At 42.7% G+C, this 144179-nt stretch overlaps 4 protein-coding genes across 11 annotated transcripts in view; 3 read left to right on the top strand and 1 right to left on the bottom strand.

The window, feature by feature from the left end:
• dennd4c (DENN/MADD domain containing 4C) overlaps positions 1 to 5511 on the top strand; it is a 48170-nt gene extending 42659 nt beyond the window's left edge. For 3 of the 5 annotated variants that reach the window (XM_037757895.1, XM_037757892.1, XM_037757896.1), the window contains exons 24-33: positions 1 to 66; positions 176 to 351; positions 1112 to 1270; positions 1410 to 1608; positions 1717 to 1827; positions 1916 to 2053; positions 2589 to 2706; positions 3003 to 3159; positions 3321 to 3385; positions 3603 to 5511. The exon at positions 1 to 66 is cut by the window's left edge and continues 32 nt beyond it. In XM_037757895.1, coding sequence (XP_037613823.1) covers positions 1 to 66; positions 176 to 351; positions 1112 to 1270; positions 1410 to 1608; positions 1717 to 1827; positions 1916 to 2053; positions 2589 to 2706; positions 3003 to 3159; positions 3321 to 3385; positions 3603 to 3739 — 1326 coding nt within the window. In that variant the 3' untranslated portion in view covers positions 3740 to 5511. The remainder of the gene's footprint in view (positions 67 to 175; positions 352 to 1111; positions 1271 to 1409; positions 1609 to 1716; positions 1828 to 1915; positions 2054 to 2588; positions 2707 to 3002; positions 3160 to 3320; positions 3386 to 3602) is intronic. The other 2 variants (XM_037757893.1, XM_037757891.1) reach the window with 2 other exon arrangements.
• A 1866-nt stretch (positions 5512 to 7377) lies between these two features.
• cdca9 (cell division cycle associated 9) lies at positions 7378 to 19060 on the top strand. Its single transcript, XM_037757978.1, has 10 exons — positions 7378 to 7545; positions 7623 to 7754; positions 7835 to 7875; positions 7963 to 8014; positions 8121 to 8188; positions 9095 to 9156; positions 9240 to 9323; positions 18393 to 18474; positions 18739 to 18825; positions 18923 to 19060. Exons 1-10 carry the CDS (start codon positions 7431 to 7433, stop codon positions 18956 to 18958), a joined length of 759 nt encoding a protein of 252 aa, XP_037613906.1. The 5' UTR covers positions 7378 to 7430; the 3' UTR covers positions 18959 to 19060.
• A 226-nt stretch (positions 19061 to 19286) lies between these two features.
• On the bottom strand, positions 19287 to 25032 carry plin2 (perilipin 2). Its single transcript, XM_037757968.1, has 8 exons — positions 24945 to 25032; positions 24668 to 24714; positions 23940 to 24135; positions 23562 to 23644; positions 23104 to 23389; positions 22309 to 22487; positions 20246 to 20362; positions 19287 to 20154 (listed from the first exon to the last, which is right to left on the bottom strand). Exons 2-8 carry the CDS (start codon positions 24695 to 24697, stop codon positions 19711 to 19713), a joined length of 1335 nt encoding a protein of 444 aa, XP_037613896.1. The 5' UTR covers positions 24698 to 24714; positions 24945 to 25032; the 3' UTR covers positions 19287 to 19710.
• Positions 25033 to 39026: 13994 nt separating this feature from the next.
• On the top strand, positions 39027 to 143874 carry LOC119481187 (ADAMTS-like protein 1). Of its 4 annotated transcripts, none has more exons than XM_037757898.1 (26): positions 39037 to 39326; positions 79887 to 80003; positions 109896 to 110023; positions 117273 to 117318; positions 117656 to 117892; positions 119093 to 119219; positions 119952 to 120026; positions 121058 to 121215; positions 123116 to 123227; positions 123351 to 123489; positions 123581 to 123631; positions 123732 to 123936; positions 125041 to 125188; positions 125303 to 125387; positions 129013 to 129350; positions 131487 to 131616; positions 134718 to 134928; positions 135021 to 135200; positions 135825 to 135978; positions 136136 to 137135; positions 137241 to 137368; positions 140240 to 140318; positions 140464 to 140668; positions 141008 to 141117; positions 141278 to 141498; positions 142815 to 143874. In XM_037757898.1, exons 1-26 carry the CDS (start codon positions 39270 to 39272, stop codon positions 142919 to 142921), a joined length of 4548 nt encoding a protein of 1515 aa, XP_037613826.1. In that variant the 5' UTR covers positions 39037 to 39269; the 3' UTR covers positions 142922 to 143874. The 4 variants fall into 4 exon arrangements, with proteins under 4 accessions (XP_037613829.1, XP_037613826.1, XP_037613825.1 ...); XM_037757897.1 differs by having other exon boundaries at positions 142812 to 143874; XM_037757900.1 differs by lacking the exons at positions 39037 to 39326; positions 79887 to 80003 and adding an exon at positions 106623 to 106755 and having other exon boundaries at positions 142812 to 143874.
• Positions 143875 to 144179: the final 305 nt, after the last annotated feature.

Below are 144179 nucleotides of genomic sequence, written 5' to 3'. Positions count from 1 at the left end.
GACTCTGAGCAAGGCTCCTCGCATCACGCTTCCTCCTCGAGCATTTACCAGAACTGTGCACTGGAGGTCAGTTAATACTGTGCATACATTCATAAACACCCTCTTTGCTGCTGCTGTGCCTTCACTGCCAACGTGCACATTGGAATAACTCCTTGACATATGTCCCTGCTGACAGGTGCTGATGTCCAGCTGCTCCCAGTGCCGCTCTTGTGAAGCGCTGGTGTACGATGAGGAGATAATGGCGGGCTGGACGGCCGATGACTCCAACCTGAATACCAACTGTCCTTTCTGTCGCACAGCCTTTCTTCCCTTATTGCACATCGAGTTTCATGACTTACGCACAATGACCGGGTAAGAATCTGTAATACTAGAATTAAATATATCATTCTCTTGTGTCCTTATTTTGATGTGATGTTAAGATTAGGGCTGTCAGTCGATTAAAATATTTAATCACGATTAATCATGATCAATCGCACATTTTTTATCTGTTCAAAATGTACCTTAAAGGGAGATTTGTCAAGTATTTAATACTCTTATCAACATGGGATTGGACAAACATGCTTGCTTTATGCAAATATATGTATATATTTATTATTGGAAATCAATTAACAACACAAAACAATGACAAATATTTTCCAGAAATCCTCACAGGTACTGCATTTAGCATAAAAACAGCTGTCAGTGTGCTGACTTGACTATGACTTGCCCCAAACTGCATGTGATTATCATAAAGTGGGCATGTCTGTAAAGGGGAGACTCGTGGGTACCCATTTAACCTATTTTCATTCACATATCTTGAGGTCAGAGGTCAACGGACCCCTTTGAAAATGGCCATGACAGTTTTTCCTCGCCAACATTTAGAGCAAGTTTTGAGCGTTATTTAAGCTCCCTCGCGACTGACCCCGCTACAACCCTCAGAAAGATGGATTGCTGTGTTAAAGAAATTAGTGGCGTTAAAACTAATTTGCGTCAATGTGTTATTATCGCGTTCATTTTGACAGATGAATTATAAATCTGAGAGAGGAACATATAAACTTCTTCTTGCAGTGCAAGCTGGAAAAAATAGTTCCTAATAAAAGCAAACTGACTATTCTGTGATTCTCCCTCTCAGGTTCTACCTGAATCCCAGTGCCTCTGGAGACAGCATCCACAGCACCAGTACCCAGCCCACAGCCAGCAGCTCAGCTGATATTAAGCCTGCAGATCTCATCAGTTTCCCTGAAGAGGAATCCAGGGAGACTCCAGATGATCTGCCTGGAACACAGAAGAGGTATGCACCCAACGACTTCATGTGAAACTGCGAAAGCACCTCAAGTTTGAGATTTAACACACTAGATGTGAAAAGCGATGGCCAGGATTTCTTGTAGCACCACCTTTTCCTGAGTCCTCTTTGCTTGTTGTGTTTCTAGTCTGATTCCAGAGCCGGTGCAGTCAGACCCCTTAGGTCTCCTGGAGCACCAGGCAGCGGGGAAGCAGCGGAGGTGCAGCGGGACGTCGCTGACGCGCAGCAACAGTGTCGGTGGCCCACTGCAGAGCCTGGACTACTCCCAGAGACCTGGACATGGCGTCTCCACCATCAGCCTGCCCTGCAGCCTGCAAGAGGTGTCGGTCAGTGCTCCTTACTGTTGCAAACTAACCCCATTGTTTAAAAAAAAAAAGCAGAAAATACTATAGCTGCAGTGCAGTGAAAATGATTGGTGTGTGTGTGTTTGTCAGGATGGCATGGGGACTAAACGTCCGAATCCCAAGCCTGTGTCCGTACCGTACCTCAGCCCCTTGGTGCTGCGCAAGGAGCTGGAGACCCTGTTGGAGAATGAGGGAGATCAGGTAAAGTATTCACATGATCTCACAGTCTGCTTTATAGCGAAATGTCTGAAAACGCAGCTACTCAGCCACTCTGTCACCGTCCAACCAGGTGATCTACACCCACAAGTTCCTCAGCCAGCACCCCATCATCTTCTGGAACCTGGTTTGGTATTTCCGTCGCCTGGACCTGCCCACTCACCTGCCTGGTCTCATCCTTACTTCTGAACACTGCAACAAAGGAGTTCAGGTTAGAGACTTGTTAAAGTGATTTTCTTCATCTTTCCCTGATCGTCATTCACTCGTAAGCCCCAGACACACCGACCTGACATCAAAGAACTAGCGGCGATGAAGGCCGCCTGTTGCGTCGCCTCACGTTGCCTTTGTCTTGGCCGACAAGTTGCACTCGAACACACCGCAAAGACTACTGCCGACGGCCAGTTAGCACAGACGTTCTGGGCCTGCGTGAGAGGAAATAACTCTCCATACCAGCAGGCGGCAATAATCGGTATTCGTCATTCAAAAAGGGAAATTCAACATGTTGAATCAGCCGAAAAAATTCCGACACGGGCAGACTAGAGCAGACGGTGTGGGACACACCGCAAAAACTAGTCCGACAGACGCTCTCCGACGTCCCCAAACTGTCCGACGGCCGACCGTCTGCTTGGTGTGTCGGGGCCTTTAGTCAGCAAACTCATTACAAGTTACTTATGACTGTTGAGATGTCCTATGTTTCCTTTGTGGTCTCTTTGGCAGTAATAGAACTTAAAATGTTCTCTTTGCAGCTGCCCCTGACGTCGCTGCTCCAGGACAGTAAGCAGGTATACATCCAGCTCCTGTGGGACAACATCAACCTGCACCAAGAACATGGAGAGCCCCTCTACCAGCTCTGGAGGACCTTGTGTGAGTGTGCACTTTGAATTTCCGAATGTTTTTTTATTTTGTAGAAAGTACCTCCACCACTAAGGGGAGACAAAGACAACTACTTGCAATGTCATAAAGGAAGTGTGCAGATGTATTCCAAATTGAGCTAAATATGAATGTTTCACGCGGTGTATGCTGTTATAGATTTAACATTGACTAAAATCATGGCAAGAAAATGACATCATGAAGTTATTCTTCCTCCTGGGATAGATACACTGTCACTGTGAAAAGGATAGAGTAACTGATGTTCTGATTGCTCATGTGCTGTTGTCTAGTGGAGAAGAAGGGGACGTTGGCTCCGACAGACCACCAGGAGATCCGCACCCTCCTCAACACAATCGTCCGCAACATCCAGACCAACGACGTCTTCGGGCCGATCACCCTGTTGATCCGAGAGATCAAACGGCGCCCAGAGGGCGCCAAACGGCAGAGGTCAGGCTTTTCTCCTGCCTCTCAGAGATGTGTCCGATTTAGCTCTTCTTGAAACACTTCTTTTCATTGGGTTCCTGCAATGCATTTGGAGATTTATGTTCTTGTAATGTTAATGAAAACACCTCTTATGTCTTTATTTCTGTGTCCTGCATTCCCCTCAGGAGTATCTATAGAGAAATCTTGTTCCTCTCACTGGTGGCGTTGGGGAAGGAGAACATCGACGTAGGTGAGTGAAATCAACCAGTTACATCACACACACACAAACATATATTTGATGCCTTTTTAATGATTGTAGAGTAGCGTCGCATCTGCATTTTCATTCGTGAAATTTTGAATAAATCTCTTGCAAAAAAGTAAAGAGATAATTTGAACTCAAAATCAGAGACAGTTTGCTCTCTTTTCTAACTTTGTGATTCCTCCCCCCCTTTACTTCACACCTACAGAGGCCTTCGACAGGGAGTACCGCATGGCTTACGACGAACTGAGCGCCGAGCAGCTCAAGTCTATGCACCGCATCGATCGACCGCCCAGCCCCAGCGTCCAGTGGTGCCTCAAATGCTTCGGCACCCCCGTCATCTGACCACAAACACACCTGCGGCAAAGATGAAAAATCGGACTGATCTCGTGCGCCGGCGGGAAGGAAGGAAGGAAGGACGGACGGGTGGCGGGGCCGGGGTGTGAGCGCAAAATGATTTTGTATTTAAACACCTCCAATCGCCCAAACATGGTACTCCTTCTTCTTCTTCCCTTTGTCTTGGAAGATGCCCATCATCTGTTTTTTTTTTTTTTTTTTTTTTTACAACCATATGATGCTTTTTCAGAGGCTTTCCTAGCGGCTCCTTACAGGTGGGACTGTTTCTGTAAACGGCCTGGAGAGCTGCAGTGAATCTTTTGGGACTAGTTGAGGTGTGTTTCTTTACAGATGGTGTATAGAATGATGAATCACTGTACAGAATGTATTGACTGCCCACATATGTGTGTGTGTGCGTGTGTCTTGTAGCCTTTTGCCCACTTTGCATAAATCTGTCCCAGCTGTCCCCAGATCAGAGTTGTTTGAGACTGTGTACATACCCCGACTGTTCGTTTGTGCACTTTCTAAAAAAGAAAAGAAATAACTCAAGTCCACCTGTCTTTTTGTACATATTGTTTACTTTGGGGGAAATCTGAAACCAGGGTTGCCTATTTTTTCGATCGCCTCGACTGTGTGTTTTGATCCAAGTCTTAATGAATGTTCCAGTTTGTTTCATTGTAAATGTCCAGGTTTCAGAGCGCGGCTCTCTCTCTCTCTCTCTGTGTGTGTAAATAAGCGTTAGAAGCACACTGTGGTGAACGGGAGAGGACTGAGGACAATCACTAATTATCAATCACTAAAAATTGATTCTACAACATTCCAGATGCCCTGCAATCAAAACAGGTCTTAAAGTAGTATTATTGATCTCTGCAACAACAACAACAACACTGCAACCAGCCAATTGGAGGAAGAGATTATAACAAAAAATACATCAACGGGAAGTGAAACGGCATGCCACACTACTGAGTCCCACACTTTAAAACAAAGATGTTCTCTTGCAGGGAAAAGACAGCTCAGTGCCTCTTGTGTTTTTAATATCTGCATCTTTTTAACAGTAACATACTTTACTTGTTCAGATAATATGCCTTATTGTAATGTTAAATTAGAACTCACACGTACTGGGGCTATTCCTTACTCTAGCATAGAACGAACCAGTATTTTTGTTTTTTAAATCGGGTGTATACTATTTGCGGACAAGATTGCTTTTTATGGTTTACACACAGTAGCTTTGGTAGCAATTTAGAGCTTTATACTGCAAGGGGCTTCTTCAGTCCTGCTGACACTGTGTTAAGAAAAGAAAGACAACGTGACATTCCACTAAATGCTGAAACAGACAGAAGAAGGCGACGTGCTGCGATGAACTGTTGGGAGAGTGACTTTGTACAGAAGCGATGATATTGTGAAATATTAAATTTGCACTGCATAGATTAAAACCTGACCTTTAACCCAGGGCGAGGATGAGATGACACCACCTCAAAAAAGTTTTTCCTCCAAAAACAAAATGAAATTCTCAGTTATTTATTTTTGTATCATTCACGTTTGGATTGCAGACAGTGTAGCTTAGCATTCTTATGACTAACAATCCCCTTTTAATCTGTCTGAAGGGATCCCATCCTGTACTGACTTTGTAAACCTGACCTCCTTACAGCAGAGGATGTACAGAAGAGACTGCTCTCTAACAATAGATTAAGTGATCTCTTACCGTCCTGTGGAAAGGAATTGAATGTCTACACTTAAAGTGCGCTGCAATAAATGAGTTTGTGAACTGATTGAAAATGAAATGTGTCCATATTTTTTGCCTCCATGCTGATTACAGTTTGTATTGTGTGAGAAGCTGCAGTGATTCATGTTGTTTTGTCATGTCAAGTTCCCTCCCAAGTACATTTTCATGTCCTCTCATTATTATCTCCAAACGTTTCCTTTCCTTTATGACATCTTGTCCTCCATCACTGGTCTCAAGTCTTCACCCAGGATTTCTTTTAAAGACGCTGCCGGTCTGACAATCACGGCTCATCTACAAGCCAGAACTTCAACTCTTGATATTGTCCAGAATATATCCTGGCACATTTAGAGGGCTTCAGAAATGCAGGGCTCCTTTTTACTTCAGTCTCATATTTCCCACAGCCTTTTGTCTCCTTTCTTTGTGAGTGCATGTAGGGTGACAATGGAAGCCATATCCCAAAAGCAGGGCATTTTTCTGTGATGGCTGCAGCTCGTGACAGTCAGATTGCCCACGTTTTCCTATTTTTGTGGTGTCTGTTGTTTAGTGTTGTTGCATCTGACTGAGAGAATGCTGTTGTGGACTAAATTATACGGTTACATTGTCAAGCTGCAATATTTTATATAGCAGAAAATACATATGTGGTGTTCAAAAAGCATGATCCCATCCTAACAGTGGATACAAAAAAATGTAATGTATTTTAACCATCTGGGAAGTGGTCTGACCACTTAAGAAAAGTAGGCTGTAGTGGCCAGAACGGGAGTTTATTGCTCAGAATCTTATTTTTATATATAAATATATATATAAATCTTCTTTTTATATACAGTATATATATATATATATATATATATAAATGAGAAATACTGTGCTTTTTGTGTATTTAAACATGACAATGGCTTTAAGTCTGAGTCACCCTACTTTAAAAAGAAAATATTTATTTATGAAGTCACAACGCACACATTTATTTTCCCTAAATAATAGAAAATATTTAAGACCATTTATTTACCATAAACAATGAACAGTCCACATGCAGTGAGATGGATCCATATTCTGGTTTTACAATGATTTTGAAGCAGGGATGAAACAAAGGCCCCTTTTTCATATATCCATGATAAAAAAGCCCTAACTCTATCCTTTTTAAAAATGTATTATTTAGCAATTTCTCATGAACAAACATCTTGGCTTGAAGAAGGTTTCCAGAATAGAGTCATAACTTTTTGAGAATAAAGTCATAACTTTACGAGAAAAAAAAAAAAATTAACACGTAAAATTACTACTACTATACTACTATATAAAACTTCTGACTTTATTCTCATAATATTACGACTTTTATTCTCATATTATGACTTTATTCTCTTAAACTTCTGACTTTATTCTCATAATATTACGACTTTTATTCTCATAATATGACTTTATTCTCTAAATCTCAGATTAATTTATTTTTCCTCAATGTGGCCCTAATAATCCGTCGTACCGTCGTACTATAGACCTACAACAATGATAAATAAAAACGAAAATGTAAACAAAAAAACAGTTATTCATTTCCATTTTTATAAATCCACAGGGAGCCACTGGAGAGGAGCTGAAGAGCCACATGTGACTCCAGAGCTGCAGGTTGCTGACCCCTGCGTTAGACCAATAGGATCAGGTGCATGCAAAAAAAAACAGAAAAAAACAAAAAGACAATTTAAGGGCTAGAGTTTTTTTGGTAAATCATATTCTTCTATTACGCTAACAAAAACAAAAAAAAGTTCTATTGCATTCTTATTTTTCATGACTTTAAGGGCTTTCAAGTGAGAAAGAAACTCATGACACGACCTAGGTTTCACCTTATAACCTAACCGTATCCTTCCGCCAAGGCATGACTGATCCGGTAAGCGCATGGATATCTTAATTAATTAATTAATCACAGGTGCGTGTATAAAATGAAGGATCCGGTCCTGGAGGTGTTTCACAGTCACAGACAGGCTGAACGACGACATGACGACGACAAGACGGACCAGAAACGCGGGAAAGGCGCAGTTTAAAGACCAGCTGAGCCGGGAGATGAGGAGGAGCAGACTGGCTCTCTTCATCCAGCAGTTTGAGAAAGAAGGTTTGATAGTTTAGCGCAGTTTTAACATCCTCTAGTCGTCTCCACCTTGCTCCTCAACCTTCTTTATCCTCCTCCAGCACAGGAGCGGATGAACGAGTTGGACAGCAGGAAGGAGAACATGCTGGCCACGGTGGACAAAGTGTTCAAGGTGGAACTGATGAAGATGCCTCCTTCTCTTCAAAACACGCGCATAGGGGACTTAATAGGCGGTGAGCCCTCATTCATAACAGTTAATTAATATTTATAAAGCCATATATTATAACAATGAATGAATGATGTGCTCTATTAGAGGAGGAGACCTCAGCCAGTGAGGTGAGCATCGCCATGAAGGTGAGTAGAGGCCCTTGTTGTTTCAGTGCTGCCACCTAGAGGTGCTGTCTCAATGTAACATGCAGGATGAATGATCACCTGTTGCAGAATGAGTCCCTGGAGATGCAGCAGCCACTCAGGAGGGCGCACAGTAAAAGAGGTACTCTCTTAAACCAACATCATTACAATTTTATCTTGACCACAGTTTAAAATCCTGCATGAAATGTCATGGTTTGTCATCTTGTGTGCTTTTATTTTCAATTAAGTAAAATCAACTGATTCTTCACCAGGTCAGTCCACCCCAACACACAGGTCCTCATCCAAGGCCTCTAAGGTGAGATTAATATAGCAGCTAATGTTCTCACACACACACATATGAGGGAGAGACACAACTTATTAACAAATAATTGTAGAATAATCTCCAGTTGTGGTTTGTCAGTGATGGTATAGGAGTACTTGGGATATTTTTCTTTTACTACATTTTATAATAATGTATATTGGATTATAATTATTGATGCATTAAGATGTAAACCACTTCGATATTGCAGCTGGTTAATTTTAAATTAAATATATATGTATTACTTTATATTCTGCTGGGTAGCTTGTGAATTCCCCTGGGATCAATAAAGTCTTATTGATATAATTATATCATTATTTGTTAATTTAAATTTTGTATTCTTAATCCGAATCTAGAGAGTAACTAAAATATAAATATTGTGGTGTAAATATATGTATATATAAATAGATTTTATTTTATTGTTTTTAATTGCATTTTCTTTACTTGTGTATATTATTTTTACTTATCTATTTTTTTTTTTTTGTATATAATGTTTTTCCTGAATCTATACTGGCTTATTTTATATTAATATTAGGTTTGTTAAGTTTCTTTGTACCAAGAATGTTATTATTGGGGACATTTGGGAATGCTTGTTCTGTTGTTTCAAAATGAACAGAAAACCAATAAATATAATATTGAAAAAAAATATTGTGGTGTAAATGGTAAAATATTTCTTTCTGAATAGTAGTTGAGTAGAAGTATAAAGTAGCATCATATGTAAATACTCAAGTAAAGTACAAACACCTCAAAATTAAGTACAGTACTTGAGTAAATGTACTTAGTTACCCTGCACCACTGTTTACTGTGGTACTTTGTTCTTTTGCTCAAACTTGATCAAGTTTCTGAATCTACAAGACGAGTCACACGTCTAAACAGTGTTTGTTTTTTTGTCTATATTTTTAGGGAGCAAAGGGGACAAAAAGGACGAGAACATTAGTTGGCAGTAACAGCACTGGAAATGTCAGGTAAGATTGGAGGCTACAGGTGTTGTTGTATTGTGGTAAATAAGTATGGAGGCCTTAGTTGACATTGCATTTGTCTTCTCCAGGGGTTCCTCCGTCTCTACCAAAAGAACTCAAAGCTGCTTGACCAAGACCAGTGAATTGACTGTACCGGACAAACCCAAACTCAGGTCTGTTACTGCTTTCAGTAGAGCTAAACATGTGGTGTGTGAGTATATAGCTGTTACATCCATATGGGGATAATGCAGGCACGAAGACTTTTATTTTAGATTTGATACTATTGATCATGGCATTTTAATCACTCAACGTGAGAAATGGGTAGGTCGCTCTGGCGCAGGGCTTTACTGGTTTTGCTCGTACTTGTCGGAAGTTTTTCTTAGTTTAGGCAAATTTGTGTCACAGACAATTGACCTTGAATACGGTGGTCCTCTGGGAAGCATCACAAGTCTTATTCTTTTCTTTTCTTCTTTACAGTATACATGCTCCCTCTGGGCAACATAATCAGCCACCATAATGTCAAATATCTCTGTTATACAACTATATATCTCTCATACTCCTTGGTCCAAAAGCAGAAAGGCAGAGACTACAGTCAGTGTTTGCTAGCCTGTCTCAGCAAATTAAAACACATTACAGATCTGAGTTATTTTGGACTATGGTCTTTATTTTATTAGCCATAACAAGGTCACAAAAACATCACTTTTTTTTTTTTTCATCTGATGAACATTGAAGGAACTGGCCTTCTACCTCCGAGAGGTCAAGGCCCAGTTACGTGCTGGTTAATCTTGTGTGACAAAGAGAATTTCCAAACAGACGGGTTAAAGCATAATAATACAATTTATTCCGAACAATCAATGTTGCATAAGTAAAATAAAAGAGTTTACAGATATCTGGATCCAACCTACGTGTCCCTGACAACATACAGTGCATGGGTCAGTTCGCGAAGTCTGAACCCCGAGCTATCCCTGATCCAGCGTTTTTATGGTTTACACAATATCAATAGTCATGAGCTTATGGCACGTGATGTTTTTGCTGCATATCTTCTTCTTTGTTTCTCCTTCTGACTCCTTTCTCTCCTTGACCTTGCAAAAAGAACAGAGCATGCCATCCTCCCTGTCCTCGCAAACACTTCACACACAACAAATCCAACAATCAGGTTATTGTAGGTCATTGTAAGCACTTTTGTACATAATAAATCCAACAGACCCTCTTTTGAACTTAACTAAGTTCACCTACAGATAATGTTACATACAGATATATTTATTATAAGCATAGATAATGTTACGTACAGATGTATTAATTATAAGCATCATCACACAACCTCTTCAGGATCAACATCTTCACTATCCCCCACCATTTCCAGGAGACCCTGTCTCTCCGCTTGGAACATGGCCATCTGATAAGAAGGAGGTGCATCCGGATGCTTTCGTTGCACAGCAGAAATAATCACGCGCTCAGTGAGGTGGCGAATACATGGAATACAGCAACAACCGCATAATACTAAGCATGCACACACAGCAAGGATTGAGGAGAATAGAGATACCACCATGGACTTCCATTTCCCAAAGGTACGGTCTAACCAGTCATTAATGGGGCTGTTGATACCTGAGTCATCGTGCATGGATTCAGACAGCGTCCGGAGCCCCTCTAGCGCCTTAGTTACAGTCCCGTCTGGCGCTGTATTATTAGGGATGAAAATACAACATGAGTCTTGGAACATTGAGCATACACCGCCTTTCTCTGCCAGCAGCATATCTAATGCCATTCTATTTTGGATCACCATCAGTGACGTAGGAGCCATTTGTTCAGCTAGTCCGGCAACTGCATCACGGGTTAGATTAGTCAAACGGAGAACATTATAGTGGATGTAGTTAATGTGGTCAACATTTTTGTTAGGAGTGATAGGGATCAGAGCACTTATTATAGGTATGTTTTCAAAACCTGCAGCTATTTGGTCAGCTAGTTTATATTCATTAGGGACTCCCTCACTACATCATTCTTTATAATCTTGGTTTAGCCTTCCCCCCCTTGTAGCCCACACCTTCCACCCTGCTTCTGAGTGAAAGCATTGTCTATTGTTAAAAAGAGTTACTTGTGATTAGCTAGTTTTAGCAGAGTGCAGAGGCGAGGATGATAAGTAATGTATCTAAACTAGTACAGTCTGTGCTTTCCCAGGTTATTCTTTATCCTTTTATCATGAATAACTAAAATGGTAACTGAAAACACGAAAATACATGAATTGCATTAAGATAGTAATATGAAATGAAAACATTAAACATATATGATATATATATAATATTAAAACATTATAGCTGAAAATATTTAAAATACACGACAAATCACATTAAGAAAGTTTGTACAGAAGAACGAGGACAAGAGAGGTAAACACAAATGCTACAGCAAACGCTACTAGCAGTTTGTCGTACTGCATGATGCTTCTAGTTTGTTTTCCTGCGCGCAACTGAAAAACTTTTATCTGGGTGATCCTATTTTATACTGGTTTGGGAAAGGAAGTGAAATTTCTCTCTGGTGGATTCTCCCCACCCCTGGTTTCTCTTTTTTATCTATTTTTATCTATTTTTTTTATCATTTATTCTAAGCAACAATTTTTAATACAATGTGATATATAATGTTTTTCAAAAACCACCTAGATGAGTCCACCTAAACAACCATGTTAGCCTGATTTAACTGTAAATACAGGCAAGACCTTGTAACCTTCTTTCCCTTATGTGTATCTCATCACAGTCACAGTTTATACAGTATATGAAAAATAAAAAATTATACGTGACCCTCTTTTCACGTAGCCTGGGCTCCTTGTGGGGCTGCCTCCTCTGCTTCAGGTCCTGTCCTGCTGCTGGAGCACTGTGTTAGGTGCCACCAGTTGAGTCCTTTTCCTGCGAGCTGCACAGCTGTTGCAGTTCTGGCCAGAACCTTGTGTGGGCCTGTCCAATGTGGCTCCGACCACTTCCTCTTTAACACCTTCAACCAAAGGTGTTCCGGGGGTCCGGGGTCATGTCCTGGAACGTCCTCTGTGACAGGGGTGACAGGTTTGTCACCTGTATAGGAGAGAGCTGACACAAGAGCATTAGCCTTCAAATAGTATGGTCTGTAACCGAGGTCAGGAAGGGGAGAGGAGTTTTGGGACGGCCCTGGGAAAGGTCGGCCACACGTAAGCTCAAATGGTGTGAGTCCTGTTGACCGATTGACCGAGGCTCTGATGCCTATCAATGCAATGGGCAGGGCTTCAGTCCAAGGGAGCCCAGTCGTGCGAACGATTTTTAGCAGTTTTAACTTAATGGTCTGATTAGCACGTTCAACTTTTCCTTGCGATTCTGGGTGGTACACAGTGCCAAATTTGTGTTGTAGTCCCAGAGCCTTTTCAACAGATTGCAGGTCTTTATTTTTGAAATGTGAACCATTATCTGACCTGATCAATTTAGGAAACCCATGTTTCGGAATGTACTCATTCACCAGACATTTAATGACTGATTTTGCGTCCTCTTTTCCCGTAGGGTAGGCCTCAACCCAACGTGAAAATGCGTCCACAATTACTAGGAGGAATCTTTTCCCCCCAGCCCTTACTCCCATATCTGTGAAATCCATAAAGATTTCCTGTCCCGGGACAGTGGGAGAAGGATGTTTTCCTGCCCTAGGAGTGATGGTTGGTCTGATGTTACATGTACTACATACGTCACACTTAGTCAAGAAGTCAGTTACAGTAGCATGTTTCCGGGGAATCCACCAGTGGCGGAGATCTCGTAACATCTGTTTGTGGCTTTTATGGTCAAGTCCATGAGTCTGAGTCAATATTGAGGACATCCAACAGGGGGGCATAACTATTTGATCTCCGTTATACCATATACCATCAAACTGTTCTATAGCTCCCTTATCTTCCCAGATGGTTCGTTCTGCTGCTGTGGCAGATTCTTGAGCTTGTATAATGGAGAAATCAGTTATCTCAGAACCGAGATCTGCTGTGGTCATGACCATCATAGTAGGTAAATACCCTGCCGCCTTTTTAGCGGCTGCATCAGCTGCTTCGTTTCCTATACTCTCTAAGTCAGTGCCCTGACTGTGTCCTTTCACTTTGATCACAGCTACCCTCTGTGGTAACTGGATTGCTTCCAACAACTCTTTCATCAACTCCTCATGAGCCATAGGTTTATTCTGACTAGTCTTAAAACCCGCTTGCACCCAGCCAGACCTATCTCTGTGAATTGCATTGCACACATACGCAGAGTCTGTGAAAATATTCACTGCCTTCCCTTCCGCTAACCGCAGAGCACAAACTACAGCCGTAAGTTCTGCTGCCTGAGCAGATTGTTTCCCATCAAGAGGTAACACATTATATGTCAGCCTTTGGCCTTCATATGTAAATGAGAAAATGTCCTGTAAATGATCTGCTAAGGGCAGGCAAAAGAAGGTGTTAGCCAAATCTATACATGTGAAAGATGTATGGGCTGGGGTGAGCATCGAGAGAGCAGAGTGGGGGTTCGGTACTGGAGAACAGGAGTCAAAACCAGCTCATTGATGGCTCTTAAATCATGAGCCATTCTGTATGAGCCGGAGGGTTTGATTACTGGCAAAATGGGAGTGTTCCACTGAGAGTAAGATTTTCTTAATACTCCCGCCTTTATCAGTCCTTCAATCGTAGGGGAGATACCCTGGGCTGCTTCCACTTTATGCTTATACTGAGGTCTCCAGATAGGGCAGTAAGTCTTCATCTCGAAAGTTACCGGTTCCATGCTGCACCTGCCAACATCAAAGGGGCCCGTAGACCACAGTGAGGAAGGGAGAGTTGCCAACATGGAAGTGGCTCCTTCACCATCTAACATCTCCCTACCGTGGTGGCGTGTTAGTAACTCATGTTTGCAAATACCTGACACTGCATTGTAAAAGGAGAGTCTATATATGTTAGAGGATGGTGAGATTGAAACCCCCAAAAGGGAAGTGGGAACCCAGTCTGTCAGAGCGACTGCTGCTTTAACCATGGGGCCTAAGTCTTTAGCCTGATGTTTTGGAGCTATGGCTAGGGACACATGGGGAACAGCTTCTTCTGACATGCGATACCATTGTTCTTGTGCTGGGGTTAATTTTACTGCGGCTGCTACTCCTGCTGGTGCTATATAAACATCTCTTACTCCTATCCCCCAGGTTGTATCTAACAGGTTCTGTTGGAACTCATCTTGATACATAAGATCATTATTTCTGTCATAATTCAGAGTGCAGTGGGGAGGATCGGGAACAGGGAGGTAAGGGTGTAGAGCCCTAATCCATGGTTGCCACATGTTGTAAAAGTCAATCAGAGGGTTTCTGTCGGCTAGCAGGGTCCAATATATGTCTGCACAGGGTGGTGGGGCATCAGGTGAGGTATCAGGACTCAACATGCACATGCGATCAGCACTGGAGGGGGAGGAGCACACCATTTCTTCTCCTCTGGGGAAACTCACTATCACAGCTTCTGGTGAACAATGTACAGAAGCCCCCAGTGCTGCCAAAACATCTCTTCCCAGGAGATCACGTGGACAATCAGGTGCATACAAAAAGGGGTGCTCCATCACCTGTCTCCCAAGCCGGACAGGAAGGGGAACAGTAAAAGGCAGTCTTTGTTCAGTGCCGGAAAATCCCAAAACGGAAACATAGTGAGAGGAAAGGGAACACATAGGTTCAGCTAAGGTGGAGTAACGTGCTCCCGTATCCACCATGAACCATCTTCGCTTTCCGTTCACTGTCAACTGGAGACAGGGCTCTGCCAGCCCCTGGCCCTCCATCTCCGTCGGGCACCCCTATGGGAACATTCCTGGTGTATATGGACCAGGTGGAGGTCCCTGCGCAGAGTACCCGCTGTATGCCTGCATTGGAGCTAGCTGTTGGTTTGGTGGAGTCTGTATTGTTGGCTGATATGACTGCTGTGGAGGCCCTCTCATCTGCTGTTGTTTCTGAGGACAGTCACGTGCCCAGTGATCCGGGCTTTCGCAGATGTAACAACTGCCTCCTCTTGGTTGGGCATACCTCCTCCCCCTGCCTCCTCCTCCTCTCCCTCTGCCTCTATTCCGGCCTTCATGATAAGGGGGCTGCTGATATGGGGCAGCTTGGTAAGGAACATGATACTGGGGTTGATACATAGCCTGTGACTGGCCCTGCAGTGGATAAGGATTCTGTGGCGGGGCTGGAGCTGGTGTTACAATTTGAGCCATCTAGGTATCTTTTTCTTTCCCTCCCTTTTTCTTATCTGTCGCACGAGTCCGTGCATCTGCCAACTGTAATTTAGTCAACTGAGCTACCATCTCTTTTAATGACTCATTTTCCTCTTCCTCCTCCTTGGTTTCTGCATCCTGATGATGGCAGAAATGTGTTTCCCATCTTGATGATTTTGCCCCTGCCATATCTGGATTCTCTTGCATCTTTCTCTTAACTCCTTCCGGAGCATGTTTTAACAGAGCTATTCTGAACAGAGACTGCTGTGATTCTTTATCTGGGTTCACCCCCGTAGCCCCCGCCCACTCTGTCTTTGCTCTTTCTATGAACGTGCGTCCGCTCTCCCCGTTCTTAATCTTAAACACCAAGCTGTGGAGCTTACCCGCTGGTATGGGATACTTTTGTCTAATAGCATTACCGAAGGAGGTAGCGTAGGGGTTAAAGTTCCAAAGTACCACCTAACACTTGAAACAATGGTGCCATAACTTCGTTTGTATAATCACTGTCCTGTGGGGTTGGTACCGGACTAGGGGTAGGAGGAGGATAAGGAGGGGGGTTGGGATGTGGGCCAGGTGGGTACTGCTGATGGAGGGACATGTAATGTGGCGGCTGGCTAGTATGTGGGTTTGGTGGTGGGGTTGCGCTAGGACTGGGTGAGGGTTTCACTAGTGGTTTTGCTTCAGCGGTTTTTGCGTGGGTGGCTTTCGTCTGGCTGCCTAAGGCAGATAGTGCAGCCATCTGTATCACATTACATTTTACCAATTTACTTTCCAACTCGTCTTCTTTCTTCCTCAATTTCCTCCTTACAAACATATGTCCCTTTTCTTTGTCTTGTCCTGCTTGCAGCAGCTTTCTATGAATCACCTGTATTAATGCTCTCATCACTGGCATGAATTTGGCTTCACTTCCCGTGGCTGGAAAATGCCCTTCCTCCACTGTCATGTTATACCACTCATCTAGGTCTTGAGTCTCTTTATTTCTAGTCTTGGGATCAAATGTACAGATTACGTTGGTCCTGACTTTAACCCATTGCTGTCCAAATGATAAACGGGGAGGCCCACAGCCACCCCGTTCCTCACAGTCTTTGTCAAATTCTCCGTCCATTCTGTCCAGTACTATTTCACACAGGTTTATTCAGTTTATGACAGTAACTAGATTCAGAGTAAATGGGTCGCTATGCCCCTCGCTGTGATCCTACCAACATAAGCTTCTACTGGACACTTTGATGTTCCAGCGATGTTGGCCCAGTATCAACAGTAAGTTTTAATTTTCCTCTGAATACTAGTTATTAATGTACACTCATACAGTTTTTATTACTAAAAGGGCAGCTTTCCTCCTCTTAGTCTTTACCAAAAGGGCAGCTTGCTCCCCTAAATTTAAAAAGGGCAGCTTTCCTCCTCTTAGTCTTTACCAAAAGGGCAGCTTTCTCCCCTAAATTTAAAAAGGGCAGCTTTCCTCCTCTTAGTCTTTACCAAAAGGGCAGCTTTCTCCCCTAAATTTAAAAAGGGCAGCTTTCCTCCTCTTAGTCTTTACCAAAAGGGCAGCTTTCTCCCCTAAATTTAAAAAGGGCAGCTTTCCTCCTCTTAGTCTTTACCAAAAGGGCAGCTTTCTCCCCTAAATTTAAAAAGGAAGTCTTTACTTCTGCAACATTTATCATTACAAAGGAGATTCAGCACAACAAGAGAGATAATTTAGAGTAAGCCAATATGCAGAGTTCGATAAAACAGGTTCTGCTCACCTTTAAGATTTCAGGGATCCCTTTCTCTCTCTCGCCGGTCTGTCCGTCCTTTGGACACGCTTCTCAATGCCGAAGATCACGTCGGGGTCACCAATTGAAGGAACTGGCCTTCTACCTCCGAGAGGTCAAGGCCCAGTTACGTGCTGGTTAATCTTGTGTGACAAAGAGAATTTCCAAACAGACGGGTTAAAGCATAATAATACAATTTATTCCGAACAATCAATGTTGCATAAGTAAAATAAAAGAGTTTACAGATATCTGGATCCAACCTACGTGTCCCTGACAACATACAGTGCATGGGTCAGTTCGCGAAGTCTGAACCCCGAGCTATCCCTGATCCAGCGTTTTTATGGTTTACACAATATCAATAGTCATGAGCTTATGGCACGTGATGTTTTTGCTGCATATCTTCTTCTTTGTTTCTCCTTCTGACTCCTTTCTCTCCTTGACCTTGCAAAAAGAACAGAGCATGCCATCCTCCCTGTCCTCGCAAACACTTCACACACAACAAATCCAACAATCAGGTTATTGTAGGTCATTGTAAGCACTTTTGTACATAATAAATCCAACAACATCGCCAAAATTAGACCATTTTAACTCAGAACGATTCTGAAATGCTGTTGCATCCTTTTTTTTTTTTTACGATCCACTTAGATTAGTGCAGCTCTCTTTTTACTGTACTGGCTACCTGTATCTTCCTCTGTCCTCTGTACATATCTACAAAACCTTACATAATCTAGCACCTTCGTATATCAGCGGCTGCCTTTCATTTGATGTCCCAGAAAGAACTCTCAGATCTTCCACCGCCTTTCTTTTACAAGTTCCTAAAGTGTCCCACAAGAAATCTGGTGAGGCTGCTTTCCGTTTTGGACGTACCCGGAGGCGTCCTGATCAGATGCCCGAAACACGGCAAAGGCAAAGTGGTCCCAGGAGAGGGACCAGACCATTCACTGACTGACCCTGTGAATCAGCCAGAAAAGAGTTGTTGTAGCACCTCTCCTGGAAAAGGGAATCCGGGGCCCCCGTCTGGAGCCAGACCTGGGTGTGGAGCTCGCCGGGTCTTCACACATGAGGCCTGGCAGGACACAGCCAGACAGATCAGCACGGAGCTGCCGCCCTGTGGGCCCACCACTCGCATAGATAGACGTTGGGGTCGGGCACAACGGGACCCAAACGTGCCGACCCCTGGAATCGCCGACTGATTCTAGTGACGTGGAACGTCACCTCTCTCTGGCTTGAAATGTGCTATTCAAAATAAAATAAATATATTTAATGAAATTGATTTGTGACTCTTGTGCTGTCTCAGGTCTGTCGTCTCTGCTGGTGATCTGCATTGTTCAGCGGCAGGCTCTGCTGCACACATCACTGTTACCACAGCACAGGGACAGGTACTGCTTTTGTTTTTTTTTATCCTCGTCACTTGAAACAATGCTGTTTCATTACTTCATTTAAAGCAAGGGAATTTGTCCAGGCCTTGTAAGTCTATGCTCTTCAAAGCATTTGAATAAAGAACTGAAACCCTTCCAGACATAAGGAGACAGTTACACACTGCTAATATTTAGTTGGGTGTTAAAATAGACCTGGATTATTATCTGATTCCACAAACTCATACTGTATGTATGTGTTCTAGTTGTGGTTCTCTTCCTCCCCAGACTGTATGCTTTTCTGAAGAGACGAAGGCGGATATTAACTTCGACTTGCTGGATGATGTGGCATGGTGCCATATTCAGAAGCTCACGGTAATACAAAGTTAATTTTTAACTTGTGACTTATGAGTGTTCATCTCATTTTCAGAACAAGGGTCATTTGAAATGTACATTGATTTTGGGTTTTCAGAGTCTGATGGACCATCTGTCGAGGCGAGGTCGATGAGTGACGATCACTGTGACCAGGATTTTTCTCCCATTTGGATTTAATCACATTAATTTATAGAAGTGTTTTTTTTTTTGTATAATAAAGATTATTTGTATTACATGATTGTCAGTATAATTTGCATCTGGTCTGTAAAATTTAAAATGAGAAATGCCCATCACAAGTTTCAACATGTATTGAATTTGCTTAGTTTGACCTACAAATTAATAGACCTTAAATTAACAACTAATTACTGTAGCATTAATGTGTAACTGGAGTCCATATATGTGAGAGAAACACAACATTGGTTGTTAAATCAGGTTACTATGGCATGGCACACGGAGGCGTATCATACTAAACATCATTTTATTGTTTGCTCTTTATAACAAAAACTTAATATAAGTTGAGATCTTGCCACATTTATCTTATGACTTATAAAATGTCTTAGTAAATATTTGTCATTACTTTATAAGAATTTCAAAGCTGTTTCTTCAAGAGAAACAAAAGCACATTCAGGTTTTCATGAGGAAGGGAAAAAGACCAAGTAAATGCAAATATTTATTCCAGTGAAGTTTATGTAACAAGCACAGAGTTACATTTTGCTGGATTGGCTTGCATAAAAATGATTTCTGATAGAACTATAAATTAAAATAGTATAAAATAGCGTTGTGTTTGACATGGAACTATAGTAGTTAAATCTATAGAAGAGTTAAATCTTTGACTACAAAAGCAGAATATATTACTTAAGACTCAGAACATAAAGCTGTAGTGGATCACTGTTGCTGCTGGGAGTGAAATGACTCCATCTCCACCTCCATGGGCTCCTCTTGATGTGACTGGCTGGAGGACGGATCTTGTGTGCAGCAGGTAGCGGAAGCCGGTGCGCGGGCTGGCTCTGGAGCCATCCGGGGGTAGAAAGGACCGACCAGCCAGTTGAGCGGCGTGTTGTTGACCAGATAATCCATGACGTTGTCCAGGGAATCTTTCATTTTGCCCAGCTGGACTTTGCTGCTGGTCAGCACACTGTCTGGCAGGTCTCCCAGTGCGTTGGCCTTGCTGAAACCGCTGTAGACCTGTGTGGCGAGGCGGCTGAGGGAGAGCGCCTCCTGCTGGATGTGGTTGGGGAGGCCCTGCAGGCCGGAGACCAGGACCAGACAGGTGGTCTGGAGCTGGTGGGTGAGGGAACGTGCCAGGGTCAAGGTGCGAGACTCGATAACCTGAGTGGAGAGGATGAACTGATGAATAACTTGACACAGATTTAATAATGTATGTTATCTCATTGCATGTTTGTGTTGGCCACCGTCTTACCTCTGCCTCGTGACCATTCTCCTGGGTTGGACCATTGGACTTCCACGCCACCAGGGAGTTCAGCTTGTCATTTACCATCTGGTTAGCCCCGTTAATATTCTTTCTGCCGTATTCAATCTAGAAAAAAAACAAACACTTTTAAATTTCTGTCCACAAGCAGTAAAAGAAATGGTGTGCTTTTTATAAACCACTTTAGGGCACAATGTTTAGTATTTAGCTTTTATGTTACTTGCATGCAGTTTTTGAAGTTTGTCCTGAGATTTTCTTTATTGTAAAGCTTGTCTAAAGTTATATTAAAGGGACTATTTGTAACTTTGTACGCGCATAAATGTAGCGGGTCGTCACACATGCGCGTTCGCATATGCGCGCTCGCGTGTGGCTGGAGCCTCGTCTCCGCTGCATGCTCTCCTTCACTCAGAATGCGCGCGCGTCCTCGCTGTCTCGCTCCACCTCTAGACGTGAACGCGCGCTCACTACACACTGCAGAAGAGTTTAGCTATGAGAATATCTAGTGAATGTACAGGGGACGTTTGTGCAGAAATAAATTCTGCAGTTCCTCCAGACCAACAGAGGTTCCCCGTGTCTTGTGAAGCGACGGAGCTCTTCAGAGAGTTATGTTACCCTCTCGTTACCGACCGGGTGCTGGTGTCTCCTCTGCTCTCTCCGGCTGCGGGCGGAGAGAGCAGAGGAGACATGCTGCAGAGCCCCGCTGCATCAGCTTGCACTTAGGCAGGAAAAGCCAACACTAGGATCAGATCTAAATCATGTTCATGGAGAGACCTTCGTCTGGTCAGCTAACATTACTGCCAAGCAGCTGAAATATAGAGTGATATTGTGGTTTTAGCTGACGTGTGTCGCCTCACTGTTTTGAGCGATGCTCGTTCAGGTATATTTAGAGCGAACAAGCGCGAGCCCGACGCTGACTTTCGTTGATTTCACGGCCACAGTTGTCGCTGTTAAGAAGCATTTCTGAAAGTTACAAATAGTCCCTTTAAGTACTAATATTACTCATGAATAATTTAATGTTCTGCACAACTGTTTGGTAGAGTGCATTTTGAGTCACTATATCATATAGAAAAAGGTGTTGAGCCATCTCTACCACTCGGTTTAGGTATGTTGTGCTAAAAACAATCCATTAGATGTCGCTGTGTCTTTAAATAGCATGCCTTTTCAGTTTGCCTCCTTACAGGAAGTTAGCAATAAAAAAGTCATTCCAGACATTAGGACTCTGGTGGAATTTTCAAATATAGGCATATTCTTTATGACATCAGTTTCAGAGGCTTTACTGAACAGATTTATGTAGCCAAAAAAGTCTAATGAGGGACAAATAATTTTCTAAAACATGCTCTACCAAACGGTTCAGTTGTCCTTTTATGGTAAAGCTAGTAAAGCTGATCATGTAATTAAAATTGCAAAAATTTGCTACAAAATACAAAAAATGTTGCATCATTCATTGTTGTTAATGACATACATTTAATGTTGTTCCACTATATATATATGCTGAAATAATTTAATTAATAAGTATGATTTTTTTTACAGTCTAAAAACAGGCTCAGTGGAATTATCTTTTAGTGATACAGGTAGTGATGCTAAGATAATAAATTTACATTTTTTATGAAATAAAATAACTTATGAACATTCACTTTTTTTTTAATTTATCAATATAATGACCCAATTTCTTTCCATATGGAAATGAGGGAAAAAATGTCCTGATTTTTCACCATTTCTGAGATGTTTTCAAAGTAGCCGACTGTAAATATGGCAAATATCTAGAATAAATACATGGAAATAATACTAGGTCTGGTAATACTACTAATTCCATAGTAACAAATTGACATATGTTGGTATACTAACATATTATTAGCATAATAACAGTACATGTTTTTTTTGGGGGGTTTTTTACCATGAAGCGACATTTCAACCATTTGGTAGAGGCCTATAAAAAACTGTTTTCTGTTTAAAAAAAAATTGATTGTTGTCATTAATTATATGAATATTAATTAAAATGCAATGCCGTTGTTTTTTTTTCTTAGTGAGGACATTAAAGGGAAAAAGAGACCCACCAGATCAACAGTGGAGTTCAGCTCAGAAATGAATCCCATGCTTCGCTGCTTGCCATCTCTGATTTTGGCCACGGCCGTGGTGTACGCCCGCTTTCGGAGCTTTGTGGAGAGGGAACCCAGGCGGACATAGTAGCTTGGCTCCTTCCTGTCAAAGCCTTTCACAGTTTTTGCCTCCAATTCTGTCACAAGGGAGAGAAACATACAATGTCACATTAAAAATGAGGACACATAAGATCTGGTTACTTGAGTTCCATTATGATTTTGCTTATAGACTTATAAAAGTGTTTAGTGTTTTACTTTTATATGAGAACAGAGAAGTCTGCAACAAATTGTTTTGCACGTCAAAGTAGCTGGAGGGTTTAAATCCATGAGAAATGTAGTTATTCACTAGTCAATCGGACCCATTTAAACTAACACAGTTTATAAGGTTGCTTGTTCACTCTAAACAACGACTCCTTTAATGATTTAGAAAAAACTGACCACTAATGCAAATTTCGATTCTCAGAAGAGCGTAATCAGATAAATCCTGTTTTCCGGGAAACTGGACAAAAATCAACCTTAACAACAAAACTCAAGCTGCCTGTTAATAACTGACCCTTGATACAGCTTGTTACAGAAAAACAAGGCTAATCTCACCAGCTTTTCTTATTTGTATTTTAGTTATGTAAACCTCATTTAATGCCATGTTTTTTTCTTTTAAAAACTTGTTCATTAAACACCCAACAAAGGAAGGAAAATCATTGGAGTCATGTGGTAAATGGGGATTTCAGATGTAGGTTTTTGGCCCCCACTCACCCAGTTCATCCTCTGTCAGAGGCAGGTACTGCTCCACCAGACTCTCCGAGGTGCTGAGGGCCGTGTCCACGCCGCTGCTCACCATCCGGGCCACTCTGCTTTCCAGCACTGTGCTGACGCTCCCGCTGACAACCGCCCTGGTCTTGTCCATCCCATCCTGCACCGCGCCGCGAGTCCTGTCCACGACGCTGGTCAGAGTGCCTGAGACCGTGTCCTTGGCGCCGGACACTGTGCCCGTCACGACATCTTTAGCGCTGGTTACCACACCCTTGGCACTGGAGACGATCTGGGCAGAGGCAACGCAGGAAACAGCAGTTGAGAAAGACTGGACAAAGGTCATGACTGAATCCACAAGAGATTAACTCACATCAAATATTAGCTACAACATTGTGCAATTTGGCTTGATAATAACTGCTCTGACCTTTGACATAATGTCTGATCAATAATCCAGTACGTACCTGCTCAGACGGCTGGTGAAGAATCGGCAAGGTTTTCTCAATCTTGTCCAAACCTTTACAGGCCAGGTTATTGGCCATGGCAACTGTAGGCAACAAAGGAATCAAGTAAATAAAGATGTCAATAAATACATTTAATCTGAAAAAAATAGGAATAAAAGTGATTAAATGTTCCTGTAATTGAAAGAATTCATACATCAAGTTGTAGCAGCTCAACTCAGGGTGGTTATGATTAAACTGGGTGAAAGATCAAGATGAGTAAGAGTCAGCAGTTATCCTGAACTTCCTGTTTCATGCTCTGTGTGACTCAGCTAGTCAGTATCAGTTCATTGGATTCAGTTTTGACATCCTAAACCGCAAGTTTTCTAAAAGGGCTCTTACTCTGAGGCTCCAGCTTGCCAATGATGGGTGAAGCGGTGGTGAGAGCCACGGAGGTGATGGTCCGCACCCCTTGCTCGGCGACCTCGCACACGGTCTTGATGTAAGGGTGGGTGTCCTTGGTGTTGGTGTACACGCTGGACACCAAATCATAGGTGGAGCTCACCAGAGGAAGGCTGGTCACCCTCTCCACCACATTCTGTGAGGAAATACACAGGAAACAGTGAGCTTACAATACTCAAACTCACTTTTTAACTGTGCTGTTCCTCAATAGATTATTCAGACATTTCAAATTTATTCCAATTGTTTTTATTCATTTTTCTTGCCTTACATCTTTTATCTGTCATATAATTTATTCATTTTCATATTTTTATACTGTGAAATCTATTTACTGAATGCTTTGTAATGAAAATCTGAACATGTAACTACTGTATTGAACTTTCTATATCAAGTACTGGGAAAAAACCTGTTGCTGTTCCTGTTGCTAACTATTCCAATGAAGTTTTTAGATAACAATAGAGTAATAATAGAAACAACTAGACAATTAGCCATACTTTTGTAATATAATATTGTATGGATATTAAAAAGTAAAGGTTAAAACATCTTATTCCTGACTGTGTATCATTACTTTCTGTTGTTTTTTCTTGGCTTTTAAAGGACCAAAAAAAAAAAGGTTATTTGTTTATTGTTTATTATTATACTTTATTATAGTGTCATAGTAGCAAACTCACCTGATCTGTGATAACTGCAGCTGCTGCCATGTCTTCTGAAATAAAACCTACAGAAAGATGAAACACAACATGTCAAGTTTCTATTGAAAAGAACAAAATAACCACTTTCTCCTCAACAAACTCAACTCCTCCTTAACAAGAATTATAGATCTATTACTTCCGTATTAACAGCAGTCTGTCCTTATCATAGCATAATAATACATTTATTACAGAAACAACTGGACTAGAGCTGTAGTTTATAAAGTAACTTTAAAGAAATACAAGTAGAGAGACTCACCGAGAGTTTAAAGTGTATCCAAGTTGTAAGTGAGTAGACTTTCTGTCTTTCTGTCTCTGCTGATAGATACTACGTGTGAGGCGACAGCAGCTGTACTTATATTCTGTAAATATCGCGAGATCTGACGCGGCGCTGTGACGTAATGCCTCTAGGGCAAAGGTAAAACGGGTAAAAGTTTACTCGGGGGAATTCCTCTCAGACCAGCCGTCACGTGGTCAAGCTATGATACATAACAGCAGTGTGATTTCTTAGAGTTTCATAAGCAAGTAACATTTTTTTTGGGTTCAAATGAGGATTATTATGATGTTCTTCTCAAGTATTTGAAAAACAAACTCCTAGACTTACTACAGCTCTAAAACTATTGATGCAAGTGCGCACTTGGCCTCACTTAATTTCAAGGAGACCCCAGGGCAAACATTATCTTATTTCTTCCCACTTTCTGTACATTAATGTACACAAGTTCAATGAACTCAAGAATACACATGGTAGACTGTTTTCACCAAAAGGCCTAAAGACCAGCAACATTTAAACACTATGTATAACTCAGATATTGCAGGTCTTAAAGGAACAGTTTGTAACATTTTGTGGGATCTATTAGCAGAAATTGGATATGATATTCAAATGTTTTCATTAGTGTATAATCACCTGAATCGTTGTGTTTTCGTTAGCTTAGAATGACTCTTCATATCTACATAGGGAGCGGGTCCCACGAAGTGCTTTCCAAGGAAATTCACATCATAGACAGCAGAATACAATGAAACATAAATAATTAAATAAATAACAATAGAATGGGAAAATAAAGAAACAAGTATATACATATTCATAAAATTACATATGCACATATATACACATCAGCACACAAGCATACAAAAGACTAAAATTCAGCTGATTGGAAAAGCCATTCTATAAAAGTGAGTTTTAAGACTGGATTTAAAAGTCGTGACAGAGTCTGCTGATCTAATGCTCAGTGGAAGACTCGATCACCTTTTGTTTTTAACCTAGTATTAGATGGACTATTGATGGGACATGCGCAGTAGCGCCCGCTCGGGGTCCCAACGTCACGCCGTCGTCACGGCTTGCGCTCCAGCCTCGGTCTGGGTCTCATTCACATGAACGGAGGAAGGGAAATAACTCTGGATTCAGCTATTAGTGCGTTTTACAACTTTAAATACTTTTTTTTTTTTTTTAAATAAGGGCTATTAAGGTGTTCATACAGGGAAGTTGATTCACCTCAAAAAAATTATCCGCTGAGTTACAAACGTCTCCTTCCCAATGTAAGTCTATGGGAAAAAGTCTTTTGGGCCCAATGGCATCACGTGACGGACACGGAAGTTGCAGTACCGCGGTTTGGCCACTAGGAAAGTCCGGATCGACGACAGGCGCACTTCCTGGGGGCTTGGCGGGTCCTCTTCATGGAGTTCGCCATGTTGCTCCGCCATGTTTCTACAGTAGCCCAGAATGGACAAACCAAACACTGGCTCTAGAGAGTCTTGAAGGCCAACGTAATTCGCCGACACGCTTGTGAAACTGCGGTAACGTGAGCCGCAGAGTGCAAAACCTTGGTACCGCCAGGCGCCGTCTGACTTCCGTTGCTCCTAAAGTTATTATGGTAAGGATGGCCTCGGCTTTGTACTCGGCGACTCACGTTACCGCAGCCTTGGAAAGGGAGGAGTGAGCAGAGGAGTACTCAGTTGGTTGCAATTTGCAACCACACCAGCAGATGCCGCCCAAATCCTACACGCTGTCCCTTTAAAAGTAGATTTTTCATACAACTATATTTTGGCCCCTCTACAAAAAGGGCCCCTAGAAAACGCTGAGGGTCCTTATTATTTCAGATGATCGTGTGCTGTAGTGACTCGCATTCCCGAACAAATATGCAATTAATGAAATGATCACAGACAAGTAATGCAAAGTGAAGCTGAGGGTTTTGGAGGTCCCTATGGCTCAGGAGCCCTGGAGACAGTTGTCTGCTTTGTTAGATTGAATTCAGCTTTGAGTACACAGGACTCAGGCTCAGACAGGGCTCATCATTTGGGACCCATGTGGGCTAACTATCATTTACATTTCATGGCTCAAGGTCACATGATTTACATTGTACCTTGATAACTATCATGGTTTAAAGACCATTGGATGAGATGCAGACATTTTGAGTTGTCACAGTAGGAAAAGCACAGGTGTTACTAATGACATTAACGATGGCTCTGTTCTATTTGAGTGTCCCAGTAAGACATGACAGCGGGACAGCCTGTATGGTGATGCAATCTCAACGCAAAAAACATGTGAGTTGTACTCTAGTTTTATGGTTTATATGTTTTTGATCATCCAACAGTTTTTGTAATGTGAATGTTTAGCTGATGATCACAAAAACAGCCAGTGTAGCCGTATACTTGCTGTCATGCTATTCATGAGAAACATTACTATTTCTAAATGAATCCAAGCAATTTGACCAACCTAACACCTCGCTTAATACATTTCTGATTACTTCACTTAATGGCCTGAATGGTACCATACGCCGGTGGTTTACCCACAGATGAACGGGCCTGTTGTTTGCCAGTAGCTCATCAGAGCCAGATGCGTGACTCTGCTTCCAATTTGAGAGCAATTCCAATATTTTCTCTATGCGTCAGCGCTCATTTTTGCGAAGAATGTTTGCGTTATTAAAAATGTAAATTAAGTGTTAAGGCAGTTTCTTTTATGCTACACATTTGGAGGCCAGATGAGGAAACACGGGCTTAGCTCAGATCCTCCAGTTAGCCAACACATTGGATTCTGCAGATGAACCCGTCGGGGCCCATTTATCAGCCCTTGTGTAACTCAAATAGACCCCATATGTAAATGTTGGCTGCAGTAAACCACAGACTCTAATTTTTAATGAGATTCTGTCTGAAGGAGGAAGATGATTTTAAGTTAGTTGTGATTTATACAATCCACTGTAATATACAGGATGTGACTCACACATGCACACAGATACCACGTTGTACTGGACATTGATCCGCTCCCATTTTATTCTCCACGTCAGATTCTTTTTATTGCCTTGATCAGCCTTTATGTGATGTGATGGCAAGCAAAGTACAACCAGTTAACCAACAGTTATGACTCATCAGGGTTACATGATGAAATCTATGATATGGGGTTTTCAGGTATATAATATTTGGCCTACAAATTTTATGTGATATTAATTAAGATCCTACACACTACTCCTTTAAGGGTACTTGTCTTCATAACTAATATATAAATATTTATGTTTATATTTATATAAATATATATACAGTAAATATTATATTATATTATATATTTATATATTAGGTCTGTCAATCGATTAAAATACTTAATGCGATTAAACACATGATTGTCCATAGTTAATTACGATTAATTGCAAATTAATCGCCAATTTTTTATCTGTTCAAAATGTACCTTAAAGGGAGATTTGTCAAGTATTTAATACTCATATCAACATGGGAGTGGGCAAATATGCTTGCTTTATGCAAATGTCTGTATATATTTGTTATTGTAAATCAATTAACAACACAAAACAATGACAAATATTGTCCAGAAACTCTCACAGGTACTGCATTTAGCATAGCAATATGCTCAAATCATAACATGGCAAACTGCAGCCCAACAGGCAACAACAGCTGTCAGTGTGTCAGTGTGCTGACTTGACTATGACTTGCCCCAAACTGCATGTGATTATCATAAAGTGGGCATGTCTGTAAAGGGGAGACTCGTGGGTACCCATAGAACCCATTTTCATTCACATATCTTGAGGTCAGAGGTCAAGGGACCCCTTTGAAAATGGCCATGACAGAACTGAATCTTCAGATTTCATCACATACTGTTTGAGCAGCACAGTTACAATAAATGAAACCACTACAGTTTAGTTGAGTAGTATGTCTGGCTGAGTCACCCCCTTGTGTAAATACAATTCACTGTACCTGTCAGGGTCATTTTGGTTCAGTGTCCTAACTTGACTTGTATTAAATCACCTGAGAATCGTACAGTCTATCAGATAAAAAAGAAAAGTTCAAAAACCTCAGTCCACAGTTGTACTTTGTTTCTGCTCTCAGGGAAGATCATGTCACAATGAAAGCACTAAATGTTGGAATTCATTCTTTATTCATATTTTTACGCAATTACAGTCCATTTTGTGTGAGCAGGCTGCCATGTGGATGAAAATGAATATGCTGCTACTCCTTTTAAATGAGAACAGAAACTGAAATGTATTCAAATCTAAGGCCATCTGTTTAACTGAGCTTTGGATTGCGTTCTAGTTGCTTTTCCCTCATTCTCCACGGATAAGAAGATATCGACCATTAACAGTAGTCATTTTATTTGAATTCAAGGACCATGTTAAGTGCTCACAAATGCAACTGACCTTAAATCCTATTAAATAATCAAAATATAGTACATTGAATAACAATGTACATGTTATGTCACTATCACTGGCCAGCATACTTCCCAGTATTTGCAGATTTAGGCCACTAGATGACAGCAAAGTAGACAAAGTTCTTTCTCATCATAAGCATGTGGCATCGAATGCCTGTGTCAACTTGTGTATTTTCCCTTCTTTGCAATCTCTTGTGTAAATTGTTGGTTTTCGAGTCATAGACCAACATGCAAATATCAAGATAATAAAGAAATAATTGATACAATTAAAAAAATAAATTGTTTATTTGGTAAAAATTATGGTGCACAATTAGGAATGCATAAATGACATGTATCCAAGGGAACATTGATAACAAGAGGGGCATACATACAGGATCTAATATTAGGTTTAGGAGACAGGAAACAGAATTAGATGACTTAAAAGACAAATTCAATAGACATATTGCACAGTTCCAAACATGGACAGAGGCAGTAATGATGTGCTGCTTCTCTCATTCTACAGAAAGATCAGTCATGTAGGCGCTGCCCTCCCGAGGGCTCCGCTGGTGTGCAGGTGGCAGCAGGGCGTTACAGAGTCTCGCAGGCCTGGAGAGGAGATCCTCACACGGCATCCCTCTATTGTGCCCTTCCGAGACAGGTAGGGCTGTGGGCAGCGTGCCAAGGCTCCTGGCTGGGTAACGGATACCTGTGGGCTACTGGGAAAGTGTCACACCTCCGGATCACACACAGTCAGAGGCGCTGCGTGAAGAAAGAGCGCAGACAGAAAGGGAGAGACAGTGGGAGAGTGGCTGTCCTTTCAAGCTCTTTAGATCACAAGGGAAAGAGGCAGAGATGTGGCTTTATAGAGCAGAGGAGAAAGAAAGTGACATGTCTTTGGTGCAGCGGTATGCTTTGGTTAACTCTACCCTCAAACGCTGATGCTGCCTTAAATACATCTGCTGTCAGACGGTGTAGCCTGAGCGACAACCACTAGTCTACTGGACTGTCCATCAAACCTGTAACGGGGCACTGTGGATTCAATAAATACAGTGGGATTATGAGTCACACTATAGATGGCTGAGAGGTCACTAAATGACCTTCTAAACGTCCTAAAGATGTCATGCAGGTTATAAAACTAAAATTACTTTTTCCTTAAAGGTGCAACCAGGTGAAATTTCTCTCGTGTGCCAGGCGTTTAGGAGAACTACTGTAGTCAAAAACATGAAAATGCAAATGGCCCCATCTAGAGACAGTCAAAATGTTCAGCTATTTTGTGTGTTTAATTGTATGCTAAGACAAATTTAAATATCGGGGACCAATCAAAAAGTTCTTATAGGCTAAATCTTCTTAAAGGTGCAGTATGTAGGATCTGGCGACATCTAGTGGTGAGGTTGCAGATTGCAACCAACTAAAGCTTCTCCCGCGGTTGCCGATGCAAAAATGTAAAAACGTGAAAATGGCCCTATCTGGAAACAGTGTTTGATTTGTCCGTTCTGGGCTACTGTAGAACATGGCAGCCGGCTCCATGAAGAGGACTCGCTCCGTATGTATATATAACTTAAATGGCTCATTCTAAGCTTACGAAACCACAATGATTCATATTTTCAGGTGATTATTACTTATTGATATTATATTCCATTTCTACGTTTAGATGCCCCTAAATGTTAATCTACACACTGCTCCTTTAAGTTAACACTTTGCGTTTTGCAAAATAGCGAATCTTAATTAATGTCACTGATGTTTTTGCAGACATAATCGCAGCTGTTTGCTGAAAGGCACCCATTATCTTTAAATCTCTGCATGTGTTGAGACAAGTTTAAGAATGGCTTTTCTGTTCTGTTTAGAATTAAACCGTTTTTTATTACATTTTGCACAATGGCAAAGAGCAGTGGGAAAGCATGATAGCCCACAGTAGACAACATGGAAAAAGGACATGAAATGAATAGCGCTAACCATCGTCAAGAAATGTCTGGCTGTCATTTTGATCAAGTAGGGGTGGACTAAATATTGGCTGTATTATTATTGTCAGAGTGAATTTACACCAGAATTTCAACATCTGGGACCAAAATAGCCACAAAAAGTTAAAGCTAAATTTGGCACTATTATTCTTCCCAGCTTCAACCCAACCGCAGAGCTGGAGAGGTCGTGCATACAGAAATTAATTACATCTTAACAAGATGATGCCTGCCCTCTTGAAATAACCATTACTTCAGCCTTTCATAAACAATGGATCTACGCAGACAATGTGGGTTTTAGCAGGGCAGTAACTGCAGATTCATAGCTGCAATATAGACAAACAGACAAGACCGGAGTCTTGTTAAGCAGGGCTCTGTGCACCTGTCAGATGTAATCCTCAGATAATGACTCCGGCTCATTAGCTAAGACATCCAAGTTAACCGTCTACATTTCCCACTGAGAGGATCAGGATGGAAAATGAGTCAACAACTATGCAAGGTTAAAAGTGTGAGAAAAAGGTCAGTATGTGCTTGGAAATGAGATTCCTGTGGAACCACACCCTGGTCCCCTTCCACCTTGATGATTTTCAGTAATGATTTTCTCAGGAAGGACAAAAAAAACGTCTCGCATTGCAACGTTGGAAAAGCATTGCACTGGTCACTGACTTGTGAGGCTGTTGCTAAGCCGGTCAATGAGCGCATACTTTGAATACTGAATGGGTCATTTGGGGAGGTGAGACAAAGACCACAGAAGGTTATCCGCCGTGTGGGTCGGACACCGTCCCACATGACCCTGACATGTTTCGACAATATCCCGCCACAGGTCATTTTCACAGAGCCGTGCTGGGATTAGCAGGCCGGCTGTTTGTGCTGGCAAAGCGGCAGTAGTTCACAGCTATATTTTCTGGGTGCTGTTGCTGACAACCAGACCGAGTCCTGGTAATTATGATATAATTGAGAATGATCTAAAACCAAATGTCCGAGCTCCGCTGTCCGAGCCAGTGTTTACAGAAAACAGCTGCTTAAACAGGCACTTAGAAGGAATTAGAATAACATTTTTTATGTCCCAGCGTGAGTGTGTGTCTGTCTGCGTGCAAGTGTGCATATATGCGTGGGTTGGCTATTTGGGCACCTACACAGACAATCTCTTTGTTTTGGAAGTGTTCGCTTAAGTCTTCGGGGGCAGACAGGAGCCAAGAACAACGTGGGAAATGGACCCCTGCTTCATTTCTGCTTTCTCTCCGGGCTTCTCCTTTGCAATCTCTCTGTCAGACGGACATTCAGCTGGCCTCCAAAAGCAGTACCTGAGGCGTGCAGAAGTGTGGAGAAACCAAGGGGAGCGGGGTTTTGGACATTAGAGAAGTCGTAATGGGAACCGAGTGGCAGCTGACAGCCGGGCCAAGCTGTCTGTCATTTCCCTCTCCTTCTCTGTCTTCTTTCTTTCACACACACACATGTGTTGTCAACAGGAGACATGCACCCAACCAGACCTCTGTCCAGGTGGTCTCTGTGGGTAGCCAGCGGTCTGCAGCGCGAGAACAAGATGCTGAAATTTGAAAAGCAGAATTCACTGTGAGGTCCGGGCATGCGATGCTTAAGTGTTGCATGACCTTCAGTGCTTGTCATCTCCGTTCAGCAATTATAATTATTCTTTTTTTCATATTCCAGGAAATAAAGGAGATGAGTCATGAATTGTGATGCACTTACACAATATCAAGCACACATGTTTTTCAGCATCCCCCAAACGGAACACCTGACTAATTACATTGCAAGTATTACCTAACCGATGAGATTCATACAACAGGGAAAAGTTAAATATTAGGGGACAAGGCTGCCCTGCAAAGACAACCACATATTTTGAGTTCAACTTTATTCTCTTAACTTCACTGCTTTTGCAGTACGGCTCTACCTTTGTAGGCTAAAAACAAAAAAATGGCACAAAGACATCAGGTGAAGGAAAATGTGAAAAACGTGCTTGGGCACTTATTTGCCCGATCCTGGATGAAACTGATCCCAGGGGATGTTTAGTCCTCTTTACCCTAAATGACGCCGTTCAACTCTTCTGCCAGCTATCAGCCTTCAGCAGATTTACTGAAACAATAGACACCCTAATCCACAAACACAACAGTGTCCTGTTGCTGCTCGGTCTCTCTATTGAACAGCCGCTTGATTATTTTCTTCTGATTTTTGCTGAGCTGTAATATCCATGGGATACATCAGATACTGTATCTCAGGTTAACGTTGTCATTGGATGACAGGAAATCCTGGATTTGTGTGGAGAGCGATTCCTTAATCTTCTTATGTGGAACTCATTGCCAGTTCTTCGTTAAATAGTTTAGACAAACTCATGAATATTCATCCAGCAGCATATTTGGTTTTAGTTGTAAGCTAGGATTTGTATGTAATTAGATACTTCCCTAAAGAAAGAAAGACAAAATTATACCCTTGGGCTCTCAGACAAGCTGACTGATCATTGGCAACAGTGCGAAGAGTGTTGTGCCCACTGTCTACATGTCTGACTGGTGGTTTGTGGCATGATGCCCTCAGACAGCACGCAGTGGATGTGACATGCCTGATGGAACGCGATGCCTGCAGCTGAAACAGATCCGCGCTGACAGACACACAGGTTACTGTACCCTTAGCAAGCCTGGCATTCCCGGGACACTGTGGCCCAGCAATGGCGAGAGCTTTCGTTTCCTCCGGAGTCTCAAGCATGAGCAGACACACGGACAAACACACACACACACACATGCAGATAATGTGCCAAATTCCACAGAGCCGTAAAGGCAATCAGAGGCAGATGGGAAAGGCAACCAAGTGGCGGTAAACTGCATGCTGGGAAGCCATAACAAGGTACCACAACAACACTCTGAGGTGTTTGTATGTTAAAAGAACAGTTCAGCATTTTTAGGAAATATGCTTATTAGATTTTCTTGGCAAAAGTTAGATGAGAAGTTTGATACCACTATGGGTCGTGTCTAGACGGTAACCCGCAAATTGCAAAAACTTGCGAAGACTTGCAAAAACTCTTGCAAAACTCGCTACCCGATGACCTATCCTAACCTTAACTATTCAAGGTCAATGCCTAACCTTATCAAATAAAAGATGACTTGCTCCCGCACACTCTTTTCTCCGCTTTATTAGTCAACATTTCGGTCACCAAGGACCTTCACCAGGACATCCCAACCTTAACTATTCAAGGTCAATGTCTAACCTTAACCATCTCGCCAGACACAACCTTCTAGACACAACCCTAAAAATGAAGCTTCAGCCAGCACCTAGTTAGCTTAGCTTAGCGTAAAAACTGGGAGCAGGAGAAACAACAAGCCTCTGTCCAAAGGTAACAAATCCACTTATCAGTACCTCTAAATCTCACTAGTTAACACAATCAATCCTGTTTACCTTATTCATATAAAAAAAACAAAGTAAAAATGAGAAATTGTGCTTTTTACGTTGGGGTTGGCCTACATGATGGACTATTTCTTCTCCTAGTGCAGTGACCTCCTAGAGTTGTGACGTCTCCGTCAGGATGCCAGGAAGCTAGAAGAGGTGTTGTTTACCTTTGGACAGAAGCAGGCTAGCTGTTTCCTCCTGTTTACAGTCTTTATGGTAAGTTCAGCTAACCATCACCTGGCTGTAGCTTCATATTTAACAGACACACATGAGTGGTATCGATATTCTCATCTAACTCTTGGCCAGAAAGTGAATAAGTGTATTTCCAAAAAAGTATTTCTTTAATCATTAAAGATGCAGTGCGTAGGATCTGGTGGCATCTAGCGGTGAGGTTGCAGATTGCAACCAACTGAAATGTCTCCCGTGTGCCAAGCGCGTAGGAGAACTACGGTGGCCAACGCAAAAACACGAATGGTCCTATCTAGATCAAAACATACTTATAAATATTATATTCCATTGCTGCCAACAGATCCCCCTAAATGTTACACACTGTTCCTTTAAGTTTCAGTTGCTTGGGGTGAAAAAAAAAACGCATCTCAAAATCAGTTAGCTGCCTCTTTAATGCAAAAACAAGCTGGCTGGTGTCCCATGAAGGGCATTTTCTCTAGCTTGTATCTGGCAAATTCCTGCCCTCTCTTTGAACACATGTGACAAGCAGCGCTTTGACTCTGAGGCCAAATATCACTGATCAAACAGCCATGTTTGGTGTCAGCCAAAGGGAGACAACTAGGTTACTCATATGGGGGGCACTGACCTGCTGCAAGTATGTTTAGCTAGGAAACCAACACGTGTACTGTACATACTGCGGCCCTATTTTGCACACACGTAAAATCATACTTACATGCTTTCATGCATATAAAGTGCAGAGTAAAAAGGTGGTAGCTGCCTCTAATAAGGCTCCGAAAGCGTAAAACAGTGTCATTGAGCATCTAGCATCCAGCCCATCATTGCATTCAAACAAAAGATCTCAGCTAAAGGACTGTCATTAGCTGCTGCCTCAACCCCTTATTTGTCTTCCCACACAGAAAAGTCCCTGTAAGATCTGTTGAGCAAACAACTGACAGATGCTATTTAAGCTCGTAGAGTCCCTAAAAATACATTTGCGCCCCGGGGCAGTGATTTTGCAACTCCGCCGATGGGAGCTTTGAGCGACTGAACATGTCCATCAATAAGAGCAAGAGCATTTGAAACATGAGGACGTGGCTTAGCTATGCACCGCCAGTCACAGTGAATGTAAACTATTCATGTCTCCAAGCATTATCCACTGCTTGCTCCTGCTTTGTGGAGTGTCTGTGGTGCTCTTAGGGTGCCGGGGGTGGTCAAAGTTCAACAAGGGGCTTCCGGAGCTCTTTCAAAGACACTGGACTTTTCATGATGAGTGGCATAAGCAGGTAGGCTTTGAATTTCAAGGAGCTATTAAGGACGATAATTTAACCCTGAGGTGGAAAGGAAATGATTTCAACCCCCTCCGCGGTCTTCAGGTAAAGATTTCTTTTCCTCTCCTGGGGAAATAAACATTTACATTCCTGTGCTCCGTGTGTTAATAGAGATTAAGCTGAATTCAAGCCTGCGTGTCAGGCAGCAATTCAGGTAGCTCATACCATACATACCTGTACTATTGTGTGGCTCTCAAAGGGCAGCCCTTTGAGCTTGGCTGAGGGTAGATGACATTCTCAAGGAACACTGTTATTATGGTGGACCTGGACTGCTTCAAAAGCGACAAGCAAGTCCTAAAGCGCTACCACTGTAGGCTGAGCTTCAAAGAACTTAATGTCTCTTTCTTTAATGGAGGTATGGGATCAAAAGGAAGAGGAGTTGCCGACCCCAGCCATCAATTATACTGTAATACAAAATTCCTCTCTCGCTGAAGTGGAAAATGTTGTAGTCCTTATTGAATCCCCGAGAAATATAGTTTATTTCAAAATATGATAAAATCACCACAAAGTAGGTATCCTGTTACAGTTTGTTAGTACAATTCATTTACTGTACTCACAAAAGTGAAACACATCAGGTCAGACCTGCATTCAACCTTTTTCTTTTTACACACATTGGAGGTGTGGGAGGCATTCATGTCCAACGATACAATGCAGACCTTCATTAAATTGCACGAAAAAATACGATCCTCACAAAACTGCTATTTTTATTGGAGCCGGAAAGGAATGACATGGGTCTCATCAAGGTAAATCAGAAACAACAGCAGATTTCAATCGTACGCCAGCAAAGGCCAAGATTATGAATGTTTCATTCCATCCAGTTGATCTCAGTTCAAGCCGTCAGAGCTTGATTCAGATAAAACCTCCTCCTGACCTTAAATGGCACACAGTTGGCAGCGCTGGGACTTGAAAGACTAATGCATTTCATACTTGTGACTAAATCTAAAGCTGTGAAAAGTAGGCGAGATCCTCAACTGGTGCACGGCCGACAACACATGGTCCACGTTCCTACTGAAGCTTGTGTACCTGGGTTCCACATGATGTATAGGGAGAGGGCATAAAGAGGAGAATTAGGCCTTTCTTGTATTGACATCAGGACAGTGAGATGATGATATTCAGAGCATTAATATAGCAAATTGCTATGTAAAGATATAGTGAAGTAATGTCTATCTGAGCAGAGAATGAAGTCACTCTCCCTCTGTGTTTGTTGTAATCCGAGCTTCTTTGTGCTTTGTTTACATCGCCGGGCCGGCAGTATGTGCCTTTTAGTGCTTGTTAATGCATGTGAGCGTGCCCCATTAGCTAGCTCATGGCCGCCACTCTGCACTACTCTCATACTGCGGTTACAGCTGATGATAACGCTGTCCCGATCGACGGCGTCGTCGTGGAAGTGTTGCGCCCACCCTCCGGTTCCCCCCTCAGGTAAACACTGTTAGCTCTGTTGCCATTGTTTGCACACGTTAGCGACGTTAGCTGCTACCCGCTGGCACAGCCGTCGCCATGTTGAGAGTGTGGAGGCACTAGATATGCTCTGAATTTTTAATTTAGCACCTTTAAAGGGACTGTTTGTAACTTATAAATCACCCGGGTCGGTGTCCCATGCGCATTCGCATATGCGCGCTCGCGTGTGGCTACGCTGTTCAAACTCAGACTCCAACACAAACTACACGGAAGCACCAAAACCGCAAAGTTGTATCTAGTGAAGCCCGTCTGTTAAACAGTGTTGGCCGCGGTCGGAGGACGCGGGGGAGACCGTAGCTTTGGTCTCCAGGGCCGGAGTCTCTGCTCCTCTGCCTGCCTTCACTCAGCTCTCTCCACCTCACGTTCATGCGCGCACACTCCACACTGCAGAAGAGTTAGTTTAGCTCTGAGAATATCTAGTGAATGTACAGTGGACGTTTGTGCAGAAATAAATGCTGCAGCTCCTCCAGACTAACAGAGGTTTTCTGTGTCTTGTGAAGTGACGGGGCTCCGCAGAGAGAAACGTTATCATCTCCGACTGGGTGCCGGAGTCTCCCTCCCACCACGGTCGGGAGGCTGAGGCAGGAAAAGCCAACACTAGGATCAGCATTGATTCATGGAGAGACCTTCGTCTGGTCAGCTAACATTACTGCCAAGCAGCTGAAATATAGAGTGATATTGTGGTTTTAGCTGACGTGTGTCGCCTCACTGTTTTGAGCGATGCTCGTTCATGTCTATTTAGAGCGAGCACAAGCTCGAGCTCGACGTTGACTTTCGTTGACTTAACGGCCACAGGTGTCGCTGTTAACGAGCATTTCTGATTCTTACAAACAGTCCCTTTAACAAAGCAGTGTTGTAATGCAATCTTTGGTATCAATCTTTTCATTTAACGCTTGCCAAAAAAGCAAATAAGTGTATTTCCCAAAATGTAAAACTATTACTTTAAAATGTAAAAGTTCAATTCTGCCATACAATGTTACTTAATTTTGACAACTCAAGAACAAACAGTTGTTGTATGTGGCTTCACGGGAAAGCTAAAAAAAATCCAACTGTCTTGAAGCCCTCATGGAGCAAAGGATGTGTTTGGGCCATATTACAATATCATGTTTCTTAAGCTCTCATGGGTTCAAAAGGTTTTCCCTGACCAAATTTAAAAAAGAACCTAACTTGTCAGTGTGTGGATGTGAGTTGAGAACCACCGAGCATCACTTGAACTCCGCATGTGTGCGCACCGAGCAGCCAATCAGCGCGTCACGGCCCGGCCCGGCCCGGCCCGGTGTGGACCGGCTTGGGTCTGTGTTTCTTTAAGAATGTGAAGGTGGGTGAGCCCCTTCTCCTGACGCACGCCTGGTATGCAAACATAAATTTAGCAGCAACGTGTTTGCTGGGGGAACAAAATATCTGGAAGCGACCGTGAAGTGTCATGTCGTCTCCGGCAGTTCTTGGCTGACTTTTACCTTTTTTCCTCTCTCTCTCTGTCTCTCTCTCTCTCTCTCTCTGTCTCTCTCTCTCTCTCTCTCTCTCTCTCTGTGTGAGGAGTTGAAGTGGAGCCGCAGCGCAGCGCGCAGAGGAGAGCAGAACCTCTTGTGACTGGGCAGACTGGGACACAATCTGCCTCTCTACAAGTTAGAAATAAGACTGAGGTAACAGCGTGAGAGATGACAGGAGGCTGCTGGTGGACGACTGGACTGCTTCTTCTGGCTGTGTGTGTGGAGGTACAGTAAGCTTCACATCAATTGATTTGATATTTAACATGTGAGAGAAATGCGCGTCACTCCAATGTTAAGAAAGTGTGTGGATCTGAGGCACCACGTTATTTGGGATTTTTATCTTTTTTTTTTTCTTTTCTTCTTTCTAACTTTTACTCAATTTATTGAGAAAGAAAACTACTGATTCTAAATTGACCTGTACTCTGTCTCTAAAAGACAACTCACTATTGTAATGGGGACCCATGCATAAAAGTGACATTTTATTATAACCATACCGTATATGATTTATTACAGGGTTGCTCTAATCTTACAGACATATACAGGAACCCATTATTTTTTTTTTTTTTTTGGGATGTGATGAAGCATTCATTGGTCATCCTCTTCCTCCAGTGATGCTGAAGCAGGTCCACTGCTGCTGCACAGTGGATGCGATGATGAACAAGTGTGGTATTCTGCAAATCTGAAATGATAAAATATCTTTAATTAACAGGAAAATGAGAGACTGACTAAAATTGGGGGTTCATTTGCTATTTAAAAGTCTTATGTAATTAATATACTGCAACCTTCCTTTTACTTTGCAATGTCAGACCTGAAATGTAATAGAGAGAGCGTGGGTCATCCTCTGAAAGGTCAAAGCTTATCAGTCTGATCAAACTTGTAAAATGACTACACTCAGCTAATCACTGCTTGACTACATGTTATCTCCCAATGGCCTATAGTTCATGCAGAGAAAAGCTGTGTAAAAGCTGACACATGCTGCGTAACGGTATACAACAAGAGCTGAGCAAGAGTTTTTTTAAGTGGAACACAAAGCAGTTGCTTGGCCCTGCAGAGTCAGATTTTAGGTCTCAAACAGAGGGGGTGGGATGCCACTGTCACTGTGTGTGTGTGTGCGTGTGTGTGTGTGTGCAAAATGACCACAACAGGTGCTAATGGCACTTCAAGGTGATTTGGGCTTTAGACACCCTGGCTGCCATTATAACCCCGCTGAGCACGTCCACGCTGCAATCAGTGGACGTCAGTGACAGAGAAGCGCTGTGTGAGGCTTTGCAACTCTTTTTCCGGGCCACTGTCCAGTGCTGGTCCTGATTATGTTGCACTTTAAATAGGCCTGTTGGGATAGAAAATCATGAATTGGCACATTAATGGACTGTGTGTGTGAGCATCAGTGTGTGGCTGCTGATGTAAGGCCTTTGATTATGTTTTCATGATTATCTGAAGAGTATGAATCCTTAATTCTCCTACATTAACAGACATTTGTGTGTGTATATAATTGTACTCAACTCCTTGAGCTGCTCAGTTCAGTGGCAAAGTGTCAGAAGTGATACGCACTCACACTGACTTCTGTGTTACAACAAGTGGCGGCGGTTTGATTGTTTTATGTCTCTGTCATATATCAAGACAGAATAATGACTCTGTAGCTTTTTGCTCAAGTGTGTCGTGAAAAGCTTTCCCATCTGTGCAAGGACTTGCACAGCATGAGTCAGCACTGGACATTTGTCTGTTCACACACAACAGAGTGACCCAATGCTTTGCTTCAGAAGTCTAGGGATCAACAAGTGCTGCCTCTGCTATGCGGTGGCCGTTCCTTTTCATCCTCGCTCTTAGGTCAGAGTCTCTGCATTGCTATTTAACTAAAGAATGAGACTCTATATTTGCGTGTACGGCTGTTGGAAGTTGTGTGACTTTGTGTGTGTGGGCCAAATGGCCTGTGGCTCCAACCCCTAAGTGGAATAGGCCTTCCTTTGTGGGTGACATAATGACATACCTCGAGTGATTCTTGGAGGGTCTTGTTGCTCTCACTCTATTCCCTTGATTTGTGCAGCAAAGTGGAACCTTCCAGAAACAGTTTTTTTTTCCATTTCTGTTGGATGGGGATTTAAAGGTGCTTGTGTGCGCGCAGGAGGCCGTGCCCTTAAAAAGACACTCAAGCATCTCAGAGCACCGAGGTTGGTGCCCGTAAATCATGATTTTGGCACCTGCCAGGGCGACAGAGCAAAGCAAATCCTTTCGCTATGCTTTAATTTTGTTTGTTTTGGCCTCTCTGGTTCTCTCATGGCTTTTGTGCTTTTTTTGTGTAAAAGTTGTCTAAAGTGTTACATCTTAATATTTATATTTGTGTGTCAAAATTTGGTCTTACAGATAGGAATGCATCAATCCTGTTTAACAAGGAGACCTTGTTACTGTTTCCAATACCCAAACTCTGGGTTTCTGTCTTAGTCGACTAAGATTTCTTTAGTCGATTAGTCATTTTTATGCTTTTTTCATGCTGAATGACTTATTTCCAAGAAACTTATGAGCACATCTCTGGTAATCACAAGATTTAAAGTGGTGCTTTTGTATGATTCTTTGTGGAGAAACTCAGTTTTACAGATCTGTTGATTAAATCAACTAATCGATAAGTCGACAAAATCGTATGAGTCGACTAAGAATGTCTTTGGTCGAGGACAGCCCTAATAAATACCATAATGTCTTTTCCTAAAATGTAAAATCTGTACATTCCTATGTGCTTTGCGCTTACCAGAGGAATTGGAAACTGTATTTATATCAGTGACGTTTGGCCAATCCAATAAAGTCTGTATCTACATCCCTACTTACACGGACATTGATATAAAACTGAACTAAAACCAAACTGGGTGTGTGCTCCGTTAAATTTTTTGACCAACTTCCAACAAATTCAGGTGAATATATTGGCTTAAGACTCTAGAAATCGTTGCTGCAACTACAACACAGCAAATAAAACGGCCCGTGACAATGATATCTCTATTGAAGTGGATGAAATTGCTCCTCTTTTGGGAGTTATTGCTAAACGACACGGTTTATTGTTTTCGACACATGATGGATTCAAAGTCGGCTGCCAGACTTCATCGCATTGCACACTCAGCTGCAATCCAAAAGGAAATTAGCCACAAACGCAACAGATTTTGATGTTTATTCAAGGAAATGGTCCCTCTCAGAGTCTTAATGCAGCGAGCAGAGTGTATTGAAGTCCTCAGGATGGGGAAGCTTTAGGGTCTAATGGCAGGATTAAGTGGGGTCACGGCGTGCAAATGTGTCCCAAGTGGTCGTCCGTCAACAACAACATGTCTTGTTCCCCGAAACACGCTCCTTGGCTTGATTGCTTGATCGTAAAGACCTCAAACTATCCAATTAGCTTTCATGAGGGCCTTTGTTGTGGACGCAAGTGGAATGGGAAGTGAATTAATTTTGAGAAGGATTGGTCCCACTTGAGGAGAAAAGGAAAGGGCTTCAGAGAACATCTGGCCAGTGATGGATGGATGGAGCCAGTTTTTGGAGAGCGTTAACAAAAGCGAGTGTTTTCAGTTACGCTGCAAAAGCCTTCATACTCATCTCATTGTTCCCATCTGGGCTTAATATGCGGAGTGAGACCGAGGGCTGCTTAGTGTGGAAGTGTATGTGTGCAATGTTGCTCTCAATCCCCCAAGGCTAAAATTCACTGGGACTCATGTTTGCGTGAATTGCCACGGTACCTGCCACTTCTCGTGCAGCGTTCCTGGCACAGTAGCAATGTTTCCTGTGTGTCCTATACTCAGGTGAGCCGGGATGCTGCTCTTCCAATACTGGAAATCCAGAGAGCAGGCATTCATCCCTGTAGAGCCGGGCGCCAAAAGGAAGTAGCTTCACTTCCATTCTCAGCGGGCCAATGAAGAAAAAGTACTGCAGAACAGAACAAGACATGGCAGCTTGTATTGGATGTTGAGTCCCAAAGAAAGTTCAGTTTTAACAGTGTATCACTCAACTCCAATTTGTATTTATTTTCATTGACTTTATTGAAAATCCTGAAGATCCGTCAGTTCAAAGAAGCTATTGTAGAAATACAAAATCCCCAATCAGAGATTTCACAAATGGGGCATGACCTGAGAAGAATATATAAAATTAGATCTGGCTTTCAGATGATGAGCTGGTTTTTGGTATTGTATTTTATAAAAGACTGTTTCCCCCTTTTTTGACAATCCCATTGATGACAGACACTTTCTCCGAGTGAAGCACCAGATGAAACCTGACAGAGTGCTTTTGTCTTCGACTCCACAACCAAATTTTTTGGTAAAATGAATTGTTTGATATCCTGGGAAATATGCATATTCGCTTTCTGGCAAAGAGTTAGGAGAAGATTGATACCCCTCTCATGTCTCCATGCTAAATATGAAGCTATAGGGCTAGGGGACATTTAGCTTAGCTTAGCTGAAAGAATGGAAACAGCGAGAAACCACTAGCCTGGCTCTGTCCTGTTGTTTTTACAGTTCAGTTTTTATGTGATTAAACAAACGAGATATAACGTGTTAATTAGTGCAACCAGGTCTCACGGAAAGGCGTATAAATACCATGACATTACAGGGACATTCCTTGTCATTTGTACGCAACGCAAACGTCTGCAGTTAGGTTTAGGCAATAAAACCACTTAGTTAGGGTAAGGGAAAATGTCATGGTTGGGCTAAAATAAATACGTAAACTAAATAAAATATGTACGGAAACAACGTAACCCAACTACGGGAAACATGTCACTAAAGTCAATAAAAAACATGCGACAATCGTCACATGACAAACGCCACTAACGTAACTTACAAAACAAAACACCGGCCAACAACGGTCTCGAACACGGGTGTCCTGGTTAAACGTCTTGCGCATCATCGTGGCATTTATACGCCTTTTTGTGTGGACGCGCTGATTAGTGAGGTATAGAGGTGCTTGTATTCAGAATTTTTTTCTACCTAGTTTGGACAGAGCCAGGCTAGCTGTTTCCCCCCGTTTCCAGTCTTTATGCTAAGCTAAGCTAATGGCCCCCTTGTCCTTGCTTTCATATTTAGCGTACAGACATGAGAGTGGTATCGATCTTCTCATCCAATTCCCGGTAAGAAAGCCAAATAGAGCATTTCGCAAAATGTCAAACTGTTTTATTTTCTTTTTTACATCAGGAGTTGATTAACAAACCAGGCCTTGTGAAAATTGAAAAGATGTGGAACGGAGAATATGGCTTTTGCCGTTTCCCCTCCCAAATCTCGTGGAACTCGATAGTGTTGTTTGCCTTTCAATCACTTGATGCCAAGTTCTAATAACATGCTGTGACTGACTGCCCAAAGCCATCCTGTGCCAGTAAATGGCATAACTTGCTGGAGTCATGTTGCACTGGTATATGCCAGAGTGTATGTGAGAGGGCATGTTGTTCAGGCTACGATATCAAAAAGCATAATGAGTTCATGTGGTTTCATGTGGCTCAGGAAATGGAATATGTCTTATTGTGCCACACGCGGTGCCAAACTCTTTGATTTTATATCAAGCTGCTGTCACGCATTGATAAAGAGCTGCCAGCAGATGGCAACATTACAGCAGAGGGGACTTTTTGTGTCCAGTTCAGCAGCAGTGATGGCCCTCTGCAGCTCCCACGCCCATCACAGATACTCAGTTCTATTGTGATTTTGCAGGTGGCTGCCCTCCGTCCCCTCTCTGCTTCCTCTGGAGCCCCTTGTGAATGTATTTGTTCCTTTCTTCATGAGGTTTATTTGTCATTGCCGTGCTTGAAAGCCGACCCTCTGGCATCCTGTTCCTCTGATGAAACATCTTGGGGCTCCATCTGTGGCGAGCTCCACGTCCCTTCCGTCAGCGTGATGGAGCGTTGTTGTTTTATCTTGTTGTGTGTTCCCGGACGCCAGCTCAAACTTCGTTTGCAGCAGCCCCTGCGCATCATCTGGCTTGCACATTTGTTTTTCACACACGGCCGATCTCAAAAGAAGCAGAACCTTGCAGTCGAGCTGCTCTGCCTTTTGGCTCGAGCACATGCCTGTCGGTTCTGTCCTGCCCCGGCCCTGACCTCAGATCCGTCCCAGGGTGGAATTGCAGCGGGAGTGCCGGGGAGTGGTGCTAACGAGAGGGGAGAGGGAGCACTCGGGGGGCCCCTCTTGTGACGCCTAATTAGAAGGGAGGGCAGGTAGGAGGTGTTTGTGTGTTTGTGTGTGTTGAAACAGTACTGGGGAGGATTGTCAGGAGAGAGGAAGAAGCCTCTGCAGAGGGAAGGAAAGAGGAAAGAAAGAAGGAAGAGGATATTGGAGGCAAAAAGGTCAAGAATGGTGGAGAAACAGAGGAACAAGACAGTGGATTATGCTCTAGCCCTTTAGTAATGAAGTTAAGTTAGAGGATTGAAGGAGAAAAGTGTAGGTTTTTGGGGGAAAGTATTCAAGGAATTGATGTGTTTATATGAAAAATAATGTGGCGTACAGGTCAAAGCCAAGACCTTCATCAGATAGGTGAAATTGAGTAGCATCTTTGTCAATGACCAGGGTTAAACAAAACCGTGAAATCTAACAAAACCGAGAAGAGGTGAGTGCCACGTTAGAAGATGCAAAGGAAGAGTGGAATATTAATGGAGTGATATTGATTTAGGTGAGAGCAAGAAGAGACCGAGATACAACGATGTCTGTAGAAATGGGAGGAAAACAACAGAGCAATGTTGATGGAGTGAGAGTGGAAGAGTTGCGTGAAGCGTGCACAGAGAGCAAAAGGCCAAAGCGGGAGTAATGCAGAACAAAGCCACCAGCGTAAAGTTGGAAAGCAAAACATAAATATTCAACTGTAGCTTCTTGGAGAAAGTGGAGATGCAGTAATTCCAGATCAGCTGACTGGTTGACAGGCATGAAAAACAAATACCGGTTATCTCTTTCTTGCTGACCTCACTCCTTTGGAAGGAAGGAGGTTGCATACGAGTGTGAGAAAGGTTACGTGTAAGGATGGACGGCTAAATCCAGTGGAAACATGATTGACTGAGGGTCTGCGGCGCTGGTGTCTGACAGGGGTCTCCACGGCTGAATGTTTGCGAGGCTAATGATGCTCTCCGCTGTTCTCACATCTGCTTCCCCCCTGTGGCCACATGTGCTTCGAGTAAAACACTGAGCCGCCACGACTAAACACTGGAGACCCCGTTACAAATGATGTGCTATTAGGATTACTATGCATACGCCCACAGGAGCAGATTGATGAGCGTGTAATCATGCGTGCTCGCAAAGTAGGTGTGTGTGTGGATCTGTGTGTAGCATGCTTCAGCGTCCATGTAGACCATTTTTCATACTATTTATGGCTGACATGTATTGAGCAAAAGCTATTTGACAAGTTCACATTCTGCCTCTCTATGTAGTTTTCATTGCTGCTTGTGGAGTCCACCTTATCCATGTGGAGTCAGTGTAAATAGTGTATGCACAAGGGATTCTCGGAAGCAATGCATGCACTAGCTTTTGTCTTGCATAGTCATTATGTGCATTATGTGCATATTATTTTAACATGGAACATTTGATTATTACTGTGTTGGGTGACATTGGTGGTGACAGGTATCGCCAAGCTCAGCCAGGAATGAAAGCTTAAAGCAATAGTCCAATATTTTGGGAAATTAGATTAGAAGTTCACTACCAGTCTCATATCTGTCCGGTAAAGCTTAGCTCTGTAGGTGACCTCCGGGTCTGAAAAGTGAAGCCAATGCAGAAGTGCCTTAAACTTGCATTCTGTCTAACAGCCAGCAGGGGGCGACTCCTCTGGTTGCAAAAAGAAGTCTGATTGTATAGAAGTCTATGAGCAAATGAGCCTACTTCTCACTTGATTTATTACCTCAGTAAACATTGTAAACATGAGTTTATGGTCTCAATCGCTAGTTTCAAGTCTTCTTCAATACAGCATGATGTTCATTTAGTAAATTATGGTCCCATTTAGAGTCAAATAGACCATAAAGCAGGGGATGCTTTAGGGCGTGGCTACCTTGTGATTGACAGGTCTCTATCACGGCGTTGTCCGGTCTGGGAGTTGTCTGTGTTTTCGTCTTATAACTTTAACCCTTTTACAGTGTGTTTTCAGTTCGTGATTAGTTGTCAACTAAAAAATGAATCCCCAACTATGTTGATAATCAATTAATTAAATAAAATAAGTAATTTTTTAAGAAAAAAAGTTAAAATTCTCTGATTCCAGCTTCTTAAATATGAATATTTTCTGGTTTCTTTACTCCTCTATGACAGTAAACTGAATATATTTTGAGTTGTGGACAAAACAAGACATTTGAGGATCTCATCTTGGGCTTTGGGAAAACACTGATCGACACTTTTCACCATTTTCTGACAATTTATAGACCAAACAACTAATCGATTAATCAAGAAAATAATCCACAGATTAATGAAAATAATCATTAGTTGCAGCCCTGAACTCGAGGCTTCAAAACGGCAGTCGACAAACCAATGGGTGACGTCACGATGACTATGTCCACTTCTTATATACAGTTTATGGCTTAGCTTAGCATAAAGACTGGAAACGGGGGGATACAGCCACCCTGGTTGAAGTGGACAGCTACCCCAAAATTGCACTTAAGTACAGTACTTGAGTAAATATACTTATTTCCTTACTTACTTTAGTTACTTTCCACCAAAGGTGTGTATGTGTGCTTGCAGTCTTGTGACTGCTGTGTGTGTGGTGTGACTATGGGTCCATTCCCAGGCCGCTCACAGGGATTACCTATAGGCCGCGGTGCCCTCTATGAAATGCATCAGCACACACACACACACACACATTGTGGCGAGCAGTGACACAGCGCAGATGTAGCGGCTGCAGCACAGACATCGTGGCCCCTATGAAGAGGCCTGGGTCTCCCCCTTTTGAGGAAGCCCACTGCCGGGGAAATCTGTGTGGTCTCGGTGCATGTTTGTGTGAAGTATAAAGTGTATCTTAAGTGTGTTTATGTGTTATTTATAAGAGTGTGAGGTGGAAAGCGGGAGGTCATGGGAAATAAAGGCTGCTTTTAAAATATACAGTGATCTCAGGAGGTCTGTTATAGTGCAGGCAGGCAGAAACATTTCAGAAATGTGTATGACCAAGAGTTGCTATAAACAGGCGTTGTTGGGTTTGTATTTGTGGCTATTTGATTAAATCTTTTTCAACCACAAAGATGACCTTTGTGGTTTTAAGAGACTCCAGAGGCAGGTCTGAACTAAGAGCGAACTTGACTGTGAACTTTAAATAACCTTTTATTCAAATGTGTATGCCTTCAAAAAGCCTGTACGGTCTTGTTATTTGTATGTTGTGCAATGATTGATGTCTGACCTCTGAAAATAATTACCCCCATCTATGAGAAAAATGCGCCCGCAGGTCGCTGTTGTTTACGGTCTTCGGCTCGCTGACGGCCCCTGTCTCACCGTGGCGTTGCATTTGAAGTGCTGCTGTGGAATTCGGTCCCGGCATACCTCTTTGTGGTGCGGTGACATCATCCACGCTGGTGTCTCGCTCTGATCTCACTGGCGGGACTGGCACCACGCGCAAAAATGCGGCCAGCTTGTTTGAATCTGTTGTGAATCTGCGCAGTCCGAATCCTCTCAGCACCCCGCCCCCCTTCTCCTCCTGTCTCCCTGATGACAGGTATGCAGCTTGAAAAGTATTTGGCAACCATGACCTGGAAAAGTGCACATTTGACATTGAGCATGTCACTCACCCTTCATTCTCACCCTTCAGGACGTACAGTAATGCTCCTTTTTAAATAAGGCCTTTTGTGTTATCAGCACGGTTTCTTCTCTCATCTCGGCGTGATTTTGCTTCATAGCTGGAATAGTTGGGATTGTGGTGACCAGGTGGCCTGTGAAGCCACCTAGATGATATGACAGATACTGCATACTCAGCTCCGTATGAAAGATCCTGAAATGTGTGTTCAGATCATTTAAGCCCAATGTTGAGAGACGGATGGACTGACAGACAGAGAGACGGACAGCTGAGAGCAAGGTGCAGGGCAGGTGAAACCTGTCTTAATCCATGTTGACTGTTCTTATTACAGTTATTGACAAAGTCTCTCGGCATCTAAATCTGGGAGTAGTCGAGCATTGACATCTATCAAAATGTGAAGGGCTCGTTGAAAGGTGTATGTGTATATTTGAAGCAGTGATCCCTCATCACGGGATCGATTTTTCAAAGAATTATTTTCACCTTAAAACCTTGTAGATTGTTAGGGTGCTTTCACACCTGTAGTTGGGTTTATTTGGTCCGGGCCAAAGGGAAACAATGATACATTGTTGCATTTAAGTTCTGGTCCTTTTTCCAAATGAACCAGAGGAGTAGACATGAAGTTATACAGACCGACCGGTAACGCGTTGATTGGACAGGGACCCCGAAGTCACGCCACAGCCAAGTAATTATCCCTTTTGCGTGTTTGTTTTTTCACTCTTACCGTAATTCGTCACTTCTGTTTTCTCTCTAAGTTTCTTGACTCAAACATGATGATCCGTTGTTTGGAATAATCCCTAAGATTACACATTTCACTCGGCGTGTAGGATCGCAGAATTCTTACTCCTAACCCCGAAGCAATAGCATCTCATTTTGATAAACATGCTGACATTTTAAGTTCCTGCAGGGAAATATCTGTCTGTTCATCTGTCACACTCAATATTTCACCCAATATTTACTCCAGATGCACGCTGCATTATTTCAACATCACACTACCAAATGGATTTTGATCAAACTTCTAAGACTTCAGAATAGAACGTCATGTCATTAAAATGCGAAACAAGGTGACATAATGCCTGAGGTGAACTGCACCCCTTCATCAAAGATATTTAGTTTAATGTCGACTTGTTTTGTTGATGAGGGAGGAAGATGGAATGAGGGAGAGGCTCGCTGGATTTTGACTGTTTTCACTGACAAACAATGGCAGGCTGTGTGTGTGTATTAGTACAAAGAGTGAGCGAGAGCCATTTGTATGTTTAAGTTGGTGAAAGATGCGCGTGCGTCGGCGCGAGACAAGTGCGTGAGCTGACGTTGATTGGCAGGTGGGCGCAGCAGGAATGTGCCTGGCTGCAGCTCTCTGCGGGACAGGTACAAACCGTTCTATCATCGCACGAGAGAGTAATCGTTACGGGCAAATCATTACATGATCAGAGGGAACCAAGTCCGTGCCAAATATGCACACAGCCCTGGAGAATGTTTTTGTGGTGGTGGGCTCAACAACAGTAAGGGAACGATGGAGAGAAAGACATTTCATAATCCGAGAGAAAGCATGTATAATACTAACCGGATGAAGATTTTTTAAGATGGGATTAGTTTGATGGGAGGTGGGAGGGTGACTCAGATCAGTTTGATCTCTGCGATCAGTGCTGGTCCGGTGCGTGGTAGCTTGGCACAGGAGCAGGGGGTGTGGGAAAGTGGTTGGCCTCTAACAAAAAAGAAGAAATGTGCCTCCCAGTAACCCCAAAATTGTCTAATTTAAACGTTCATAGTTGACTTCCAAACGTCAGCCGTAAGCCTACATGAAGGGATCACCTAAGTTTGAGTTCTGGAGAGCTACCGCCAGGACTAACGTTAAAGGGTAACTTCGGTATTTCTCAACCTGGACCCTATTTTCCCATGTTTTTGTGTCACAAATTGGTCCAGTATTGAGGGAGAACGCTGCAGCTGGCAGCCGCTAAACAAGCTGTAATGTAACCCTTTGGGGCAACCTGGCACCGTCATTTTACGTCCACTAAAAGTGCTTGTTTTTACCACTGACAGGCTCAGGTTGTTTTTTTATAAATGTCTGACAAGATTATGGAAAGGAAGAGAAATAAAACCTTTTTCTTACCTTTCGCTTTCGGTTTGCTACTGTGTCATGTGACTTGTTGCCGGTGGAAACGTGAACGAGAGTATAAGAGAGGAGTGCCGGTGTTGTCAGAGTTTGTTGTATTGGAGTACAGAAAGCGTAGCTTAGTGTTATCTAAAATGTTTTCAATGTCATGGCTGAGTATTTAGATGATTTCGACAATGTGGACACAAAGCAAGATTTCTATAATCGTGAACCAGGAAGAGTAAATAGTGACAAACACCATGTAGGGAGGAGGTTGGGGTGAATGAGTCGGTCAAAAAACACCAGACTTTGCCAAGGAGATCGGTGTTTGTATCCCGTGTGAAACTAGAAATCAACACTGATTTATATGTCACGTAACTTCTGTACTTAAGCTACGCCACTTCCGGAGTTATTTTGACCCAAACCACGATCTTTTCCTAAACCTTACTAAGACGTTTTGTTGCATAAACCTAACCAAGTTGTTTCCTGTGAAGACGGAAGTTTATTTTGAAAAACTGGAGTGGAAATTGACACGTGTGTCGTGTGTTGCTTGATATTTGTAGGAAAATGCACGAAAAATTAGCAATAACTTTTCGGAAGATGTCATACGAACCATTGCATGAGGATAATTTGAGTTCAGAGATGTCTATACCCTTATCAAGAGTTAAAGGCAGGTTACAGAGATTTCATCATCACCATTACAGTGCCTGACACTGTCCTGAAAATTAATTAAGTGAATGAATGAATGAATTTAATACAGCAACATTGCACAACAAATGTAATAAAAGGGAGAAACAAATGTTTAGTAAACATCTTGATAATTAAACATTTACCCACAGAATGTGATGAGTAATGATCTTATCTGATCTGCAAGTGCAGACTGCAGGGAGAAGACAAAATAGGCCCCATGTATCCAGAATAGGTGACATAAAACCTTCATAACACAAACTGGATAATGTAACTGGAATAAATCTGTAAAATGTTGGCTTGTGAATTTTCCCACAGCACACAACATGTTAACGAGAAGCCAAACTCCCGACAGTTGGTCGATCAATCATTTCAACTTTTTGTCCGAGCGCATTACAGTTCCACCTAAATGTAACTGGCAACATGCCTTTTTTTTTTTTTGCGTAACTGGTTTGGAATTTATTGCACTTTGCCCAAAGCTAACAAAATGCCAGTCTCTCACCTCGTACTGAATGATGCTCACTCGCCCGGCGTTAATATTACAATATGTGGTTGTAATTGCTGCGGCTTAATCTATGCTGACAACAAATACTTTTGCAGGAGGAATATTTTCCTTAAAAACCAGACTGAGCTTGCAAGACCGCTAATTTACACAGCAGATGTGGAATTGGGCAATGCTAACAAAACATTTAGGTTTACAGACCACTGTGATGCTCAAAGACAGCAATGCAATATCGTAGGGTAGAGCTATCCTCTATAGGATTTTAGCGACTCAAAAAGTAAAAGTGTAATGAATCAAAGTACAGGAGAGGTATAAAGTTATTATTTACATGCAGCACCAGCTGTTAAGTAACTGGATCTGCTGCTGTGTGCAGGTGTGTCAGGCAGACATCGCCTTGGGGTGCAGCAGCGGAGGATGTAGGTTCATGTTCAACAATGTGTGCCAAAACTGTCTCGCTTGTCTTTAACTTTTTTTTTTACTTTTATCTGTGCATCCATGTGTGTCTGTAATGCAACCCGAGGTGATTCTTGCTCCAACATGCCACTATCCTTTTGGTTCGCTCCGAAAGTAAATATGCAAGTGTGAGCTTACATGTCTATCTTTTTCATTTTATTGTCTTGTGTTTTTATCCACCCTTTTGTTTGTGCTTATTAAGAAAAGCCCAGCGAGCAGGCTAAAAGGTATTGTTATATCATAAATCCCTGTTTCATTTCCTCCTGCTAAGTCTTTGCACACTCATAGATTAGACTTAGTGTGGCCTTGCATGCCCACTGGCTGACTCACTTAGCTCCTGCTGAGCCCTGCTCTTGGGTCTGGAGGGTTCATCCACGGCCTCTCCCTTTTCCTGGCTCTACAGCTCCCAGGCATCCTGCTCCTCACAAGGTCAAACTCGGGAGTGTATAGGCGAGAAAGAGGGAGACAGTTGAGCTATGCATGCACGTGCATATAGGCCATAGGTGTGCGTGCACGCCCTGCAGGGACCCCGTCCTCTATAGTTGCCTCTTCCTCTGCAACGCGGTGCAGAGTGAAGGTGTGAATCGAGGCTGCTGAGGTGATTTCCTCCGCCGCAGCAAGAGAGAGAAACTGACAGAGAAATAGAAATATGGTAGTTTGCCCAGAGGTAAGCACATTCTCATGTCAGGATTTTGAGGGCGCAGCACTTTATTTTACACCTGGCCTTTAATCTATCGAATGTGCGTTTGTGCAATAAGCTTTAGTGCACTTTACAACCTAATTTTATAATAGTATCTGATTGGAGCCGTACCCTCTGCGTGCATTAAGCCAGTTATTGACAAAGTTTCCAACTGTTGAGATACATTTGGAAGGACATTTCCCCGCATTCATGTGATGATCCAGGGCAGAGGATGGATTGCTTTTCTTTCCGCTGCACTAATCCAAGTTGTTGCAGAGGCTCGGCCAGTTAGTTCCCAGATTTAGGAGTGCAAATGAACACACTAATCGTGCACAGAACAGCAGAAGTCCCATGTAGGGAGAAGGACTTTGACTGCCAATCAGTGTCTGACACGTCAAAGGTTATGTCGGTCTGGACTGTCGGATCCGGCCGTGCAAGTTAAGGATTTTTTTACTGGATGTAAGAAGACAGCTTGGCTCCTGGACGCTCACCTAACTTGCATGCCCCAGTTATCTGGATGACGCAAGTGAATCGGGGCAGATCCACCACTTGTGTCTCGTTAATATCAGGCACACCCAGCTGCTGTCATAATCCTGCTGTGTGCATGCACGGCCCTTTGTGGTTCCATCCTCCTCCTACTTCCACCAGAAACACTCGGTCAACTGCTCAGTGGCAGCAAGCATCTTTCTGTCCCTCTCTTGTGCTCTGTTAGGGCTTACAGTCCAGAGATTCAAGATTGTTTATTATCATTGTTCAGCACTCTTTTAAATAAGAACAAAGCATGATTTAGTTTCAGGCAACAAAAATGCAATAAAACCATTAAAACACTTACACACAATGTTAAACACACATCATTAAAATTGAAAATTCGTAACGTGGCTGTGTATAAAGAATATAGCAACACATATGCTATATTGCAGTCCTGAAATTATAACAGGTTTCCCAGAGTAATAATAGTTACAAAATTCAGAAACCAGAACTAGAAAATATCACAGCTCGTGGTGCCAAACTCACTCCACAGTTTATTAAAGTCTTTTTTTCCCCATCAGATGGAAAACATTTTATTACTCTTAAATTTATTGAGCTCTTGATCCAAGAGAATGTGACCACTGAATACGAGTTTTAAATGAGTTTTCACGCCATAACTGGTCTATTAACATTTCAAGTTGTTGATAGAAATGGACAAGAGTAAGAGAGATTGAACACCCTGCAAAATCATTTCTAAATGTACAAAACGCTCAAATCATGCTTTGGAAAATTTGAATGCTGCGGTTGTGTTACCACAGAGGGAAAAGACAGTAAAAACCAAGCACAGATGCCAAAGAGGCCCTTAGTACTGAGTACTAATTTTAGATTCGGTATTAATTAGGCTATTTGATAGAGAACAAAGGTAGAATGAAAGTTAGCCAGATGACAGGCTGTGCTAATTTTGGCACAGGATTTTGATTTAGTTAGTCTTCTGACAAAAATGTACATTAGTTTTCATTATTTTTTGTTTTAAACTAATTTTAGTCAACAAAAACTGAGGACGGGGTGTGACGAATAAACGACACAAAAATGTGACGTACTCGCCTGTGAATATTATATATCTGGGGCTTTTATTGTGAAAGGTAAGAACAGAATGAGTGGATCTGGTGTGCGCTACCTTTGTCAAGGTTGAAAGGAGACTACGGAGCCTCTATATTGTTTCTGTTTCACAAATCTGGGTGCAGCGAAACCCATTCTGTACAACGTGATTGGTTGATGCCTTTTTTCGCGGTGCGAAAGCTCAGAAGAATCGACCTTGTTCAGAGAAAACAATGACACTTTTTCACTGCGTAATATTCATGTTCTCTGTGAAAGTACTCATGACAGAAACAACAATTCGAAAAAAAATATTGACATGCGAATTAATCGCACAAAAAGAAATGCTGCCGATGTGTCCCTACTGGTTAGTATTGTGTTTGTGTGGTTTGCTGCAGCTGTTTTGTTGTCGCTTCTTGTTTAATTTTGAGTGCGACACAGATGCACTTAGTCCATAAATCAGCAGCAGGACAAGCACCAAATTCAACCTCTTTCTTTTACTAATAAAGAGTTGGAAATGTATGATTCCACACATGCATGCAGATCGTTAAATAAAACAGTAATTAATTGATTTGTCCATTAATTTGTCTTTCACATTTTCACATAGTTTTGATTCGTTGATGAAAAAGGTTGTCAACCAATGCTTTTTGTCACAGTTTTCATTGATGAAATCCACCCTGATTCACACATAGTATGTGTAGTAGGCAGTCTCAGAAATTAATAAAACATAAAGGTCAAAATAGGACAGGCAATGAACCCCCCCCCCCCGTCATCTCTATACTGTAGCTGGTAACACTGCTGTCACTCACAACGCACCCCACTCATGTCTTTACTCCTCTGTCCTTTCCGTGACCCATAATTCCCTTCTTCCTGCCCACCTAACTCTTAAAGATTAACAGAGTGCTCACTACCTGTCCACCTGCTAGAGGCATCACATTTACGGGCACCGGGGTAATCTCAGGGGGCCAGTTGGTTTTCTAATCCTTGGAAACAGAAATGGAGAGCCCGTCCAAGGGCAGGCTGTTCAGCTTCCAGGGGGATCTGTTATTGGAACGGCCATTGTTCAGCTTGGGAGGCCACCTGTATCAATATCAGAATTTACTGTGCCAAATGCAACTTATTGGATATCGTGTTTTCTTGGATGTTGTCTTGATTTTACCTTGATTATGGCTTGGACTTTAGTCCAAGCGAAAAGACAAAGAAACAAACAGATGCTGGCTTGTGCACTGATTTGTGGCTATGAAGGTTTTTGTCAAGGTCGTGCCCTCGTTCCAAAGCACACTGGGGCAGCGGCACCAGATCGCTATAAAGCCGCACTTGAAGCTTTCATTGGTTTCATCTCTCCCCTTCCTGACTCGAGATATACCCTCAGGGTCTCTCAGTGTCACCTGGATATCTGTAGCCAATGTGAAACCCGCAGAATGCGAAGCCATCTCCGTTACACACGCCAACAACAATGGAAGGGCTGCTTGGACCACTTTTTGAAGGTTTTGGTTGCAGAGGCAATTTTGGAGCTATCAGATTGAAACTCAAGATGCCAGACCAAGTCAATTCTGTCAGGAATTTCTAAGAGGGGTGTGCGCCTTTTTGAAAGCCACTTTCTTAATGTAAGAAAAAAAAAAGAAACCCTTTCATGGCCAGAGATTCCCTATCACAATGGAGTTGAGGATGCCACTGTTGGGTTTTAGCGTCTCAAATGTCTCCAGTGTTTAAAGTACTATGTCTTCAACTCTGAGGTTGTCTGTAACAAGCTACTCAGGTATTTAGGTGGCCTGAATGTTTTTGATAAGAAGCGTGGTATTATATTTCCATAAGTAGATGAGTTGTTATGTTGGGGTGTAATACTATTCCATTCATTTTAGAGTTATCTGTTCTGTCATTGAGTACCGTCCAAAACTCAATGGACCCTCTGATTTTCAGTTTTTAGGGTCTGGTAGCTACATCTCCCTCATGCACATTCTGTATTAGAGTATATTAACTTGAGATTTTTCCACTTCTGACTGCGTCTAAGTAACACAGGCTAAACTAAATGATTTATGTGATATCCTCCTGTCTTTGTGTGTGTTAGCACTGTAAACGGAGCATGATCTATCTCTCCCAAAACTGCATATTCCTGCAGGACGTGTGCAAACGCACCGCGCACTCATGTCATACCTGTTCCTCCTGACAATAAACCTTGATTCAGTGCCTCGGCTTGTGTCGATTTTTAGCGCCGCCGAGAGACGGCTTCCAACCACTTGGATGATCTTGGGTTTCATGCCACCAGGGGTTTAGCTCTTCGCTCTGAAAGAATAACATTTCTTACACAAACTGAAGCCACAGCCAGCGAGTTTTAAGAGACAGATCCCTCATATCACAGGGTGAAACTTACCTGCCTCAGCCAGCTAGCCTATCGAGTTTGTCCTACTGCGAGTAAAACTGTAGCCGCTCTTTGGGGAAGGCATCAATACCGTAATACCATCAGGGCTGTCTGCACTAACAAAAGAAAGCCATTGGTAATATTTTGAATGCATTTGATAGCGATAGAGTGCGGTAATTACACAGAAAGAATAAATGATGTCCAGTTTTCATTTCAGTCTGCTGCATGCTCATGCTATCTCTCATCAAACATAGGTAATTGGTGCCCAATGGAAGAGATTTAAGCCCGTTTCCCACTGGACAAAAAACCCCATCAACACCCACTAACATCTGTTTTTTGTCTTTAGTGGGAAAAGTTATAATCAGCATTAATTCCTGTAGTAGTCACAGGTATTTATCGGCTTGTGATGGGAACATAACACCCAGGTGGATATGCTAATTTTCGCCCCTTTTCCGATGTGATGCCACATGATGCGGGTTATTATAATTTATTAACATACAAAACATACAATTAATATGCTCTCCTCGAAGCCACCAGACTCCAGGCAGACAACACTATACCTCGCTGATCGTTGTAAAACAAACTTCATTCAAACCTTCTTTGTTAGTCTGACCACTGTCCCAACAATCACCAACTCTGGTTTGGTCGAAATAAAACCCTTAATTCACCGAGTTAGATGTGAAGAGAAACAGACGTTATATGTGCTCCTCAAAGCCACCAGACTCCATCGACAAAAGCAGTAATTTTACCTTGCTTATCATCGAAAGACACTTCATTCAAACTCAACAGAAACAAAATAAAACTCATTAAAACCATCTCGGTTAGTCCGTCCACTATTCCAAGAATCACCAACTCTGGTTTGGTCGAAATAAAACCCTTAATTCACAGAGTTAGATGTGAAAAGAAACAGACGTTATATGCGCTCCTCAAAGCCGCCAGACTCCATCGACAGAAGCAGTAATTTTACCTTGCTTATCATCGAAAGACACTTCATTCAAATTCCACAGAAACAAAATAAAACTCATTAAAAGCGTCTTTGTTAGTGTTTCTTCTGTTCCAACAATCACCTACTCTGGTTTGAGAGTTTGAAAGAGAGACTGAATACGTAACAGAATTAGAAATAACCACCTTAAACTTTTCACTGCTTCTAACCCTGCCTCCGGTCTACAGGCGCTTCTGTGACATAGAACATGACATAGCAAAAAAAAAAACAGACAGCAATGGGAAAGGAGTCTATCACCTAACTTTAGTGGGTTTTTCCATGATTAAAAAACCTGCAGATACACGCTAATTTTGGTGGGAAAAGGGTATTACAGAGCTTAGTAACAAGATATACTATAATAGAAACCAATTAGTTTTACGTATCATTATGATGCCAGAACAGTACAAGAGCCAGGTCAATGTGCCCCTAAAAAACATCTTCCCATAGCTGAAATGGTGTTTAGTCAGTAGACTGTTCTGTGCGTTTTTGCTTGTTTCTGAAAAGGGCAGGACAGGCAGCGGGAGAGGGAGGCGCCCAGTGATTCTTCAGCAGGCTTGTTCTGTAGCTGTGCCCGGCAGTGCCAAACCCTGCTCCCTGCTGAGATGACCCTGGGCACACGCTCCAGCTGTGCAAACACAGCCGCATTGCTGAGCACACACACTCACGTTCAGGCTGAGCCAAATCCAATTATTTGCCTTGCCTTGAGTTTTTTTTTTCTTCTTCTTTTCGTTTCATTTCAGTAGCGCGTATTCAGCCACCTTCCTCGGTGCATATGAGCTGCGCTGCCAGGCTGAACAAGGCTGACAAACGCACCACTGTGGCTTCCCTCTCTTCTATGTTTCTCTCGTGTGAACATTACCCTGCTTGTCAGCTTAATTTCTCAGCCTTTTTTCTTTTTTTTGCTCATTTTTCTTCCCAAAGCTCTGGCGTGACAGTGGGTATCCATTTTGTTAGATGGAGAACCACCAAAGTCAACACGGAGGGGATGCGAGCCACTCGATCGTCAGCCAGTCGACACAGACGGCGGGCGAAAGAAAGTGTTTTTGTCAGGAGGGTTCAGCCCGTATGAATATATGCACCCAGCCTGTTCTGTTACCTCCAACGACCTCTGGTGCTTCAGGTCATCCTAGAAGCCAAGAAACACGAGAAGTCAAACAATCAGACACGTTTTAAAAGCACCTCGAGGTTAGTCAAACTTGTTTGAACGAGAGGTGAGAAGTAAAATCATTCAAACCGTCCATCAGAGTTTGCAGACTGTGTTTCTGGTTCCACTTTGAGCTACAGTACTTTCTGTTGTTGTGTGCGCACACTGTTTTCCTGTGCAATGAGGGAGTATTACAGTCAACGCTTTTAGTTTTGTCTCCAAATAAAGGGTTTAAAACCTACATTTCACTTGGGGGCAGAAGAAACAAACCATAAACCAAACATTGGCATTTTATCACTTAATAAAGTTGCAAACTTTTCAGCAAACATTTGTTGATTTACATATCCAGCGGGCATGGAGCAACATCAGCGTTCATTTGGAGTTGTGTTTCTCACCTGGCCAATGTTAGTCCAGTACTCACTCTTCTATCTCTGGTCTAGTCCCCACCAACTCCTGAAAGAGATATATCAGAATTTTAAGCTGCTAAATTCTCCACGATGTTCACTAGCTAGCTACCATCTTAAGGCCTATACACACCGGGGGCGTGACGAATAGGAAAATGCAAAGTACTCACCTGCTAATATTATATCTAGGACTTTTATTGTGAAAGGAAAGAATGGATATGGTCTGCACTGACTTTGTCAAGGTTGAAAAGAGTGATGAAGTTTGCTGTCCTGGTTCAGACTACGCAGCCTCTGTGTTGCTGTTTCATAAACATAGGCACATTCCGTTCCGCACAGCGTGATTGGTTGATGCCTTTATTTGCGGTGCGAAAGCTCAGAAAATTAACCTCGTTCTGAAAAAAAATTCCATCACTTTTTCGCTGTGTAATATTCGCGTTCTTTGTGAAAGTATTCATAAGAAAAATCAACAATTTGAAAAAATATATTGATGTGTGAGTGTGTGTGTAAAGGCCTATAATCTGTCAACTATTTGGTGCCTGCTGGGGCTTTAAATGACGCTCATGAGAGCTGTGAGAGTGAATCAAAACAGTTAAGTTGTGAGCGGTAAAGCCAAAACACAATGTTATCATAACCAAAAGAAACAGTGGCCAAAACTAAGAAATTAAGAAGTGGTACTATAAACTGCATTTTCCAGTAAATTTCCAACTCGCAACATTGTGTAACTTCCCCTTAATCTTGAGTATGTTTCCAGGTAATACGACCATCTGATACACTGCCCACATTTCCACTCTAAATGACTCAAAAGCTGAACCTACCAGCTTGGAAGCTGCAGCCCCACTCAACTGATAAAGTCATTAAATTGAATATATCAAATGTAGCTGATGTTCATTTGATCTGTTTACCGGTATCTGCAGACAAAAGGCTGCTCCCCGCCTGCTTCTGGGAGAACAAAAGCGGTAGAAGAAGAAAAAGTACGGACTATCATGTTGCCGTCAGCTTGACGAGCAGGGAGGCTGCATACACGAGCTGACATTTTAATGGCTGCAACCTTGATTCGCTGTCTTAAATGTTGAATAGAGAATATTACCACAAGTATCTGATTCCAGCTACAAAGACACTACAGGCAACACATTTTGCATGTCGTATTTATCCACCCATGTAAAAACCACACTAGAACGCTGAGTAATCCGCCCCCACGTATTTGGAAACTGTCACTCTGACTGCACCACTGTTGGAACAAGTCAAGTGTTATCTTAACTGACAATAGCTTGTTTAGGAAAGAATGTATTCAATATGCTTGGGTGAGATCAGTACATAACACCTGACAACTGAATCTTTCCATTTCAGATGAACTGCCGTGCCCTCGCAGTATATATAAACTGGTAGACAGCAGGAGAAGCTACTTTTGGCTCCGCTGTTGCTTTGGAGCTAAATGATTTTGCTGAGATAACTGAGCGCTTGTCGGCCGGGCCCACAGGGAGCCCTAATGCAAAAACAAACATGATATGCCGCCTCTCGCTGTCGCCGGGCCTATATGGGAATGACCTGCATGCTTCGAATACAAACAGAAGGTCCTGGAATTTGCACACGTGCGTACATGCTGGCAGAAAATCTTAGGAAAACGTAACAAGAAGAATGCAGAAAACACCACAGCCAACCTGGAAACCCCTATAGGAATATTACTATACATAGACACAGAGAGTAAACACTACATTAATTACATGACAGTCTCACACACACAGACACATGCAGGACATAAAGTTAGACAAACAGTAGTGGACTAACACATGGTGTCAGATAAATCTCCCGCGGCGTGTTTAAGAGTTCAAATGGCGCCTCCGATCTGTCTCTTTAATACAAAGGGAATGTGGAGGACGAAATGTGCCAACTCACCCCCTCCCTTCAAACGCCACTTTGGCTGCGTCCCAGACGTCAGGGACATCATTCATCACACCGCTCCCTCCCGCCGGCAATTACACAAGTATGACAGGGATGTTCGAATCATTTTTTTTCTTGACGTGCTATCATTGTCGCAAGTCTTGGCAATCATCCTCCATTATTGCCGTCAACTACCGCGGCTCAAGTCACAAAGTTTTCTGCGCGTCTGTCATGCTGAGATGCATTTTTTTTAGGGTTATGTAATTAAGGTATTCATGATAGATTGACCTTCGCTGAGAGATCTTTTTCTGCTCCGTTAGTTCGTAGAGCATCTTCCAGGCTTGTCGCCCGTCAATCTTCTGGGATAATTGCACCCTCTGGAATCTCTGCACATTGACAAGACAATGGCTGGACGACATTAAGCTGTCCCATCATGCCGACTGTGTCATCGTAGACCGGTGGGGAAATTCATTGTTGTCTCTGATCTTCTGTTTGTGTCCCAGATAAGGTTCCCTGGGGGTGATTGTCATATTTAGAGGACCCTAGACAAATTGCTGGGTTTCCCCGGCTCGTCTGTCAGAGCGACGATGATGATGTTGTGGTTTGTTTGGCTGCAGGAGAAGGTCGAGTCAAGTGGGGATGTCTGGGAGCGTCTGCCAGACGGAAACTTGGGCCCTTTTTAAAGTGAATCATGTTGTTGTTGTCAGCTTTTGTTCTGGTACAGTAGGACAATCTGAACCTGATTATTCACAAAAACATGGCACAATCCTGGCCAAAGAATCAATCCATCCATCCATCCATCCATTATCTGTAACTATTCAGAGTGGCAGTGGGGGGCTGGAGCCGATCCCAGCTGACATTGGGTGAAGGCGGGGTACACCCTGGACAGGTCGCCAGACTATCACAGGGCTGACACATAGAGACAGACAACCATTCACACTCACATTCACACCTACGGGACATTTAGAGTCAAAAATGAACCTAACCTGCACGTCTTTGGACTGTGGGAGGAAACCGGAGAACCTGGAGAAAACCCACGCTAACACGGGGAGAACATGCAACTCAACACAGAATGGCCCCATGCAGGGTTTGAACCTGCGACCCTCTTGTAGTGAGGCCAAAGAATGTTACCTTAAATGTTACCTAAAAAACACCAGGTATTTCCAGTGTAACAGAGTATGGTGACCAAACAAATTGTCAAAGAATATCCCCCCGGGCCATAATTTCATGATTTGGGTTCTATAATATATAAAAGTTATAGCTTCAGCTCATGAGTGTTGAAGGATGTGGTCACTATCATGCACACACTGTAAAGAAAAAGCAATTGAAAGAAAGTTTAGGTCGAAGTAACAGGCAGAAAACGTACTGGTAAACATCCAAAATACTTTCCACTTTGTGCCCAGTGTGCAGCTGGCCTCTAGTAATGCAGAACACAATTGAAGAAGTGTGGATTATTGAGCGGAGGGCTGGATAGCTAAAGATGCCACGCTACAGGCAGGGCAGCATTTCATTATTTGCCTCGCTGCCAGCCAGATGAGATCAGGGCTCGAGAATGCCACAGAATATGGAAATTAAGATTGTCCGATGGTCAGGCAACTCCGCAAATGAGGGGCTTAATTTGGGAGCAGGAATGCAGCAGCGATTCGGCCGTAACCGCAGACGGCGCTCTGGAGAGGACCGGGGCTTTCATGGCGCATGTTGATGTCGGCGAAAACAGTTTAGGAAACTCGGCGGAACAAATTTGTTGGCCCTAGATGCTGCGGTATGAGAATGGGGTCTTCGCAGATTGCAATGTTTCTCTCGTGTACTAGTAAAGAGTCCTTTGCAGTACCTTGCTGAACACCACCAAGGTTAATTCTGTTTGGCCCTCTGTGATGTGTGGTCGTGATTCAGGCCAACAGCTTGCCAGGTTTGTTCTTTGTCTATTTCAAAGAAAACAGCGATTTACTGGATTGGTCTTCTGGGAGGTCTGGCATGGACGGCTTTGCGTGCATTTCATGGTGGGATCCACGTTTGGGACATTGCCATGGTCAATTCCGCAGAGGCTTACAATGGGATGTTATATTGAATAAATGGGTAAAATTGGAGAAATGACCAGATCCGAGCGTGCTAATTGATTTTTGGCCCCTGAAAAACGGCCAATAAGTCACCAAAATCCAGACTGTGCAGCACCACAGGTCAATATTCACAAGATTATTATTGAACAGACACATTTTTTCTGACATATTGGCAATTTAGTCCAAATTTCTTGTTGTGGATTTTCCCCAAATGTCTTTCAGCATAGTCTTAAAAAGATACAAAGGAAAGTGAACGGTGCACTTTTCATTTGAGATACCATTTCTGTTTATTTTTGAAGGCTGATACAGTAAAATGGTAAGTTTGAGCTCCCGGGTCAATATGAACTTCAAATGAGCTGCTTGAACGATCTCCAACTTGCACTCCTACTCGTTCATGATGAAATACTTGTTCTTGGACTGAAAAGTGCAGTTTGGTTCACCAAATGATGCTTATTATCTAGAGCGTTATATTTAATGTCATATTAAAGTATAACATGACGGCAGTAAAAATAATAAATTGTGCCATATCAGAATCGTTTTTTTGATTTAATGGAAAATAGTTAAAATACTTAATTTCACCTCCCTAATGAGGGAAATGAGTAAAACCTAAATGGAAAGTTAAAGGAGAATTCCTGGGGCGCCACTACAAAAGCCCTTATAAACTGTTATCATCAATCATCCATTGACAGTCACCTTTATGTGTGAAATTACCCCGGTGTTTTGAATCAGTCGTGCAGCAGCACACATGTACTGAACAGTGAACCCGTTGGCCCGCTACATGTGGAACATTGTGTTGTAATTGTGCCACCCAGCTGTCAATTTTAATCCTCCTACGAATTGATTTGATGAAGGAGGGCAGATGTTTGTGTGTGTGGTATGTGTGTGTGTGTGCAGTATGTGCTGATGACTGAAGCTCTGAATGGAAAGCCACTGCTTAGTTATGGTTCTCTTAAACACACCACTACACCATCCATCTCTGTAGTCGCTTTTGTCAGGGCGGGCGGTCTTTGTGTTCACACACTTCGCCATTACAGACAGCTTCATTACTGGTAGAAGGCAGCGGTCACAGTTACTTAACACCGCCGAGAGAGCCGCAGATCGGCCAATGAATCGATCAGACATAATGAAAAGCTGTGATGGAGAGCTGCAACGCAGCTGCTGCCGACTCCACTCTGTCCATGTCTGACGGTTGGACCGCTGCCAGGGTTGTGTTAATGTGAGAGTATGCAGCGTTCACTCTCTCACTATGCAGCAGGGCTGGTTCTCAGTGGTGCTGTTAGTTAGTTACAATGTGTGTGTGAGTGCTGGATATTGGACTGAATACTGGTGTTTCAATACACTTATTTACAACAAACATACAGTATAGACTGATAGATATTAATAAGGATGTATTATGTATACCATGTTCACCATCTTAGTTTAGTGTGTTAGGGCTGCTTGATTATTGCAAAAATCATAATCACGATTACTTTTGGTCAATACCGACATTATTTAACATGATTACTCATTGACTTTGGAGACTTAATGCATTTAGAAAGAAAGTTTTGTAGCCTACATTTTAAAGTTAAATGCATCAATCAACAATTTAATCATAAACATGTACATATGTAGACATGAAAGGCAATGATGCTGCAAATAAAGACACACCCACAAAGCATGGTAAGCGAGACGGGGTCCGTGTTTCAAGACGGGTGGATTACCGACATCGCTGCACAGCGAGCACTATGTGGAGGTCCGGGTGAGGGGCGCTGTGAAGCGCCACCGTCATCCCGGCCCTTTCCAAGCTGACCTAGAGCCGGTCGTGGCACACCACCACGGAGGGTATTCGCCGGGTAGAGTTCCCACGATGGGATCCTCCCAAACTGCATCCATCCCTGACCCACTGAGCAGGGCAAAAGTGCAGCGCTGTAAAGGAAAGGGGTGCGCTGGATTTATAACACAAGACAAAACGATAGCATCATTGCGAAACTGAATGCCACACAATAATCGTTTTCTGTTGATTATGTTGTTTTCATAATTGTTGGAAGCCAAAATTGTAATCTATTAATTGCACAGCCCGAGTTAGCACGCTAACATTTACCAGTTAGCATTGAACACAAGTTCATGGAAAAGTCCAAGGGACATGGATGTGTGTACCAAATTTCATGGCAATCCATCCAATAGTTGTTGAGACATTTTTGACTAGCTGGTGGCTCTAGATGAAAAGTCACGGTATTTGCAAATTCATTGGGATTCATCCTTTGGGGACCATGAATGTTTTTATAAAATTTCATAGCAATCCATCTCATTGTTTTCTGAGACATTTCAGTCTGGAGCCACACCGCTAGCATGGCTGAAATGTTACTCAAAGGGGCTTTTAAAGGAGCAATTCAACTCTCTCCTTGGTTATATTTCATGTGCACAATAGCTTTGATAGGCAAGACTTTCCCTGAATAAATAGATAAGACCCAAAAGCTCTTTATATCAACTGAATGCATCACACAAGATGTAATATTAAATATAATTTACTTGTTGGAATTGGCCACAGACAGAAAAAGCGTTATTTAATATGATCCTCTATTTTGCTGAAAAAAAAAGGTTGCTGTATTTCTCTTCATCTCTAAAAGTTGTATACCTGCCCAGATGGTTTCTTGAGACCACCTATCCCTGCCCCCTCATTGTAATTGATAACATTTGGAAGCTCCACTTTGTGGGAAACCAAATGATGGATTTGTCCAATCTGCTTTTGAGCCTGTAAGGTCAGTAAGGAGGAGAAGATGGATGATTTCAGGAAAACTGACTCTGTCTCACTCTGTGAAAACGTGATTTGGTCATGATCGTCCACCCTCGCTTCGTGCTTGAGTTTCACACTCTTGCATAACCTCCCCGCCTGCGTTACAAGCTGGAGTCAGCTGTAACAAAGGGCCAAGGCCATCCATCATGAGCAGAGGCAGTAGTCAGAGAAACAAGTGGGGGTTTTGTCTTGCAAGTGGGTGTGATGGAAGATGCAAACTGGGTGGATGTCTTAAAGCAGAGCTATTATGTCAGTGCTGAGTCCAGCTGAGGCCTCTCAGCTGCTTCTTTTTCTTTCGCTCATTGGACGGAGAGCTTGGCCCAATCACGCTGGACCACAGGGAAATAACAAGAAGAATTTGATGATTCAGGACCCAAATCCATGTCAGTGCTTTTCAGTTCTTTTATGTAATCTTGACGAGCTACTGTATGTTCTCCATCTACGTCAATATGTTGACTTAAAAAAATGTTTTTGGCTCCCTACTTTGAACATTATGAACGTCCTCTCAGCCGCAGCACTTCACCAAACCGCTTTTAGTTCAACAATCAAGTACTGCCATGAAATTCCTTCTGTGCATGGTGCAGAAACTCGCTGCAGGAAGAACTGGCATGTTTCAGGAAATTACATGTGATGTGTCCGGATCTGGTCTTCCCTCCCCTGCTCCGTCACTCTGACCTCAATAGCATCGCCATGGGAACCCATGTGGGCCTGTCAGTGTTTTCTTGTATAACCCAGTGGGTTAGGTGTGCCAGTACCTCCACAGACTCCTCCTCTTGTGCTTTGCTGCAAGTCATCCACTCTTATTTTAAAGCTGCATGAATCAGTTTTTGGCTATATACTTTAGGGGCATAACCCCATAAAAAGCTGTCACACATTTAAAACATTATATTGACTTACGATATTGATATTGCTGATGTGTTTATCAGGTGGCAACCACCGGTTTTGCAAAGTGAAGCCAATGCAGAAGTGCCTTAAATTTGCATTCAAATAGCCATCAGGGGGCGACTCCTCTGGTTGCAAAAAGAAGTCTGATTGTATAGAAGTCTATGAGAAAATGAGCCTACTTCTCTCTTGATTTATTACCTCAGTAAAATTTGTAAACATGAGTTTATGGTCTCAATCACTAGTTTCAAGTCTTCTTCAATACAGCATGATGTTCATTTAGTAAATTATGGTCCCATTTAGAGTCAAATAGACCATAAAGCAGGGGATGCTTTAGGGAGTGGCTACCTTGTGATTGACAGGTCGCTACCACTGCGTTGTCTGATTTAGGTGTTGTCTGTTTTCGTCTTACCACGTAAACCCTTTCACAATATGTTTTCAGTTGATAAATGTCTTATTCAGCGTTCGGTTGTTCTTAGCTCCACCCTCTCGTGTCACTTCTGGTTGCAAAAAAACCAAAATGGCGACGGCCAAAATGCCCAACTTGAGGCTTCAAAACGGCACTCCACAAACCAGTGGGTGACGTCACGGTGACTACGTCCACTTCTTACATATATACAGTATATATAGTCTATGGTATTTATACACTCAGAGACACGTAGCAACATTACCGTTCATTTGGAGTGAAGCTTTAAAAACTCACCAGAAGAAAAATAACTGAATTTATACATAGATGGAAAAAATTGAAAGTAATATACCGTAGCTATTTGAATTGGTAATTCACTGGTTAGTTAGTTTTCTTATCTGGCTACACCTACTTCATATACCAGTCAGTCTGAAATGATTCTTCATATTGCCCATGTTCCTTCAGGATCCTTGGGTATTTTTTATATGGAAAGAAATGCTGCTATTCAAGTAAGTTCAACTAAGTTAATGACATTTTTTCTGCACAGCTACTTGACTTGTGTGTTTTTCTTTCACCGTGATCTTTGTCGTCCACTTATTTTCTGTATCACATCAACACCTCCCCTGTGTTGCTTCTACTCTACAGAACTGTCCCATTCGCTTTCCAATCAAGCATTTCAGTGATATAACTACCGCCGAGGGAGAATCATGTCAGCACAGTGTCTGTGGCATACAATATGTATCGTATTACAAAAAAAAAAAACACTTGGTTTTGCGTTTTTTTTACAGTATTTTCTGGTACTGGCATTGTCACAGCGCACCATGCTGTTCTTTTAAGCTGTCAAAAACTCTTTTGAGGGCCTCATTAAAAACCTCCACATTAAATATAATAGCAGTCGTTACCTGAGCGGGGAAACCGCACCGTGTCTGGTGCAGAGATTAATGTTAGCGGTGGAGCTATTTTTGCATTGAGATGAATCCCTGCTGGCTAATGGGATAGAAAAAAGGCTTCAGCACTGGATTTCATCTGTTTGCATTGTAAGCCAGGAGAAGTCAGCGCTGGGGTGTCCCACCACACAATTAGCTCCCGACTGAAGTAGAAAGTCCACGATGAGCACTTGTGGCCCCACACATGGTCAGCAGGTGGACTAACCTGTCTACTTAGCAGGAAATATGCTACTTGCTAATGTTGCACACGTGGACCGGTCAAGCGCTCAAGTTGCAGTCAGCTCGTGGTCAGCTCGGGAGTGAGGAATCGTGATTTATTGTAAGGCCACAGCCGGTGTGAGCATTACAGTATTTGGTCTCTGTTTGTATTGCAGGCTGATATTCTGCGGTCAGAAAAGGGATTCTCTCACAAAAGCCAGCGGATAGTTGAAGAAAAATGGCTGGTGACAACTAAATGATCGATGATGAACTCTTTAGATGACTTATCCTGTTGCCTTATAAAGAAAAACCACGGGACACAGTTCATGGACTGAAAATCACTCATACATTATAACAGAGGGGCTGTTTCTGTAACCATCTATTTCGTTCCTTCTTCTTAACTGAAGAGACATAAAAGTGGTATCTCATCTAACGCTTTGCAAAAATTAAATTATACTTAATCTTCATTAAACGTTTAAGGATTTGTTCCTCATGTTTTTTATGCTGTCGTCACAAATGAACGTCAATTAAAAAGATCAAACCATTCATGAATACTTAAAATATATTTATTAAATATGGAGTAGCAAAAAGTATTATACATATTTTCAAAGCCTTAAATAGTCCACTTCATGTTGTAAATGTAAGGATTTATATTTTCACATTGTCATAAGACCAACAGTCAGCGTTAATGACAGACAGTAACAGTTAAGTCCAGGAGGTGTCGACGTCCTGCTGACTGCTTCCTGTCTGATGATAAGTTGAAAAAGACAAAGACACCTAAAAGACAAAAACATAAACAGTTAGAACTAATGCATCTATTTACTATGTGATTCTGCAGGTGTTGATTGATGTTACAGCAGGCCAGTCCAGCCACGACTTATGATACTCAGTATGTAAACCGTGTGTAAAGGTTTACAACATACGTCACTCAGGCACTCCTGCTTTCGCCTGAGGCATGACAAATTGCTTCTTGAAGAGCCTTTTACATAGCCGACACTGATAATGATGGCCGTGTGAGATTTTTATTGTTCTGCTTTGACAAAATAGTAATACACCCTTGCAGCACCCGCTGCATCAACAACACCTCCTTTACTTATTCAGTAACTTTTCAGAGTTTGCAAAATAAGAATTTCCTGAAAGCTTTTTTCTTGCAATGCACAATATTACATAAAATGTACATCTTTTCTTCAAACATAGGTATTAATGGACCAGACTGGTCACACAAAGAGGCATATGAATGACACGATAACTCGCAAGGCATTTGGCGTGCAATACACGGCGTTATTGTTTTTGGTTGTTCATTTGTACGCCATGTAGTCTGTACTGACTGCAGTGTGAACACATCCACGTAAATATGCTACACTCAGAGCTAGTGACGAACAATAAAAGGTGAAGTTACGTTAGTGACGTTTGTCACATTTTTTAGCGATGTTTGTCACTTGTATTCTGTACTTATGTTACGTTGTCTTTCCATGCCTTTTTTCTTAAACCTATCTAGTGGTTTTGTTGGCTAAACCTAACTGTGGACGTTAACGTAGCTTTGTTGCGTGGCGTAAAATGACTCGAGAAAAAAGCCTAAAATGCGCCCTCATGACACGTGGAATGTGTAATTGAATGGATACATACTCATACATACATTTACAATTAAAAAGTAAAATGACAACATTTTGAGAGGACGCAGTAATTAAACATTTTCATCAGAGTTTCACTGTAAAACAGTACGCTTAGCAAGGTAAATTATTTGAATTTTGAAGTATTTTCTGTTACAGTAATGAAAACAGCTCTCACCTCTTTCTCCTCATTTGCTAACTTGATGGCAATTATGTTCTCCAGTTGCTGCAAGTAGCCCCCAAGTTCCTGACAGATGTCAAGAGCATCTCTGTGACCTGTCCTTTGCATTTTTCTCTCCATTATCATCCTCCTGATGTGCAGCCTGCTCCTCACAAACGCCATCTCCGGAGGGTACCAGTCTTTGGAGCTCCTCTTCCTCACACTTTGATATTTTTGGGCTTCTTCGTCATGTCTGTACCTGCACTGGACAGAGGGGAGGCTGCAATGTTCAGGTGAAATGATCGATCCCACTGCCATGGCTTTGAAGATGCAGAAGTAAGCCCCTCACATCCGAGTGACTTCTTGCTTGTCTGTTGTTGCAGTAGCCCTCTGCACAGCTTGTCATGCGGTGTCTGGAGTAGAGTGAAGAAACAGTATTGCTGCAAGTCAAGTGCTAAGCGGTCAAAGTCTTGTGTTTATTGAGGATATTGACGCCATAAGCACTCTTAATCTTCTCTGTCTGTTTATGAGTCCGGTCTGTCTGACGTCAGTGTGATCCTCTTCTTTCTTCAACCATATATGGCTGTGAGGCAACAAACACATCAATATATGGTCATACAACTATTATCCTCATAACATGTTGAAATGAGGCAATAGAGCCTAAACAGGCTAAACATTATGAAGTCTGCTGTTTGGCTTGTGTCATCCCCTTCACAATGTGCGTCAGCATGAGAGGTCTGACGTTAATTTCTCTTTGTCTACATGTATTTTCTCCAGTTTCCTTCCACAGTCCAAGGACATGCAGGCTAGGTGAACTGGTAACTCTAAATTGCCCATAGGTGTGAAAGTTAATGTGAGTGATTGTCTGTCTATATACACGTATTAGCCCTGTGATAGACGACCCGTCCAGGGTGAACCCTGATCCTTACCCAATTAGAGATGGGCTCCAGCCCTACATGACCCTGCACAGGATAAGTGGGTATAGATTACGGATGGAAGGATGAAGTGAAGCAAGATAATCTTCACAAATATACACCACATCTAGGATTGTTGAAGCGTAAATGCAATCGCCAGATGTAAAAAGCTAACGTAAGGCTATAAACAAACTACATCTCAACGCCGGTCGTATGACTTCACATCGCCACCGCTAAGATAAAGGTGGACTAGTGTTTGGCGGGATGATGTTTAGTAATCTCATTTAGCCACTTGTTAGCAACCGCCTTTTTTGAGACACATAAAAGCTTCAGAATTCACGAGTGGGGATATTTACTGACGTATTTTATGTCGTAGAACGTTAAAATCTCTTAAGATTGTGTTAACCACAGACTTTATTTGCGGCGTCTAACCAAAAACCCATTGACTTCAAGATGAGGGAACCGGAATTGCCAAAATGCAAACTCATTTCCAGGTTTTAGGACTCATTCCTGCAGCCCTCTATTATCACTTTATAGAGATGTTATGCTAATGTGTTAGCAAGCAGTTGCCTATTTACACATCCAGCAGACACGAATCACCATTCACATTCATTTAAATGGCCACCTGATGAATGTAAGTCCCACATTCACTCTCCTATTAGCTCTGTTTTTGGTCTCCACCAACCCCTGAGGGAAAAATAGGCTGTGGCTCTTTAGCTGCTAAATGCTCCACTATGTTCACCAAGTGGTTGCTAACTGTGCTTATTAGCAAATTTTAAAGTTATGATCAGTCATAAATTAAAATCACAGTCCATAATCCCATAACAGATTTTTGACAGCGCTCCGCTCCTCCCATCAATTGAAAGTGCCTTTCTCTTCCACTTGGTTTATGTTCTGCACCAGTATCCTGTTTCAACAGGATATACATCAAATTAAACAAGTAACAGACTTTTTTTCACGAGGACTTTGAAAGGCCGTGTCAAAGACGTGCTCATGCATCATTAGGAAGGTGCCACGCATCGTTATGAGACATTAAAACATGGGAGTAACAGAGCGTGAACGCAAAGGGATGTGATGACAGCGCCAAGAAAATTGTTCATCTATCAAAGGTAGATCGCCCCCCCCGCCCCCCACCCCCCTGAGGCTTCATTCCTTGTGCTCTTCAAGATGAGAAGTGGTTGGAGTTGAAGAGGGCAGCAGTGAGACAAGTTGAGCTCCTTGCCACTCTTCTTCTTCATGCACTTGGGAGACGGATATCAGTAAATCAAGTTGAGAGAAATCTGGCAGAGAAACAGGGGAAGGAAGGTACACCTTTAAAGGCAGTCGGATGAAGAACATTAAGATAACTAAATAATCCATCAGGAATCAGAGAATGTGATGAAAGTGGTGTTTCACTTTGATTTAGTTTCCCAGACCGTTGCATCGCAGGCATCCTGTGTGAGCGCCTGAAGTGAAAATTGTAACCATCGGTGTTTTCTTCCTCTTTTACACAGTAGAGTGTCTTGTTGCCTGAAGCGAGCCAACACTCTGTCATGGCCTTTACGACTCTTACCTTTATCAGTCCCGAAATCCTGAAGTGGCCGTGGGCTTCGGTTTGTGATGAGCAAATATTAAACTAAGTGCCGCATAATCCCATGGTCCCGACGGGTCGATGCGTGGGGGGGCCAGGGACAGATATGGTAAAAGTCCTGGGATGAGAAAAAGGCCGCCCTTTTTCCTAGCTGAGTGAGAAGGAGAGGAAAAGAAGGCCGCAATGTTTCCTCCTCCAAAATGTGTTAAGTGAAAGCTCATATAAATCCCCTTGAAAGTGGATTAGCAAAAATATCTTTTCCTCTTAGGTTTCATTCAGACAGGAGCCAGTCTTGAAAAAGTGGTGTCCTTATCTAAACACAGGACGGAGTCTTATTAATCAAAGGCAGCAGTGCGCGAAACATAAGTCTAGGTTTTGGCCCGGTGCAGCACGGTAAAAGTCACTCGCTTTTCACAGTTTCCACCCAAACACTGGAAGCTGGCACCACGTTATAGGAAAGCTCAATTATAATATCAGGTTGGTGTTATTACTGTTGATTATGTGCTTTTGAAGACCCGGCTTGCCCCCGAGTTCACTTCCTCTCCTCTTCCCCTGTTGAGACGTACTCTTTGAAATCGAACTCGCCTCGGAGGTTAATGAATCACCGGCCTGGTTCCCTGTTTTGCTTTCACCCTTGGCCTTTGTCACATTGACGCACACATACACACTCGCGCACGTTGGATCTGAGCCTCGCTATGTGTAGTTTTGGAGATTGGGATGCCCGTTGGAGCTCTTTCAATCACGGGCGGCCCTGCACACCAGCAGTGTGTGTTTTCTTAACCCCTGTCATGTTCATTTCAAATAAACTCAAACGTTGCCTGAGTTAGTGCATGCTTGTACAGAATCTAACACACTCATTAGATCCAAGAGGGGAAAAAGACTCCATATAATGGTGTTAAAGTGGGCTCCCACCATCAACCTATAGTTTTCAGGACTTCAAATGATGTCTCCTAAAAGATACGTTTATAACATGCAACTTTATAGGAAACATAACGCCATCTCCTACAATATCTGATCCTAGAAACTAAAGCGTGATTAATGCTTTCATAATAATGTTTAGGCAACTTAAACACTTGTTTAAACCTGCATTCATTGATTTATTTTTTTGGCCACTTGAGGGCAGTGCACCAAGCTGTAAACACAACATTGACACATTATCACCTTGTAAAGTTTCCTATTTACACATTCAGCTGATGATTAGCAACATTAGCTGTTGTGTTTCTGGCTTCCTGGCGAATATAAGTCCAATTCCCTTTTCTTGCTCTTTGAAATCGGATACTTCCATTAGTACACTTCCATGTAGTACACTGTGCACACTATGTACTTGTGTAGTGTGTGTGAATTTTGACCGGGTAGCGTTGTCTCAAATCGCACACGGCTGTTGTGCACTCACCGGAAGCTTGGTAGATTCGCTGGTGATATTCAGCCACGGACATCACGCCGTATCGGCAGTAATTCAATTCAGACGAATAGATTAACCCAATAATGGCTTCTATCTGACTACAGTATAGTGTTTCTTAGTGAAAAAAAACACATTTATAACTTAAATTTGTATAGTTCGGTGTTCGCTGTTTCAATCGCAATCGCTGCAGCTTCCTCGCCCGCCATTTTCACGAGTTTGAAATAGGTTGGTATCCCCTCCCCTTCCGCTACGCAGCAAAGATGGTGACCGATGAGGGTGACAAGTGTCCAGTGTTCCCCATTCAACGTTTTGACCGTTTTAAGCACAATATCCGGGTACTGGGCAGTTAGCTAATTAGCATTAAACGCAAAGTCTAAAACCAAATATTTCGACCATCGACGTCATTAGGATTAATCCTCTGGGGACGTTGAATGTCTACAAATTTCATGGCAATCCATTCAATAGATATGTCAGTCTGGACCAAAGTAGTGGACTCACCTAGAGTCACGCTGCAAGTGTTGCTGATAAGAGCAGCTGTACAGTTAGGGAAAAATCATGGTCTTGGTTAAACAGTGGAATAATGACTTGAATCATGAACACGAGATGCGTTGACTATTTCAGTATTTGACCTAAACCCATGCTACATCCTCCTTACAATTTCTCTGCTGTACATGAATGTCACGCTTCCCTTACTGGGAAACAATTGTCAGTGAATTAATCCAGGCAGCAAATATGTTAAAAAACAAATTTAGCAAAACAAATGTGTTGCATAAATGTATTTCATACAAGACTGGGTTTACAAATAAGGGATTTTGTCAGTGTCATCAACCCCCTTTCCTGACATGATAGTGTAACCCAGCACCCTCTTTTGAAATATCCAGTCCTCTGCCAGATCCTAATGGTTTAGTCCAGTGGGGGTGTGCAGGATGCTTGACTTTGGCACCGGACAGCCAGTTTGTTTGCTTAGGGAAACTGGTTTGATAGATCTCCCCTTTAAGACTCCAGCCAGTGAGAGTTCAGCTGTCATGCACCATTAGCCCGTAGCTCAGTCTGGTTCCAGCATATCGCACGTCTTTTAAGGAAGATGGATGCAAACTTCAGAATGACAAGGGAACGGGTGTCAGATTTGTCTGCTGTTAAGACACTAAAAGTGTGAGAAAATAATTTCGGTCGACTGGGGGGGGGGGGAATCTCTTGAGAAAGAAGCAATCGGCATTTTCATCTCAGTGCCGGGCCTCCATTTAGCCTTGAGCGAGGACATCTGGTCACTTAAGTGGTTTTCAGCACATCTTAGCCGACACATACACATCAGCGAAGCTTCTCTTAATGTCTGTATGCTTGACTCATGTTTGCTTTACCCCCGGCTTGTAGTTGTGCAACAGTTTAATTTTCAGCATCGATGGCAAGAGAGGACACGCTTCAGTGCAACGTCAGTCATGTCAGCGGAGATCTCATGTTATATTCAGGCACCCAAGTAGGCTGTATTTTGATAAAGGTTTCTCATATCAGTTATTTGGTTTCCAATGCTAAATACATTAAAGCCTCTGGAGTATATCGTTTAGAAGTCTGAGTAACACGTGTTGTATTCAATTTCCAGCAATGTATTTTACCACTTTCTCACAGGTATAAGATTCTGACAGTGGTTTGCTGACCCCTACACAAAGCCACTTTGCAGGTGACTTAATTATAGATAGTCCAACATCACATTTGTTTAGCTGACGCTTTTATCCAAAGCCATTTGGAGTGCATTCAACCTTGTGGGAACACAACCCGATCTCACGGGAAGGCGTATAAATGACACGATATTCCACGTGTTGTGAGGACGCGTTTTAGGCTTTTCGCGTGTCATTTGTACGCCACGTAACAAAACTACGATAACGTCCGCAGTTAGGTTTATGCAACAAAACCACATAGTTAGGTTTACCTTAGTAAAGTACTAGGGCTGTCAATCGATTAAAATGTTTAATCGCAAATGAATCGCACATTTTTTTTATCTGTTCAAAATGTACCTTAAAGGGAGATTTGTCAAGTATATAGTATACTCTTATCATGTATATAATACTCTTATCAACTTGGGAGTGGGCAAATATGCTTGCTTTATGCAAATGTATGTATATATTTATTACTGGAAATCAATTAACAACACAAAACACTGACAAATATTGTCCAGAAACCCTCACAGGTACTGCATTTAACATAATAAATATGCTCAAATCATAACATGGCAAACTGCAGCTCAACAGGCAACAACAGCTGTCAGTGTGTCAGTGTGTTGACTTGACTATGACTTGCCCCAAACTGCATGTGATTATCAGATAGTGGGCATGTCTGTAAAGGGGAGACTCGTGGGTACCCATAGAACCCATTTTCATTCACATATCTTGAGGTCAGAGGTCAAAGGACCCCTTTGAAAATGGCCATGACCGTTTTTCCTCGACAAAATTTAGTGGAAGTTTGGAGTGTTATTTAGCCTCCTGCCAGTATTTCTCTTTAGCTTTACATCTAACTACATCCTCCGAAAGATTGTGTTAACGCGTTATTATCGCGTTAACTTTGACAGCCCTATAAAATACATTCGGAAACAACATAACTTAAGTACGGAAAACACAAAAGTCACAAAACTTCACTGAAAAACACGTCACAAGCGTCACTAATGTAACTTACAAAATAAAACACCGGTCTCGAACAACGGTCTCCTGGTTGAAAGGCCTGTGTTTGTTGGACCAAACCCCTCCCGCCCACCAGTCTTTCTTGCTTTTTATTCTACATCACTAGCTCTGAGCGCGGCATATTTATGCAGATGCATTTACATTGCAGTCAGTACAGACTACATGGCGTACAAATGGCATTATTGTGTCATTTATACGCCTTTTCGTGCGACCGGGCTGAGGTACAACAAAAATGGCAAGAATCATGCAAGTACATCAACTTCATTAAATATGCTGATCTACTTCAAGTGCTACATTTAGAGACATAAGAGATAGAAAATAATATTTGTTTTTATTTTATGAGCCAATGTGCCATCTGAACAGTTGCAGGAAGAAAATTTAAAAAATAGATCTTTTTATTCATTTATAAAGAAACCGATAAACCAAAATATTACGTTGTGGCTCAACAGCTGCCACATGTGCAGATCCATACCCAACAAAAATGTGCTCGTACATCATGATCTTGGTCATCCGAGGAGGCTTTTGCCCACATTTTACTGCAGTGACTTATGTGTTATTACAGATGCCTCCACAGTTTAAGTGACTGCAGCTAAGCAGCGCTGAGTGTAGGGCTTTAGACCAGATTTGATTTGTCTTATTTAAGAGTCCACTCTGTGGCTCTTTCCCACACAAAGCTGGTGTAAGTTTTGCTGTAGTTGCTTAGCAGCGCTTCTTTTTTTTTTTTTTTCTCGCCCCTCAACTAAAAATCAGCAACCCCCCCTACAATGCGAAAAGAACCTCAAGTACCCCAAACCCACATCCCCTGCTCTGCTTCGCTCTGCCTTGGCACAGGCCCGGGAGGCAGGCAGTTGACCCGGGTCATTACAGGGTGTTTATGGCCCACGGAGAGCAGCTGAGGGCCCCCGCTCTGTGAATTTGTGCATCCTCGAGAATGCGGGCCCTGCTGTGCTGCTAATGGGCCCTATCCAAGATGCACCTCACCCCCCCACCCGTCTCCTCGAAGAGGAGGGTTACTACGTCTTCTGATATCAGATCTCCTCTGCTGTGAATTCCTCCAGAGCCCGTAACGATTCCCCTCATCAAGAGGGATGTGCGGTTGAGAGCACAAACCAAAAGAAAACGCACACAATACTCAGTAAATGATTGCAAACAGAACCATACGTTTTTCTACAATTTACTTGCATTTCCCACCATCACCATATGGTCCAGAGTGATGAAATAGCATGGTCCGGTGGAAACACTATGATATAAATAACAAAGAGCATGTTGCATCACCGGCTCTGGTTTAGATCTGGTTCCTTTTTCTTTTCTCTTTAACCCCATACAGAAGAATCCACGCTTCAATATTACGACATAAAACATGGTTTTGTTTTGTATGTTTAAATGCTGGATTTAAATGCTGTTTTATTTTTCTTTTGTTCAAATCATTGTTTTTTTTATCATGCTAACATATTTGTATGGTTACTTATCTTTTTCTTTTTTTGTTTTATTCTCATGTATTTTGTGAAGCGCTTTGTAAACTTGTTTAGATAAGTGCTATACCAAATAATGCTATTATTATTATCATCACATATTAAAACACTTGGGAAAAGTAGAAATCTGCTGCCTAGCAGTATAATCATCATCAGGTGCTGCTCTAATGTAGGTTTAATGTGAAAGATTCAGAAACGCTTGTTCTCTGAGTACCTGCAAGATGCTGACATAGAGTATATGTTAAACAAACTTAAATGGGTCTAGAGCTGAATTCTGTTGAGCAACCAACCCTGTTCTGATTCTTTAAAGTGGAAATGAAGCAGTCAACAAAGTTAAGCTCAGATTTACTAAATGGATTTCCACTCTAATCAACTATTATATAAGAAACATGACAAGTGTAAGCATTTAAAAGAAAAAAGAAGCTTTGTGATGTCTTTTGTGGCAAGCGCGCCGCCATGTTGCTGTACTCTAGCCCGTTACGTCACCAGGTTGGTTGGCTCGGCTGAGTTCAACAGATACAACAGGGTTGTGTCTAGAAGGTAACCCTCAAATTGCGAACTTGAAAAAACTCTTGCGAGACTCGCAGCCCGACGACCTATCCTAACCTTAACTATTCGTGATCAGTGCTTAACCTTAACTATTCAAGATCAATTCCTAACCATAACCATCTCGCGAGAGTTTCCCAACTCGTGGGTTACCTTCTAGACCTGACCATACAACGATGGAGACAGCGAAAGACGGAATATAATATCATAGTCATCACAAACCAACGCAAGGCACAATAATATACTTTTGGAACAATATCTTACTTTTTAAACCCAAAGTGTTGACCATCTGACCGTCCACCGCTGGAGGCGAACCAACCTCGTTACGTATGCAGTGACGTCCCTCCAACATGGCGGCTCACTAGCTAGGTAACTAGATAGAAATTAGGAAATTAAATTTGTCTCAAATTGTGCTTTTAACAACTTTTTAAAATCAGATTTCATGCAAGGTGGTTTTTCTAATATATTTGGACACTAAAAGTGCTATAACATGCACGTTTCATGTCCTCTTGAAGGTATCTTTAAAGGCATGCCCAAGACAATCCACAATATGTTTATCTGGAGGGAAAGAACACTTCAAATCTCATGGTTCAAACATTTCTGTTACAACATTATATCAAACATGTCTCTATGCTGTTCCTTCCTTCCTTGAAATGAACAACAAAGTGTTGTTCAACCTCATCTAAAGGCAAAAGTGTTTCTAACAGGCGGCACATTGACCTGCAGGACACCTCTTTGTTTTTCAGGTTGCTGTTTGGGCCAACGATGGGGACGCCGTGTTCATCAGGGAATTCACTCTGCTTCGACGAGACCACCTTGCAGAAGAGCCTCTCAAAGACGCCGTCCAAAAACCAGAAGACCCCGTAAGTCTCCTCCTGATCAGTAAACACTGCACTTCCTAATGGCGAGCTCCACCTGCTTTTTTTTTTACGTCAACCATAAACTTCAAATGTCTAACTTGTTTTCCCTTCATAACTTAAATAATTGAGTTGTCAGATAAAACTAAATCAGCCAATAAATCTACTCCAGTGTGTTTACGTAACGCGCCGCACCAGAGGAGTGAAAAACCAGCCATGTTACACCTCAGTAATGAACACAAGTGAATGATGATGATCGGGGGACATTGGGAGTGGAGGGCGGGCTGACCCAGCTTGATGTGAAACAGGGCAGCATATGCAAACACATGCACTTAACACGTCCGAGGGTGGGGTGGCTTTTTTTGTACTCCCACTCTGTCATCACCTTCTGAGACATGAGTCCTGGCCGCAGCAGTTTTTCTTAAGCCGATCTCTCACCCAGATGTTTCAACTGATTGGGCGGGAGGGAGGGTTGAGCCGCCATTGTCACAGAAATCCAACGTCAAGCTCGCCTATCTCATCGTTCCTTTGTGATGGGTTTGGTCCCTGGCGCAATTTGAGAGGAATCTGTTAAAACTGATCAAAGGTTTTTGAACAGTTTGTCTCTTCACCACGGGGACATTATGTAATAGAGCTGACTCTGATTTCCCGGTTTACATGCACTTAACCCGCATACGTGACCTCCTCCGTGAGGTGAAAGGTGAAAAGTCCTTCCTACACATCCTTCACAAGCCTCCACGCTTCACTAAATGACCCTTTGACTTGACATATAGAATATTCAGCAGCCCTTTGAACGCTGATCAAATATGGTGGCATTTCTTTTGAAACAGACGATCTGCTTGAACTTGCCATCACTCTTTTAAAGCAGGATCACGAGGGCTTACTTTAACATTCACATGTGCAGGATAGCCTTACAGATCAGTGGCGGGCAGAGGTCACTTTCAGTTTTAAGAGAGGATCGGGGATCATTCTGGATAGAAAATCTTTATTATATTAATGTTCACGTTAACTTTGCCCGTCCTAGTATCTTAAAGTGACACATATTTGACAGTGTTTTGTTCCATCTTTGCTTTTTACATGCTCTTTTATATCCCAAAGGCAGACTTAATGGAAAAAACATTTCAAAACAATCAGAAGTCAAGAATGTAATTGCCGTGGTACTGTAGTTAGAAACCACAAACAGCTATATTTACAGCATTTGGATTTCATATTGTAACCAAGCAGCAGTGTGATTTATGATGCACTGACCTCAAGCAAATTTTTGAATTTGCATCAGCGAGTGGTTTTCAAACCAAACATCACACAAACGACATTTATATATCCACTCCCACATGCTGTATTCGTGCCATCCAGGCCTCAGATGCTCTTTATGGGTTTCACTACAGGGAATTTGGTTGCATTACTTTTTGCCATCAACACACAGGTGACATATGGTGCCTCGGAAGTGATAGAGCATCTCATTCACCTTTACTGTGAATTAAAGGAAGAGTTCAACATTGTGGGAGATTCACTTATTTGCTTTCTTTCCAAGACTTGAGATGCGAAGAGCTAGAGCCAGAAGACAGCTAGCTTAGCATAAAGATAAGCTAAGCTAACCAGCTGCTGGTTGTAGCCTGATACTTAAAGGGCAGGTCCATTATTTGTTTTTTTTTTAGAGGTTTTTATATCATTGTGTAGCCTGTTCCTTATGAACACCACTGGCTGTCAGACAGCCCTTTCTGACGGGGAACTGAAGCCATGATATCGCTCTCTTCAAAGCCACCAGACTACATTCATAAAAGCAGTAATTTTACCACACAGAATGGAGTATATATACAACCCCATTTCCGAACTAAACCTTTCAGTTTTTTCCAAACTTGGCACATCTAACGTTGACTCAGCTAGTGCTAGCGTTCACATTATTCATAACCTTATTGATTAGCTTTGATTAGCTTACTTTGGTACCCTACGTCACCGCTTTTTGCAAAGGCTGAGTGGGCATTTCCATTTAAAACGGAACAGAACGCAGATGGACCCGCCCCTTTAAAATAATTTATTACACGGCTGTGTTGAATACTCAATTCTGATTGGTCAATCGCGGCGTTCTGCGGTCTGTAATTTCTGTATTACAGACCGTTGCTATGTATAACAGACCGTTGCTATGGGCGCAGCTCTGATGTCGGACTCTGGCGGACCGTTTTTGTGTCAAAATATTGATTTCTTAAGTAAGTAGCTGTGTAATAAGCGGGATAATGCACAGCTAGCGGGTCATTGAATAAAAGTATTTCCCAAAATGTTGAACTCTTCCTTTGATTAATGAGCATTAGAGGTAGAACGTTTGGAGAGAGCCAGGCTGGCTGTTTGCCCCCTGCTTCCAGTCTTTATGCTAAAGGCTCCCTGGCTCTAGCTCCACACTTAATTCACAGGCACAAGTGTGGTATTATCAATCATATCATCTAATTTCCAACAAGAAAATTAATAAGCACATTTATCATTTAAACCACTGTTATTTGGCTAAAGTGTCTTTAAGGAACAATATCACTTTATTTCAACCTAAAAACAACATAGTTATCCCTTCTCCCTTGGACAGTGTTGTCTGTAATATTCTCTCTGTTGGACAGAAGCATGACAGAATGCTGCCCTTTGACCTTTAAATCTGATGCCACGATTATATAGTAATTATGAAGGACTTTTGCAGGATGTTGTGAGTCAGAATCTTTTGCAAGTTGCCTGCAAGTTTTATCTCACATGTATTAGAACGATAGGACAGTGGTTTCCTAAATGGAATTGCCATCCTTTGCTACATGTATGATGCTAGCATGTCTTCAGATAGGGAGCCTGCAGACTCCAAGGAGCCACACTTGTGATTCCTTTCCGCACTCCGTCGATTCGGCTCTCTGTACGCCTGTAGCGCTGCTCTGTGTTGGATCTTGGTTCAATATTAAGCTTGATTCCAAGCCAAGAAAAACGCTGCTTAATTAGCGAGCAACCCAGGAGGCGGATCTCAGACTCCAAAGTGTATTCGCTTTCTCTCGTTTAACTTTCATGAGTATGTGCCAGGGTCGCTCGGTGGGCAATAAGACTGACCTCCCCAGCACCCTTTACCCTATCCCTCAAGAGGGCCACAGATGAATTGTTCTCTCCCAAGGAAAGTGTTTTTCCTGGCAGCCTCAGCACGAGCTACTTCGACGGAATAGAGCCGTCTTTAACAGCTTAGGCCTAACATACCTTTGTAAATTAACCCATATTTATTATGTGATGGCAAGCGTGTACTGTAGAGCTTCAAGAATGTCAGCATTCATAAACAAATATCAAGTAAGTTTATTAGGTTGAGAGGTTCCTGAATCAAAAGTGTGCGGGGGGTCTGATGGCTAAAATGTTGGCTGCCGAGTCTGAGAATGTCTTTCTTTTTCTTCTCCGCAACATGACTGAATGAGTAAGACTGTGAAGATAAACAGGAAAGCTGGTCATAAATCTCTCTCTACGACTATTCCCACTCATTGTTTGGCCATGAATGAATTTTTCCAGCAGCTTTGAGAGCAGCATCTAACTCAAGAACCTGCAAAATATGTTTTTAAAATGTTTTGTTATACTGTCAGATTTATTTAATTGCAGGGAGATAACTAATCTCTAACTGTTTGTCTCTGTAAAATGGAAACTTTAAAGGTTAAAGAGGAGTTTGAAACCCAATCTCTTGAGATTTTTAGTTTCTGTTCTAAAGGCGATGCACAGGTGGCGTCGATACTACTCGACCTCGGGGTGATTGACGGACAAAGAGGAAAAGAAAGGAGGACAGCGAACAAGTATTGTAAACTTCTAATCTTTGTCAGAAAGTGAAATTGAGAGTTGGGATAGAAGAGAAAGAAACAGCCTTTGGAAAAGAAAAGAAAAGGCGATAGAAGGAGAGACGCACCACTCGTTTTTTTCCTCAGCTGGCTGTCGTCTAGACGGCAAAATGTGATCATCTTGTCAACAGACAACTTGAAAGTGGGTTACTGAAAGATGATCCTTCATTTACCGGATGAGTGTGTCAGTTTCTAGTTGTATTGGTGTGAAGGTGAAGTTTCCCAACAACAGCACTAACCTTAGTAACTGTATGTTAGCTCTTCCATATATGATCAGTTGTTAACTTAAAATATTGATTAGTGCAGCTTTAATGTAAAACAGCATTTCTTCCACTGCTTGGTTACCTCCCAAGAGCTTATTTCGTCTCTAATTACCAGAGGTGGGACCAAGTCATTGTTTTGCAAGTCACAAGTAAGTCTCAAGGCTTTGCACCAAAGTCAAGACAGGCAAGTTCAAAGTCCTAAATTTTGAGTTTCAAGTCCTAAACAAGTCATAATGTGCTCTTCACCAAATGTAATGACATTTTAACAGCAGTGTAACTGGCGCCAACAGGTGCAACTTGATTGGATGCTGTCGGATTGGTTCCAACAAATTAGATCTGGGGAATTACGTGTAAGATAATCAAATTCAACTCCCAATAATATTCTCCAAAAATGAAGAGTCCAGGGTTCAACAAAAACATACCACTTTTCGGGGATTCAGCAACGAACAACAAAAAATAGAAATTCAGTTTGTTCAGTTCAGTTATTTCTCATCACGAGTAAATCCTCTTCCTAAAAAAAATCAATAAAGGATCTCTCAAAAAGTAAATAAACCCAACATCTCTGATGTTGGACGAACATCTCCATCAAGTATTTTCAGGTCAAAAGACTCAAGTCCAAGTGAGGTCACGAGTCACTGGTGTTAAAGTCCAAGTCAGGTTGTAAGTCTTTTATTTTGTCAAGTCGAGTCTAAAGTTATCAAATTTGTGACTTGAGTCCAAGTCATGTGACCCGAGTCTACACCTCTGCTGATTGCTACTTGTATTTCTAAAAGCATAAGAGGTGAAAAAGGTGGACACAAAGTACAGCAGTAGAGACGTACAGAAGTACACAGAGTACTTCTAATTAGTTCCTTTTACTGTGTAAACCACCACTGATTGCTGCTATCGGTCACATGTTGTGTTATCCACACCAATAATGTCCGGGATAATATGGGTTGTGTGACAGTTAAGTGTTTGCTAATGACAGTCATTAGAGCCCCACTTTACAGCAATGACTCGAGGCCCGGTGTGAGGACACTTCCACCATGCCTGTCTTCACATGTTTCATGGAACGGCGGTTAGGTCCTTTTGCACTGTTGTTTTATTTTCTCACCTTTTCTCCCTCTCGTCTCTCTGTTAGATGTTAAACGTCTCTTCCTCTGCTTCTCTCACTTCATCACATGCCAAGCAAGTCGGGCTTTAATGTTTTTACATGCTCAATTGCACCTCAGGCAGTAACAGTCTGGGGCATTTTTTTTTTTTCTTCCTTTTTAAAAACCTTCAGGGTGAACAAGTGCCGAGACGGTTCCGCCTTTTGGCAGGGTGTCAGGGTTCGAAGTAATTGAGGTTGGGCGAGCGGGGCCAAGGGCCAGTCGGGGTGGCGAGCGGGGGGGAGCACTCAGTGGCCGAGAGGCAGCAGCGGCTCGTCAAGAGAGAGAGAGGCCCATCGCTCAGCTGCACGCCGTTTTGGCAGCTGTGTTTTGCATGTAGCGCCAGGTGGAAAGGGCAACGGTCTTGCACAATTAAACACTTCATTTGTCTTCATTAAAAGGATGGGCATGTTAGTTTTGGCAGGCTGAGAGGATGTTTAGGCTCAGGTTTTTTTTTTCCCGCTATGTGCTGTGTTAACATGTTAAAAGTTAAAGCTTTAGGGGATTTCTGAGCTTTTATGTCGTAAAATAAGCTGACTTTTAGCCATGAGCTTCACGGCCTTAAAGGCACCCTGTGGAGTTTTTGACCACTAGTAATGCTATCGAGCAAAGTTTGAAAGACTGGGTCCCATGCTCACACATGCTCAGTCCTGCCTGTGGTTTTACACTATTCTAAAGATTGACAGTTCCTATAACATGCTTAGAAATATAGCAATGTGCCAACAAAGGACTGCAAGGAGAAGACATGGATGTAAACCATGTAGTTTTGAATTCTTCCAAAACAATCGTCTCTGAAAATGTTTCATGAAGAAGGAAATGCACTCAACACATTTATTCGGCCTCAAGAAAACACACAATGTATGTTTGTGAGAAATAATGAATGTAAACATAATATACATATGTTTGTTTACAAAAAAATCACCACAAGTTACCTTTAAAAGAATAGTTTGACATTTTGGGAAATTTTCAGTGAAATTTAGAAAAATTATGTAAAAATCATATCGTAATTACAATATCAGTCAAAATAATTGCAATTACATATTTTTTCAGAAACGTTCAGCCCTATTGCCAACCTATTGGCCGGGACCAGTTGCCAGGCAACCAGTGCAGACTCTTGGAAGGCCCATAACCGCTGCGTAAAAGGGTGAATCGTCCAAAAATTTCTAAAAATTATGAACTATTAGATTATTAGTCTTTCTTCAAAATCAAAAAAAAAAGAAAAGTGTCTTCATTCTCCCCTTGAACTGTGATGCATGCACATGCAGTAAGAAGTGAAAGATGCTGAAAAGTAAAAAACCTTGTACGGATACTGATAGGGTGCTCTTTTTATTGACCTACTGTATATCTAATCAATCCATGCAGGAACACTGAAACCATACATTAGTGGAGCAAACGAGCTCCCACTCATCCCTACCCTCTGTTAATAAAAAGTATGTTCTCATGTGCTTATATTTATTCATTTTCAGGGTTGTTTTCTTTCGAGCAATCAAATTCTCCGGATCTGTCCTCGTTGCATGCGATTCCCTTGGTTGTTTATTAGAAACACTGCCTCTGTGCGTAGCCGCTCATGCTATAGTTGGATTGGAAAACCTCGGGTCCAAACAGCGAGTTAATAACTGCTTTCGTGATGCCAGTTAGCGATGAATGCCAATGTTTGTTTTTGCATAGCCAAGCCAGCTATTTGAAAGATACCCTGACTCCATTGAAATTAGCTTGCGAGACAGGCCCGGACAACACTTTTTTTTGCATTAGAAATGATGCCTGTTGTGCATTAAAAACAAGAAAAAGAAAGCACTGAACAGCCGAGCAGCGAATGAGGAGACATTTTGCTTTCCTGACTTGTGCGCCTTGGCTTGCTGACTGGTGTTTGGCACACGCGAGTGCTGTTTGGAGGCCCGGTCCCAGCGCTCTTGAAGAAAGTGCTGAGTGCTGGTGAATGCGGTGCGAAGCCACGTGGCTTTGGACTGGAGATCTTTCTCTCACCCCTGTGTTTGTTCCATCAACATATGTGTTCAGTAAAGCCTTGGCCCTCGCAGCACCACATCGAATATCTCCCCCTCGCTTGATGTGGTGTCACACCAGCGCGCTGTGGGTGCTGGAGTGGTGCTGCTGAGGTAATACCACCAGGGATAAGACCTCACCACAATACCCACATAACAAATGTGGGTTGTGTGTGTGTGTGTGAATGCATGCAGCCAGTAGTGTGTCTGCTGCTGGCTACCGTTGCACGCACACTCCCATCTGCAGAGGCTCATGCACAGCGTACCCTCATGTAATCCCATAGCTGTTTGTATTTGCACGCCGACGTGTGCGTGCGCTATACGGGAATCCATGTGATTTCTGCGCCTTTTAGAATTCAACACTATCGCATGTCACCTCGCACATCCACAGCATCCAAAACTATGTCTTTGATTAATGGGCAGAAACCTCCTCCCTCTTCTTCCTCCCCCCGTCGTCCTCGCACTCTTCTGTCCTCACCTCCTGCAGTATCTGCTGCTCCTCCTCGGCGTGTGAAGGCACGCACACATTTTCCCCGGCGAGTGATTGATTTCTAATTGTTTACGTTTCACTCCCCGTTGCAGATGTTTGTATTCCGCTCCACGTTCGGCACGCATTTACGCAGGCATGCACAGACACAAGCGGAGACACACTTGTACAATGGGGACCTGTTGATGCCAAAAAGTTTCATCCAGGAATTTTTTTGGGATGTCTTAGCCCTGGGTTTTGGCACCGCGTGTACTAATTGCCTCCAAGTGGCGATAGTTGCTATTAAGCCTCTTATTATTTTTTGGGGAGTTCTGCGTGTGTTTGGGCACGTGGGCAAAAATCAGTCGAGGCCATGAATGTGGTTTCATTCTGGTTGAGTAAGAGGCTCATAAGAGAAATTCAATTTTGCAGCAGAATATTGCAGCCAAACAATAACATCTCCATCTAACGAGTTCTTGTTCTGGTCGGGAGTCCCCCACCCAAAATCTTGGAGCTGTTTTATAAAAAGTCAACAGAGAATGTTGCTTTGAAATAAGAATGTGTCTCGGACAAGTTGTGGTTCTTGACTTGAAATAAACTGCAGGGTGGCAGTTACTAACTTTAATAACTTCTGTGGCACTCCAATGTAAGCTACCGTGTGAGGTGTTCATAGTTGGCGCTTGGCTCAGGCGAGCCTGCAGTACAGCATGTAGCCAACATCCAGTGTAAGCAATGGTGTTTTCCCGCAGTAATAAGCTGCTGCTGAAGGATCCCTGCCACCCATGCGGAGCGGAGTTTAGGTTAAGCAGTGGACAAGGTGCAACCCAAAACGGATCCCTGTCTTTGATGTGGGCTCTAATGGCTCTCTGTGGTCATGGTTGGGCATGTACACTACAGTAGCAGAACAAACATACACATCTCCCAGTTTTCCTATCTGGAAAGCCATGTGCTGGTTTGATGTCTGTAGTATATCCAGTACAGCTGGGTGGTTTACTGGAAGGAGGGGCTGCAATTTAAAGGTCACAGATTTGATCACTGACAGAGTCCTCATAGCCCTGATTCAGGATCCCAATGAAGTTATGTAGAGGTGCTTAGTCTTCCTTTCTTTGAGGGACATTGATGCCACCTTAGATCAAAAAATGCCTCATTAATCCAGTGTTGGGAACCTTTTTTATGAAACATGTCCGTGACACCTCAAGTCGAATTGTACATTATATCTAAAGGAATTAAAAAAAAGATGTGTTGAAGAAGAAATCCAAAAGATGGCACATATTTAAGAGTTTTTAAATCGATTAAAAGAAAATTTACTGGCAACTATTTTAGGAAATTAATAATTGTTTGGCAATTTTGCTTAAGAAATGGCTTAAACATTTAACTTATCCTCATACAACAGTTTGTATGATATATTACGAAAAGTTATTTCTCATTTTTTTGTGTGTTTTCTGACGAATGTCAAGTAACACGTGTCATTTTCCGCTCCTTACATGCATACAGTCTTTTCAAAATAAACTTCCGTCTGCACAGGAATCAACTTGGTTAGAAGTTAGAAGTTACGTGAAAAAGAAGTCAGCGTTTGGGTTGAAATAACTCGGGAAGTAGCGCAACTTAAGTACGGAAGTTACGTGACAAACAAATCAACGTTGACTTCTGGTTTCACTCGGGATACGAACAGTTGGTTTGCTTCTCAAACGTGTGTATTTCTTTCTTTTCTTTGCCATATATGACAGTAAAATTAAATATCTTTAGCTTTTGAACTGCTGTTCACTGCATCACTTTGGGGCTCTGGGAAGTTGTGATAGAGGTTTCATAAACCAAATGATTCCTCTAGAAAATAACTGTCAGATTAATCAATAATGAAAGTAATCGTTAAAATATTTAAGCTCAGCAATCAGCCAGGACAGTGTGTAATATTAAATTATTTATATGTGAAAATAAGTCAAAACATGTGAGGAGTTTTCTCTCACTACGTCTTGATGCCTCTCACACGCTATCCCAAACGTGATCCCATCGTAACACAGATGAGGGGATTATTATAACGATATAATGGACTTTGTGCCTGAGAGAGAGAGAGAGGCTGTAACAGTCGAGCAGCGGATTCATAAAAAAGGTCTACATTTTCAACATTTGTCCAACAACAGCTTTTCGCACCATTATAATCATCAACAGTGTCCTTCACCTCACTCGGTCAAAGTCGTTTTTGGATGACGGCGAAAGATTTGTTTCCAAAATGTAATTTAAACTTTGCTCTTCTGCAGGGCATCAAACAGTAGAGCTTGTCTCTCTGTGAGTCGCGTATTCTTGAAGGACTTTAAGGCCTTTATAGGCCGGCGCTTAACTCAACATCTCTGGTTGCTTACAGCATATTGAAAGAAGGTTTTGATCTACACAGTGGTCTCCCTCTGTTGCATGCTGAGAGCCCATCACTGCAAACTGGTGTAAGTACTCTGAGCGTAAACATGAGAAAATCAAGACCGTGAAGTGTGTGTGTGTATGTGTGTGTGTGTGTGCAGGCCCACAAACACATGCAAGCTCACACCCTCCTGCGCACACTCACAGACAGTTTTTTGCTCTCGGGGAGCCCTGGGAGAGAAAGTAATCTGTTCACAAACCACAAAATTGAAAAATGACCCTGACACTCTTCCAAGCTGAGAAGTGAACAGCGCTTGCAACACAAGAAGGCATGCTCACACCAAATCTTTATATAACACGGAGGTAAGCCTCTGACTTCAAATTAGCACAATTTACTGTAAGGATCTCTTTAGGTTTGCAGGTAAAGATACATGTGAGTCTCTCATTCACTCTCACATTGTCTCATGTTGGCAACGCTCTCACACACACACACTCTAATCTTCTGCAGGGCATAAAGCAGTGGAGCTTGCTAGTCTGTAAATGGTATTCTTCGACAACTTTATGGTCCTTGGCTGGTGCTTAACGCTGCATCCCTGGTAGCTTATCAAAAGGACGGACACACACACAATTTTTTTGACTTGACGTTGTGGAGAAGACAGCAGATGTATAAGAAAAAAGGTACTCAAAAAATCTCAGAAATCCAATATTGACTGGTGTTTGAAGGGCAATGTTTTAGGAATCAGTGTGTTTTTACATCTCCTCTTTATCTTCTGATTGTTTGACTAAGCTTCTCTTATTCTGTGAACCCGGTTGTTTAGTTTAGCCAAATGTTAGCTGGCTTTACCACAAGAGCAAATGGAGGTCTATTTAAAAGAACTAAAAGTAAACGTGATATACTGCTAATTAACCTGAGTTTGTGTTGTTTGATTGCAGCTGTTATAACTAATCCAAAGTACACAAAGACCTCTGCCAAACAAAGCATCCAAAGGAAAGTTTTAGGTATAGTAATGACCAAGCGGCAATGCTGAAAAATGAAGCCAACATGGAAGTGCCAAAAACTGCAGTTCATTGAATGGCCATTTGAGGCTCCAAAAGTGAGTCAATCCCCACAGACCCCCCATGTTAAAATGCTGACTTTACAGCAGAAATAAACACCTTTACAGCCTGGTATAAAAAACAATTTTGGTTCATGACAACTGTGCGGGGGTGAATGTTTGTATAACTCACCCGTTTAAATTATATTAAGGATTAAAGTTAGGCACAGCTGAGGGTGTGGCCGCTTTGAGTGACAGATGGATGCCGTACCAGCTGCTAGCTGTCTGCTCTGCTGTGTCCCGTCTCGGCTCCACCGACGATCCACCTCTTAGCCTAACTCTCGGCTACCAATGTGGCGACGGCTGGAGCCACCCACTTTTGGGGTCGTGTCTAGAAGGTAACCCACAAGTTGCAAAAACTCGCAAGACTCGCTGCCCAACGACCTATCCTAACCATTCAAGGTTAATGCCTAACCTTCAGAAAGCTATGGGTGACGTCACAGAGACTACACATAATGTTTCTGAAGGATATTCAGCAGTATGACATTATTATAATAAACATTTTTATGCCTCTGCGCCGGTGACAGCCATGGCCGGAGGCTTTTGGGTTGTCCGTCCGTTCATCCGTCTGTTCATCTCATCGTGAACGCGATATCTCAGGAACTCCTTGAGGGGATTTCTTCAAATTTGGCACAAACGTCCACTTGGACAAAACACGTTTTTGGCCATAACTCAAGAATTCACATGCTAATTATGACAATTTCACACAAATGTCTAACAGGATAAAATGATGACGTGATGGCATTTTGGACAGACATAGATGTAAACTGCAACCTGACTGGTTGGCGGAGGCACACAACCGCGAGGCGGTAAATCTAGTTAAACATCTTGTATAAGCAGAAGCAGCTTGTTTTAGATGACATGGCCTTGTGGTCTTCTTCCCCAGATGCATGTTACCCTCTCCGTTGTACAACAATTCCGCTGTGGTTGTGGTTTAATTGGTCTTGCTTCTGAGTGCTGATGCATGAGGTTTATAAAATGCTCTCGGGCTGATTGTGAGCGCGGCCCGGTCTCTTGATTCGAACGCAAGCGTGGAAACCACGGAGGCTTCGAGAAACGGGGCCTTTTTCTATTCATCCGTCAGCGTGGCATTAACTCCAGAGATGCTTCCCAGATGCACGCACCGGACACTGAATTTGGAGAAGCTGATATTTTGAGCACGGCAAAAGTAGTCAAAGCCCATGTGTGATGCCAAAGCGATTTTAAAGGATCAGGATTTAAGCATGTGTGTATGTGTATGTGTGTGTGTTTTTAAAATGTTGGGCTGTTTGGGCTTTGGGCTTAGAGGTCTATTCAGAAGTCAGAAATGGAGACTGACCTTTTACAAAACAAGAAAACCAATATCTAAAAGTCCTGTATCGACCAGCATCTGGCGCTTTAAAGGATGCGCATCCTCCCACTCACAACATGCGTGCAAACTTCCTGAATTCCTTTTTCTCCAGCTTCTTTTTCTGAATCCCGACCCAAATCGCAATGAAAGGTGACCCAGCGGAGCATCGAAGCTTCCAGATTTATGAGCCCGTAGCGCACGGCGAAGGCCCCGCGATGAAAACATTGCCTGGAGGCCTCGGGCCGGGAGCCAGGGTGTTAGTTGACCAAAGACAACTATTCGTGTTGCGTTGTCCCCCGATGAAACGTCTGCATTGTGTTGTCTGTGAGGATTAATCATGTCCGTGATTTATGATATTAATCTTCGCATCGCTGTGGAGCCAAATGTGAATGCCTGCGGTAACAATATAAAGCCATCAATCATTTGATCGCTGAAGAAATCATTAATATTGTGCAGAAAGAGCTCATCTCTATTCAGTTAGAAATGAATAAACCTCAGAAAGGAGAAACATCCTGTTCAGCTCATTCCTCCAGTGTTGAGCACAGTTTCATTTCCTACTTTAAGAATGCACTGTATACTCTTAGGTTATGATTTGTGGCGCCTCGGGTTTTACAGGTTGAACCACAAGCAAACGAGCAGCATTTCTCACAATCAGCTTTTCTGAGTGACCTCACTGGGATAATGATAGGGGATGAGGTACGGTAGTGGAGCTGCTCTTCTACTACGTCTTTCACTGGGTTGCCATAGATGATGGAGTGATGGGTGGGAGGTGGAGGTGGCGACGAGGGAGAGGTTTTAAGGCCTGGCGCTGTTCTGCCCTCAATTGCATGGCGGCGCGCTGCAATAGACACCAATTAGAGGGAGGCGTAGAGTGAAGCCCTTCTAGATGAGCTCAGCCTGTGGCTCCTGTCTGGCAGCGCTCGAACGGGGGGGCCCCGCTATAGCTGCTTTTTCTTTTCACATCTTCTTTGTCCTCACATCGAGAATTTGATGACGGTAGCAAAGCGAGAGCAAAGTGTTCGTGTTAACGGTAATGATTTAAGATGTGTACATGTATGCGTGATGTATGGATATGTCAGCTCGGTCTATGGGCCGGGGGGGGGGAGTGAGGATTTATTCTAACACCCTCTTATTTTGTGTCTGACACCAGAAGCTATGGGTTTTGTGTAAACCTCTGCCACGTTTGGAGAGAGCTCGGACCACCCCAAACACTCCAGACGAGTCTCGTCCTTCTTCTGTTGCGCCTCCCATGGACTCTGTGTGTGTCTGCGTGTGCGTACGAGGCAGCCGGGAGTTGAAACTGATATTTGGAGCTCGTAGATTTGCACTCTAGAAACCCTGCTCCTGCAATATGTTATTTATGAATAATTTATTGGTCCGACCTGCTAAGAAATATCTCTTTTCTCTTGCCTTCCTCCGGCTCTGACCTCTCTGCAAAGGTCAGAGGTCAAAAGTCAACAGATCTGGTTGGTCTCTCGTTCATTGACACTTGACCTGTAGGCTACCCTTTTTTGCATCTGCCGAATAATGAATAATACATGCAACATAATCATATTCAACTTAATAAACACTATTTTGAGAAGCTGAACTCATCAGTCGGTCTTTACAACCTGTTGAACAGCTTTTGAGATGAGCTTTAAAGGGACTTGTAGTTTTGTCTCTCAGACACAAGATGCTGCTCTTGAGCTTTAAAGGCTGCAACAGAAAGTATTTCAGGTGTTGAGAAGTCGGTGCTTTTTTTCTCTCTCTCTCATAATTGATTGGTCTTTGAGAAAATTTGTGTGCACACATTTTACAGAGCGTTTTCCGTGTCTCTGTCGCTTTCTTATACTTTGAAATAAGCAAGGTATAAGAAAGGGAATCTAGCCCCCCAGAAAATAGTCCCAATTAGGAGTCAAGATAGACAGAAGTAATGCCGGGTATTATTATGGGCAGCATGCTCGTGGATTTTTCTTTTTCCTTTCCTCTCTTCTCCTGCTTTTCAGCTTTACCGCCTGAGCAGCTGCTGCCTGTATAACGGTGCAAACACCTCACTGGTAGGGAGTTCACTACAGTAGCATATTTAGACAGCTGTAAGCCCAAAAGCTCCTGCGAAAACAGGGTAGAGGGTTTTTTTTTAATGTGGGAGTGGGATGGGATGGGGGTGCGCTGATCCATTGCAGCTCTCTTCCTGTGCGGTTACTCTTCAGCCATGCATCCAAACGTTTCCTCTCCCTCTCCATCACCTGGGCAAGCTTTGACTTGACGCTAACCTTAAAGGAGGACACATGAGGTTTCTTTTCATGAGCGTGCGCTTGCTGGTTTTTGTTTTGTAAACTGTGAAAGAGAAACTGGATGTGATTTCCACATTTCAACAGAACTATAAAGGAACATAGCCCGAGGCGTGAGTTTTGCAATATAAACTTTCCTCAAAGTGTATTTAAGGGAATGATGTATTACTTGGCATACCAGTGTAGATATTACACACAGACAGTTTCTCATCTCTTTCTCTCTCTCTGTCTCTTTAGCTCTCACTCTCACACACACAAACGCATTACCCACAATACACTCAGACACACGGATACAGGCTCCCATGACGAGCAGCAACCTATCATCATTGCCCAAGTCCTGTAACTCCATATCGTAGATAATTTGACATTTCCCCGTGCAATCACTGCCCACAGACTTCAAGACGTGGACATTTCTTTTAGGCCGCATCATAAAACTTGTAGGCCGCATCATAAAACTGCTCATTGAACAGTAGCTTTGAACCTGCATCCACTGACTTTAACTGATTTTTTGGCCACTTGGGGGCAGCAGAGACAAGTTCTGAAAACAAAATGAACATGCTATCATGTTTTAAGTTATGATGTTGTTACAAATATTTGTCTATCTGCACATCCAGTAGATATGTAGCAACGTTATCATTCATTAGGAGTCGTGTTTGCAGCCATCTGAGTCCAATTTTCACTCCCCTTTTAGTTCTGTTTTTGGTCTCCACCAACTCCTGAAGGAAATATGTGGCTCTTTAGTTGTTAAATATCCCACTGTGTTCACCAGCTTGGAACAACAGATTCTGCATTCACTTGTACAATCTGTAGGCAAGATTTTAGTATAGCTTTAGTTAGCTGAAATGCAATCTCAGAACCCACCGGCTATCGTCTGATGATGATTTAGCTTTTTATTTATTTAAAATTAGCTTGTAAACTTGCTACTTGTGAAACAATCCGGTCGTACACGCCTTCTCTCAACTCCAACTCCAGTCTCGCATCTCAAGTTGTTAATCGGACTGTAAAAACATGAGCAGCGCACGGAAAAGGAAGTCTTGGCACCAAAACCCCCAGAAATATAGCCCCTTGCCCCCAGAGGCTTATCTGTCATCAGACTGATATCCGATGGGTTACAAAATTGACCAGCTTGTAGTTAACCTTGTCTGTCTACTGTTAGTGGACAGGTAGCATGCAGTTTGTTTTTAGATCTTTTCTGGTGCAAAACAGCAGCATGAGTGCGGTGAGAGTGAACCAAAACAGTAAAGTTGGGGGCTGGAAAACCACAACAATGAGCTAAAAGATGCTGAATCTCAGAGAGTGGGGTTTTCACTAAAAAACACAAATGTCAACCTCATGGTTGCATGAGAACAAATCTTCTGGGGACCAAAAATATCTGTACAAAGTGTGGCATGGCAATCCATCCAATAGGTGTTGAGATATTTCGGTGTGGACCAACTGACAGATTATAGAATATTGATTATAGCTGCTTTAAACATCCCTGACAGATATGACATCACACCAGTGATGTAAATAAAGTGGAAAATAATCACAAATTAATCCAATGATTGTGTAATGCTACTGCTTAGTGAAGACAGACATGAATGATTTCCCCACGCAGTTCTCAGCATTCAGTTGGCACCGCTGGTCCTCCTCTTCAGTTGGCGAGGACGCCGCCCCTGTTTCGCCTCCGGTTACATACAGAGAAGTGATGTCAGCTATTTTCATTTGCCATTATCTTGTGGTCATGCTTCTTGGATTCTGAGTTCCTTGAAACTTGGCATTGCGTGGCTACAACAGCCTCATGTCCTGTGAGTTTTTTTTTTCTTCCAAAAGAGTAGCTTTAAAGCTCCTCTTCGCTGTCGGGCGGGACCCTGAGGGGAAATTTGGAGGGGAGGATGGGTATAGTTTTGAGTCGTGTTTATCTTGAGGCTTTGGTGAAAACCCATAATATGTGTCCCATGGGCCATATTTCCTTGTTGACCTACTAGTGAGCGCTCTGTACTTGATATGCCAGTGGTTTTGGAAAAGAAGGGCAGGACGGCGGGCGTGTGAGTGCTCTTTTCCATATAGATCTGCGATCGGCTCAATGGGTTCCGACAGGCCGAGCTGAAACGCTATCCAGTACATATAATACAAGACGGATGGAAAGAGAAAAGAAGACGTGATGGAGTGACAATCTTAAAGAGAGAGAATGCAGATGAAAAGGAAGTGTGTATGGTTCATATGAGTCACTATATGTGCTCTTTTTCCACTCATGTCATTTAGTATCCGTCTCTCATTCGCTTTCTTCTCTTTCCTGTTCATATTAACAGAGAGCCAGCCAAATGAAACGGTGATCAGTTCATGATGTATCCATCTAAGGATGAATGACATCCTCCTCCCTGTACCTTTTTTTTGCAGTTCGGTCGCATCTTCTATGCGTCTCTCAGCTGATTACAGAAGCATATGGGTGAGGAATGCTTGATTGCGGAGCCGCACCGTGGCAGGCTGATGGATTGCTTCCTCTCTCTAAATGTGGCTGCTGCAGGACAAAGCCCAGTCCATGTGTTGAAGCGTGGCTGCTTGAAAGAGCTGTCAGCACTCCCAGCACCGTGGCAAGTTACGGACAGAGAGGCGTATTGCATAAGAACTTTATGTCATCTCTCAATCATGCATTTAAATACAATGTATGCAGCTCTTAATTTGCCCTCTCCCATCATAAGAAGACAGCGACATTGCCTGCAGTTTCTTTATAAATGTATCTATTTCAATTACACTTACTATGTAAAACTTTCTCCTCTAATTATCAATTGAGACACTCTATACAGCTCTTTTTTTTCCTGTGCCTGTAGTCTCTAAGTCGATAGCTAAGAAAGCCTTTATGTTCAAAGCGCCCTCTGATAATAATGGAATAATCTAACTGTAAATATTCGATCCATATCATCTTTCAACTAGTTCAAATTTGTGCAGATATCACGGCCAAATTTGTACTTGTTGTAACTGAAATGTGTGCATGTGTAACTTCACTGTCACATACAGTGTGGGAACTTTGAGTGCTGAGCTGTCGCAGGCGCAGAGGCATGATGTTTTTGGGTCGTCCATACCATTCTCATGAAAGCGATATCTCAGGAACACCTTGAGGGAATTTCTTCACATTTGGCACAAATGTCCGCTCGGACTCAAGGATGAACTGATTAGATTTTGGTAGGAAGAGGTCAAAGGTCAAAGTCACTGTGACCTCACCTCTGTGCCATTCTCGTAAACGCAATATCTCAGGAACACCTTGAGGGAATTTGTCAATGTCCACTTGAACTCGAGGATTAACGATTAGGTCAAAGGTCAACGGATGGAGTGACCTCACAAAAAACAACATGTTTTTGGCCAAATCTCATGTATTCATATGCTAATTATGACAATGTCTAACAGGATAAAATGACAAAGTGATGGTATTTTGGACAGACACGAGTGTAAACAACTTGACTGGTTGACGGAGGCATACAACCGCGAGGCGATAATTCTAGTTCTGCTTTGAATTTGTACTCAGATGTTCACAAAAGCCATTGTTTCAAGTAGCCGTGTGGTGTTGCAATTTGTGCACAGATTTTATTGACACAGTTTCCCTTTTTCTGCAATTTCAAATCTGTTCTACACGTTCACAAACACACAATTTTTTTGATTTACAAAGCGTGATATACAACCACATGTTTGAACCCATCATCATGAAGGACAAGGACTGAGGTTCAAAGCCAGTTTTCACAGATTTTAAATTGGCTGGCTCACATTTGAACAATAATAATAACAGCCAACATGTTTCATCCTGGGACGAGCCTTCATCAGGAAATGAGTGATTGCTTGAGAAGTGTTTTGTTGAAAACCTAATAGCATGCATATACAAGATTTCAGTGAATTTCTGTGTTCCTCAAAGGGAGTTGGAACAATGTGCTCGAGGTGTCGTCCATTTTTCCTTTAATCGTTTCCATATTTGTAGGTCAGGCACAGGTCACAACAAGGAACTGAAGTACACACGCCCTTTTGCTCTGCTCGTTATTGCATCATTATTTAACCAAGTGAAAAATGTCAGATTTCAGAGGACGCTCCAAGGGTTAAAGCCTCCTTTGACCACCTTTATCATATTACTATCCCTTTCTCTGATGGTCCCAGCGCCAAAGACAACACACAATACATTTTCGACAATGAAAAACACATGTTACTGATGTGACTCAATTTTGGGGTTAAAGACTGAAACCGTAGCTGCGTGCAGCACATACAGGAGATCAGACACGTCTTCTTGTGGCTAGAAGAGCTTCGTCTCTCTCCGAGTGTAAATACTCCGCACTCGCACATCGTGAATAATAAGCCGCTGAGACAAACCAGGTGCCTTTTTTATTTGGAGTCGCTGCTCGGTGTCTCTGCTCGTGTCTCGTTTTGCAATTATGAAAGAGGTTAACAAGAGCCTGTTTCGTGTCTGCAGTTCAAGAAGACCTGTTTTACAGCTTTGAACTTCATTTCTCTCAACTCTCATGTCATGAATGCAGTAATTAGTCAGGATGTTGCTTCTATACGTTTATTGGCATTGTGAAATTAGCTAAAATTAGCTGTTTGCTTGAAGTAGATAATTGCAACATTTATTATATATATAGGCTTTCCATTTCATGCACTAATGCATTTTCCTTTTTCCCTTACTAACTATCTATGGATCCTGACATGACCGTGGATGTCATATTTACAGTTCTGCAATCCTGACGGAGCCTATTGCAGCCAAAAACTCTTTGGTTTCACAGCGTTGATTACCGCAAACGGCTGCAATATTTCTTCATCATTACGCACACTTTTCCCAGACAGCCTCCTGAACAAAGCTGTCCAGGTCTTGCACTCGTCACAAGTCTCAGAAACACTACCTCGGAGCTAAGCGAACTCGGTCCTCACTTTTAAGCAGGGGATTGAGTTATCAAACTTCTTAACAAGGAAAAACATAAAGTCATGTTCAGACGAGCCAGAGAGCTGTCTTAACCCGTTAAGAGCCGGACGGATTTGATCATAATCCAAACTTTGATTGCCGTCACAGTGGTTGAAGCATTCAATCATTACCCCCGCCGATCACAAGTGCTGCGTAATCATGAGCTTTGAGCTGTGACAGTTATGACAGCAGTTTTAGTCCCTGTCATTAATGTCTCTTGTTGTTCCCCAGACGTTTTGGTCTGGAAACAGCATGTCAACAAGGGATAAATTAAGCACCCTAAGACAAGCACCCTCTGCCTTTTTAGTATCCGATAAAACGGATCAAGCTGTTAATTAATGATACTCGTGTTTACGGATTACAAGTCCCACATGTTAGATCTGCTGCCACCACTAACTTGTAGCATTATGTCAGCAGATAGAAGCGCACTTCAAGAGCATACTTACTTTAGAGTAATTTATTTTGAAATGCATGAGGAAACCAAAATAAATTAGTCACTCAGACAGGAAGGAGTTTAAGGGGGGGGGAAAGGGACGACAAGGCCAGGATGCGTGTCGAATGTGAACAGCCCCAGATGGAGCGGTGATGTCTTCTGTTCAGTTTCACAGGACCATGAGAGAGAGGATGTACAGACACGTTCATTCAGCAGTGTTAAGAAAGGAAGTAGTATTTTCACTTTATTATTGGACACTACATGTTGTTTTATTGTTATTTAAATAGATAATTCAATATTTAGTTGAGGCCCATTTATGTGAGGTGAATTAAGCAAGTGAACTTCAGAGTCCTTGAATCATTTATAACTATGGCTATTAAAATGCATACAGCCTGTTTGTATGTATATTTCTGACCGAAAAAAAAATAATATATGATTTATGTAAACTTGTGGATTTTCAAATTAAAATGTAGCAAGGTTAAAGCTGCATTAATACTTTGTTGGCCACTTGAGGGCAGCAAAACAAACTAAAAACACAACGTCTGACATGCTATCACCTTATAGTTATTATGCCGTTAAAGGAACAGTGTGTAAAATTTAGGGGGGCTCTATTTGAATATAATATTAAGTAATTATAAGTATGTTTTCTTTTGGGTATAATCACCTGAAAATGGCACACTGGAAATCTTTCAGTTGGTTGCAATCTGCAACCTCACTTCTAGATGCCACCAGATCCTACACACTGCACCTTTAAGTTGTTATGGCTAACATGTTAGCAAACAGTTGCCTATTTAAACTCACGGCAGACTCTTAGCAACCTTAGCTTTCATTTGGAGTTGTGTTTTTTTGCCATCCTACGAATGTAAGTCCAATGTTGACTCCCCTTTTGAGCCAAGTTTTGTTTCAAAGTGGTCAAAAGTGACCCTTTTGACCTACAAGTAAGTCATATGTTCCACTGTTAAGGTAAAAATAATGATTATAGCCTCTTTAAAGTCAGCTAGTTTTATTGATTTATATTTGAGTTTTCAGCAAATGAAATACAGTTTCAGAAAAAGGTTCTGAAAGGCTATAATATCCAGATGATATGGCAATATGGTCTCCATTGTGAAGCACAGGGGATCAGTCAAGCTTGATGCTGGCTATAGGAGTCCATAAATAAGCCATGGTGCTTAGCGTCTGCCCAGATCTGGATGCGGGTCTCACGCTCCCAGTTTCCTTCCAGCCCACCATGGCGAGCCGGTTTAGCCAACTCCAGCGGCTTTACATAGCTAATTTATACCCATCCCCTCCTGTCATGCCCTCTTTAAAACGCCACAGTGGCCATGGTTGGGTCAAACAGAGAGGCATTTGGAGGAGGGGGGTGTAGTGTTGGTGTAGTGGGACCCTGATGGAGTTAGCCTGTGCAGTCACCAGAAAGCTGCTAAAACATATGAGCTCTCCTGGATGTGCTAATGGGAAAAGCTCGGTGCTGAGAACCTATGAACGCAGTTTCAGGAAGCAGTAAATGTCACTGCTGATTCTTAATTATGTGCCCTATTCCTGCTCTGCTCTGTGGGAGTTTTAGAGGCTTGCTCAGGTGGAATCAGATTGTGGTTACAGGCTCATTCAAAATGTCACTATAAAGAGTACAGTAAACGATTATAAAATGTATATTTAAAGATATTAAAGTATTTTTGGTTGCTGTTTGAAATAAGCAGGTGTGGTTCTTATTGACGTCTTCCTTACCAACAAATAATTCATTTATATATTAATGATTTACGATATATGTCATTGTTTACCTGGTTATCTATGAATGGCAATGTCAGTCCGTCGATCAGTTGGTCCACCACTTTGGTCCACACTGAGATATCTCAACAAGTATTGGATGGATTGCCATGGAATTTTGTGCAGACATTCATGCTCCCTAGAGGATGCATCTTTGGTGAACCCCCTCACATTTTCTCCAGCGCAACCACGAGGTTGACTATTTTTGTCTTTTAGTGAAATATCTCGACAACAATTGGATGGATTGCCATTGACGGCTGTTCATGTTCATGCTCATTAGCCACTTGTTAGCAACCGCCTTTTTAAAGACACATAAAAGCTTCAAAATTCACATATTCAACGTATTTTATGTCGTAGAACAAAACGTTAATATAGTGATGCCATTGTTAACCTTGCTGTATATTCTTTGCGTTGTTTAAATAGCGGATGTAAGATATATTTACCATTTTAAATGTTGAAATTACCATCGGGAAGCCATCCAACACAACGTCACCTGACGTTCCCATGCCTATGCAAGCTGACAAGGTCCTTATTATGCAGCTGCTATTCTCAAAAACAAATCATTTTGTTTTTATTCATGCTGTAAAAAAGTTCTTGGACCAATATCCAGGCAGAACGAATGTCTTCCTCTGCGGAGCTGCAGGGAGTTCCAGTCCGAAGGTCTGCTGGACTGGATGCCAGCAGAGATGGGTCCATTAAAGGCCAAGTTGGCGTTTCTCTTTCCCTTGAGCAAATTATTTATCCCTCAAATGGCCTTGCTTGCTTCACTGTTCTTCCTCCCACCTCGACCATGATACAGTATCCTCAGAAGATGCGTTTATGGCTCTGTAAATCTGTCATCTTCAAATTACCACCAAATGCTGAAACCAAATATTACTCATATCGCTTGTAAACCCAGCATTTCTTTTGACCACCGTTCCATATCAAGTATTAAATAATCGTAAATAATCACGATCAAGTAGTTCATAAAAAGAAGGACGAAAGGGAAAGAAATTGTAATGCTAATCATGAAAGACAAAGAAGAATAAAGAGAATATTTAGGGAGTATTTGAAAGTTGTAGCTGCACTGCTGCATACTTTGAGTTGCTGTTTTGCAGCTCACCTCCCATCTGGCTTAAATTGGATTTAGCTGATTGTCAGGGAATTACATCTTTATTTTAATCCTCTGGTTTTAGGGGGACGGGAAAGTGTGCTTGATTCTCAGCTGCATGTCGTAAAATCACTGTCCTGGTAAAACATTTTATACTGTGGCCCAGAAAGCTTTTTAAACAATGGCTTTGGTGTAAATCATGCCTGGAGCACATACGCCGTTTGTGGGGGTTTGTGGGAGGCTACCATTTATCCCGCCTGAACCATTTAAGTCTCCTCGTGGGAGCCGAGGGTTCGGGCTCTTGAGTGTAACTTAATGTCAGTCCCTGGTAACTTTAGCTTCATTTGTCTCTCTTTCGGAGAACTCCGGGCCCGTTAACTCAGGTCATCACCCCGTAATATGGCAATCTCTTAATTTGACCCTTCATTCCTCCACAGAGGAGTAGAGGAAAGGATCAGTTAAACTTTTGCTGCTTGGAAAGCCCACTTGGTGACCTTTTACAAGACCTAAAAAACACTGCCAGTTTACATTTATATGTTATTTCGCATGAGAGAACTTTTCTTGTGTAATTTTACCCGACAGTGAGTGTTGATAGAAGCAATGTTTTTGCCTCAGTTTTCAAACTTGCAGTGATATTAATTGGTCTAAGAAAGGTCTAAGAAATAACAGGCAACGTGACTGTGGTAATTTCGAGCTGTGGTACAACTTCCTACATCATAGTCTTTAGTTGAAGGCTAATATCTCCCATTATTTTCCATTTGGACAGCAAAAATCATGTATGTAAGGGATAGTATGTGAGCAAAGCTGTTGAACGCATGTTCGGTCTTTATGTTGTGGACAGCATCGTCAGCTCCTGTACAAATAAGTCATCTCAACAGGGAACCTGGGAAGAGTTGTTGATAACTTTTGTGGTGGTACAATGTGGTCCTTTCTACTTTTTTAAACGCATAGATCAAGTTGGTAATCACCTAGTTGATTGCTGTAATCTTGGGAAGATGGCAACGTCACTAAAAAGAAGTCAAATGGGGCAAAAAATATGAGCGGTAAAATCAATCATGTAAGTTTGACAGTTACAGTAAGTTATCACTGTGGTACAAATGCAATCAAAGCAAAAGTTTTCAATGGTGAAATGATTATAAAAGAGACAAACTAAATAAAGACTTGGAGAAAATCAATCCCTCCAAAGTATGGTATCATACCTAAATGAATATTCATGCAAATGCAACCTTTACCATAATTTATTTGTGAAAATCTTGCGAGTTGTTTGAGGTTAGACATTGAATGGTTAAGGTTAGGATTAACCTTGAAGGTTAGGATGGGTTGTCGGTCAGAGAGTCTTGAAAGAGTTTTCACAACTTGTGGGTTACCTTCTAGACACGACAGTCTCACACACACCCGCCACGCCCGTAGCTGCCATTAGCTCCAAACAGGATGCTGATTGGTCCGTGATCTGGCTTGCCGGACCCAAACGCATTAATTGAAGAGTGACAAGATGGATTTTTATGTGATATGTGATCCCGCGATTCTCACGTGATCTTGTGACATCGCGAGAATCCAGCGTCCGTGTAAGGTAACCTCTTTCTCGCCCTGTTGGACTTTGTTGGAGTGATTTTGCCGCCTTCCCAGATCTCAGCGATTACTGTAGGGGAGTACAATGTTATCATAACCGTTCGAAATGATGGTCAGATCTACAGAAATAGTGTACGTGAGTGTCTGTCTGTGGACAATCAGTTCCCTTCTAATCTTCTAAACCACTTGCATGCTTCCCTCGTGCAACCTAATACCCGAGCCTGCCCTTGTATAAAATAACAATGCGCTATATCGTTTTTTCTCACCTCCATCGTCTTCACGGATTATTGTTTGAACTGTGAGGAGACACCTCCAGCAATGTTGTGGTAGAGAGCTGGCTCCAAGCGAGTGTCAGTCAAACACATTAATTTCCTCCTTGGGTGTTTAGTTTTAAACTCTGGGCACACCATCGATGCCGCAGTTTATTTTCTGTAGTCGTACATTTGCAAATATGAGAAGGATTTCTTCTGAAAGCAAATATCAGAAGGTTATGGATTAAGGGTGCAAGGGGGTATAATTTCTGTGCAGGCCTGTGAAAACGTGCACGTCCGCGTCCCTCCCCGCTGGCACCGCAAAGTACACCGGTGTTAAGTGGATAGCGGAGTGTGTGCGCACGTGGATGTGGATAATTCCCCAGTTTCGCAGAATGTACAGACATCCCCCCCACTACCAAGTCAAACAAGCCAAGTCCCATACTGTCAGCAGCAAGTTAAGACTTCAAGACTGGTTTGCTGTGTATAACTCAAGTATAAAAAGTGTGTGTGTGTGTGCTGGTGAAGTGTGGAGACATCCGCTCCGATGTTGTGATTAGGGTTGCTGACTATTTGCTCTGGAGTGCAGCACATTCCTCGCAGCCTTAATTGATAGCAATTATGTGGTTTTTGATTTGGTGTTTGATTGGGAGGCGGATTTGAAGTCTTGATTTGAAGGGCACAGAGTTTTTATTGTCTTTGGAACGTCGGTGTTGAATTCCTGAATGATCGCCCGCTACCTTTTGTAAGTCACATCAAGGGGGCACCATTGGCTTGGCGCTTAACTTTGACTGCCCTACATGCTTTTTAACTCTCTCAGCCTTTTGTTTTTTGCGTCTTGCCATTTCAAAAGTTAAAACTGGAAAGCTACTCAGTGTATAGTATAGTCCCTCTGCGCCAAGAGCTGTCCATCTCGCTGGTTGTTTTTCCCCTCTATAACCAGAGGTATTGTCCCTCCAGGGGACACCTGGCTTGTTCCCCACCTCCACTGTGCAAATGTTCGCTGGCTTAAACTGCCAGATGTTATGAAAGGCTCTATTGAAGTAGACCTTTAGCTCATAAAAAAAAGTCCCCATGTGCTGAGAAGTCTATCCCGATAGCCTCAGTGACCAGACTATGTCATCTGATTTACATGGGGATCTCACATGTAACTCCTTGTAAAGCAAAACACAGTCAGGAGGTTCATGAAGTCATTTGCTCCTTAATATGTCTCAGTTTTGTTAAGATGTATGTTTGGAGTCAGCTGTGCATGCATGGAAATTTTAGTTTTTTTTATCTAAAGATAGTCATAAAACAACAATGTCGAATCCAAAACATGTTGGTAGATTAGCTTGCACGGTATGACTGCGATTTTTTGACATTTCCAAAAAACACAGCGCTGGCAGTAGTAGACGGAGCAAAGCCGTCCAGGGCTAAAAAGAAATGAGAACCAGCGGCGTGAGCGAAATAAAATGAGAGAAAAGGCAAGCAGGGAGGGAAAAAAAGAGGAGTATAAGAGGCCGAAATTTGAGATATCGGACGAAGAAATGGAAAGAATCAAAGGGGGAAGAAAATTGGTTTACAATTGTTGTCTGTCTGCCATTATTCCTACTCTACCACCGCCTCGCACACACACACACACACACATGAATGTGTGAAGTTGTGAAGCTGCAGCTGGCCCAGCTCCTTGTTTGAACTAGCACGCTTGACTGAGGCCCATTTATTGATTGGCTAGTGTGCCAGACCTGAAGGACTCGTGGGGCTCGGATCCCCTCACCCCGATAACTCCCCCAACATTCACGCAAAAAACACACACACACACATTCACACACACTCCCAGTCCTCCTTCTTCCTTCCCTCCCCTTACTCCTGAAGGAAGAACGGGAGCAAGTCAGAGAGGAGACGGCAGGCAGACAGACAGGAGTGACCCAGAGAAGGAGGGCATCACACACAAACAAACACACACTCTGAAAAGGCATGGAGCGAGATTATTTATCTTGCAAGCTACTGGTGACCGCTCTTCTTATCCTGGTAATGTAATGTTTACTTCTTTCTCAATTTTTTATCCTGGAAAATAATCATTTTGTTTAGTGATATTTTTGTTTCTTATCTTTTATTTCCTCATAAAATACTTCCACGAAGCATGTGTTCTAATAGATTGCTTGATGCATGCACAGTTTGTATTTTATGATTACCTGCAGCAGAAATGAACTCTTTAGATGCTGGAGTCCTTTCAGCATCTTTAACAAGGCAGTTAGTGTGACCTGACTTGTCCTATTTACTCCTGCTGAAAAGTCCCCCCTGTGTTTTTTTATCACAAAGGTAGACTTGTCATTCTCGTGCAGGTCAGCGAGCTGTTTTGTCCGAGGTTAGGACTCCCTGTTACATTACAGTGACTGCCTCACCGTGACGGTGGCGAGCAAAGTGCCGTGCGGCGTGGAGCAGACGACAAGGGATTCAGCAGATGTGCAAAATATCGTATGTCTTGCCGACTGAAAAGGCCATCGTGTGTATATTGACACAGTCTGTGAAAAAAAAAGGCACCAGAGTCTGGTTTCTTTCCTCCGTCGAGGAGTTTTCCATCTTCAAGGAAAATGTCCTTAGTCCCAGCTGCTGACAGGTGACTTAAATAGAATCTGTCCATCAGAATAACATAATATGGAGATCAGTGGTCTTTTTATCATATGCTCATTTCCTCTCTCCCACTTGATGTGAAAACATTGACAGCCACGGGGGCCTTTGTGGTCACATGTTTGCTCTGTTTTTCTCATAGTGAAAGAGCCCGAGAACAAATGTGTCTAAATGCTTTGTTGTGTAAATGGTGCAAATAAAAACCCTGGAGGGTTCGGAGCGGGAGAGGTGGGACGCGTACTGGCGGAGGGTTAGGAAGGCTCCAAGTGGATATCCGAGCCTTTTGCTTATTGGAGCCAAATCCCAGCAGGACGGCCGCCCTGACTCGCGGAGCCTCGCGCTCCTCCGCCTTCATTGAGAACAATAGCGGCACAGTGAGCCAAACAACCTCCTCATCTCCATCTCCATCCCTCCGTCCCTTCATCTACTTCCCCTACTCTTTCCTCACCAGCCTTGTTATGCCTCCGGCTCCCTTGGCTTTGCAACAGCTCCCAGCCGTAATTGAGTGCAAAATTCACTGATTGCTTTTCAAAGGAGGAGTGTGCTAACCGGCTGCCCGGAGCGCAGCCCGTGTTTATTTACCGTGGATCCAAACACTGGAATAGTTGGCCCGCGCGGAAAGTAGCGCCGTTGCCGATATGTTTGGCCGCATGCTCCGTTGGCTGCGTGTTTAGGTCTCGCCGTTCCCCTCTGCTGTTCCTCAGGCGTCATCAGCACTGACAGCCATTTATATCAGTCCCCACGCACTTTTAATAATGTGAACCCGCCACCCCCGCTCCGCCGCGTACAGCGTGGGCTGTTTTTGCTACCGTGACCCAAAGAAAATAATCAAGGCCGTATTATTACCTTGTATCTGCTTTCCTCTGTGAGATCCATTCATCTTTGTAGACGAAGCACAATGCCATGCTGTTGGGGGAACGGGGCCAAAGAGGTCAAAATAACTTGGCGTATCCTGAGTTTTTCCTCTAAAAATCTCAAGGCTGTGTATCTCCAATGCAAGGCTGGACGTTCACTGTAAACCATTTGTCAGCTCAGTGGGCTTAAATCTTTTAAAGAGCAGGTGTTACACATAAAGTTCTCATGCCTTATTCAGTGTGTTAAGGGGTAAGTGGGCTCGTTGTGCCACACATTTCATTCCAAATCTGCAGGATTTGGGGTTTTTAGTGTCACTGTCAAAAACTCTGCGGGATGTGCGAGCACAAACTGCCGTGAAGATCCCGCGGGTGGGAGGCTGTCTAAAGCGCACAAAAGCTGCATTTCTGCAATCTTAAAATGTTCTTTCATGGTTCACCAACAGCAGAAAGACTGCCTACGTGTGCAGGTTATTGTGGAAAATGATAATTTTCTCTTAAATCCATCTATTCCTTTTTACGGCCTTAAAGCCTCTTTTGAATGGCAGATTATTTTATTGAATGTGTTTGCACCTCTAGTCTCTTAAACCGCATTCCTGCTGCCATAGGAGGTGGATGATTTGTCCCACTGTCGGTTCCAAGATCCCAGTCTTTTTTTCATTTTCCAGGTTTCCATTCAACAGGTATAGAACCATTTTTTTTTTTGGCAGCTTTCGAGTGGAATACCTCCACAGAGCTAAGCTGTCCTTGTTCTAGATAGCAAAAGCAATCTATTTTCCTTTTCACGCCATCTGAGCCTATGACTCTAACTTCATTCAGTCAGAGCTGCAAAGGGCATTGAGAAGAGCGGAGTAAAGCCAAGACAAAGAAACATAACTCATATGGAAGCAGTAGATGATCCACATCAGATGACAGTGCCAACCTTGCAAATAAACGCCTTCTTTAGAGCAAGGTGAGTCCATCCAGTCGAAACTAATCCGAAAAAACAAAAGGCCTTGAAAGGCAAAGAGGAGTTAAAAGATAGAGGGGTGGAGAGGTTTTCTTGGCTGTCACTCTACATCTGAGATGCACATTGTCCTCGCAGTCGCAAAATTCATCTTCTCATAATATTGACTTTGGATCGCGCAGTAATATCCCTACCGCCGCTGCCAAAATCCAGCACGATGCAATTAACAGAGGGAGACACACAAGTGAGGCCCCGAGTTTAAGAGAGGACTCGCAGTTCATAATCTAAAGGATGACTCAAACATCTGAGATATGCAAAGGGGCAAAAGTCGAGAGCTTTTGATTACTTCCCCTCTCATCCTGTCACATGCACTTCGTGTTTCGGTTTCAGCAGCTCCTGGAATTTAGTTCAGGCTCTCAACTAGCAGTTCTGGCTTTTTTAGTGAGCTCTGCAAGAGAATCTCCACAACTCATGTGGCTGAGGAGTATGCATACAGGTTGCTTCCATTGGAAAACGGAGATACGATCGTAACTAACTCGGTTTTATCATGTTAAATGTTTGGTTGGGTCTTGGCATAAATGTAGACAAAACAATATAAAAGAAAGACAACATAGCATTGGTTTGAATGGATGGGACTAGTAACTGCTCAAGGATGTCCATGACAGATCACTCGCGTGTATTAACTCTTCACTTCCTCCTTCACTTCTGCTCAAGTCATGTCCCTTCTCGTGTTTTTTTTGTAGAGCTCCCGGACGGCCCGGTCGGAAGAGGACAGGGACACTCTGTGGGACGCCTGGGGCTCATGGAGCGAATGCTCCCGGACCTGTGGAGGAGGCGCCTCCTACTCCCTCAGACGATGCCTCAGCTCCAAGTAAGGCCGCCTATCATACCACTTGATACATACTAAATGTGGGATAATATAGTGGACAACACTAAGGGTGATGCACACGTTTTGATGTAGTACAGAATTTGTCATGCTAATGTCTACAACTACAACATCACACATTTGAGATAGGGGTGCTGCATGGGAAATATTACTAATAGAGAAACAAAGCCATATGGTGCTTTCCTCGATCAAAGACATTCTTAGTCGATTAACACTCATACGATTTTGTCAACTGATCGATTAATTGATTTAATCAGATCTGTAAAACTAAGTTTGTCCGCAAAGAATCACCCAAAAGCACCACTTTAAATCTTGTGTTTACCAGAGATATGCTCTGGTAAGGTTTCTTAGAAATAAATTCAGCATGAAAAAGAGCATAAAAAACGACTAATCGACTAAAGAAATCTTAGTCGACTAAGACCAAAACGACGATTAGTCGACTCTGATTTAATATGACTCAAGAATGGAATGTTGTTCTCGGTAATGACTTACGACTTTGAATTTATTTAATTAAAAGGGCATTTACTAAATGTATTTGAAGCCCAAACCTCCTGTTTGGCGAGTTAAACCCATCATGACCAAGTTCTGTTGTCTTGCATAGATTGGAGTTGCTCTGAAACTACTCGTACTGTAGGGAAGCATAGACTTCTGTAAATAACATAACTTAAGGAATAAGGTACAACTAATTTCAACAATGTCTTCCTTAATTATCTTTGATGAATGTATACAAAAAGTATGAATAATTCCTAAAAAATGAGCCCTTGAAAGTTTTGGTGTCCTCTTGACCCTTAATCACATACAGGACACCACACCTAAAGTGTTCTCAGTGATTCTCATCTACTGGTAACATTTCTAATTGTCTTCCACAAGTTTGAAAAATTGCTAAGAACCAGAGACATAAAAACATTGACATTTATGAGTGCAGTACTCCCAGAATGATGCGACGTAATAAGTCTGAAGATGTGCTTACATCACAGGAGAGGAGGATGTACAGTATATATGTCTAATTTCAAGTCAGAACCTTGGCGACCTTCAGATAAATGGAAACATCACATGGACAATTTGTAAGCGTGTGTTCAAACACTATCCGAGGTAATCTCCCCTTTTATAGAGCAAAGTCCTGACTCGGATTGGACTGGTTTCCATTAAAGTGCCATATCATGGCTTTAAGATTCAAGAGAGGGAAGGAGGAGGGTGAAGGTGGGGGGTTGTGGGGGCTCTTTTTCTGTTGCTCACGGCCGTTCTGCCAGATAAATCCAGACAGCGTCCCTAATAGAGTGAGTAAATCTCACCAATCGCTCCATTCCCATGGGCTGTAATGGGAGTGCTCAAAACACATATGACTGTAATGTGACTGTTAAATAGCCCTGAGGGGTCAGCTGAGATCACTTGCCCATCCACCTCCTAAAACTGTCTAGACGGACATGTGAGCACCAAATCTTGAATCCATCAGTGACAATAGGGATCTGATTTTTCAGTAATGTTTCCTCACAAATGAAAGCACAACAATCAATGTCCCTCGCCAAAGTGCATGTCACTTTTAATAACTCTTTTCTGCGATAGAGTTTGGGCTCTGCAAGCAATGAGTTGGTCGAGTTCCCACTGCTCATCATCTCGGCTTAAGTCTCGGGACGAACTGGAAGTTGCACTTTGGACCTCTCGGTCCTTTCATCCTGGTGCCAAAGTCACCCGCTTGGTTAGGCTTTAAGCTAACCCTGTGGGCTTCAAGATTAAAGCTGGAGGCCAAGTGCACCGGGCAAAGTGGTCAATTACAAATGGATTTGAGGAGCAAAAAAAAAAGGGAGAAAGAAGGAATGAGAGGGTATGTTTTCCATAGAAATGTTGTCACATTTATAGACTGGGAAATAGCAGCTGGGTGACTTCACTACATTCCTCTATTTTACAGTTCCCCGAATGTATTGCTCTCTCTCTCGCTGAAGGTAGCCAGTGAGCTCTGCTGCCAAAGTCCCCTCTGTTTCACCGTTTGGGGCTTTAGGGGGAGCTCCAGGAGCAGCCAGTGAGATCATAAAACATTACAACTGTCCAAAGACCCACTTGACAAAACAGGGCAGATCGTACCTGAGGTCACAACCCGCGATGTACTCCAAGGTGCTTCCAGCGTGCCATAACCATGAATCTGTCTGCACTGGCGCTGGGAAGCCAGGCTGAAAAGCATAAGGCTGTCAAAACCTCAAACTCCAAGTGCCAGACCCCCCATGTGCCGCACTGTAAACATTGAGGTCAATGGCTTTTTGAGGAGTTCGTTTAATGATATCAGCAGCAGCCATTTCTCTTCGCTTGCCCAGATTTTTTTGGTCAGGCACACCTCAGAATGCTACTGACTGTAAAAGCAATTGACGTGTTAAGAGGTGTTTGGGGTTTGAGCTCCATGTGGGATGTAGGCAGTGCGTGCATGCGTCGATGTACATGTACGTTCAGGCCGGGTGTGTTTACAAACTGGTGCGTCCTTTGGCGGTAGCAGTAATGTATGGGGTTCTTGAGGAAATGGCAGGACCCTCCATCCCACCTCATCCCACCTCAGCCTCGCTGTTGCGTGGGAATGAGGGAGCGGTAGCCTGGAACCGGGTGGCAGATCAAACGGCGTCATTAAAAAAGCACAGCACAAGGCCCCTTGTGTGTGTGTGTGTGTGTGTGTGTGACTCTTTGGAAAGAGAGGCTGGAAACGGGCCTGCAACACCCTCCAAACCACTCCAACTCTCTGACCTTTAAAAACACACACACACACATATACGTAGGCTAATGCCGGAGCGCACAAGAGTTCGACAACCTCCCAAAAGGGCACATGCAAAGTACAGACTAAACACAGATCGCCTGGCCCTCATTAGTCCCTTCACTTGATCACAATCTCCACCATTAACAACAGCATTTGAAGCAAGTGTGGACATATGGATTGGGTGTCATGGCATGCTCAATTTTTTATGAGTCCTGTGGCTGGCAAAAACTTCAGATTAGTCTTTTTTGGTGATTTATTTTTCTTAAAAGAGGCCAGCCATGATTTTATTTTGACTTTCTTTAAATAATTGAAAGAGTCAAGCACCTTTTCCATGACCAGGAAATAAAGATAAGTCATCCTGGGCATGGGCAAGGAACACGTTAAGTATGTAAGTGTTGCAAATAACTCCTTACCGCTGATAAGGATGTTTTTACTCTTAATTGGGTCACTGATTTGCAGAAATTACAGGCAAGGGCATTAAATGACTGTGGCATTTTGGAGTTTCACCAAAGTCCCATGCCACAGTTGTGTTTAAAGTCTATATTTAAATGGTGTGGTAGTTAAAAGTGAATTTTCTCCCAAGGCAATGACTAATTAAGTTGCTCTAATTAACTCAGGCCTGGCACCTTGATTATGTCTTCAACTTTACAGAATAGGGGACCACCCTGTGCGAGGCCTGTGCAGTGCTAAAAACACCCAGCTTCTCTCCTGTGCCACTGAGCCAATGTCAGAATCAACAACAACAATCTGTGTACAGATTATGTAACCAAACTCATTTTCGAAAAGATTCAAAACACCAAAGTATTGAACAAAGTAAAATTTTCATCTGATGGGGCAACCCGTTATCACTCCAAAGCGTGTAATAGGTCCGCCTGTCCACCAGAAGATAATGTGTTAGTGTCAAGTTTTGCCTTGCTGAGGCGTGAATATTACACGCATGTATGAAGGTGTAGTACTAGCAGGGGGCAACAAAACCACACACTGAGTGTACTTACTTATTTTAAGGCCAACCATGAAGTTTTTTCCTAAACCTAACTAAGTGGTTTTGTGGCCTTAACACAAGTTAAATACATTCAGAAATAACGTAACATAAGTATGGAAAACATGTCACAAACACTGGTTGAAAAACACCTCCCGTCCCGCCCACCACAAGCAGTCTTTCTCCCTTTTTATTTGACATCATTAGCATATTTATGCGGATGCGTTAACATTGTCAAAACAGACTACATGGCGTACAAATGACACGCTAAAAGAAAGAACGGCATTCTTATTGCACGCTTTTGCCGTTATCGTGTTACTCATACGCCTTTTCGTGGGACATGTTTGCCAATTTTCATCTAATACTTGAGATATTTCACTCCAAACCACAACCTCATGTCCGCTCTAGAAAGTCTGTTCATCACTAGGATACGTCATCTGGGAACCGTGAATGTCTGTATGAAATTTAGTTCCAATCCATCTTGTAGATGTGGATATATTTCACTGGATAAGTGAAAACTTTGACATGCTGATGGCACTAGATGAAAAGTTAACGGATCAATATGGGATTCATCCTTAGGATTCATCCTCTGGGCACCATGGACATATGTTCTAAATTCCATGACAATCTGGGCCAATAGTAACCTGACCCGCCAGATGGTTTGTTACACAGAACCATCTGAGAAGCCGTCACTGGAAACCGCTTGGAGAAGGGCAGGCACTTTCAGAAATACTTGGCAGGGGATAGGATGAACCATCTGTCAATCAAAGTCTTGCTGAAGCCAGTCGAGAGAAGAGCAAAAAAATCTTCTCCATCGAGAAAAGCCTTTCAATGAAGAAGTACTCTCCAGATCTGATATAATGGATGCTGTTGCAGCATCTACGCTGACCTCTTCAGGAGGTCAGCGTGTTTTGAACAAACAGATGCCCGCAGCTGCCAGCAGCTCCTCACAGGACGCTGATTGGTTTGGCTTGTCGGACACAAACGCATAACTTGAAGTTTGACAAGATGGATTTTTGTGTGATGTGTGATCTCGGGATTCTCGCATAATTTTGTGACATCTCAAGAATCCAGCTGCCGTGCAAGCAGATTCCAATACACTGTTTTGGTCCATGTTTACTTCCTGTCAGCTGATGTCATTCACATACACTGCAACAGGAAATAAACTAGTGGACAAAGGAAATAAATAGTTCCTTTTTCTGCTGTGGCTGTATCTTTCCTAACTTCATGTTACCCTTGTTAGATCTTAGGTCCGACTGCTTTCAATTTCCTACATTGATCAATAGCAGAGCTCACAGCAAGAGCATATTTCAGCCATTACAAGCTCACACACACATTTTCATGTGCCCACTCGCCTCAAGAGTATCAATATTATGGCAAAGGTTATGGAGCCTTGGTTGCAATTACTTTCAGTCTAATGAGAAGAGCTGATGACATATATATGGACATTATGAGCCAAGCCAATTTGACTGCATATTGCAATATTTTAAGAAGTTAATTTCATGGTTACAATAGATTGGAGTCCATTTCTTGTGTGAGGATGATTTTATTGGCATGCTAGAGGGTAGTTTTACTCTATTCGCAGTCTTGTGTGTAGTTAACTGAAGCACAAACTCTCTGTAGTTGTGTCTTTTGTGTATATTTGGCAGAAAATAGCAGGGTCATAGTCTATGAATTATGTGTTTTGTGCTCTAGTTGTTTTTCCCTAACCTATGATGACACCATGATGAATCCCCAGTCCCGACCCTACTTCTGCTTAGCCTCCACTTAGTAGCTTTGGAAGTCAAGAGGAAATGAAACTGGAAATACATTTGATTCCCTCTGCCTCTTTTATTTTAACCTTTAGTTTATATATTGCTCGTCCCACTGATCCAGTTCTTTGCTACCTGTCTCTCAACTCTCTGTCTTTGAAAGAGTCTTGTTTGGGTTCAACCCCGTGACCTGCTGTTTGGCTTGGCAGAGTGGACCGTCTGGAGACGTCACAGGGTCTAATGCTCTTGCCATGCCACACACTTCACATCCACTCCCTCCGCTCTCTGGAATAATATTGTAACAATGCTCAAGCCCTCGCTTGTCGGCGAGTCCAAACTCTGCGATGTTGCCTCCAATCACGGTTCCAGATTAGCTAACGGCCGACGACACTGGAATTCCTCTTAAGTTCCCAAACTCAAAAGAGTATCCTCTGATTAGTTCCCACTGGGGTCTCGGATAATTGGCCTATCATAGTCACCATCGATGGTTTATCATCACTCAGCATCAAAGCACAAAGGAATCCTAATTTTCAATAAGTGGTTAGCTCCATGATTTGGGCAAAGACACTGCAGACTGTCATGCAGAGAGTCGTGATGCAAACCGTCTCCAATCTGTTCAGCAGACACAGCTCGGAGGGCTCTGCTGTGTCTGCTTTACTACTGCATGTGCAGTGCTGTTGGTTTGTTTAAAGACTGATCACTAAGATGAATGAGAATTTAGTATTATATTTCAGTATTTTCAGTACCTATGGACTCATTTTTTCTCATTTTTCTTTTTCCTTTTTTTCTCCCTCCAGTTCATCTTGAATTTGGGAGTTTTATTTTCCTGTTTTATCCAGATTGTTTTTGTTCCTCATTCCTTTTACAAGTAGGCTATGAAAGTTTGAAATCAATCACAATGTGTTACTTGCTAGATTGATATAAATGGAGAAAATAGCAATCACTTTTTTTGCTTCATCGTGTCCCCTATTTCTGAAGCCAAGCATACGCCCTTTTATTTATGTATCGTCACATTGTGTGAATTAAACTGTTGAAGTTGGCTTGTATGAGGTACTTATCCATAGTCGGTGTATAACCTACAGTAGATGACGGTTGGCACGCCCCAAGCTTGGAGAAACAGACAGGAGTTACCACATGGAAGCAAAGCAATATACTGCTGTACATGGGGCTGGTAGGAAATCTTATTTTAACCATCTAAAAGAAAGGCTCATCCAAAAAAATCAATATCAGTGTAAGTGTACGTTATATTTAGAACATTTTCATTGGTTTACCTTGCCATCAGACAGCTATACCGTCTATGTTTCCGACAGGGAATTGAAGCCGTTATCTATGCTCTCGCCAAAGCAACCAGACTCCATTGATAAAAAACTAAATTAAAATATGTTTTGCTGCCGGCCCCGTCCACAGCAGCACATTGCTTTAGTTCTGTGTGGTAACTCCTGTCTGCTTCTCCAAACTGGGGGTGTGCCGACAGTCCTCTACTGTCGGTAACACACTGACTATGGATAAGAACCTCATACAACCCCACTTCAAAACACCCGAACCCTCCCTTTAAACCTTTGCAAACACACCACAGCCTCCATGTTTGCGGGTCGCCACATCATCACTGAAGGATTCCAATCGCCGCTCAGCAATTCAAAAAATGTTAAGAGTCAACGGTTTGAATAGCAGCTGCCTCGGGCGGAGATGATTGGTGTGCATTGTGGTTTGTTTTATCATTCGCCCCCAAAAGCCAGTTCAACCCACATGTTCGTTTTTTTTCTTCTGCAGGACCTGCGAAGGGCAGAATATCAAATATCAAACATGCAGTAATGTGGTAAGTTGGGCAAACTCATCTTTATGTAATGAATGTCAGCTTTCAAGTGTTTTCATTGAAATAAACATAGCAAATTGTGATTGAGAATGCAGTGTGGTGGAACTGTGAAAATATGACCAATGTTTATGGTTAAGGGGTGTAATTTAGTGATCTGGGAGAGAAAGCGAGAAGTTGTTGAGGGGAGACATCAAACTAGTTCGCCTTTCATTTGATATGATGACCACTACGTTGACATTCAGCAATCCCAGTGTTGTGGGAACGCTCCTCTTCCCACACACAAAGTGATATGCTTAACACCAATTATAGAAATTGGCTAAATATTTTTTTTGACCCTCAGGATTGCCCTCCAGATGCCGGGGATTTCCGTGCCCAGCAGTGTTCAGCTCACGCAGACGTGCGATACCAGGGTCAGTACCACGAGTGGCTGCCCGTGTACAACGACCCGGACAACCCCTGCGCTCTCAAGTGCAAAGCCAAGGGCTCTGGCCTCATGATGGAGCTGGCGCCCAAGGTGCTGGATGGGACACGCTGTTACACCGAGTCCTTGGACATGTGTATCAGCGGCGTCTGCCAGGTAGGAGAAAGAACCTGAGAGCTTTATTGTTATCAGCCATTGAGGAGTTCATATTTATTTCTTTTAATTTATCTATCAAATATAGAGATAGAGACTCCCAATATCATGGAGACAAAATAGAGAAGTAACCTAGTCCTTTAGCTTTATGTTTCAGTGTTGGGACATTTACACTATGATGGGGTCCCGATACAGACTTCTCAGAAACCAATAAATGTGATTTTGATCAATTGCACAGGACAGATATGCATATAAAGTATTAATGCAGCTTGATAGATTAAAAGCTTTCAATGAAACATAAAAACACCAGATTTTAGCAGATGCTATCCTTTGAGAATGTGATCTGAGACATCTTTATGGAAATAATGACATTTTGATTTTGTATGAAAATTAATTTTACGGGTTTACAGTTTAAGATAGAACTGAAATGGCAACTAATTAAAAAAAGGAAACACATACTTTGCCCAAAACGGTAAACCTCAGTGAAGGAAGTGCTGACCCACAACCTCCAATTTGAGAAAATCATGTGAAATTATGACTATCTGAGCCCCTGAAAGGGAATTTCTTTCTTAAACAATATATTTCGATATATTTACTGGATCACAAGTTACGGCATTACAGTGCATTTGGATGCAGAGCCAAAAAAATTAAATAAATTCAAGTGAACCTATACACAGTAGGTTGAGTTCCCATGCTAACGTCATGCCATCTGCTTTACAAATGAATCCTCAATGAGAATAATATTTGAGATTGGGCCTTTGACTGACAGTCCAGGAAATACTTTACAATGCATTTTTTCCCGGTTGAGTGAAATTACATCCCGAGGCGTTATGAGTGCAGAAATGTTAATACACTCTCTTACCATGCTTAGAATCACACTGTGGTTTTGGTTTTGTCTTACCGACAGAAATTGTGAAAAACTCCATCAATCAACTACGGATGGTTGCAGATAATGTTTGATGGAAAACAATGGGGAACGTTTTTGGGAAAAACCCTTGATCAACTCAAAAGGGGTGTTTCATGTTATCTTAGAAATACAAACAATAGATCTGGCATGAATATGGAAGAATACTGAGGGTTGTTTGGATCATTTTATTATAACATTTACATGGAATGACATTTTCATGAGCACTTTTTTTTCTTTTCATTGTTTTGCAAAGTTTATTTTGTATTTATCTATTATGTATTGTCTATGTGTTATAGATTGTAGGTTGTGATCATGAGTTGGGGAGCACAGCAAAGGAGGACAACTGCGGTGTTTGCAATGGAGATGGCTCATCCTGCAGACTGGTGCGAGGACACTACAAATCCCAGCATGCTTCAGGAAAAAGTAAAGAATCTTTAGTTTTTGTTTAATTTAATACAATACTTTTGTGAAGTGTGAGAAAATAACCCCTGTTACTGTCATAGGCACGGAGGGTCTAATGAATGATGCTGTTCAGCTGCATTGTGGGAAGTGTACAGTAGGATCCAGTGTCTTTGGGTCAAGCCACCCATACTTGTCTGACTAAAAGTCAGGATATCTCTGCCGTCTGACTTCTGTTGCTCCTAAAGTAGAGTTATTATGGTAAAGATGGCAGGTGAACGGCGTTTCAACAGTTTTACACATGCTGGCTGATGTTTATCACAATCTTGGAAATGGAGGAGTGAGCGGAGGGGTACTCAGTTGGTTGCAATCTGCAACCACACACCTAGATGCAGCCAAATCCTACACACTGTTCCTTTAATATAAATAAGAATCACTGTATTGTGTTTTAATGACTTGTGAGGAAAAAATGTCATATTCTATATGTTCAGAATTAAAAACAAAACAAATCTTTGCCGCATGTAAGTTCATATCAGAAAGTCGATTTTTTTTTTCTCTCCTTTCTTACAAGTAAATACAAATAAGAATCACCTTCCGTCCGACTCAGGTTTCACCAAAGGGTGCTGTCTTGTATTATACAAGTCTGATCAGTCTGTGTTCTGATTGTATTTGTATTGCCAGTTATTGACTTTATTGCATTCCTATAAGTATTGATCAATGCTATTTTTCTCCCTCTGTCTGTTTGTCTCCCTCAAGCTGAGGACACAGTGGTTGCCGTCCCCTATAAGAGCCGTCATGTGCGTCTCGTCCTGAAAGGCCCGGATCACTTGTGTAAGTCCTGGTAGGTCCAGGGTGCCCTTCCATCCAAAACAGTTGAACTTGATATTTATATTTGGCAGTGTTTTTTATTGCCAAATACCTTCACATTAAACACAATTATTCTGCATGTGCTCTGGGAGCTTTGCTTCAGGTCATGTTGTGTTTTAAAGACTTGTGATTCAAGAAGAATATTTCTTTTTCATTACGTATGTTGTACTTGCTTGACCTTTCTAATGAATATCTCACCCAAATTAACCTTTTATTCTAAAATATATTACATTTTGTGCTCTCTGGTTTTAAAAGTAGCTCAGGGCAGAATAACCAGAAGAGGTATTTATTTCTCCCCTTTGCCCTGGCTCTGAGAAGGTGTACGGCTTCCAGCAAATATCACTGATGTCAAAGTACTGGCATCAAACTCCCCACTGGATCAAATCGATAACAAATGTTCCATCTCCGTACCTATCCTTCGCTCCACGGTTAGTTTACAGATCGCTTCCCGAGCCAGGCCGAAATAGCTTCTTTTTCTGAATGGACGGATTTTTCATTAAATATTTCCCCCATTCTTTTTGGCCGAGGGCACTTAAATTGTAACCATCTGTCTGCACACGTTGACTGCCGCTTGTTCGTGCGTTTCCCCCGTTGTTTTTGTTTTAAATGTCCAATGCTGGAATCACACAAGGCCCTGTCGGGCCGGGGTTGAACTGAGGTCGAACAGTGGAAAAGCTCACAGCGGCGCTGGCCTGCTAGCAGACCTACATGAGCCTCCTGGCAGTGCCAAAGGGAGTCTGTGTGGATCTGCAAACGCAGCAGCCAGTCAGCGTTCTTTATGTAACTGGATCAGACTGAAGGTCTGTGTAGAAAATTATCTGTGAGAAATCAAAGACACTCTTAGAGTATCTCGACATTATAATCGCATCTCCTTTTATTTGATGTCTCATTTTAATAATTATCATTTATCAAAGAAAAACTACAGTCTCACTGTTTATGGTAAATTTTGATTTGATTTTTTGAATTTTTATGTTAAAATTTTCTTTCTTCTTTAGATGTGGAGAGTAAGACTCTTCAAGGGGTAAAAGGTGAGCTGGTTTTGGATAAATCAGGGCAGTACCACCTGGAGAACACCACCTTGGACTACCAGAAACTTTCAGATAAGGAGATCCTGAGAATCACGGGCCCCCTCGGAGCCGACTTCACAGTCAAAGTAAGAGCTTAAAGGGGACCTATTATGCTTTTGTGCTTTTCCCCTTTCCTTTAGTGTGTTATATAGTTTTTTGTGAATGTGAAAAGTCTGCAAAGTTACAAAGCCCAAAGTCCACGCCAAAGGGAGTTACTCTACCCCAAAGAAACACTGAATTGCCTGAAACGCCTTGCTTGAAGTCCCGCCTTTTCTTACGTAACGTGGTGATGTCACCAAGTAACACACTTTACCTAGCGGCTAGTTTGGCACGCCCTCAAACAAGGCTTATTAGAATGGAGCTGGAGCGGAATCCAAAAAAGTTTGGTTTGGTTGACCAATCACAACAGAGTGGACCAGCTGACCAATCAGAGCAGACTGGGTTTTTCAGGAGGGCGGGGCAGGAGCTCAAACAGAGCGTTTCAGACAGAGGGTGAAAAGAGGTGCTGCAGCACAGCCGGTATGAGAAAAATAAAGCGTATTTTGAACATTAAAGCATGTAAACATGTTCTAGTAGAAACCCAAAATACAAGTATGCACCTGAAAAATAGCAAGATAGGTCGTTTTTAAATATATTGATAAAGCTGCACTGCTCAATATTTTCATATTCAAAATGGCTCAGTTTGCTACAGTTTGTGTAATGTGAATTATCACCCGACTCTTCAGTTTTCCTCAGCTTCAGTTTCTGAAACTTGTATTTGATTCATGGTCAAATGTCCGGCCTTGAAGAAGAATCGTAATACATGTGGTTTACTTACAGTATGTTTTAAAACATAACACAACATAAATTCAGTAGTTGAGCACAGGATTCTTTTTACACACACACACACTTACATTCTCAGACTAGAGGGCCAGTGAGTGGACATTAAAAGTTATACAGGCCGCGAGCTGGGAAACGCCTGTGAAAACTCCCCCCCCCTCATAAACACACAAGTCAGGATCGGACAATAAATAGGAATTCAGGAGACAGAAATCTGAGAAGCTATAAATGCATAATTTTCTAATCTGTTACGAGGCAGACGGCCAATTCATATCGCAGCGCTGGAAAAAAAAGTTTTGGACAAACGGAAAATCTTATTAAAAAGTTGCCAGACAGTCTCTCCACTGTAAACACCATGAATGGGAATGAGTGGCAGCGGAGTTTGATTTATATGTGTTGAAGGTATAATCTGGCTTTGGGCATTTCTTCAGTACGGTTGAGGCGTGAGGTTAGAAGAAAAATGGTTGCTGAAATATTTATGACACGTTACAAAATGTCTTTAACAAAACACCCACACTACACATGTAACACAAATTTCCTGTAAATGCAGTCTGTATTCTTTATCTTATCTAAGCAAAGACATTGTGTCTCTCATGCAGTACATGATTCATTACTTCCTATGATAAGCATGTATCCTGCTAGAAGCTGTGAGCTGATCACCCAGTAGAAACACATAACAACACGGGACTAACTCTCAGCAAGACAGCGAATTAGTGTATATCCCAAAATGTCAAACTATTCGTTTAAATCATTCTGGTTGCATTCATCATTCTTTAGGCGTATTATAATAAAATGAAAGCCTTGTTGTGGCAGGATTTCTTCTAGGGCTGACCCGAATGCCTCGAAGCTTCGAAGCTTTGACCGTTGCCATGGTAATCAACTTTCAAATCAGTATCCGAATGCTTTGTTTTTTTGTGTTTTTTTATTAAGTAAATAATAAATCCCAAAATAGCCCATGAAGTAAGGAATAATCCCATAACATTATTTATTATTCATATTCAATATTAATTATTATTAGTTATTCTCAAACGGAGCGGCAACGGCGCAGACCAGAAGTTTTCAAATATTTCTCAACGAAGCTTCAAAGTAAAAAAAGAATGGTATTCGGGACAGCCCTAAATTGGAACAGAATATTGAACAGATTTGGTGGTTACACTGTTTCTGTAGGTGCAGTTTGCCAGCGGACCAGACAGTGTGGTCCAGTACATCTACTACCAGCCCATCATCCACCGCTGGAGAGAGACCGACTTCTTCCCTTGCTCCGTCACGTGTGGTGGAGGTGAGCATGGCGGTTGATAAATGCTTAATGTTGAATTGTTGCTCCACCAAATATATTTTAATATAATTTTAGTGTAACTTTTTTCTGTTGTTCCTTTTGGGACTGACATTTTTTTGTCTGCAGGGTACCAGCTAACCTCAGCAGAGTGCTTTGACCTTCGGAGCGGCCGGGTGGTTGTGGATCAGTATTGCCATTATTACCCAGAGAACATCAAGCCTAAACCCAAACTCCAGGAGTGCAACATGGAACCCTGCCTGGCCAGGTTAGACTGGACAAAACTCATGTTAATGATCTGCCAACAGCTGTTTGTTTATATTTAAATCCTCATTTCCTTAATTGATTCTGCCTTTTAGTGACGGCTACAAGCAAATTATGCCATATGACCTCTACCACCCGCTGCCTCGGTATGTACTCGCAACTGTGAGGTGAAATAGTGACACAACAACACTAATTCTGACACGTACCAAATATCCATGAGTGACTTCTAACCTTCTATGATGTCAGATGGGAGAGCAGTCCTTGGACCGCCTGTTCCACCTCCTGCGGCGGAGGAATCCAGAGCCGCTCGGTATCCTGCGTGGAGGAAGACATGCAGGGAGTCATCACTCCAACGGAGGAATGGAAGTGCCTCTACTCCCCCAAGACGGCTATCCTGCAGCCCTGCAACACCTTCGACTGCCCCACCTGGCTGGCACAGGAGTGGTCACCCGTAGGTGCCCTTTTGAACATTTATCTTTAGAGTATTTTTCTTAAATTATTATCACCGGTTATTATTTTGACACAGTATTAAGTCAATACGAGGCCAAGAAAACAAAGTTTAAAAGCCACGCCGAGCCTTAATTGGTTACAGTTGTTCTTTTGTGAGATGCTGTAAAGCATCACAAAACTAGAAATGGTGAGAAAGTCCAGCTAAAAATGCCCAGTAACCAAATATAAATAGATGTCATCACCTGAAGTCAAATATAAGCAAATGGTTCATTTGTCTTTTGAGTCCTGTGAATCACCACAGTGGGTCTAAATTAACCCGTGGAGTTAGAGGAAATAAAAAAAAGCATGATTAATTGTCCAGGGGAGAAACAAAAATATACTCAGCAGACAGCCTGACCTGCGATGTTGTCGCCTCCTCAGGTATCCATCAGCATTTTCAACATGACAGGAACACTTGCAACTGCTTAATACAGCAATTAAAAAAATAATGAAGCCAAGAACCAGGTGTGGACGGGCCTGTGGCACGCGAGCCATTCCCTGGACCTGAGCCTGCTCTTACTGTGTGAGTCAGAGTAGCACTGCCGACCTCAATCTGAGTGTCCTTCACCACCCGTGCCCTTGAAAACACCATCCAAAACACACAAATAGTCAACATCACATATTCTTAAAGTTGATCCGGGTGGTGCATATGCTAGATCATCCAACACTCCTGGTTGGCTTACTTATTTGGCAGAGTTGCTGTTACATTAACCATAAATATCCCATACAACCTCCTCGTGGGGATTTTTCAGCCTCGCCAGTTCTACAGGCACACAAGCAGAGGCCCAGGGAGTCAAATTTGTGGCCCTCTAGAAACCCAGGATGCTGTTTACCTAGCACATTCTTCCTTGTGAACTTGCCTTTAAATGCTTGTTTTGGCAGCGGACGCACAAAGTTCACTCCTGAGCAGAGAGCTGCAGGGATTTGGGAAGGTCTCTTTCTTTACTTCCCTGGAGTCAAGGGCTTTCTGTCAAACCTAAAGAGATGTAACCAAAGGAGTGAGACTTTGTTAATCAGTAATTTATAGACTATATATATATCTCCTGACCTGTGCTGTCACCTCCAGTGCACAGTGACCTGTGGTCAGGGTCTGCGCTACAGGGTGGTGTTATGCATCGATCACAGAGGGCTCCATGCTGGAGGTTGTAACCCCACCACCAAACCCCACATCAAGGAGGAGTGCCTGGTGACTATTCCCTGTTATAAATCCATAGGTGGGTTAGATTGTTTGTTTGTTTTTTGTCATGATTTAACTACCAAACTTGTTCTTATTTCTAAAATACAAATTTCTCTTGTGATGTTCAACCTTTGATGCTGATTTGCTGTAGATACGCTCCCAGTTGAGGCAAAGCCTGTGTGGCATAAGCAGGCCATAGAGCTGGAGGAGGAGATCAGCGTTACTGAGGAACCAACGTGAGTAACAGACACCAACATATGCATGCATGCACAAATAAAAGTATTTTAAAGGGATAGTTCAGGTGTTTTTAAGTGGGGCTGTATGAGGTACTTATCCATAGTTAGTGTGTTACCTACAGTAGATGATGGTCGGCATGCACCCAGTTTGGAGAAACAGACATGAGTTACCGCACGGGAGCAAAGCAATGTACTGCTGTGGAAGGGGCCAGCAGCAAAACGTATTTTAGCAACCTAAAAGAAAGGCCCACCTTAAAAAAAATCTATATCGGTGTAAGTGTACGCTATATTTTATACCACAAATAAGTTAGGAAGATGCAACTGCTAAAGCTGTGAATGACTCTCAAGCTTCATAACCCGGAAACAAAATTACTGCAGGGGTGGTAGAAGAAGAAGAAGAAGAAGCCAAAGTGAGACCCCAGATGCACAGTTTCAAAAACTATTTTCACAACCCAGAGTTTAGGATTTACCTAGAGGTGAAAGTGAAGTAGACACATCCCTGTGCTGCCATGAAACCACCACAGTATCGTGGTTGTGTTAATGTCAACGGTCATTTACTTGGAGAAGAACTTGGAGCCAAAATGTACGCCTAGTGCCCCCCTTTTTTTTCTGCCACTTTTCAAAATATGCACCAGTTTGCTGTTTTGCTTCACAGAAGGTGTGCATCGTCAGATCTAAGTAATGAATATGCTGTTCGAGGTTATTTAAGGTTAAAGGTTAAGCTGAAGGTGAAAGAAGGAAAAACATCTTTCTGGAAACCAGCGCCCTGTTCGGTCACTGACTACCAGCATTACCTCAGCAAGCTTCAGATGTTCCAGATGTTCTTGTCCCACATATCAATTGGCTAATAGAGGCCGTCCTCTGAAGATGGACAATGTTTGGACTCTACCCAGTGTCTTGCATGACTTGTATTAGCGACCATGTTAGCCAGTTCAAAACATCTGTTACTGTGACTTATCTTTGGAGCGAGAGAGTGGGAGGGAGAGAGAGAGAGAAATGCCAAAACATATGATTTTGCTCTATTGCAAAAAAAAAACACGTCTTCCATCCAAAAGCACATAAATATATGTGTATAATATGCAGTCATTCACATGCCAACAACAATATCTGCCTACCATATGGGGCCAGGTTACGGATGTGAGAGGAAATTCCTGTGTTAGACTTATTGCACCTCCACTGCCAGGCCTTATGCCTGCCCCGAGCCACCGCTGTGCAACGGCTTGAAAAATTAAACCCATATATGTTCCACAGCTTGGCCAAAAGGGCCTTTTTTTCACCTTTCCCCCACCGTGAGTAAATAAAATATTTCCATTCATGCAAATTTAATTGATATGATTAACGTGGGCCTCTGGCGGATGTCACAAAAATGTGTTGTTTCCGTCCATGAATGCAATCACGCTTGTGTTTGAACCGACAGATGTGCTTTAACAACGCGTGAAGATAAACATTTCTGTGGGTTCGCTTGTTGACTTTGTTGCTTGTGATCCAAGATCTAACTGCCGGTGATTCATTTGTTTGTCCAAAACACAACGAGTCCTTGAGCACTCATAAAGTGCCAGCATTGAGGTAATTATGAGCTCTTTATTGAGGCATCTTATAAAAGCAGCAGGGCGCTCTTGTGTTGTGGTCAGACTGCTTAACCAAGGAAGAATGCTGCATGTTGGTGCAGGCTGCCATGTTAGTAGGTACCTCTAGGAGATACATGTGCACTGATAATGTGTGCTGTAGGAAGCTACTTTGGTAGTTTTAGAAACCCAAAGAGTGCAACAATTTACTGGGACAAACGGACTGAAAGATGGTTGTCAATGTTGGCTTCGTGGATTAGGGTTAAGAAACAATATTTCTACCAATTGTTTTCCCCATTTGGAAGGAAATGTAAAAAAAAAAATACCCATTTTTTACATTTAACACCCTACCAAAATACTTGATGTAGTGGTGGAAATTACTTTGCCAATTCAAATGGTTTAATTCATTTCACTTCAAAGGATTTGTAGTTACCATAGACTGTATATAGGAAGTGGTCGTAGTCACCGTGACGTCACCCATTGGTTTGTGGACTACAGTTTTGAAGCCTCTAGTTTGACATTTTGGCCGTCGTCATCTTGGTTTTTGCAACCAGAAGTGACGCGATAGGGTGCAGCTATGTACAACCGAACGACCTGCTTTATGGTCTATTTGACTCTAAATGGGTCCATAATTTACTAAATGAACATCATGATGTATTGAAGAAGACTTGAAACTAGCGATTGAGACCATAAACTCATGTTTACAACCTTTACTGAGGTAATAAATCAAGTGAGCAGTAGGCTGATTTTCTCTTAGACTTCTATACAATCAGACTTATTTTTGCAACCAGAGGAGTCGCCCCCTGCTGGCTGTTAGAAAGAATGCAAGTTTAAAGCACTTCAGCATTGGCTTCACTTTTCAGACCCGGTGGTTACTGACAATGTAGTTCATTCAGGGGTTTTTTCTAAACTAAGTAATTGCGTCACCATTCATAACACAGTGACATTCTGAGCTGGTTCTGTCTGTCTGCATGTCAGTAGAAATTTATTTATTCTGCTGGTTCGTACTCTGTTGTTAAAGTACGTTCAGTGTAATACTAGACCTAAACAAGCACAGTTTATAAGCTGAGCAACCACCTATCTGCAACAGAGTCATCGCGTCATGATTGTCTCTGTGCTCCAATGCACATACAGCAACCACTGACTCCAGCCCTGAGGAGGACAGCTGCTGAATGCTGTAAACATCTGGGCTGCCTCCAACCACTTTGTAGTCATGATCAGGTGCATAGCTGTGAGTAATGAGAACACTGGAGTAAAGACTGTCAAACACAGACCGTTGTGCTAAGGAGGTGCACCATGTGGTACAAATGCTATTTGCTCTATTATATCTGTATCTTGCAAAATGAGAATATGAGCACTTAATGGACACAATGGCAACCTGAAACAGCATCTATGATCTCCAAAATCAGATCTGAACATCATTGAATCATTATGGACATTCCGGAAAACAGAGCATCAAGTAGATTTCTCCTTCTTGATCCTTCAAAGGGCTACCCTTTTAATGTTGGCCAACCTGAAGATCAAGAGGGATTCAACCATCTCTCTGGCTCACACTTTCCAGTTTTTATTACTTCTTTTTACACTCCAAAGCTATGGAGGGGGTGACAGTTCAATTTCTGGGCTCTAACTCTCACCCAACCTTGACAGGCCTTCAGGCATTCATGAATGAACGCCAATGATCTACAAGTATTTCCTTCTCTGATCCGTTCTTTAGGATGAGGAAGGATGCGCATGAAAGCCGTTTATCCAAGTTCCTAATGCTTCACAGCTGTTCAATTCACCACAGCAGGACTGGATTTTATAAATACTCAGTAAATGACTCAGATCTGTAGGCTATACAGGGGGGGATGCACACAAAAAAAACTTTCTATCTAACTACTTTCAAGTCAGCACTGACTGGTGTGGAAACAGTCTTTAACAAATCAAAAATGGAACTGCCTTTCCAGGCCTGTTTGCATAAGTACTGTATGTGACGTATGCTGACTAAATGAACAGCATATTGTGTGTATTTGTGCGATTAATCATCCCGTTTTCTCAAACCTGCTGCCTCTCCTCTCCAGCTTCATCCCTGGTCCCTGGCAGGCCTGCAGCAGGACATGCGGCGCCGGGACCCAGCGACGCACCGTCAAGTGCCAGGTCTTGCTGTCCTTCTCCCAAACCGTTGCTGACCTGCCCGATGATGAGTGCGAGGGGGTGAAACCTGCTCAGAGTCAGCCCTGCTACCGTACACCCTGCTCTGGTGTTTCGGGCCAAGGAAAAGAAAGCGAAAAGGAGGGGCAGGAAGAGGAGGAGGAGGAGGAGGAGGAGGAGGAGGAGGAGGGGGAGACACCCGAAAGAGAAGAACTGCACGACTGGGAGTATGAGGGGTTTACGGAGTGCTCGGAGAGTTGTGGGGGAGGTATGGATCACCTCTTTAAAGAAGAGCTGTTATGCTTTTGTGCTTTTCTCTTTCCTTTGGTGTGTTATATAGTTTTTGTGCATGTAAAAGGTCTGCAAAGTTACAAAGCAAAAAGTCCACACCAAAGGGAGTTACTCTCACCCACTGAAACACTGCCCTTGAACTGCCTGAAACGCCTTGCTTGAAGTCCCGCCTTTTGTTCCGTAACGTGGTGATGTCACCAAGTAACACATTTGCATAATACCTCCCAAGCGGCTAGTTTGGCACGCCCTCAAACAAAGCTAGTTAGAGCGGAGCTGGAGCGGAGTCCGAAGAATTTGGTTCGGTTGACCAATCACAACAGTGGGCCAGCTGACCAATCAGAGCAGACTGGGCTCGTTTCAGACAGAAGGTGAAAAGAGGTGCTGCAGCACAGCCGGTTTGAGAAAAGTAAAGCGTTTTTTGAACATTAAAGCATGGAAACATGTTCTGGTAGAAACCCAAAATACAAGTATGCACCTGAAAATAAACACAATAGGTCCTCTTTAATATGAGAGAGTAAAGAAATAGAACTAGAAAGGACAGGAAGTTGACAGACCGACATTTCCTTCCCAACCACGCTGCTAGAGTGGCTAAAAATAGGGAAACAGATTCAAAATTCCTGATGCAACCAGTGACATTGTTAACTAACTTTGTTGTATAAATACAGCAAATACATTATATTGCTTACAGTAGTTTGAATACACTGTAAATCCTGAAGGAAAGCCCCACTCCACCAGTGTCACTGAATTTGTTCACAGCAGGAACCGGTGACCTTATGTCAATGGATGACTAAAGCCATGCCAGTATGGGCTTTGAAGTAGAAGTAAGTTATATGATATTAGATGATAATGGATGGTTTAACCCTAAAGGTCATACGTCACCGACTCTCACAGCGGCAGCGAACGCCGCGCCAGACAGAGACAGCTTTCCTAAACATCCTGCCAACACTCGTCGAGGCCCACTTTAATCTCCCCACCTCCACATCCAAGCCTGTATGCCTGTGCCTGCGTGTTAATGTCTGCGCGAGTAACTTAATTTCTGCACATGGGCGTAGGCTTTTTCGTCAACGTCTGTGTGTGTGTGCGCTCACCCAAACCCAACAAACTCCCATTCGGGGATGATTACAGAGCGGTATCGGATGTCACATACACACCCCTGAGGGCTGCGCTCCTGTGGACCATCACACCACCGTGGCGTTTGAAGTGCCTGCTTAGCTGTTATTGTCCCCAACATTCGAAGCAGACTCTGAGATTCATGTTACTTTGCTTTTAACGTGACCTGACATCACACCCTTAAAGTTTATCCGCAGTTCAGGCCAGAACTTAAGCAGGCGACCGCACTGTTTTGATGTTCATTGTGCCCCATTAGGTACAAACACTGCTTGCTTTCATTGAGGGGGCCTAATATCTGGGTTGCTTCACTGTGCTGTCTGCTTGTAATATTCTATGCTCCACACGTGTGTGAGGGGGATAATAATATGTAAGAGATGCTTAACAAGAACAATATGTGTTTGCATTTTTGGCATTCTTTCTAAGAAGATATGGTTACAGAGAGTATATTAACATTTAAAGGGGACATATCATGCTCATTTTCAGGTTCATACTTGTAATTGGGGTTTCTACTTGGGCATGTTTACATGCTTTAATGTACAAAAAACACCTTATTTTTCTCATACTGTCTGTCTGAATGTACCTGTATTCACCCTCTGTCTGAAACGTTCAATTTTAACACCTGTCTCTTTAAGAACCCCACCCGAAACAGTCTGCTCTGATGTGGTGCACCTTTGCAAAGGTAGTTCTCAAGCTGTGGGCGGCATATTCTAATGAGCCTGCATGTGACATAGGAAGGGGAGCCAGATCTGATTGGCTTGTTGAATCACATGTTTTCTTATCTATGTAGCCCACAAAAAACTGACTGGGTTGTCTTATTTCACAGTTTGTGGGTCGGTTGGTAGGTACTCCAGATACTCAAATGTATGTGCACAAGCACTGAAAAAGTGAGTTTTTCATGATATGTCCCCTTTAAAAAGTTGAAAGCACTTATGATTGAACCCTGCACAATAGCTCATTGTTCTTTGGACATCCCTTGTGATCGCTCGATGCTGTCTAATCCCAGGTGTGCAGGAGGCCGTGGTCATCTGCCTGAACAAGCAGACCAGAGAGGCAGCAGACCAGAGCCTGTGTGTGAGCTCCCGTCGGCCCCCGCAACTCCTGCAGGACTGCAAAACTCAGCCCTGCCCGCCCAGGTACGCCAAAACACAAACGTACCGTACGTCATTATCATTTAGACATTGTTTGAAATGGTTTGTGCACGAACATTAAAATAGACTTGATTGATGGATGTTGTAAAACTGAGGAGGAAATGGAAAAAAGGGGTTTGGCTGCATTCAAGACGAACATATTAATTAAAAACAGGACTGAAATCTGGCTCTGCTATTTATTAGTTTGCCAAGTCTGTAACCCAGCGAAAATATGCACTAAAGAGAGCTGGGACATTAATGTACCATTTCCCAGAGCCCTGATGCATCAACGGGTTCTACACCTGGAACTGCTTAACTTTCCGACTATCAAAAAACACACATCACACTAGTTGAATCAATTAATCTCTACTAATCACTGGATGTGTACAAAAGAGATTCAAATCCTTCTAATCCACTACATTATCCTCTCTCAGTTTAAACCACTCGGGCCAATTAAATCACTATTTAGGCCACTTGGGTCCAAGTGATACTGAAGCAGAATGACAGAGATGGATGGTTGTATCAGTGAGAGCAGTAAATGAAGCCAGGGGGACGACTTGTGGAACCGGTTCAGAATCAGACTATAAACAGGGACCAGGTGTCAGTGGTGGCGATATCTGCTAAGGCTGACATGTGAAACTGTACTTTTCTTGTGTTAGCACAGAAATGTAGGATGCCTCTGCTGCTGTAGTTGGCATTCCCTTTTCTCGACTGCAACAAAAAGCTTCCACTTGGCTTTTTCATACTACGAGGAATGACCTTCAGTGATCACACATCATAAAGTGACATATTTGCCACATTATCAGAGGGTTTAACAATGTGGTTTTGGAAAGCCCAATCTGGGGTCATTAAAATCAAAAGGATTTTTCCTCTTGGGAGCATGAATATAGTCACCAAACCTCAAAACACATTTTAGCCACCTAAAAGAAAGGCTCACCTAAAAAAAATCAATATCAGTTTAAGTGTACGCTATATTTAGAATATTTTCACCTCTTTACCTTGCCGACAGTCAGCTCTTTCCAACGGGTAATTGGAGCTGTTGTATTCATCTAGGCTCTTGCCAAAGCCACCAGACTCCATTGAAAAAAAACAGTAATTTTACCTTGCAGAACACGGGAGTTGGTGAAGTCACACAATAGTCCAAACAAACTAACCGATCGAGGCAGCGGTAGACTAGCAACTCCCGTGTTCTGCAAGGTAAACTTACTGTTGTTTTCAATGGAGTCTTGCTGCCTTGGTGAGAGCATAGATAACAGCTTAGGTTCCCTGTCGGAAACATAGACTGTGTAGCTGTCTCAAGGTAAGGTCAACTGGTGAAAATATTCTAAATATAGTGTATACTCAAAGTAATATTGATTTCTTTTAGTTGAGCCTTTCTTTTAGGTGGCTAAAATACGTTTTGCCATGAGGTTTGGTGACTATATTCATGCTCCCATGGGGAAAAATCCTTTTGATTTTAATGACCCCAGATTGGGCTTTCCAAAACCACATTGTTAAACCCTCTGATAATGTGGCAAATCTGTCACTGTATGATGTGTGATCATCATCCCCATCCACAGCAGTACATTCTTTTCCGTGCAGTAACTACTGTCTGCTTCTCCAAACTGGGTGTGTGCCGACCGTCATCTACTGTAGGTAATACACTGACTACGGATGAGTACCTCATACAATCCCACTTCAAAACACCTGAACTATCCCTTCAAGAATATACTAAACTAAAGTTTTAGTCCAAGTTTTGCAGCTCTTTAGTTTATCCAACTATCATCCAACAACAAGCACACCAAATTCATCAAAATGAAATACCTGAATGGTTAAGCAGCATAATGGCATGATGTTTAATAGAACTGAGCCGTGGCTAAACGGTGAGTGGATTTTGCGGTAGGCCACACGTTTAAAGTTAACACCGTGCGCGGTGTCGGTGTTCCACCACTCACACTCTTGTCAGAGAACTCAGAGGCTTGCAGCCTGCCCTCGCCTGTTTTTCCAGGCCTTGAGTCTTGTTTTTAGGCACAACAAACGCTGTATTGGACTTGTTTCCTTTGGCCCTTCGCTCCCTCCCTGAGGCCTCCTCACCCTCCCGTATTAAGCTACACTCTTTGGATACTGTTCCCTCTGAAGGGAAACAGCCATAGGATTTGGCTTTGAGTATAGTGCCAGTCCAGAAACAAGCTTCATTCCCAATTCTCCTCAGTCCCTGGACCCTTGAGTAAATATGAAAAGTTTTGAAATATCACCTAATCTGTCAAGGAAGAAGTAAAATCGCTGCCATCTTGGTCAAAGCCAAACATTTAGATGCCTTTTTAAAGGCATAGCGACGAGTTAGACACATGACACATCATTTTCAAGATCGGGATAAAAGCGCTCAGAAAACTTTGATGCTGGATTCATCACTCGGTAAAATATTGGTGCACGGAGATTTGGAAAATGCGAGTGAAGAAGTTATGCCATAGGGATTTCTCAAATATCAGTAAATTCAGTGGGAGATTTAACGTTTCTTCGCCAGGATCTGGCCCCATGAATCACTCTTTTTTTCCATTTTCGCTCGTATTCACTTTCATGAATTTCACTTTCATGAATTTACACATTCATAAGACTGCAAGAGTGTCCTCTCACGGGATCAAGTAAAAACATCAAGCACTCTGACTGAACTCCTCCTGACTGCACTCCTTTTATAGGTTGGATAATGGGGCTACATATACACGTACACAAAAGACAAAGTATGGTGATTAATCAGGAACAGCAAAGGTTAAGAGTTGAAAAACCAGCACAAAATTATAATAATTATGATGCTTTAGTGTGTTATATAGTTTTTTTGAGCATGTAAAAGGTCTGCAAAAGGTGTAAGGTGAAAAGAGGTGCTGCAGCACAGCCGGTATGAGAAAAGTAAAGCGTATTTTGAACATTAAAGCATGTCAACATGTTCTAGTAGAAACCCAAAATATAAGTATGCACCTAACAATGAGCATAATAGGTCTTCTTTAAATTCAAAACCAACCCGTGTGTAGTTAACATCCAAATACAGGTGAAATTCAAAATAGAAGTAGCCTGGTGTTCAGCTTCCTTGACTATGCCATACAATGATTTAATGACAAACATTGTATTCACAGGTGGGAAACGGCGGAATGGAGTTCATGCTCTGCTACTTGTGGGGTTGGTCTGATGACCCGCACTGTGGCATGCACCCACCGGCCGTCTAGGGACAGCAACCGCACTGAGGTTTTGAGGGATGAAGACTGTCAGAGCCCAAAGCCCAGCCCTGTCCAAGCCTGCAACCGCTTTGACTGCCCTCCTATGTGGGACACACGGGACTGGGGACAGGTAAAGGCTCTCACTGAGGAAGTTCACCGCCATAAATGCCTTGCCCAGCACATATTGCTAATGCAACCCCTGGCACCTCTGTGTTTTTGTAGTGCTCCCAGAGCTGTGGTGGTGGATTCCAAAGGAGGCAGGTCCTGTGCAAACAGCGGTTGGCAGATGGTAGTATCCTGGAGCTGCCTGACACCTTTTGCCCGTCCAAAAGCCCTGCAAACCAGCAGATCTGTGTCAAGCAGGAGTGCCCTCCTCAATGGGTCACAACTGACTGGTCCCAGGTAGGCTTTTCTCAAGGCACCAACCTACCTTTTTAAAGGGCGGGTCCATTATTTTGTGTTTTTTTTTTTTTAAAGTTTTTATATCATTCTGTAGCTTCCCAGTGGTGTTCCTTATGTATTCAAAGCTGAACGTTAAAATTTGGGTCAAAGTATGTATGTTTTAGCATCAAAAGGCTATTTTCCCAAGCCTGTCTAAAAACTTTTTCCCATGTGACCTGATGTAGTTTTCTGCATGACAACGCTGCTACACATTGAGTACATATACATAAAAAAAATACTATTTATTATATTATTTACATTATTTTACCTTGCAGAACACAGGTGTATGCATACCACCCTACTTGAAATAATCTGAAATAACCCTTTCAGTTACTTCCAAACTTAGCACAGCTAACTTTGACTCAGCTAGTGCTAGCGTTCACATTATTCATAACCTTATTGATTAGCTTACTTTGGTAACCTACATCACTGCTTTTTGCCAACGAGCGGGCATTTCCATTTGAACAAAACAGAAAAGAAAGCAGATGGGCCCGCCTTTTAAAGTGGTCACAATCAAAATGTAATGCCATGTATACAGTATAAAGGGCTCATTTTCATATCTTACAATATAATCTATTTGTCCAGTGTTCAGTGACTTGTGGAAATGGGATTCAGAGACTACAGGCAGTCTGCAGAAAACAAAGGGAAGATAGGGGACATTGGACCGTAGACCCTGCGAACTGTTCCCTGATGGCCCGGCCCACCAAAATCCGGCCGTGCTCCCTCAGGCTCTGTCAGAGTATGTTCAGCTCTATTTGTACTGCTTTGTTTTGTTAGTAAGCAAGAAAAAAATTCCTCATCTCAGTTGTGTCAACTTGAAAATTACAAATGAACAGAAGTACAGATAGCACAGGCAGTAACTATGCCATTCACCTGTTCTGTTAATTTCACAACAGACTCTGTCAAGCCTGATCCCACCATACTGGCCCAGAAGAAGGTGTATATCCAGTGGAGGAAGGGCAAAAAGTTACAGTTGGTAGTGGGAGGCTATGCCTACCTGCTCCCCTGGACAACTATGGTCCTTCGCTGCCCGACCCGCCACTTCCGCAAGGGCCACATCCGATGGTTGAAGGAAGGAAAGCCCTTGGTCGGCCTCCCGCACCTCTCCATAACAGCACCAGGATACGTGAAGATTCAGCAGCTTCGCACATCTGACGCCGGGATATACACATGCGTCGCAGGTCGGACACAAGAACATTTTGTCCTACAGATTATTGGCAGCAAGCAGAAGCTCTCTGTTCCCGAGTCATGGATCCTCGCAGGCGGACAACAAAAGCCAGACGTGGCCTCAACGGGGGAAAGATTTCAGGAGCTGCCCATCTCCCTCAACCACTATGACAGCATTGTTGAGCATTTGCTTGAGCTCAAAGGCTCTCTCCAAGATGAGAAAGACACCGCTGATAAGACACACTCCAGTGAAAAGAACAGGTCGACCCTGGAGGACGAGAGGGCGAGCTCAGAACTTTCAAGCCTGCTCGTACTCACCGCCGATACCCACAGGCTAGATGAGATCATGCACGGCCTCTCCGAAGGCCTCGGAGGACCGTGGGGGGAACAACTCATCGCACAGTTGCTCAGTGAGCTCACCATGACACAAGGTGAAACCAATGAGTCTACTCTTCATCCCACGGAAAATGTGGAATCCTCCACGCAAGGGCCCCTCCTTTATAAGCCGAACATCAAAGCCCACGCGTCCAGGCCAAGAAGCCCGGTGATAATCCAACGGCCCAGGAAGGTCGGAGTGGCGCCGTCGTCTGAAATGATAGTTCACGTGGGCGTGCCGGTTTTGCTGCAGAAACCCATTGCTAGTTTGGAGCTGAGGTGTGAGACACTGGGAAACCCTGAACCAACCCTGACGTGGACAAAGAATGGAAAAGAGTTGCTCTACAACAGCAGGTATGAACTACCCTTTAATGTGTGAAAGGTATAAAAAAAAAAAACTGCAGATTTTGTTGAATAGAAGTAGTTGATTGAGTGGTTGCGTTGTCTTTGTGTTGGCAGAGTAGGCCTGTTGTCCACCGGCTCACTGAGGATCCAGCCTCCAAGCAGGGCGGATGAGGGTCTGTACACCTGCACTGCCAGGAACCGCCTTGGAACTACATCTCTTTCGTCTTGGCTGCAGATTACAGGTAAAATCCACAAAGACAGAATCTTGCTCCAGGCGTTTTTGAATCAACTGTAATTCTTGCTAGATAATGGTTAGTTTAACCTCTGGAATACGTCACTCTATGTGAATAATGATTGTCCAAACATTCAGACCTGCATTAACATAGCATCGTTAACAGAGAATAGAGGAGTAATGTCTACCTGAGCAGAGAATGAAGTCTCCTTCTGCGTGCGTTGTAATCCGAGTTTCTCCATGCTTTGTTGACATAACCGGGCCAGCTGTGCGTGCCTTTTAGCGCATGATACTGCATGTGAACGTGCCCCACTGGCTAGCTCACGGCCGCCACTCTGTATTGCACTCATATGGCGGTTACAGCTGATAACACCCTCCTAACCGACAGCACCGTCACGGAAGCCCTCCAGTTCCCCCCTCACATCCCCCCCAGGTTAACATTGTTAGCTCTGTCAGCACAGTTTTCACTGTTAGCACCGTTAGCTACAAGCCGCAGGCTCAGCCGTGCAGAGGCAATCTTGCATTTAGCATCTTGCATTTAGCATCTTTAGGTTGTAGTCAAGCTACAGTGGAAACCCTTTATAGTGATCACGGTTACAATAATCAACAGTTTGGGACAGAATCATTTCTATACAAATGCTGTTTGAATAATTTCGCTTATAGTGATCAAGTAGTCCGCTTACAGTGTTCATTTTGGGTCTTTTCATACATGAAAACATACGGAAAAACATTTTAAAACTATGTTAGACTAACGTTAATTTAATTTTAGTTTTAGTTTTTTACTTTACTTCCGTGATACTTTGCCTCGCGGGCCGTCTGCTCTCCGACTGGAAACCTGAGGCTGATGCCGTGCACATTGATATCATAACGGGAAAAGGAGAGTCTTCTCTGAATGAAAAACAAATGATTATGGGGGAAAGTGGATTGATTATGCCTGGTCATGTAATGCCCCCCAAGTGAAACTTTTTCCAATCCTCAACCGGCTTTGCGGCACACATGCCGTGTCCCTCCATGCCGCTACCGAGTGAGCGAGCGAGGAGCCCCGGCAAAGGGGCGCCGTTCATCTGCATGCACGCTCGTGCTGCAGAGCCGGCCAAAGACGGCAATGTCTCACCCTTGGTGAGGGAAAAGGCAGAAGAAGCGAGCCAGTAAATAGAAAAGTTGGCCCGTAGATGATAATCTGCGTGGGAAATGATGCACAGCAACAAAGATTCAATTATAATAATCATCCACTTATAGTGATCAATTTGACCCGGACAGACATAATCACTATAAAACAGTGGAAGAGAAATTAGATACCGCTCTCATATCCGTAGAGTAAAAAGTTAGAGCTGTTCAACAATAGAGTCAGTATTAACCTAATGTCAGGTTGAGTTTGTCCTAATACACTTTAATGTAGTCCAGTTTACAGTAATATGTGTTGTTCTTTTGTGGTGGAGGCTTAGAGATTCTGGGAAATGTTCTTTTCAACTGGAAACACACACACAGGCATAACAGATATACAGTAAGCTTCTACACACCCTGGTGGCTCGTCTGGCTGAGTCAGTGATAGGGAATGTCCGGATCGTGCCACAGCTCGGGTCATCTCCGAGCGGCGCTGTCATTCCTCTCCTCGGAGCATGATCAGTCGCGACCTCGCTGCATTTTCTCATCAAAGCACCGCCACTGCCGGGTTTCCTGATGCTCCGCCACTTTTCCTCCCCATACGACAACAATTAGAGATTCCAGGCAGTGTTTCAAAGAAGATTTAGTGGGTGCACCCAATTCCCCTAATCTAAACGGAGGATAAAGGGGATTAAACGTGCTGAAAAATGTCCAAACTGGATTTTTTAAAAAATATTTTTAATTCAAACCCAGTTTAAGGTTGTGTCTAATGGATGCACTTCAGGAATCTTAAGAATGCAATCCCAAGAACTGTTAATGCCTTTACAAGGAAATTGAAAATATAATTCTTTCCCAGGTTTTTGGAAAGTGCACTCTCATTTCTGAACTAGAAAAGTGCACACAGTAAGAGTGCAGATCTCCCTCTCCTCTCCCAAACAAAGAAGAGTTCAATCTTACTCAATTGTTCCTCCCGGCTTCTTTATAGCCAACATGGCAGCGAAGATAACAAAAAACAGGGATCTGTTTATCTCGTATCGGGACTAACTTTGGTGGATCATAACATATTGAGTATGGAATTAATCTGCAGATGCTACAGTTAAAAATGAGACCAAACTCTCCTATGGATGTCAGCAAAAACAGAGTAGGTAAGGCTTGTTTTTAGGCTAGCCGATCGCCGGAAATGCCTTTTGCTACTGAAGCAGTTGTTGATCACTTGCGGCTGCTACCGGCCGGTTAAGAAGAGTGAGGAGACGGCAGTCAATGACGGTATAAACAGTCAATAAAATATGTTTTTCAAAAAGTGTGAATCACTACAACAAATATTCGGCTGATGGGTCCAGTAGTATGAAAGATCAGCCGTGGACAGACAGACACACACACTCACTCACGATGAGCCCATAATCTCCCCACAGTCTTACACCTGACGGAGATAACAAGAGCAGGCCACTTCTTATGATACACGCCCGAGTATCATGACCCTCTTGGTAATGGGTTCTTACCTAGTGCACCTTTAACTCCCCTATAACTGACTACACATCAGACTATTGGTGTCTACCAGGCAATACAAAAGCGTCTTCAGCTCCAAACAATATATGGTGTGTACATGTTGAGTTGAGGTTTGTAAACCTCCTCATTGTACTGGTAAGAACACTGCAGTAAGACATGGGACACTACACCACATTCACAGAGAGGACACTGAAATCAGAAATGTACAGTACAGATTTCTGCAGTATCCAAGACCACAAAAACATAGTGTGTTTTTCTATTGTATTTTCAGCTGGCAGAGGAAGAAACTCAGAGAGGATTAACAGCAGCCAGTCAGCAGAGCTGTGCCATGGACAAGCCTGCCCCCTCAGGTACCTTGCTACTACTACAAGACCAGTTCCCACTGTCTCCTTTACTTGCTTGAATATTTGAGTACTTTTGTGCCCAAAAAAATACTTTCTGATAAACATACAAACTTTAAGTTATTGTCCACTTTCCCTCGGTGGTTTGGATTAGGTGGCGAGTGGATCCTTGGTCCCCATGTTCAGCCAATTGCGGAGGTGGGTCCCAGACCAGGAGTGTTCGCTGCCTGAAGGGTCCAGAGGGCAGATCAAGAGAGATGGAGAGCCAGCGCTGCCTTGGCACAGGGAGGAGACCCTCTGACACCAGGCTATGCAACCTGCTGCCCTGTACCAGATGGGCCACTACCACCTGGGGAGCAGTGAGTCTATTTATAATGACCACAAACACACCTCAACACGTCTACATGGACTGTGTCAAGGCTTTTTATACGAGCAAAACACAATTTACCTCAGAAACTGTGTGCCAGTTGTCAGAAAAGTTAATTTGAGATTGTTTCTCAACAGCGGAGTAACTGGCATGTTTTGTGTTTATTTGTTTTCCAAATTATTTAAAGGGGAAGCACCCTGTTAATCCTTCCACATATTCGTTGTAATAGGGAACCAACCTTTTTCTGTGGTAACTCTTTTTCCATCTTTGTTTACTATGGGAATTTCCCATCATATTTGCAAAAAAGAATGAAATGAATCTCCTCTTTTAGTGTCATGGTCAATGTGTGGGTCCCAGTTTGGCCACACAGCAACGCCACGTTTACTGCCAAGACACAAACGCCACCAAAGTCCCCTATAGGATGTGCAGTGGACTCCAAAGGTAATTATGGATATCATAAAATGAATGTACTGCATAACAGTTGATATATGATGTTGATGTACAATAAATAATAATAAGTGATACCTTATTTTCCAGTGAAAAAGGCCACCCACCAGTGTATTTCCCACAACTAGACCCTTTTCTTTATCTATGTTTGTAGGCCCAGCTCTCTGAAGAATTGCTCCTCAGAGGCCTGCGCCCTTCAGTGGCGCTTCGGGCCGTGGACGCAGTGCACCGCCACCTGTGGACGCCACGGTTTCCAGTCGCGCCAGGTGACCTGCGCGCACCGGCGAAGCGGAAAGGCCACGCGCGAACATCACTGCATGTGGAAGCCTCGCCCTCCCAGCTGGCAGCGATGTAACATTTTGTCCTGTGGCAGAGGTGAGGAAAAGTAACGCTGATGGCAAAATGGAGACAAGCGGTTACTTAATTATGATAACATCTTGATTTTAAAATGATCCTGAATTTCTTATATGTTGTATAGCATATTGAATATCGTATAACTCCATATGTTGATGGTTAAATTTCCTCTGAAAATACTGAAAATGTACAGCACAGTGCTGTCAGTCCCAGCTAATGTCCTGATCCAGCCGATTAGACTGTTATCAAGTCATTAAATGGGGCGTTATCAGTGGTTACAAGGCTCATGTGGCTCAGTAGGGTCCTACTACACCCACTAGTAGGTGGTATCATCTATTCGCATGGTTGCTCACCGAAAAAAGGAATAAAAAAACGCCACAGTGATCTCGATCGACCGTAGTAATTATATTAGGAGTAAAAGCAGAAGTGAGGCGCTGTGGTACAGACAGTGTGAAACTGCTTATGGGTTAGAGGTCGGGGCCACAGAGCTTTCACCCAGGAGAACAACAGTAGTTGTCTTTGTGTTCACAAGTTTCACTTATGAAACATAGTTATTTTAAGCCAAAACACAACCTTTTCCCCCGTTTGCATGTTCTCCCCGTGTTAGCGTGGGTTTTCTCCGGGTTCTCCGGTTTCCTCCCACAGTCCAGAGACATGCAGCTTAGGTTCATTGTTGACTTTAAATGTCCCGTAGGTGTGAATGTGAGTGTGATTGGTTGTCTGTCTCTATGTGTCAGCCCTGTGGTAGTCTGGCGACCTGTCCAGGGTGAACCCCGCCTTCGCCCAATGTCAGCTGGGATCGGCTTCAGCCCCTCCGTGTATTGTTTTTAAGTTTCGCTTTTACTTTTACAACGTAGTAGGCCCCTATTGACCCACATCTATGATGCTCATATTGAGCGGTAACGCACATTTAATGGCCTGATAACAGTTGAATCAGGTGTATGATCACATTAATGGCCTATTTCTGAGGTCTTGCCCTAAATAAACTACTTAGATTGGAGCTAAAATGATATTATAAAATTATAAATATTATTGCCAGGATAATTTGTGCAAAAGCTCCATCATGTTACATTCCATTAATGGGCCCAGTCCATAATGCACATAGTTTCATATGCTGAGGTTTGGAAGCATCGGTTTCTGAAATTTCTGCTGGCACCCTAATAGAAAACAAGGGAAAGGAATTTTGCTTGTGGTACTCAAATAGTTACCTTTATCCAAGTTATCCACAAACATTCCCTATAAAAGTAGTTTATACTGGAGATATTATTTCTGGGAGGACTTGTTGATGTCTTGTTGTGGCATTTGTAGTAAACTATAACGTCTGTGTGCTCCAGCAGGAGAGTGTCGAGACAGCACGAGGTACTGCGAGAAGGTTCGACAGCTGGAGCTTTGTCCGCTGCCCCAGTTTAAGAACCGCTGCTGTCATTCCTGCCGAAACACCTGAGGCGGGGGGGACGCGAGACGAGGTTCCATGTTTGACCTGGACAGGTCGGGGAAGATGCTCAGACAGCCGACAGAGACTTGAAACCTCTACGTCCCATCCTCACACCCCACGACTGTCTTCAATGACCGGCCTTAGGTGGGGATTCCTGCGTGTGGAGGAATGTTTGGACGGTCATACCTACTGTAGAGTGGTTGTGATCTGCTTTCCTCAAAGATATCATGTGTGGGTTTGAATTTGAACGTTTTGAGAGGAGTGACGTGTCTGTTAATGAAGGCTTCAGTTTTACTTCTTTCTTCTTTTTTTCCTTTTAAATCTGACGTTCATGAAGCTTTCCTAAATTATGCAAAAAGATACATTTCCGTTGTGAGTAATAGACCTTGTGGTGACTGCGTGGCTCCGTAAAGGGGAACTCATAAAGAACAACCTCTGGTGTAGTTTCAGGGTTTCCCTAAAAGAATGGAACGACGGTGCTGCACCACCACAAATATGTATTTTTATCATTGATTGACTTCGTACCCAGGGATTCTGGGTAGACCCCTAAGCTTTTGATAACCACTGGATAGTTGTGTGTTTGCCTTTATTGCAATGGTCTCCAAAACAGTGTTGATAAATAGTTTTGATGCTAAATGAGCTTTTATTCTAGAGGCATGGGTAAACTCGTTTGAACAGCATAATGCTGCATATAAATGGGAAAAGGCTAACATGGCTTAAGGCCTCATATTTGATAAATGATATACAGTACATTTGGTATCAGCCACATGGGAAATAGATCTGTGCTATCATTTTGGGTAAGTGTTGACCGTAGCGATTGGTCAAGTCATTTGAAGAGGGAAAGAATTAGAATTGCAGGCATTGTTACTGCATTTTTGGTAGAATAAAAAGTAGGACATGATAAAGATTTATCTTGCGTGGGTTGCACTATGGAGGTGTATGACTGAAGCAAGTCAATTTTTTGAAAAAAAAAAGACACTTATTTTGCACTCAACTCATCCAAGTCTTTGTTAAGAACACGGCTTGTAGAGTTTTTTTTTTTAATTTGTAAAGTTACATTGTTTATATATTGTGTTTTTTGCGATATTGGTATTTCATGGAAAGATATTTGTTAAAATGTCCCTTTAACCACTTTGTGATGTTTAAATGTGAGGTGAAGATAGCTGTTCATCCTCTCCAACAAATGATATGTTTTTGCTTTAGTGTGAAATTTAAGGAAAACAACAGTTCCATTAAACACATGTAAATATGTGTTACTTTTGGATGT

This window comes from Sebastes umbrosus, chromosome 22, assembly GCF_015220745.1.
Source record: "Sebastes umbrosus isolate fSebUmb1 chromosome 22, fSebUmb1.pri, whole genome shotgun sequence".
NCBI lineage: Eukaryota > Metazoa > Chordata > Actinopteri > Perciformes > Sebastidae > Sebastes > Sebastes umbrosus.
Note: the sequence above shows the minus strand (reverse complement) of the source record. Positions and strands in the feature narration are given on the sequence as shown.

What these genes read in the sequence shown, in the direction of transcription:
- LOC119481187 (XM_037757897.1), top strand. Translation starts at nt 39,270, where the DNA reads ATGACAGGAGGCTGCTGGTGGACGACTGGACTGCTTCTTCTGGCTGTG. An exon ending in GTATCAGCGGCGTCTGCCAG is followed by an intron (nt 117,893 to 119,092) that starts GTAGGAGAAAGA and finishes TATGTGTTATAG; the next exon opens with ATTGTAGGTTGTGATCATGA. An exon ending in ATGGAACCCTGCCTGGCCAG is followed by an intron (nt 123,490 to 123,580) that starts GTTAGACTGGAC and finishes TCTGCCTTTTAG; the next exon opens with TGACGGCTACAAGCAAATTA.
- cdca9 (XM_037757978.1), top strand. Translation starts at nt 7,431, where the DNA reads ATGACGACGACAAGACGGACCAGAAACGCGGGAAAGGCGCAGTTTAAA. An exon ending in AACAGCACTGGAAATGTCAG is followed by an intron (nt 9,157 to 9,239) that starts GTAAGATTGGAG and finishes TGTCTTCTCCAG; the next exon opens with GGGTTCCTCCGTCTCTACCA. An exon ending in TTACCACAGCACAGGGACAG is followed by an intron (nt 18,475 to 18,738) that starts GTACTGCTTTTG and finishes CTTCCTCCCCAG; the next exon opens with ACTGTATGCTTTTCTGAAGA.
- plin2 (XM_037757968.1), bottom strand. Translation starts at nt 24,697, where the DNA reads ATGGCAGCAGCTGCAGTTATCACAGATCAG. An exon ending in CTGCAGTTATCACAGATCAG is followed by an intron (nt 24,136 to 24,667) that starts GTGAGTTTGCTA and finishes ATTTCCTCACAG; the next exon opens with AATGTGGTGGAGAGGGTGAC. An exon ending in TTCACCAGCCGTCTGAGCAG is followed by an intron (nt 23,390 to 23,561) that starts GTACGTACTGGA and finishes GCCTCTGCCCAG; the next exon opens with ATCGTCTCCAGTGCCAAGGG.